Here is a 144,179-nt window from a genome sequence, read left to right as displayed (position 1 = left end):
TGCTTCATCCAGCCCAGCGTTTCTCATGATGTACTCTACATGTAAGTTAAATAAGCAGGGTGACAATATACAGCCTTGACGTACTCCTTTTCCTATTTGGAATCACATTTAGACTATCCTATAAATACCTCTTGACCTACTCTGAGTTCTCACACTGAATCCATTTAATAATAACATAGAAAGAGCCGTTGAACCAGTGGAGAGACAATATTCCTCAAGAGCATCCAGCCCAAGACACATATGGCAAGTCTGTTGCCAAGGCTCTATTTCTGAGAAATTCCTTTAGCATGAGGGAGACTCCTGTAGGGTTCACTAAAACACAATTTAGATGCAGCAGCAGTAGAAACAGCAAAGGTATACCAAAGTAGGAAAATATGTTGTTAAAAGCAGTAATAGCATGTTTTTTCTTTTTTAATCAATATCTGTCCTCCTGTTTCTGTGCATAAGGTGCATCCATCAAAGTGAGTGGGTGATGCTTGTCCGAGTCCTGCTGAGTCAGCCAGTGCTGTGTGACTCACCTGTGATATCAGTAAACCTCCAAGCCTCTTGCCTGGGAGTTGACAAAGGAAACTCTATTCTGAATATGTCACTATTTGAATATTTAAATGTAATCCAATTACCAGTCAACTTATAAGCGTTCTCCATATTCTTTAGGTTGTTTCTAATCTTTCTCCTAATCACTTTTGCAGCCTGGCTGGATTTTATTGGGTTTATGTGTGTTAGCTTTGAGGAGGAATGGAAATGCCTGCTTCTCTGAGATGATCATTATGTACCACCCCCTCCCTCGTCCCCCACCACAGCTCGGGTAGAGCAGAAAGGTGATCTCATAGGGTTTTTCCACACAATTATTCTGATTTTTAAAACACAAGTATGTGAAAGCCCCAATCATTGCCTCTTAAAATCCCCTTTGTGTTCAAAGAGGAAGCTTGGTGAATAGTTTCAGCAAAGTATCAGGAATATCAGATAGCACTGATTCACCCAGTTCTGGAAACAAACCTCAGTTTCTTCATTGGTTCAAGATGAGAAAACTCTAAAAATGTGAAAACTTCCCTTTGTTGTGTACTAATTTGGCAACAAACCAGAGATCAGCCTGTCCTCTGACAAATGTGACACATGAATTTGACAAGTGTTCCATCTTCTTCCACCCCGGTTCATGCTGCGCCCTTCTGGCTGCATTGCTCCCTGGGTTCTCTGTTCAAGTCTTACTCATCTTTGGAGGTCCCACTCTCTCCTGGTAACCTTCCCCAACTTACTGGCTTAGAGGGAGCTTTTCCTCCCCTGAACTCCTCTGGCACATATTTCAGAATCTCTCAGTTGACATTTAGTCCATTTCCAGGGTAGAGATTGCGCTGACTTCTTACTCCCACACCTGTGGGGGTGCTGACGTGTGGTGTTGGCTGGGCCCCAGGATTACCTGTGCAGCTCTTAGGAATTACACATGTCCTAGTCTCACACCACACCTTCTGGATCAGGCTCACTACTTGGGTGATTCTGATTTACCCCTGGAGTGAGAGCTACCACTTTGCCATTATTGTAGGGATTACATGAGCTAATAATTGCCATTATTGTAGGGATTACATGAGCTAATATGAAGTGTTAGTCACTCAGAGGTGTCCAACTCTTTGCGACCCCATGGACTGGGGCTCTCCAGGCTCTTCTGTCCATGGGATTCTGGAGTGGGTTGCCATTTCCTCCTCCAAGAGATCTTCCCAACCCAGGGATCAAACCCAGGTCTCCTGCATTGCAGGCAGACTCTTTACTGTGTGAGCCACCAGCAAAGCTCTCAATAGAGATATGTTGACAGGCACTTTTTTTTTTTTAATTAAACTCTATAGACTTTCATTTTAAATTACAACCTGAATGCTGTGACTGCTTCCTAGCTCCACTTTCAGCCCTTAGCTCCTACTCCCTTCCTTTCCAACAGAACCTATTTCTCTATATGTTTAGAGGGCTGCTCCTCCTCAACAGAGTCTGCTTGCTTCAGGGGAAGTCCTCCCCATCCTCAATGTGAGGTGAGGGGCTGAACAGTCTGTGAGGTTAAATCCATGGTTCAGGAACAGGTGTGTGACCTAGTTATGGCCACTGAGAAGCAAGAAGAGTGCTAAAGGCTTCTGGGAAGGGTCTTCCTCTTTACTCTTTCTCCTGCTATTATCTTTGTTACTGACAACCACCCTGTGGTCTTTCTCTCCCTCCCTCCCTTTTCCCCCTTTTCCAGAAGGGAGAAAGAAGGTTTAGGATGAATATGTGAAAAATCCTGGATCGTTAATGTTGAGCAAAACAAACCTGAGTTGATCTCAATTTGGACTTCTGCATATGCGCACCAATAAATGCCTAATTGTTTAAAACAGTTCTGTTATTGTAGCTGAAATATCCTCCTAGACATACTTGTGTTTATTCTTTTGATCCCAAGTATCACCTGGCATAATGTCCTGTTTAGTAAATTGTCAATAAGCATTTGTTGAATGAATGAATGGATGCATATGAGTGCCTATATATACAAGTACTGGAGACATAGTAGCCTAACAAAATCCCAGTCTTCATGGATTTTATACTCTAGTGGGAATAAAACTGCATTTGTGGACCAGGTTAGCAGCTTCGCTACAGAAGCAAGTTTTATGTTTCCACTTCTTTAAGTAGATGGGTTCAACACTCTGAGTTAGAAGGGGAACACTTGTCCCGAAGATTCACTGCTCAGGAATTCACCTGACCACGAGAGTGACTTTTTCATGCTAAAGAAAAAGGAAATGACAAGTGACATCAAGAAGAATACTTTGTTCCCAAGTTTGTGACTCAGAGGAAAAACAACGGTGCTCTTACCACTATACCTCAGTTCCAGAGCATGAGATAGGAAATTGCAGAGGATCAAAAGGGGAGGAAGCAACAGTTAGAAGTGGATATGGAACAACAGACTGGTTCCAACTAAGGAAAGGAGTACATCAAGGTTGTATATTGTCACCCTGCTTATTTAACTTATATGCAAAGTACATCATGAGAAACGCTGGGCTGGATGAAGCACAAGCTGGAATCAAGATTGCCGGGAGAAATATAAATAAACTCAGATATGCAGATGACACCACTCTTATGGCAGAAAGTGATGAGGAACTAAAAGGCCTCTTGATGAAAGTGAAAGAGGAGAGTGAAAAAGTTGGCTTAAAGCTCAACATTCAGAAAACTAAGATCATGGCATCTCGGTCCCATCACTTCATGGGAAATAGATGGGGAAACAGTGGAAACAGTGTCAGACTTTAGTTTTGGGGGCTCCAAAATCACTGCAGATGGTGATTGCAGCCATGAAATTAAAAGACACTTACTCCTTGGAAGGAAAGCTATGACCAACCTAGATAGCATATTAAAAAGCAGAGACGTTACTTTGCCAACAAATGTCCATCTAGTCAAGGCTATGGTTTTTCCAGTGGTCAGGTATGGATGTGAGAGTTGGACTGTGAAGAAAGTTGAGTGCAGAAGAATTGATGCTTTTGAACTGTGGTGTTGGAGAAGACTCTTGAGAGTCCCTTGGACTGCAAGGAGATCCAACCAGTCCATCCCAAAGGAGATCAGTCCTGGGTGTTCATTGGAAGGCCTGATGCTGAAGCTGAAACTCCAATACGTTGGCCACCTCATGTGAAGAGTTGACTCATTGGAAAAGATGCTGATGCTGGGAGGGATTGGGGGCAGGAGGAGAAGGGGACGACAGAGGATGAGATGGCTGGATGGCATCACCGACTCGATGGAAATGAGTTTGGGTAAACTCCCGGAGTTGGTGATGGATAAGGAGGCCTGGTGTGCTGTGATTCATGGGTTCGCAAAGAGCTGGACACAACTGAGTGACTGAACTGAAATGAATGTGGTAATTAGCTTTGGCAATGGAAAAAACAGAATATGTGTACACTTTTCAAGTAGGGGTCATACTATAAACTTTATAAGAGAATGGTTATTGTCTGGGAGCTCCTAGGAAGAGAACACCAGGCCACAGAGTGCAGGATTGGCGTAAGCCAGTGAGGGCAGTGGTAAGAGCTGGCTCACCTGACTCCAGCTCTGTACCCACCCAGCTTTGGAAGATAGAAGGTAGAGTGGCAACAAGAGCAGGGATGTGCAAGAGAGCAGCTCAGGTTGGGGTGACGCAGAGGCATCCCTTCAAAGTTAATCACGACTCACACCTGTTCAGCACAGTGAGCCTAATCTTCCCACAGGTTCCATCTTTCCTGGTTTGAGTTGGTCTTTAAGTTCAGAGAATCACTTTCCTAGTATCAGTTTTATAGTTTTCTCTTCATGGTGAATCTGAAATCAATAATGCTGATGAACTGGAAATGACTGCAAGCAAAATACAATGTTTTGAAGACATTTGGACCTTGTTTTGGCAGATGATTTGCTTAAACCCAACCCACTCTAGATAGATCCATACAGGGGTCTCCTAAATCTAGGTTTGAAGCAAAGACCCAGGGAATATGAATGATGAGCATGAATATTCTTCTTCCTCCTCTTACTCAGTGTTTTCGTTTTTCTGTTGGGTTATTTATCTGTTTTCTTAATGATTCACAGGATTTTTTTTTTTTAAAGTCACATCCAACTCTTTGCAACCCATGGACTATATAATCCATGGAATTCTCTAGGCCAGAATACTTGAGTGGGTAGCCCTTCCCTTCTCCAGGGGATATTCACAACCCAGGGATCGAAGCCAGGTCTCCCACATAGAAGGCGGATTCTTTACCAGCTGAGCCACAAAGGAAGAGATACACAGGATTTTTTAAAAAATATTCTGCAAATATTTTCTTGTGGCCTATGGCTTGTCTTTAACTTTGCAATGATACTTTTGGTTGTACACATGATTTAAATTTTAATACAGTCATACTTTTTCAATCTTTTCAAGGATGAAGCAACACAGATTACTTTCAGGTGTATGTGCTGGAGGAGGAAGTTATCAAAAGAAATTTTTGCCAAATGACCTTTCTTTTCTCTGTAAAATAAATAGAATAAACTCTTAATAGACAGCTGCAGAGTCCTTAAGCTTCCTCCTTCAGCCAACACATATGAATTGAGTCTACAACAGACGCCTAGACCTGGGAGTTGGCCAGGGTAGGGGCATGGAGGCAGGGGATGAAATGGGATTTCATACATGGAACCCTGCCTTACTAGAGCTCATCGTCAGAGGACTAATGTGTGTTAGATTGTGTAGCTTTGATATACTTCAGTAGAACCTCAGAGGAAGGAGAAACGTCGATAAGATTGAGTATCCAGTATATGGACTGGATTTATCACGGAAGATCATATGTCAGCTTTCTTGACTTCCTGATGGTGGTGGTGGCTTAGTTGCTCAGTCATGTCTGACTCTGTGTGACCCCATGGGCTGTAGCCCACCAGGCTCCTCTGTCCATGGAATTCTCCATGCATGAATACTGGAGTGGGTTGTCATTTCCTTCTCCATAAACTAAGAATCACAGAATCTCAGCACTGAAAGGAAAACTAGATAAGGAAATGGAGCTGGACAGAGTTAAGGTCTTCCTGCTGAAGGCCTCACAGCTAGCGAAAGGCAGAATCCACACTAGAACTATAGATCCCAGGTCCAGTGTGCTGTTTTACCTGTCAGTGAAGCAAGCTGTTGTGTTTTCCTTTGATCATAAAACAGAGATCCGAGAGCAATGCAAAAGAAAAATGAAGTAAAACAAGACAAAGCATCAGTTACAACCAAAAAAATCCCATGACCAATTACTCTGGGTTCGCAAACTGCTAGAACAAGCTGTTATAGTCACATCAACTTGATTGTCTTATGAGGATACAGGAAATACATTATCTTTTTTTTTTAGATGGGACAGAAAAAAGTAAAGTGGTTTAACCTGGGCCCCTTTACAAGTCACAGCAAAAATGAGAATAAATAAACATGTGCTCTGTGTTCAATATTTTTCTCTTCATAAACCATAAAACAAATGGCCACATATATCTATAAACTGTAGTCACTTTCTTGTATCAGTTGCATGAGTTTTGCTCTTCTGCTGTCAGATTAATTGGTTCTATTCACTCCGCCTGTGGAGAAAGCATCAAATTAGGCACCAACTCAGTAACACTGAAAACAACAAAAAAAGAGATACATTGATTGCTTATAATCAAGCAATTACAGTCAGGTTTTTCCTACCTAGATACTTAGCAGCAAACTCAAAAGGAAAAATCACTTTCAACTCCCTGCAAAGGGACACATTATTAATTAGGATCAATCAGAAGTTTCTCTCCATCAAGAAAATGCCTCAAAATATTAATTCCTTATATCTTACTGTAGTAATAACCATATGTGGCAACTGATATTATGGGTCAAAGTGTCAGAGAAATACCACAATGCTAATTATAAGAAATCTTTAGGATGTTCTCTAAAGTCAAATATAATGTTCACTGCTATCAAAAGTTTTCTTTTGATATCAGACTCCATGTTTCTCAAGGAGACCGAATTCTACTAGTGCCAGGCACACCTTGCCAAATGTAGACAATGCAAAGAACAAGATTAACCACTGACCCTTAGACATGATGTCCTGTGTGTGTGCATAGTGAGTTGCTTCTTTCATGTTCGACTCTTTGTGACCTTATAGAGTAGCCTGGCAGGCTCCTCTGACCATAGGATTCTCCAGGCAAGAATACTGGAGTGGGTTGCCATGCACTCCTCCAGGGGATCTTCCTGATCCAGGGATTGGACCCATGTCTCTTACATCTCCAACACTGGCAGGAGGTTTCTTTACCACTAGCGCCACCTGGGAAGCCTGAGGCCCAAGAGTCGCTCCATTCTAAACACCAAGAGCCCAGGGTGTTTGCTATTGGACGTAAAACACTAAGGGAGCAGACATGGGGAACAAGGAGTTCTGTGAAAGCTGGTGAGCAGCCACCAAAGTCCCATCAGAACTGGGTTATTAAAGACATTTTTCCAGGCAGGAAAGTGGGAAAGGCATGTGACGCAAAACAGACGCTAGGGGCAAAGCAGCAACACATGAAAGGAAAGGGTAGGTTCATAAATGGTCCATGCTCATGAGTATGGTCCATGCTCAGGCTGAGCAGCAGGCTGTGACCATACTGCCCATGGCCTTACATGCTAGGCTAACAAATGGGATGTGGACAAGTAGGTGTGAGTATGTTTGGAAGATGCAGAAGGGTGGGCATGCGGAAGATCAATCTGGGAGCCAAGTGCGGAAGATGCATCTTGGGGAAGGATTCCCAATCTTAGGTGACTGCATCAGCCTAGGTGAGAAATGATGATAGCTTGGTCTGCAGCACTGGCACAGAGAAGAAGAAATACACCCAAAAAGACACTAAGAGGGTAGAATTAACCAAATTACTATAAGGGTAGGGGGAGTGATTCCTTCTGCTGAAACTGGAAAAAAAATAAGAAGGACATCAGTATCACAGAATACAAAAGAAGGCAAAGTCAGGCAAAAAAGAAAATTTTAAAAACTTCTTCATATCCCTCCCTGAGGCCAGCCTTGCTCACAGAACATTTTCCAAGGGTGATGATGGCTGCCAGAGTTGGACCTGCTTTGTCTCCACCCCTGGAGGTAGCCAGACCCTGCTGCCCCTCCTCCACGTCAGTGGGCCAGGAACGTGGGGGATGGTCTTTTGATTAAAAAAAAAAAATTTATGTATTTAAACTTTTATTACAAGGTCTCAGTTAAACAGGCATTGTAGCACTGGCAAAAAAAAATTCTTCATAAATAGTTGATCATGTATTTTCTGCCTGCAAAAAGGTTATTTTCAGGACATATCATTTATTCCTCCTTTAAAAAAAAAACAAAACAAAACTTACCCTAAAGGTTTTTCTTTTTATAAAATTTGCCCTATTGGCTTTTGGTGTGCCAGAGTAAATGATCACCAGTCGTGCCAAAAACTTTTGCAGCATCCTTCAACAACAGAAATCCTTAATCTTTGTACCTGAGATGCTTAAGCATGAGCAAGTTCTCCTATAGCACGCGCCGCGTACGTGCGTGCGCGCACACACACACACACACACACACACACACACACACACACACGAAATCAATTCAAAACAAACATCATCTGCAGGAAGAGCCAAGGCATTCTTCCATGAGCTTTTAACACAAAGAAAACAAGATGAGAAGGGGGTTTCATGGCTTCTAAAATGAGTAGCTTCTGCAAGAGAGGCAGACTCAGAGGTGCCAAAAATAAGGGTGCCATGGGGTGAGCACGCCTTCTTCTCTAATGTGGATGCTGCGGTGTGCTGCCCAGATTCCCTCTTCCGGACTGAGGGGCTCATCCTCCCAGAGGCAGGGAGTGTTAGTAGTTGACAGCTTTCAGCTGAATGGTCTTAGCCCTCTTCACAGGGCAGCCCATATCTATGGCTGACTATTCGGGATTGGGTGGGTATAAAGTTCTGGCTCCCTTGACTTAAGGTGGGGAGCATCTCTGCAGCGTCACCCTAGCTCCAGAGCTCCTAAAGGATTGTTTGATGCCTTTGTTGCAACTGTTTTGCAGCTCCTCCTTTCTCCCTCTGCCCCATACTGCTCCTGTCACCTCTCACAGGTGATGTTCCCAAGGGTAGACCCCAGTAAACCTCCTGCACAGAAATCTGAGTTCTTTTCCCAGGACCCTAACACATGACACCTATGAGGACCACAAAGAGCCCTTTGTGATCACTAATCACAGAGAATGAAGGTGTCCCTATAAAAGCATATATTAAATGTCTTGAGTCTCGAACAACATGAGCCACACTTCCTACTTATATTTCAGCTTATATTCTAAAGCTGACAACAGACAGATGTTGTAAACAGCACACAAGTGATCTAAAGGACTTTGGATATAAAGCTATTTTATAAAAAAAATTATAGCAAGTACACATAAAAATGTGTATATTAAAACCAAGAACGGAGTTGAGTACAGATGACCAGCAGGCTTTCATCACTTGGATACTATAAACCATAGTTGCTGGTTTTTTTGGCTGTTTATTTTTCCCTTTCTCTTCCCCGACAAAGCTGTTCGGCAACGTTCTTTCACTAAGGCTCCATCATTGGGGGAGGAGGGGAGAAAATCGGGTATCAAAAGATGTCTGTGTCTGAGAATTCCCTGGTAATCCAGTGGTTAAGACTATGGTTCCAAGGCAGGGGGCGTGGATTTGATCCCTGGTCTGGGGACTAAGATCCTACATGCCCCGCAGCCAAAACCAACCAACAAACAAAAAGATAAGTGTGTCCCTACTGCCACCTAATGGTTCTCTGAGCATTACCACCTCCATTGTGTAGGGTTTTTTTTTTTTTTTTTCCAACTGCTGACACTATACCAATAAAATGGCTAAATGTGACCATATCAAACTACAGACCACTAGTCTTACTGTGGCTAAATTCTGGGGCTCATTCCGGCTTCTGGAAAAAGTCATGCACGCTGTCTCCGTTTTCCTCTTTACATCTGGGAATGTATTCCCACCCATTGTTGTTTGGTCTAAGTATCCTTTTTTTTAAAAAAAAAAAAAGATTGTTTTATTATCCACAGTGCGATTAAAGTGATGTGGACTATACCAGGTTTTTCCTGACTTTTTTGCGATAAGCTTTTTCTAAAATAGATAAATAAACAGGCAACATGAATCTGGGAGTGGGAAACACCCAGATAATAAGGGTACCTTCAGAGGCTGTGATGCAGATGAATCCCATTAACTCTGGGTTTAAAAGACCACCTTAAGACCACTGATGGAGGCCATATATAAGAGAGCCAAACAGAACCAAAAAAATTTTTAAAGCTCCTGTCACCACATCAGAGGGCAAGGCCCACTGGACTCTCTCCTGCCTGTGGGGAAGTCAAAGCAATTCTTTCTCAAGTTTTCCTTCCTGACCTTCAAAGGGCTCCAGTGACTGCTTGGGCCTCCACTGCCCACACCTTTCTGCTAAGCTTTGACCCATCCAGCTTTCTGTGGCCTTCTGTTTCTGATAATCACATAAGCTTTTGAATTCTCATATATTACTTCCAAGGTTGCTAAACTACTGCTAGCTCCTAGATTTCCCCTCACCTATCCTATCTGCTGCTTTTCCCTACCATCCCCCTTCAACACACGCAACACACGCCAAAACTATTCTGACTAGTCTATGAACACTGTTTTCCATCTTTTGAAAATTTTGAAACACAATTTTTCAACAAAATCTGAAAGACTAGTACCATGAGCAGACACATACATCTTCCACAATGACTATTAAATATTTTGCCATGTTTTAATTCTTTATCTGTCCATGTGTGTGTATATACACAAAATGAATTTCCCATTTTATGTAACTTTTTGATGGAACTATTTGAAGGTAAGTCATAGATGTAATGGTACTTGGTCCCTAATTACCTGAATAGGACATTCTCCTAACTAACTTAATTCCACAGTAATAAAATGAACCATAATTCAGTATCATCTGATATCCAGTCTATAAAGAAATTTCCTAAAGTGTCCTCAAATATTCTTTTTTTTTTTTTTTTTTAATATATTTATTTACTTGGCTATACCGGCTCCTGGTTGCAGCATGTGGGATCTAGTTGCCTGACCAGGGATCAAACCCAGGCCGCCTGCATTGGTAGCTCAGAGTCTTAGCCACTGGACCACCAGGCAAGTTCCCCTCAAATATTCTTTTATAGCTTCATTTTTCCACACCAAAACCCAATCAAGACTTACTCACTGCATTTATTACATCTTTTGTCTTATAATCTAGAGCAGTACTCCACTCTTCTTAGTGACAGTACTTTCTGATGGATTTAGGCCAGTTTTTGTACGTTAATACATTCTGAATCTGATTCTTCCATCATGGTCATTGTTTTTCTCTCCCTGTATTTCCTATAAACTAGAAGTTGGGTCAAAAGGCTTCATTATATTTAAGTTAAGCATCTTGGGCAAGGTTCCTTCATAGGTAACGCTGTTTACTTCAGTTCAGTTCAGTTGCTCAGTCATGTCTGACTCTTTGCAACTCCATGGACTGCAGCACGCCAGGCCTCCCTGTCCATCACCAACTTCTGGAGCCTGCTCAAACTCATGTTCATTGAGTCGGTGATGCCATCCAACCATCTCATCCTCTGTCGTCCCCTTCCCCTCCTGCCTTCAATCTTACCCGGCATCGGGGTCTTTTCAAATCAGTCAGTTCTTTGCATCAGGTGGCCAAAGGATTGGAGTGTCAGCTTCAGCATCAGTCCTTCCAATGAGTATTCAGGACTGATGGCCTTTACGATTGACTGGTTTGATCTCCTTCCAGTCCAAGGGACTCTCAGGAGCCTTCTCCAACACCACAGTTCAAAAGCATCAATTGTTTGGCGCTCAGCTTTCTTTATGGTCCAACTCTCACATCCATACATGACTACTGGAAAAACCATAGCTTTGACTAGATGAACCTTTGTCAGCAAAGTAATGTCTCTGCTTTTTAATATGCTGTCTAGGTTGGTCATAACTTTTCTTCCAAGGAGCAAGAGTCTTAATTTTATGGCTGCAGTCACCATCTGCAGTGATTCTGGAGCGCCCCCCCCCCCAAAATAAAAGTCTGTCACTGTTTCCATTGTTTCCCCATCTATTTGCTGTGAAGTGATGAGACCGGATGCCATGATCGTGGTTTTTTTAATATTGAGGTTTTTTTTATTTAATGTATTAATTTATTTATTTCTGGTGGAGCTGGGTCTTCATTGCTGCGCAGGGGCTTTCTCTAGCAAGCAGGGTCTACTCTCAAGTTGTGGTGGGAGGGCTTCTCTTGCTGCAGATCACGGGCTCTAGGGCGCAGGCTCAGTAGATGTGGTTCACGGGCTTAGCTGCCCTGCAGCATGTGGGATCTTCCCAGACCAGGGATGGAACCCATGTCCCCAGCATTAGCTGGCAGATTCTTAACCACTGGACTACCAGGGAAGTTCTGAATGTTGAGTTTTAAGCCAGCTTTCTCACTCTCCTCTTTTACTTTCATCAAGAGGCTCTTCAGTTCCTCTTCGCTTTCTGCCATAAGGGTGGTGTCATCTGCATATCTGAGGTTATTGATATTTCTCCTGGCAATCTTGATTCCAGCTTGTGCTTCATCCAGCTCGGCATTTTCCATGATGTACTCTGCACATAAGTTAAATAAGCAGGGTGACAATATACAGCCTTGACGTACTCCCTTCCCAATTTGGAACCAGTCCATTGTTCCATGTCTGGTTTGAACTGTTGCTTCTTCACCTGCATACAGATTTCTCAGGAGGCAGCTAGGGTGGTCTGGTATTCCCATCTCTTGAAGAATTTCCCACAGTTTGTTGTGATCCACACAGTCAAAGGCTTTGGCATAGTCAATAAAGCAGAAGTAGATATTTTTCTGGAACTCTCTTGCTTTTTCCATGATTCAACAGATGTTGGCAATTTGACCTCTGGCTCCTCTGCCTTTTCTAAATCCAGCTTAAACATCTGGAAGTTCTCAGTTCATGTACTATTGAAGCCTGGCTTGGAGAATTTTGAGCATTACTTTGCTAGTGTGTGAGATGAACGCAATTGTGTAGTAGTTTGAACATTCTTTGGTATTGCCTTTCCTTGGGATTGGAATGAAAACTGACCATTTCCAGTCTGGTGGCCATTGCTGAGTTGTCAAAATTTGCTGGCATATTGAGTACAGCACTTCCCAGAATCATCTTTTAGGACTTGATAAAGCTCAACTGGAATTTCATCACCTCCACTAGCTTTGTTCATAGTGATGCTTCCTAAGGCCCATTGACTTTGCACTCCAGGATGTCTGGCTCTAGGTGAGTGATCACACCATCGTGGTTATCTGGGTTGAGAAGATCTCTTTTGTATAGTTCTTCTGTGTATTCTTGCCACCTTTTCTTAATACCTTCTGCTTCTGTTAGGTTCATACCATTTCTGTCCTTTATTGTGCCCATCTTTGCATGCAATGTTCCCTTGGTATCTCTAATTTTCTTGAAGAGATCTCTAGTCTTTCCCATTCTATTGTTTCCTCAATTTCTTTGCATTGATCACTGAGGAAGGCTTTCATATCACTCCTTGCTATTCTTTGGAAAGAAGATATATTCAGATGGATATATCTTTCCTTTTCTTCTTTGCCTTCAGCTTCTCTTCTTTTCTCAGCTATTTGTAAGGCCTCTGCAGACAACCATTTTGCCTTTTTGCATTTATTTTTCTTGGGGATGGTCTTGATCACTGCCTCCTGTACAATGTCAGGAACCTCCATTCCATAGTTCTTCAGGCACTCTATCAGATCTAATCCCTTGAATCTGTTTGTCACTTCCACTGTATCATCATAAGGGATTTGATTTAGGTCATATCTGAATGGTCTAGTGGTTTTCCCTAGTTTCTTCAATTTAAGTCTGAATTTGGCAGTAAGGAGTTCATGATCTGGGCCACAGTCAGCTCCCAGTCTTGTTTTTACTGACTGTATAGAACTTCTCCATCTTTGGCTGCAGAGAATATAATCACTCTGATTTCAGTATTGGCTATCTGATGTCCATGTGTAGAGTCGTCTCTTGTGTTGTTGGAAGAGTGTGTTTGCTATAACCAGTGCATTCTCTTGGCAAAACTCTTGTTAGCCATTGCCCTGCTTCATTTTGTACTCCAATGCCAAACTTGCCTGTTACTTCAGGTATCTCTTGACTTCCTCCTTTTGCATTCCAGTCACCTATGATGAAAAGGACATCATTTTTTGATGTTAGTGCTCTGCCCGTAGTCCGGATCCCCGATCGGGAAAGAAGACTCCTCGAGACAATGCAACTTGCAATAGGGGAATTTATTACTGACTCGAGCCAGGGCCTCCCGCCCTCACCAAGGGTGTGAGGACGAAAAGGCCCCAAGCCCCAGTTCTCTCGGGTATTTATTGGGTACAATCGGGTAGTTGGCGCAAGCGGATTGGTTACACAGTTGCAAGGCAATTTTTGTTGGCCCAATCCTTGTGGGCTTTCAGCTTTCCCGATAGGTTCCCTTTTTCTTGCTAGGCACATGTTGATTGGCTGGCTCCAGGTGGCCTGATAATTATGTTACTCCGGGAAACCAGGCCTACTCCTAGTCTAGGCTGCCTGTCATGGCGTTAGCCGTGACAGCCTCACATTTCCCCCCTGTCTTTGTAGTTTTGTAGAGAAATCTTTCTCTCCACCCTGTGAAATTGGCTGATATTGTTGTCTCAATACCATAATATTATGAGTGGACCCAGGAGGGTGGAAATCAAAGTGGTTAACCAGGGGGAGCGCTGAAACCAAGATTTAAACGAGCCTTGTTGGGCTTTTTGTTCTCTCTTCCACTGCGCTAGTCTCTCTCTTACTTTTTGGAGAGATTTTTGTACCACCCCTGAATGGTCGATATAGAAACTGCATTTTTCTCCCAGTGTTGCACATAATCTTCTTTGTTGCAGAAACAACAAATCTAAACCTCTCCTATTCTGTAACACTACTTCAGCCAAGGAGCTCAATATCTTCATCTATTGCAGCCCTTAGTTGATTATACTGTTTATCTTGCAACGTTAAGGCTGCAATCCCACTTCCCGTTTTTATAGCACCCAATAGGACTGCCAAAGTCAGGGCAGTGATTGGTTTTCGTTTTACCCTATATTGACCCGATGGGTCTAACCTAGGTTGTAGCTCTTCTTTTGAGTAATAGTTTAGCCAGGGGATCAGGTGGACTAGGACACAGAAATCTTGGGAGGCATTAAGTGCTGCCTTATGGACACACGGGGTTAGTCCGGCGGAGCAAGTCTACCACCCGTTTTCTGGCGGAAGTACCCACTGGTGAGTAGAATTGGGGAGGCTAGTCCTAGGGACTGAATTATTATTACATAGGTGTTGATAAGTCTTAGGGATAGTTCCTATACAGGTGCCTATGCCCGCAATGGAGCCTACTGTCAACCGGCCTGACCCAGGTTGTTGCTGCCGTCTGCAGGCCGAGACGTATTATAGCAAAAGCCAGCAACCATTTGTTAAGTCCGGACGAGAGGCAGGGAGGCTTTGGGGTTGTTCTATCACCTGGTTTGGTCCTAAGGCTACTTTGGGTGCCAAATAGAGAGGTCCCTGTTTTAATTTAAGCTCAAACCGGAATCCTGTGTCATAGCCAGTCTTGTAAAGACGGAGGCCCCAAGCTCAGACAACATTTCACCTGGTAAATTTTTTTTTGTCTGTGAATTTGATCTGTAATGGGAAACATTGCCCGGGTTTGGATGATACTCTCTTAGTTGGACATTTCTGGGAATTTGGGGGTGATTTTACCTGAATGAGGTCCTTGTCGGAGTTAGTGAGCCAATGGACTGTTCCCGTGGTTTCGCAACCCCAAGCGGCGCAATAAAAAGAGTCAACTCCCCCACACTTTTTAATTTGGTTCCGATCCCTTCTTCCCCCCGGGCAGACATAGACAGGCACCTGTTCGTAGTACTGTGGGCCTTTTCGCTCACAGTTATGGGTGAACAGACCGAAAGAGCCGTGGGCAAAGAACTTGGTCAGTTGGTGGGGACCAAACCCATTACCGTCAGCCGCCAGCACGCACAAATCGAACGTCAGTACTGGCCACTATGTCCCTTTGGGGGCCACGTTGGAGCTCGAATTAAGCACTTCTCCAGTCTCAGGATTGTAGATCACCCAAGTCAGGTTAGCTGGCTGATGGGGGTTATGGCTGGTTGCTCCTGGGCCGATGAAAACTGTTATCAGCAGGAGAGTTAAGAGGGCTCCCGTCATACGAGTTTCAGTTTCAAAGGATTTGACGGGTGAGGTCTTGTCTCCCATTCTGCTTGTGTCTTCTCCTGTTCTTCCGGGGTGGCTTGCCGCACATGACTGCAGTGAACCCAGGGCCCGATCCTGTCGGCCTTAACAGCAGTAGGAGTTTAGATTGGTGTCGTTTTACCCAAACCCAATCACCTGGGCCAATATTATGTGAAGGGATGGTCCCCTTGCTTGGACCCTCGTGTATCTCTCGAATCAATTTCTAAACATGGCTATGCACCTTACTTAATGCCATCAGTGTTTGCTGAAATTGTCCCAAGGTAGGGGGTGGTAGGTATTTTCCCTCGAATATAGGACACAGAGGAGGGGGTCTTCCATACAGAATCTCAAAAGGGGTAAGATTCAGCTTATAAGGGGTGTTACACGCTTGAAAGAGTGTGAAGGGAAGGAGGGTCACCCAGTCCCCGCCAGTCTCTATTGCCAACTTTGTCAGAGTTTCTTTTAGGGTCCGATTCATTCTCTCAACCTGTCCTGAGCTCTGGGGATTATATTCACAATGTAACTTCCATTTTGTCCCCAGAGCTTGGGCCAGCCCTTGTACAATCTGGCTCACAAAGGCAGGTCCGTTATCAGAGCCCATAGTCACTGGCAGCCCGTACCTAGGCACTATCTCCTCTAAGATCTTTTTAGCAACCACTGTTGCTGTCTCTCCCTTAGTGGGGAAGGCTTCTACCCACCCCGAGAAGGTATCTACCAGAACCAACAGATAGCGGTACCCGTACTTGTCTGGTCTTACCTCAGTGAAATCTATCTCCCAGTGTTGCCCTGGCTCTTTTCCTGGGTACCTCGTTCCAGTGTGCTGCCTTTTCCCTGTCCTCATCAGCTGGCATGCTTTGTAAGCCTGGATTATCTCTCGTACAGTTGCATTTTGTCAAGGGAACCTCAGGCAGGCCGTCTGGAGAAGTGTCAAGGTCTTTTTCTCCCCCAAGTGTGTAGTTGTGTGCAGGTGTTTACATAGGTGATGACCCAGGATGGCAGGCAATATCAGGTTGTTGTTTTGATGTCGGTACCATCTGTCTTTGTCATCCTTCTGGAGGGTGGTATCCTCGTTGATCCAAACAAGGTCAGGGAGGGAATAGTCGGGCACTGGCGTCAGAGTCCCCATACTAGGAGGTGGAAGTCCCATGGCTAATATGGGGGCGGCATAGTCCCGGCTGGCCGCTTCTCGAGCGGCTGCATCAGCAGCCTGATTGCCCCGTGCCCTAGGGTCTTCTCCTTTCTGGTGACCGGGGACATGTACAATTGTTACTGCCTAGGGCAGTTGAACAGCTTTCAGGAGCCTGTGGATCTCGGGCAAATTCTTGACTTTTTTTCCCTCCGCTGTTCTAAATCTCCTTTCTTGGTATATCAGACCTTGAATATGGACAGTGCTAAAAGCATATCGGCTGTCCATAAAAATGGTGACTCTCTTCCCTTTTGTTTGTTCCAGAGCCTGTATTAGGGCAATCAACTCTGCTTTTTGTGCAGACGTGTTTGGGGGAAGTGTCTCAGCCCATATTGTCTGTCCTGAATCATCAACTATAGCGGCTCCCGCCTTCCTTTGTCCATCTTTTACATAGCTGCTCCCATCAGTGAACCATACTAGCTCACTGTTGTTTAGCAGCACATCAGTTAAGTCTTTTCGAGCCGCCAGGGTCTCAGCCAGTATCTCACTGCAATCATGGAGAGGGTGGTCTTTCTCTGGATTAGGTAGAAGCGTGGCTGGATTCAGGAAGCAAGGGGTCTGAAAACGCACCCGTGGGGCATCAAGCAGCAGGGCCTGGTAATGTGTCAAATGGGCATTGGAGATCCACTTACCCGGCGGCTGCTTTAAAACCCCTTCGATGGTGTGGGGGGTGTAAACCCAGAGTTGCTATCTATATGTCAACTTGTCAGCGTCACGGACGAGGAGAGCAGTGGCTGTAATGATGCGGAGGCAAGGGGGCCACCCAGAGGCCACCGGGTCTAATCGCTTTGAAAGGTATGCCACCGGCCACTTTTATGGTCTCCATTGTTGCGTCAAGACCCCCTTTTTTATTTTTTGCTTTTTATCTACAAACAGCTGGAATGGCTTATTTGGGTTAGGCAGGGCAAGGGCTGGGGCTTCTAGTAGGGCCCGTCTGAGTGTCTGGAAAGCCTGTTTCATTGGCTCAGTCCAAGTCCAGTTTGGGGTCTCTCTATTATTAAATACCTTTTCAGCTGTTTTTAGTAAGTCTTGTATTGTCTGTTCTCCTAACCCCTCTATCTTTTGTAATTTCCTCCTAATATCTGGGGCTGCCTGATTCACAAATGCTAGTAGAACTGCAGGGCGTGATTCCTCAGCCTGGGGGTCCATAGGTGTATATTGCCTAAAGGCTTCCATTAGCCTCTCTAGGAAGGCTGACAGGCTCTCAGTGGGCTCTTGCCTTACTAAATTTACCTTCGCCAAATTTGTCGGCTTCCTAGCTGCGGCCCGCAGGCCAGCCATTAGAGTCTGGCGGTACACTCGGAGACGCTCCTTACCTTCTACTTGCTCAAAATCCCAGTTAGGCCGCAACAGAGGAAACCCCTCGTCCACGAGATGAGGCTGGGCGGTTGGTCTCCCGTCGACCCCCGGGACCCATTTCCGCGCCTCTGCCAGGATTCGCTCCCGTTCTTCCATGGTGAAGAGCACCTGCAACAGCTGCTGGCAATCATCCCAGTTGGGGTTATGAGTGAACAAAATGGAATCTAAGAGGTCAATGAGGCCTTGGGGTTTTTCCGGAAAAGGAGGATTTTGGGTTTTTTAATTATACAGATCACTCGTGGAAACCGGCCAGTACTGATAGGTTCGCTCTCCGTCCGGGTTACCTGGTCCCACTCGGACGGGGAGTGCCTGTACAGTAGATGAAGGTAACTCTGGGTCCCCATGATCTTGCTCACCCCTATTTCCTCTATTTCTTCTCCAGGGTCGGGGTTCCCTTATCCCTTTTGATTCATCGGGGGGGGGGGCTCTTCCCCCCAGGGGAACCTACAACGGAGGAGGGGCATATGGCAGGGGCCTAATTTCTGTTTCCAAGTCAATCAGGTTCAGGTACGAGGATTCCTGTAAGACCGGTTTTGGGCCCTTGTTCTTCTCGGCTTTCTCTGGGGGAGTGGGGGTTTCCATAACCAGGGCTTGTACATTAGGAGAATCAGGGAGTTTGTGAACAAAAGGTTTTAACCATTCGGGTGGATCTTTTACTAGATCTTGCCAGACCATAACATATGGGACTTGGCCCGGGTGGCCCCAGGGATCAGGAGCCATAATTTTCTCTTTCACCGCCCGAATAATAGAAGGTTGAAAAGTTCCCTCTGGAGGCCATCTAACTTGGAAGGCGGGCCACTCTGCAGAGTAAAAGGTTATTAATTTACTCTTTTTAACCAGTAGCGACAGATCATACGCTCTAGCCCTGACATCCGAGAAATGATCAGTCATGAGAGAGAGTGGGGTAGATTCTCTTTGCCCCATAGTGAGAGTCAGAAGAAGGTCACTGAGAATTACCACCAAAAAATCCTATCGGGAGTGGTGGTGGCCAGGAGGCTGGGCTTGTGGTATGCTTCATGGAACTATTTGAGTGCCTTTGTCGTTGCACGGAAGTTTTCTTGTTGGGGGCGGGCACCCTAAGGGTTTCTAGCCCGTTCCGTGACCCCCTTATCTTTTCAAGGGAGTCTTCCAGTGGCAGGCGCCCTATCAGCTCTTAAGTGCCTGTCCCGTGCCCACACAGACGGGTTTTTATTTGGCCAGATTCTCGGTTTAGAATACGAGAAAAAAGAAAAGAGTTTTACCCTCTTGGGCTCCCGTTACTGGGGCTGACTTGTTGGGAGGCCTTCAGAATCCACCAGAGAGTAGCCCTGGCCGGGACTCGTCAGTTGCCCTGACAACTGTCTGCCTGTTCACTGAAACTCTCAGAAACAGAAATGAGGCTCCAAGGCTTTATAGGAGGAAGTAGACAATGACACACCAGAGAACAACGAGACAGGAGACAATGCCGGCAGTTATACAGACATGAAAGGGCGTAGAAAAACACATAAACAGACACACATCGGCCGACAACACAGAACTGGGGGGCGGGACCCCCTGAGTCTCCCTATCCTCTGGAACAAGGGTCACCTTACTGAATGGAGTCCACTGTTCCCCAGATTCGGGCTTAGGAGAGGAAGTCTCTTTCCCGCAAAGCCGGCTTCCTTCCAGCGTGTTCGCTGGCCTCGGCCTCACGCCGGCCAGAACAGCCAATCCGTTCCCTCATGGAAAGCTTTCCCTCACGCCAGACACCTTCCTGCCTTTTAGCAGGGCCTCGGATTTACACTGGACTTTTCCAGGCCTGCCTGAGCACCGGTGCTATTACCTGTCCTTTTTCTCTTTTGTTCCAAAGAGCGTTCTTCCCCGGTCAAGGGATCCCGGACGAGCCCCCAAATGTCCTGCCTGTAGTCCAGATCCCCGATCGGGAAAGAAGACTCCTCGAGACAATGCAACTTGCAATAGGGGAATTTATTACTGACTCGAGCCAGGGCCTCCCGCCCTCACCAAGGGTGTGAGGACGAAAAGGCCCCAAGCCCCAGTTCTCTCAGGTATTTATTGGGTACAATCGGGTAGTTGGCGCAAGCGGTTGGTTACACAGTTGCAAGGCAATTTTTGTTGGCCCAATCCTTGTGGGCTTTCAGCTTTCCCGATAGGTTCCCTTTTTCTTGCTAGGCACATGTTGATTGGCTGGCTCCAGGTGGCCTGATAATTATGCTACTCCGGGAAATCAGGCCTACTCCTAATCTAGGCTGCCTGTCATGGCGTTAGCCATGACAGCCTCACAGTTAGCTCTAGAAGGTCTTGTAGGTCATCACAGAACCATTCAACTTCAGCTTCTTCGGCATTAGTGGTTGGGGCATAGACTTGGATTACTGTGATATTGAATGGTTGCCTTGGAAATGAACAGAGATCATTCTGTCATTTTTGAGACTGCACTCATGTACTACATTTCAGACTCTTTTATTGACTATGAGGGCAACTCCATTTCTTCTAAGGGATTCTTGCCCACAGTAGTAGATATAATGGTTATTTGAATTAAATTCACCCAATCCAGTCCATTTTAGTTCACTGATTCCTAAAATGTCGATGTTCACTCTTGCCATTTCCTATTTGACCACTTACAATTTGCCTTGATTCATGGACCAACATTCCAGGTTCCTATGCAATATTGTTCTTTACAGCATCAGACTTTACTTACATCACCAGTCACATCCACAACTGGGTGTTGTTTTTTGCTTTGGCTCTATCTCTACCTTCTTCATTTTTCTGGAGTTATTTCTCCACTGATCTCCAGTAGCATACTGGGCACCTATCTGTTGCAGGAAGGGGGACCCTTCCAGGGCCCGAAGCTGGGCTCTTGTCTAACACTCGGAAATGAATTGTCTGAGGAGACACATGCTGACAAAGCAAGAGATTTTATTGGGAAAGGGCACCCAGGTGGAGAGCACTAGGTAAGGGAACCCAGGAGAACTGCTCTGCCGCATGGCTCACAGTCTTGGGTTTTATGGTGATGGGATTAGTTTCCGGGTGGTCTTTGGCCAATCATTCTAATTCAGAGTCTTTCCTGGTGGCGCATCCGCTCAGCCAAGATGGATGCTAGCAAGAGGAATTCTGGGAAGTGGACAGACAGGCAGTGTCTCCTCTCGACCTTTCCCGAACTCTTCTGGCTGGTGGTGGCTTACTAGTTCCATATTCCTTATCAGGATCTCCTGTCATAAAACAACTCATGCAAATGGTTACTATGGTGCCTGGCCAGGGTGGGCGGTTTCAATCAGTGTGCTTCCCCTAACAACTCCCCCGAGAGACTTCATACTCAAGATGCTTCTTGGGAATTGGGGCGGAGGTCTCGTTCTTCTGTAACTTCTTCCTGCTGTGCCTGGGCGTAGGCCTGCCTAGCAGAGCAAAAGTCTCTCTCTACCTGATCTAAGTTGGGGTGTTCCATATCTGAAACCAACTTTCACTCTTGTAATAACAGCAATTTAGTTTGAAAGTGTTGGCACCTCTCAGAGAAGAAATAGACAGGGGCCAAACAGGAGACCTAACAGGATGGTCATCACTGGTCCCCAGAAACAGGAGGCAACATTTGGGGTGAGGGCTGTGGGGTCTGTGACCTTTTTTTTTTTTTTTTTTGATTGGCTGGTGATAAAGCAACAGAGCTGTGCTCCAGGAATCTTGTGTTTAGTCTGAAGTTACCATCCTCCACCTGGGTGGGGGCTCCAGTTCTGTAGAAGAACTCAAAAGACATTGTTATGCATATTTCTTTGAGTAGGAACCAGGACCCTGTCTCAAGGCTGTACCACCATTTGATTGTTTTTCCTCTGTTTCTGTATTCCCTCCCTTCCCTGATTAGCAATCGTTTGAATCCACCCTTTGGAACTCAGGGAAGGTCAAGGAGGCTGAATGAAGCCTATATCTTACAGATAAGAAATGGAGAACACACAGCAGATTTGTACTCCAGAGACACCACCCCACAGAGTCCTGCTCAGTTTTAATTTAGGGAACAAGGCACCTAAGAGTGTGATAACTTCCTGTCAAAATGGGGCATAGGACTGCCTCAGCTTGAAGAAGAGACACTGAATTGGAAGTATTTCTGAGTTCCAAGTCCCAGATCTGAGCCTTGTATGATTAAAATCTCAATCCCTTGGTCTGCCATTTTGTTGTAACATACCCAATTAGTAGTAGCTGGAGGAGGGATAACTGGAATTTTAATAGACAAAATAAATCTCTTTCTTTTCAGAATAGGCCTGAAACCCAGTTTGGACCTGGCACTTCAGGGAGACTTTTAGCCAGGAGGCCAGTTGCCTAGTTTTATAAAAAGTAAGGTAGAAGTTACTAGCGTCCAGCAGACATTGTTTTGAGAACGGTGGCATCTAAGCCTGACACGACTCAGAAAACTCAAGTGTTTAGCAATACAATGTCTAATCTGAAATTACACCCATAGTAACACCTGGTTATTTCCCAGGATGTCTGAACCATAGCTGAGTACTCTATTTTGACTTTTAGTTGTAAAATTTTCCTTAATAGCCAAAGCAGATGTCACCATTAATGACGTCAGTGTTTCTCTAGGTATGAGAAGATGCAAGAATTGGGACTCATAAAATCTCCTGAAAAGATCTAACTATCTGAAGGCCTGTTCTGCCAGTTTTTCTCAGAGCACCGAGTGCCTCATTCCTGATTTTCACCCTGAACTCCTTTCAGGGCCGTTGAAAGTCAGCAGTTGCACTGGCCATGATTTAATCTCTGTAGATGTAGATGTCAAGTGTCACTCTTCAGTTGGCAGAGCCCCTTTTTGCTCATAAACTTCACCATGATTTTGAGGGGGGCATTTCATGACCATTTTATCCCATGGTGCTGAGAATGTCCATTCTCAGGTTTGGCAAAGATTTTGTTGACAGGCCACTCAATGTGCTGTTGTTATAGCCACGCTTTCCGGGAAACAAACTCACTCAGAAGGACAATGCAGATAGTGGAGTGCAGTTTATTACACCGGCGGGCCCAAGGCAGAGTCTCCTCTTAGCCAAGGACCCCGACCAGCATTTGTGAAAATCTTTTATACCCCATGTGTCCAAACCCACTACCCCAATTCCCTTGAGACTTACATAAACAAAGGAAGGGTAAATACAACTACAATAACCCCATCATTCACGTGTTATGTGTTCAAACAGTCAATAATCAATAAGCCCGCAGTTACATTCCAAATAGTTAATAACTGATAAGCCTGTGCTTACATTCTGATAGATAGTGTCCGGAGGCAGGGGTGATTAGTGTCTGTTTTCTCTTCTTCAAGATTCCCCTGCCCAGAGTGGGGTCTTATCCTTCCATTGTCATTCCCACAGGCGCTAAGCACAGAGTTCAGAGTCCACTGGAGAGGTGGCCGCGCACGATCAGCACAGATAGGCCTGAGATGGAGTCCAGGCGCTATGAATTCCTTCTTCACTGTTACTGGACTAGGTCATTAAACAGTATCCAAAATTCTTTGGACCACCTGTCTTACTAGCCTCTTGGTCCAGGAAAACATTCCCTCTTGTTGCTTCTTCTCATAATTAGAGTTACACTGTTATCATCATCAATCTCATAGGGAACTATGTATTATTCTATCAGAGGCCTCAGTCACACATTTGGCAATGTAAGAAACAGCAATTTTGTAAAACAGGTGAAATACAAAGAACATAGCCAGCAGTATTAGTAAAGTCACAAGTAAGACTTAAGAGCTTTCATTAGATGTAGCCCAGTACATCTCAGGTCATCTGACTTAGTCTACTCTGTACAACTCTTTATCTTTCAGGGAAATTATACATTGGCACCACCGTCTATAAGGCATATAGCCCAGTTTTCTAGTGTTACTAGACTGATTATCTTTAGTATGATTTAATTGTTTTCAACACAGAGGAGGCTTTAAACCTAAATTACCATAGTCTGGTGTTATCTATATAAATCCATCTCATAATTGTGGGAGATTTCTTTCTCCTTTGCTGAAACTTTTCTTGTTGCTCTGATTGAGCTTGAGTAATAGAAAAAGGATCAAATTTATGGCCAGAGTCAGAGTAGGCATTATCAATTGGCCCAGTGAGGGGATCCCATCTAGTAGCATCACAGTGACCTGAATATGACTATGATTTTTTTTTTTAAGTAAATTTCCTCAGGGCCAACCAGTTAGAGTCTTGTAGTAGAGAAATTTACCAAGGTAACCCAGAACTAGATACAGGTAATTGGCCACAAACCCAACAATTGAATTGATTTCTAAAACTAGCATAGGATCAGGCCTATGATAGAAAAGCATTTGATTTATATGCAAAGGTCTAAGAAGTCAAGAAAACATTATAAATGATCATACAAATCAGGTCCAGCATCTTGGACAAGCTGTCTACCTCTGATGTCGTTGTCTTCTCATCCTGGTGTACTGTAGTTTCTCCTGTTTGAGCATCATTTTAAGGTGAGATCAGGTCAGCTGTCTTCTCTATAGACCAATCCAGTGTAGGGGCCTTTGGAAGTGGGAATTAATCTAAGAGTTAATTTCCCTTCAGTTTCATTGTGCATGAGCTAGTTAAGAGTACCTGATAAAAAAGTCTTTCCATCCAGGTTGGAGACAGTCTCTTAAATTATGTCTTTTTCCAGTCCTGGTTGCAGGTCATGAGGCATCTGATCTTCATCCAAAGATAGATTACTGAGATAAGCTTCAGAAACAAACTTAGGGTGTTCTTTAAGAATTCAATTAAATTTCACATAAATATCACATAACAGCAAAGAACTATCCGAGAAATGAGTCTTACTACATGCAGACCTCCATTAACAAACTGGGATTTAGCATTTTTTGAAATATCTTTTACTCCCTAAAGTTACCCTCATTTTTATCAAATACAACCAAATTAAGGCTAGTTTGTTTGTAAAATAGGTCTGTTCTCACTAATTTTGGTCTGATGATTTATATAACCATAATTTATTATAGACTTTTTATTTTGCTAAAACATTTATAGAGTCTCAGACTGAAGTTTTAATATAAAACAGGGCTGGGAAACTCACACCAAAGGCTTATCACAGATTTTGCCTAACAAATCTAGGTGAACTCTTCCCTTTTTAAGGTCTCAAAAATTCCTTGAGATTTTTGTACCTGTTAGTGAGATAACCTTTCTAGCTCATTTGATAAACTTACTGGAAACCTAAGAGTTTCAAATTTCTGGAGAAGTCAGATAGAGAGAAAATATAATTGTTTATAACATGTAATTTTACCAAATTATTTTCATAATTAGTTTGAGAGGAAGGTTTTCCCTACTCAAGATTCAAACCTGTAATTTTTCAGATAGAAACCATAAAAGTTATAAGCATATTCGCTGGTTCATTCAGTCCTTTGTTAACCTTTGTGAAGTCATCAGGTTTCTCATTAGAATACCAACACATATCAAAATATTAAGAACTCCATATAATTTCTAGGATATCTGTATTAGTAATTTTCCATACATTATAACATGAGCAGATTTATTACTCATTTGATAATCTTTTTCATGTAATTTAACCAACCAAATAAACACAGTTTAATGTCTCTCTTTGGGATGTTTCAGGGGCCCTCTGAAACACCCCAAAGTTAGCTAGATGTCAAAGGAACTTCAAAAGAATTTGATTTAGGAAGTTTTATCCAAAAGATCAATTAAAAGTGTTTAGAACATTTGGTCAGATTTAGTCAATGTTGATGGGTGTATCATTTAGCTTGTTGATATGTCACAATGGGTGTAAATACCAAGGCTCAAGGTCTAGTGAAAGTCAGCTCCGCCATCTTGGACCTAATTGGCTCTAACCAGTTTTCTTATGACCTGTCATTCTTAACCAAATCCATTTATATAACTAATTGTAATCCAATTTTAAAAATCCTGATCATGCATAACTCTTTTTAGTATATTTTCATACCTTTTTTTTACTGAAAGCACACTTCCTGCTTTCCTTTAGCAACCAAGAGCTAACTTTTATATTAGCATTTTATAGATTGGTGAGCATAAATACCACTGATAACTTCTAAAACCCTTGCTTTCTTAAAACATTTTAGGATGGCATCAAACATTATTCATTCATAGTCCCAAATCTCTTTAGTTTTTCTGTAAAAGGAAATCAGTGTTTAGTAGTAAATGTCTCAAAATCTTATTTAATTTGGAAATGACCTAATTATTTAATAGACTTCTAATAATCTAGCTTAGCACAACCCTTAGAAATTCAAGTTACGCCAATCTGGGGAGACTATTGTAGACAGATATTCTCAAAGAATAATTATTCTTACTAGAGTTTCTATACAATCTCATACCTCATTTACATTTTTTAGAAGTTTTTTCACTCGAGGTAATTTCCTTGTTGACAAACTTGTAACAGGTATAATATTTAATTTATATTAAACCTAGATACAATGAAAATATTCTACTTGATGTTAATTACTCTAAGACATGTCTATATTAGATAGGTCAACAAACAAACATTAATATCAGGTATTTAATACTGAATATTTCCCAGTTCACCTGAACCTGGAATTTATTATTTTAGAATTATTTGATTTGTAAGCCCTTACTTTTTTTAAAGCCAATTAAATAGAGCTTATTTACAAATTAACCTAAAAAATATTACCCAGAGACAAAGACATACCAAAACATATTTAGACAGACACAGTGCAAGATCTAGCTTCATTTTCTAAGTTTGGTCATGAATTAGATATTACAATATACAATTTAAATAAATAACATTTTTAAAGGTTTTTTTCCTTTTTCTCTCAGTCTCAGGAGTTAGAAATGGTCTAGATAAGTGTTCCTGAGACCCCTGGTCTCAAGGCACAAGGAAAGAAAATCAAGTTCTAACAAAATGGCGGCAGGTCTAAATGGTGGCCAGACAAAGCAAAATGGCCATCACAAATCACAACACAGAACAGAGTTAAAACACACACATATAAACTTGGCAGTCCTCATCAGACACTCCCTTAAATACAAGAATAGTCTCTCAGAAAACCTCTTATAGAGACACAAAACTTCAGTTTTGTCTTCAAAGATTTCAAAAGGAGGAAAGGAAGCCAGGTTGAAAGAAGGAGGGGGAGGCGGGAAAGGGGGGCAAAAGGGGTGGCCTTACAGACATCTCCTGCCACCTGCAGACACCCAGGCATTACGGGACTTTTCCCTGGGCTTCCAGAAAAGGGAGGACTGGAACTCGGCCCTACCAGAAACCAGACCAGAAAATTCCAGAAAATTCGAGTTCTCTGCCAAGAGGAGGTGATCAGTCTCCAATCCTCAGCTCAAGCTGAGGCCCTTCGACCAGATTCCTGCGTCCAGGACTGGGGGACTAGAAAAACGGGAAGGATAGGAAGGGCTAAGGAGAGGAAAGAGAGAGGGAAGGGGAGAGAGGTCAATAAAGTCTCTTGTTCCTTACTGGTCGAGGCACTCTGGCCAGTTGTCCACGTCAGGAGGAGACCAGGGACAAAAGGGTCCCAGTTGCGGTCGCTGGGTCTGGTCCATTGGCAGGCAAGCTGGCCCCTGAGTACCCCGAGTGGTCAGGATGTCAGTGTCAGCAAAGAAGAGTCCCACCAGAGTCGCCATTTGTTGCAGGAAGGGGGACCCTTCCAGGGCCCGAAGCTGGGCTCTTGTCTAACACTCGGAAATGAATTGTCTGAGGAGACACATGCTGACAAAGCAAGAGATTTTATTGGGAAAGGGCACCCAGGTGGAGAGCACTAGGTAAGGGAACCCAGGAGAACTGCTCTGCCGCATGGCTCACAGTCTTGGGTTTTATGGTGATGGGATTAGTTTCCGGGTGGTCTTTGGCCAATCATTCTAATTCAGAGTCTTTCCTGGTGGCGCATCCGCTCAGCCAAGATGGATGCTAGCAAGAGGGATTCTGGGAAGTGGTCGGACAGGCAGTGTCTCCTCTCGACCTTTCCCGAACTCTTCTGGCTGGTGGTGGCTTACTAGTTCCATATTCCTTATCAGGATCTCCTGTCATAAAACAACTCATGCAAATGGTTACTATGGTGCCTGGCCAGGATGGACGGTTTCAATCAGTATGCTTCCCCTAACATATCGACCTGGGGTGTTCATCTTTCTGTGTCATATATTTTTGCCTTTTCATACTGTTCACAGAACAGTAACTGAATCACAGACAACTAAACACAGAAAACTAACCAAACTGATCACATGGCCCAGAGCCTTGTCTAACTCAATGAAACTATGAACCATGCTGTTTAGGGCCACCCAAGATGGACAGGTCATGGTGGAGCGTTCTGACAAAATGTGGTCCACTGGAGAAGGGAATGGCAAACCACTTCAGTATTCTTGCCTTGAGAACCCCATGAACAATATGAAAAGGCTATTTCCTTCACATTGCATCAAATCAAGAGGCCTGTAAAATCAGGTTGTTCCACCATTAGTGGTGCTCAGTGGGATCACTAGGCTAAGTTGCTGACTGCTGAATTTCTTCATTGGAAGGTATATTTTCCTCTTTATTAAGTAATATGTGGAATGATATTCTGACACTATGCAAGCATCCTCCTTTTCCCTAACTTCTGTCACAAGATGGGTTTTAGCTTCTCTTTATGATCTTTGCCTGAATCACTGGGGACTGCACAGGGCTGTTTTTCCAATTCCATAATTTCATCTATGTTTATTGGCTGCATAAGGGTTCCCTGACGGCTCAGTGGTAAAGAATCTGCCTGCCAGTGCAGGAGACACAGGTTTGATCCCTGATCCAGGAAGATCCCACACGCCATGGAGCCACTACGTCCATGCACCACAACTCTTGAGCCTGTGCTCTAGGGCCTGTGGAGCCAAAACTACTGAGCCTACATCCCACAACTGCTTAAGCCCTCACACCCTGGAGCCCGTGTTCCACAAGACACTGCAATGAGAAGCCCATGCACCACAACTGGAGAGCAGACCCTGCCTGCTGCAACTAGAGGAAAGCTTGAGTAGAACTGAAGACCCAAAACAGCCAAAATAAATAAAATAAAAAGATGTGATATACACACACACACACACACACAGAGGCAGCCCTGGTGGCTCAGATGGTATAGCATCTGCCTGCAATGTGGGAGACCTGGGTTGGGAAGTTCCCCTGGAGAAGGGAATGACTATCCACTCCAGTATTCTTGCCTGGAGAATTCCATGGACAGAGGAGCCTGGTGAGCTGTAGTCCATGGGGTCGCAGAGTCGGACACAACTGAGTGACTCGCACAAACAACATAATTTTTAAAAAAAGAAATAAAAATGCCCTCCCCAACCCTTAATTTTGAGTATCACTCCGACTTAGCATTTTTTTTTTAATGTATTTAATGATTTGATTATCTTCATTACCTCCACCATAGTTTGGCCTCAGGTCAAATAACAGGGAGGGAACACAGTCCCGCCCTTCAACAGAAAATTGGATTAAAGATTTACTGTGCATGGCCCCACCCATCAGAACAAGACCCCTAGTTCCCCCCTCAGTCAGTCTCTCCCATCAGGAAGCGCCCATAAGCCTCTTATCCTTATCCATCAGAGGGCAAAGGAGAAAAGGAAAGATATACCCATTTGAATGCAGAGTTCCAAAGAATAGCAAGGAGAGAGAGATACGAAAGCCTTCCTCAGTGATCAGTGCAAAGAAATAGAGGAAAAAACAGAATGGGAAAGACTAGAGGTCTCTTCAAGAAAATTAGAGATACCAAGGGAACATTTCATGCAAAGATGGGCACAATAAAGGACAGAAATGGTATGAACCTAACAGAAGCAGAAGATATTAAGAAGAGGTGGCAAGAATAACTACAGAAGAACTACACAAAAGAGATCTTCACGACCCAGATAACCACGATTGTGTGATCACTCACCTAGAGCCAGACATCCTGGAATGCAAAGTCAATGGGCCTTAGGAAGCATCACTATGAACACAGCTAGTGGAGGTGATGAAATTCCAGTTGAGCTATTTCAAATCCTAAAAGATGGTGCTGTGAAAGTGCTGTACTCAATACGTCAGCAAATTTTGACAACTCAGCAGTGGCCACAGGACTGGAAAAGGTCAGTCTTCATTCCAATCCCAAAGAAAGGCAATGCCAGAGAATGCTCAAACTATCACATAATTGCATTCATCTCACACACTAGCAAAGTAATGCTCAAAATTCTCCAAGCCAGGCTTCAATAGTACATGAATCGAGAACTTGCAGATATTCAAGCTGGATTTAGAAAAGGCAGAGGAACCAGAGATCAAATTGCCAACACCTGCTGGATCACTGAAAAAGCACGAGAGTTCTAGAAAAACATCTACTTCTGCTTTATTGACTATGCCAAAGCCTTTGACTGTGTGGATCACAACAAACTGGAAAATTCTTCAAGAGATCAGAATACCAGACCACCTAACCTGCCTCCTGAGAAATCTCCTGAGAAGCAACAGTTAGAACTGGACATGGAACAACAGATTGGTTCCAAATCAGGAAAGGAGAATGTCAAGGCTGTATATTTCTGCTTATTTAACTTATATGCAGAGTACATCATGGGAAATGCTGGACTGGATGAAGCACAAACAGGAATCAAGATTGCCGGGAGAAATATCAATAACATCAGATATGCAGATGACACCACCCTTATGGCAGAAAGTGAAGAAGAACCAAAGAGCCTCTTGATAAAAGTGAATGAGGACAGTGAAAAAGTTGGCATAAAGCTCAACATTCAGAAAACTAAGATCATGGCAAATAGATGGGGAAACAGTGGAAACAGTGACAGACTTTATTTTGGGAGGCTCCAGAATCAATGCAGATGGTGACAGCAGCCATAAAATTAAAAGACGCTTGCTCCTTAGAAGAAAAGTTATGACCAACCTAGACAGCAGATTAAAAAGCAGAAACATTATTTTGCCAACAAAGGTCCATCTAGTCAAAGCTATGGTTTTTCCAGTAGTCACGTACAGATGTTAGAGTTGAAGTATAAAGAAACCTGAGCACCGAAGAGTTGCTTTTGAACTGTGGTGCTGGAAAAGACTCTTGAGAGTCCCTTGGACAGCAAGGAGATCCAACTATTCCATCCTAAAGGAAATCAGTCCTGAATATTCATTGGAAGGACTGATGCTGAAGCTGAAACTCCAATCCTTTGGCCACTTGGTGCAAAGAACTGACTCATTTGAAAAGCCCCTGATGCTGGGGAAGATTGAAGGTGGGAGAAGGGAATAACAGAGGATGAGATTGTTAAATGGCATCACCGAGTCAATGGAAATGAATTTGAGTAAACTCAGGGAGTTGGTGATGGACATGGAGGCCTGGCATGCTGCAGTCCATGGGGTTGCAAAGAGTCCACCACAATTTAGCAACCAAACTGAACTGACTGAATGATTTGATAATTGATCATAGTCATTATTCTTTTAATGTCAAGACTGACTCATCTTTGGCCAATGCAGTCCCCTCAAGCTGGGTTCTGTGAGTTTTTGACTTGATCATTATTAGGATTATTGTTTCAGGGCACTTCCTTGTTTTCTGGCAAGATGTTCCAGGCTCAGGTTTGTACTGTTGTACTTTTTGGCCTGAGACCCTAAATCCATCATTTTTCCAATAAATACTGTTCCTCTCATGGGGAATGGTATTTAGATATCAAGATATTGGCACCCTCCACTAGGGTAACATTACTTCTAAGATATATAAATATATATTCAAAATTCATATTTAACACCAGAGGACTTTACACACAAAAATTCTTTTATTAAATATTTTCCCCTCTTATTTTTGCTCCCTCTTATTAGAGTTTTAACTAACAAAACTTACTAATTATTAACTTTATCTAGAGTAGACATAAAAGTTTTAAAATTATCTTACCTTACCAATACTACTATTAGCAATAAATCTGTGATGTTTGAGACTTTTTTGTTTCTGTTCTTTTTACCCTCAGAATATATTCCTGAGAAAATAGGAGTACAGTTAAACTGAGAAAATAGGGGTACAGTTAAACATCACTTTCAAACAGATCTGAAGAACTTCGATGACTCTGTTATTTCTGATCCTTTTAAAGTCTTAGATTATCATCTTTTCAAACTGAACAAATCCTTGTTTTCTGTTTTCAGTGGCGTGCTTTCTGTTCTCTGATGGTACATGTGAAATACAGAATGGCTGAAAATGTACATCTTAAGACTAGCAAGACAATGCATATTTCACTGAACAAATCAGGATTGCTCTGATGGGTGAGCAACTGTAATCATCAGCAAGGCTGTTTATCCATCAAACTTAAATGGATGATACCACCTAAGAGTCATCCCAGGATATGTTCTGAATGCACTGTACCCCCCCCCCAAATACTCAATAGGCAGAAAAAGCCAATAGCTTGCCCTGCAACAAATCCCCATGTCAACATTCAAAACACTTACGATTAAAAAGGGCAAAGGGTATTGTTATTATTACTATGTGCACATCTCTCATCACATTAGGCATCTGTACAGACAGCAAAAATGTAGGAAAATCTGGGGCTACTTTAGTGAAGAGATATGATAAAAGCTAAGCTAAAGAATGCAACGTCCCATTTAACCAATATGTATTAATGTATGAATTTACTGCATAGTTTTACGCTCTGGAAAGAGTTGGTGCATTTTCAAATGCTTTAATTTTCTTTAGGAGTGAAAGGAAATAGCTGTGGCATCTTTAAATTTTATTTACTTACTGAGTTCATTAAAATAAATACCAGGTTTAAAGAACTAGAGGTTTTAGATACTGTTCTTGTTGAAGAATAAACATGATTCAATTTTGAGTCAGAATGTTTTAAGAAAAATCTGACACTGAAAGAGGATTTTGACACTTCAAAGGAGGCGGTAAGTCAGAACACCTATTTGAAGTAGCAGACTTAGTCAAAGCTTATCCTTGCTTCAGTTTTGTCTTTAAAAACACACCAAATCACAGTGAAAAATAAATGAATATATGTAGAGTTTATAATGCTGCCTGGCACACGCAACTGTTATCTCTTTGTGAGAACTAATAACATTCAATATAACTCTCCTTTTCAAATATACTCTACCTTGCACAGAAGGAGAGATTAAAAGCAATGCTAAAAACAAAAAGTTATCAAAAAACTTCACTGGAGCTTATACATATTTTCCTATTCTCTGATCTAGGGGGTTCATGAAGAGTTCTTATGTGACAAACTTACACAGCTGTAAAGTTTATTTTCAAGGAAGATCCTCCTGGCGTTAGTTCTTAAAATATACGATTTAAATAAGAGCAACTGTCAAAAACTACATCCTGTTTTTAACATATTTCTAACAAAGTACATCCCCTCTGGTTTGTCTTCCTTAATTCTAGCTACACGTGGCTGCCCTCTGCAGCATTTTCAAGTCTTACAAGTTGACTGCCACAAACCTAACCTGGTTTCATCTCTACAGGTTCTCTGACTCAATGAGGGATGTGTGTGTTTGTACAAAACAAAACAGGGAACTTTCTTTCCTGACATTCATAGAGCCTCTTCGTGTCTCAGGTCTTTTTAGTTTTTCTTTTTTTAATTGGAAAAAATTACACGCGTATCGGGGAAAGATTAAAAGTAGGAAGGATAATCAGTGAAAACATTTGGGTTCCACTCCAAATCTCTATATAGATTTGTGTACCCGTCCATAAATAGTATATATTATTACACTTAATACACATCTCTTTTTAAACATTAAGTGCTTACACAGTCTGCTTATATTTAAGATTGTAACTTGAAGACTGTTCCCTTGCAGGTGGCATTAATCTATATAACTTAATTAAAACCAGTAAGTGCTTACAAAATAAGTTTTGTTGTTGTTTTTTTTTTAATGGTACGAAAGGCCTTTGTTTACAACGGTAAACGGAAAAGGGGAGGATACACAGCTCCTGCTCCTGGGGCGGCCCACAGCCTGGGTAACCACCCTCGAAAAGTCAAAATAGGTTTTAAATAACCTAACCTACTGTCCAATAGGTTCTGCCACAATCTAATCAGCTTTCTGTTGCCATTAAGACTTTTACTATTCTATTAATATGAAGCAGTGGTTCTCACACTTGAGCGGACATTGGTATCCCCTAGAAGGCTTACTGAAACAGGCTGCTCAGCCCATCTTCAACGTTTCTGATTCAAAGGTCTGCGGTGGGTACTGAAAGTATGTATTTATAGTGCATTATTTTTGCAATAAATTATAAATTACTGTAAAAAATAAATACCAGGCAATGCTGATGGTGCTGGGACCAAACTCTGAGAACCAACCTCTAGGATGAATACTGCATTAGACCCAGTTCTTTCCGCCACCCAGCACCCTGGGAACCTCAGGATCCGCCGGAATGCGCCCACACATAAAATAACCAAACGGATTCCCCATTCCGAGCCGGAACTAAGATAAAACGAACCTATATCCGGCGCCTGGCGCATCCCATTACGTCATTTCCTACCTATGAGACCTGCCCCGCCTCCCCCCACCGCCGCCTCCCTCTCCGTCTCCCCTCCGCCCCCACCCCGCCTCACCCCTCCGCCCCCACCCCGCCTCACCCCTCCGCCGCCTCCCCCCGCTCCCCGCGCGGTCCACTTCACGTCCCTGACGTGATTAAGGACCGGCGGCCTAGAGGGCGCTAGGAATCACGTGACTCGAGAGAGATCTCGCGAGGATTTTTAACCTCTCGCGAGACTTCACCCGCCTCTTCTATACCTCCTTCAGTCCCCGGCTTTAGTCCTCTCCAGTTCACTCCCGGTTGAGATCCGAGTTTCTAGCCCGGGTTAACTAGTTGTCGACGCGGACTTTTTTGTTGCTGTTGCTGTTGGTGCCACCGCTGGGCTCATTTGCCCCTTACCCCTTCCCGTCGCCACTCTCCCAACCCCACACAAGGTAACGCGATGAGGGAGACAGTGAGGCCTCGCTGGGCCTCGACCTCTCACGAGTTGAACCGGAGGCCAGAGGCTGAGGCCGCGATGGAGACGCCCGGGCGCCGGCCTCCTCTTCCACGCAGAGTTGAGCCCTGAGCGTCCCTGAACGGAGTTGGGCTAGCCGCGGAAACCCGACGGGTGGGGTTGGGTCGCGGGAGGCATCTTAAGGACGCCTTCGGCCCTTCTGTACGGAGCCTGTTTGCGGGTGGGGCTCCGGCTCCTGGGTCCTCGGCTCAGTTCTTGTTTTTGGTTTCCTTGGAAGCTGTTGGAATTTCGAGGTCTGAAATGGTCGAGCTAGTTGTGGCGAGCTTTGAGGTGTAGGGTGACTGAAGGGGAGCAGCCTGGCTTGCACAAACCCTTTTGAAGTCCTTCCAGGCTCCGGGCTGTGGTTGGCCGGGATTTGTAACACAGACGGGTCTCGGAAACCCTGTACGTTTGCTAATAATGCGAGGAAGAATTCTCTCCGGTCTTATTTTCAAAAGTAGAGCTGGATTTGGTGAAAGGCACGTACTTTAGATTGCGTAAACTGGAGAGTATCTGTGATGTTTCTTTTACTGCGGAAAAATGCATTGGCAGTATTTAAGTGACTGGGTGAAAGGTTTTTGCACTGTGAAGAAGTTTCTAAACACTCGTATTATAGCTCTTGTGGAGAAAGTTATTTGTGTAGTTAATCCAAAGCCATTTATATTTGGCTTTCGAAGTACTTTTTAGCCCTTAAAAATCGGAAGCCTCAACTCAACAGTTTAGTGCCTTCTATTTTATTTTTTCAATTCTGTCAACTGTTTAGTTCCTTCTGTTTTATTTTTTGGTGATGATATAACAGTCCTTTTCCTTGAGCCTAACAGTGTCTCTTCCCTGTTAATAGTTTAAAGAAAATTAGAAATTATTCTCCTTTTTTACCTTATCTTGTTTTCTGTTTCTATATGGAATATATCTAACATGTTTATAATCTTCAGAATACTTGAAGTTTGTGGTTTGGCGCACAGCTTTTCTCTGAACTGCAAATAAAGGTATTAGTAATAAATTATGCTGCAGTGAATTATAATAAGGAGTTGGGAACAAAATTGGTAAGGGTTAATTCAGGCCGACCAAAAAAAAAAAAATTTGTTTATGTTTTGGTTTTTTGGTTCTGTTTTAATGACTTTACTCTATTTTCACCAGATGTCAGAGGATCTAGCAAAGCAGCTGGCAAGCTACAAAGCTCAACTCCAGCAAGTTGAGGCTGCACTGTCTGGAAATGGAGAAAATGAAGATTTACTAAAATTAAAGAAAGATTTACAAGTAAGTATGGGGCGATACTTAATAATTTCATTGCTTGAAAGGAGTATTTCTGTGCTTATATGTGGCTTATTGCCTAGAATCTATGGGTACCCAAAATACCTTTGGAGGGAGTGTTTCTCCCCTTCACACCCCTTGTGTGTACACGCACAGAGGCATACATGGCTTCTAGGAGAAGGATTGCTTCCTTAGTTTGTGTACCTCAAAACAGTTGAAACATAGTTCTTTGTTGTGTCACCGTTATATGCTCTTACAATTTTTAAAAGTAAGAGTTAATTTTATAAGTCACTATCACTCTAGAGAAAGAGATAACATATAGCTTGATAGTGGATAACATTTCTGTTTTTCAAGACTTGGAAAACGAATTTTACTTCAAAGGATAACTAAAATTAAAGGAGGAAAATATAACCTAATCAGGTTGTATCAAATTTTTTTCAATGCCGCAAGATTTCTTTGAAAATGAAATAGAGCACCCATGCCAGAGATCCTGTGTGTGTGTAAGTGTAACAAAGCTAGCTCTAGTCCCTGTGTTGAAAACACATTATAAAAATCCCTAAAGAGATGTTTGTTTTCTGCATAAATGTTACATAATGTTTGAACTTAAGGCTAGGTCTTATATGTAATTGTTGACACTTGTTAGCAACTTGAAATTAAACCGAATCTATGTAAAAAGGCGATCTTAATTTAATGTGTTCTTTTTGTCCTGGAAGAGCAGTAAGTATGAAACCAGCTTTTTAAAACTTGCTCTGGGGTTTCAAGAAAAACATAAAGCCATAGAAGTAAATATCTGTTGTTTCTTACAACACTGGGTTGATTAATAAAAACACCATATATAATATTTGTAAATATCTATGGCTTTTCATCTAATTCTGAATCTGATTTTTTGGAGAGTTTTAAAAGATGTTTTGATTAGATGACTTATCTTCACTGATTCAAAACAACTCAGATCATCTTCATGCTACATATCATTTCTCTCCATTTAATATCATCCTCTTACCAATTAAAGCTATCAATATTTTAGGGATTATAGAACTGCAAACAAACAAAACTTATTTGAAATGGGGAAGAGACTCACAATTCTAAAAGAGCTTACCTGGGCATAATTTAAATGAGTTGAATATTTTCAGGTTCAATTTCTGGATTTAGGATAGACGTGCATGAGACATGCATGAAGTTGCAATAGTATGTTATTTTAAAAAAAAAAAAACAGACACACAGAAACCAAGGCCTCTCATCAGTATGTAGAAGTCAGGCCAGTGAATTTCAGGGAGCCAGTCAGTAAGAAAAAGGTGTTTTGGGAGCAGTTTCTCTCATCTCAGGCCAACTTTCTGCTTGCCTTAGAGAGCCTGACCTACCCCCATCTCTCTCTCTCTCTTATTAAAAAGCAACTTAAAAGCAGTGCTTTTTTCCTTTGAAGAAAATAAAACATTGTGCCAATGTTGTATACATTGCTTCTTGTATTTAATTGGCAGTAAGAGGGAAGGGTATATGTGGAACTGGTGAAGGGGGGAGTTGGGAGTGAAGACAGCATTATTATGAGTCTTGGTATTTTAGTATTTCTGAAATACATTTCAGAGTCTGGGCAGAATTGTGTTAGGCCATGATCTATAGTGGAAATACTGTAGGAAGGGAGACCATTGTTGTAGGCATTGTAGTAACCAGGTAAATGGCTTACTTAGGGTTCAGTTAATAATGACCTGGAGGTCGTTCTGTAAAATATTCTTTTTTAAATAACCATTTTGAAAAACATTGTCCAATAGAACTCTCTGTGGTAATGGAAATGTTCTATATCTGCTGTACAATATTATAGCTGCTAGGTACATGGGCTATCAAATACTTGGAATAAGACTAGGATAGCTGAAAAACTGAATTTTTAATTTTATTTAAGTAACCATATGCGGCTACCATATCAGATGGCACAGATTTAGAAGCGTATGTTCTAACACTTCAGTTAGCAATAACAGAGTGTTTTTCCCAACCAACCTTGACCTCAAATTTTTTCCTCTCGTGGAAAAAAAGCAGTGATTTTGGTTACTAGATATAGGTTTGTTTTTGAACTGAAAACTACTCAAAGATGGAACACATCATTTAATATTAGGTAAAATTCTGAAAAATATTTTGCTATCTGCTTCTGTCTAGTAATTGTTATCTCCATTGACTATAGCTACAGCTTCTATTTTGTCATAGGTTTTTGTTTTTTAAAAAATCCTTTTCCTTCCTTGCTTTCTGAGATATGCCTTGTGCCATTGGTATTTAACTCTACCTTTTATATTTGCTGAAAAGTCTTCTCAGACTGATGACTGAGTTTGTAGTCTCCTTTATTTTTTTGTGTTCCTTTTATGGAATATCCTTACTCTGGTTAAGAATTTGCACTTTCATTTATGCAGAATCCTTTTTCTGCATTTTTTCTAGTGACTTTCATTTTGCCAGTAAGGCTTCTATGTTTATCTCTTAACACACTGTCTTTCATATAAAGTTACTCAATAGGCAGCAAATCAATCTTCTGAAATCCTAATTTGTTTTCTTTTTTCACTTTAAAGAAGTGAGTTTAGTAAAATCCAGGCTAGCTAGTTGACTAGCTCCCCAGGCAGTCTGTGATAATCACAAAAATAGTCAATTTATTAGGCTGTTTTGCTGAATAAACTGGTTCTAAAGGAGGCAGGGGTCAAGTCACTTGTCTCATATATTACAGTGGCTCTCTGCATCCCCGAAACGCCTTCCTTCAGTAAGCAGAGTGCTTGAGTGCACCCCCTTTGACCTGCTGATATGTAGATCACAACATCTGATGCTTCCTGGAATTGCCGATTACTGTAACTGCTGCCCATCTGTCAATGAAGGAGCAGTTTCAGAACTCAGACTTGGGGGAGGAAAAGTAATTAATGGTATGTACCTTTAAGAACTCCCTCATACATGAAATCATATTTATAATACTTTGGTCCATATGCACATGTGAATAAAAAAAGACATTTAGAAGGGTCTTCATAATTGTTGGGAGGGGTATGTATAACATGGCAAAGTGAAATAAATAGGTAGAAATAAATGCTTTGGATTTTTTTAAAGTGTCTTTTCGGTGCAGGGCCCTGGAAATTATAACTGCACAGCTTTTCAGGACCCTTCTCTTTGGTTAAAATGTATTTTTTTTATGAAAACATAGTGGAAAGATGTTTTATTTTAAGAGAAGTAGAGTTCTAAATCTTGAGATCTAAAAACACAGACTTCATGTTTGTGCATTAGTAGTCCAGTGATCCCTAGTTAAATGGAATTACTTAATAATAGGAATTGTATAGGCTTTTGAGTCAGACTTACTGGATTAAATTCCTAGTGCTAAAAGTGGTTAATTAAAAACAAGACTGGATAATTTACTCTCCTTCTTTGTGTAGTACATCATCTATTTATTTGGACATCCCTTGCTTATTTGCAAAGGATTGTCTAATTAAAAGGTATTTGAATGGCTATTTGGCACCTAATAGAACTTCATTAAAGATACTAATCTACTGAATTTTTAACTTAAATCTGGATTTTCTAGTATTTTCATTTGTAAAATTTTTTTATTCATAAAACTGATCTTTCTCCAAGGGCTTTAATAATCATCCCCCCCCCCCCCCCCCCCCCCGCCTTAAGGCTTAAATATAAGTTTTTAAGAACTAGCTGGGAACATTTAAAATCTTTAGGAGAAAAGTAATGTTTCATTTGCTTGGCTATTATTAAACCTCAGTGGGAGCCAGGAGAAACTGAATACAGGGTGTAACTTTGCTAATTTTTCTCCCAAAACATACAGTGTGATGTTTAAGGTATTTTATATGCAACAGCAAAGGATGAGTCTTCATCAGAGTGAAAATATAGCAGATTGGTAGCAGAATCTATCAATTTGTTTTTATTAAGTTTTTTAACCAACTCTACCAAACACCTTTGAATGAATTCAGTAAGTGTAAGCAGAGAAGGCAGTGGCACCCCACTCCAGTATTGTTGCCTAGAAGATCCCATGGAGGAGGAGCCTGGTAGGCTGCAGTCCATGGCGTCGCTAAGAGTCGGACACGACTGAGCGACTTCACTTTGTCTTTTCACTTTCATTCATTGGAGAAGGAGATGGCAACCCACTCCAGTGTCCTTGCCTGGAGAATCCCAGGGACCGGGGAGCCTGGTGGGCTGCCGTCTATGGGGTCGCACAGTCAGACACGACTGAAGCGACTTAGCAGCAGCAGTAAGTGTAAGCCTAAGTTAGAAAATGTATTTGTCACACAGAAAGGCTTTGCCTACCTGTGTGTTTTATTTATTTTACTTTTTCCTTTTAGTTGAAGCTGTGCTAATGTGTTTAACATTATAGTATTGGGATATTTTAAATCTGACTTGGTAATTTGCTTACCCAGATGGGTTAAGTATTAGAATAAATGAATAGAAAAACTACTGTTTTTTTATATATGCCTATAGTATTTTAGTAGAAATACATATGAGCAGGAACATTTTTATTATTAATAATGCTCCTTCAAGTTTTTTGGGTTTTTTGTTTTTTTTTTTGCAAGGAGAGCATCCCTGTTGGCTAGGCAGTTAATACTACTGCCAAGCAATGCCCTGTAAAAAGTTCATGTGACAGTGATAATGAGATAAAAGGATCTTGAATCTAGTTCAGTGCCTGACTATTTCTCACCTTTAGAGAGATCTGTTTAGCTAAAATAGGTGGTTAAAAATAATGTACAGTGTAAATTCAAGTCCACTGTATTTCTGTTAGTATTAGAGGTTAATTAAATTGAAAGGCAACTGCCTAGGTTTAAGTCCCACCACCACTGTATAAAATGTTTTATCTTAGTTTCTACATGGGAATAATCACAGTATCTACATCATAGTATCGTTATGAACTGCAAATATGTGTAGAGTAGTTAATGAGTGCTACATGGTATGAGAGCTGTTATCAAAAACTGAAAGAACTTTCTTGTTGAAAGTAGGTGACAATGTGAATTATAAAGATAACGGTTTTTGTTTTTCCTTTTTAGGAGGTTATTGAACTAACCAAAGACCTTCTATCAACTCAGCCTTCTGAAACTCTGGCAAGTTCAGACAACTTTGCTTCTACTCAGCCCACTCATTCATGGAAAGTGGGAGACAAGTGTATGGCAATCTGGAGTGAAGATGGACAGTAAGTGTAGAAAAAAAACTGTAACTGTAACATGAACTAGTAAAGTACAATGGTAAGGTGATTTTTATTCAGCTTGAACTACTCTATTTTAGTCTTTATATGGCTGATAGACTTACACAACCAGTTTGATTCTTGGGTGGTTACCATTACTATAGTTTAGTTTTTAGCTTTAGAGTAAGTTTTAGGGCAGAAGAATGGCTTGGATGCTAGAGGAAATAGACATGAAATAGAGGAAAGTGAATGGATTTTATTTATTTTAATACAGTCAATAAGTTCTTTTTTCCTTGGATTGAAAATTGAGTAATGGTTCGCTCTCTTAGACCTCTATGAAGCACATATACTGAAATGATTCATATAAGAAGTATGTTTTCTCACAGAAATTGACTAAAACACATTTTAGTAGATGTGTCAGAGACTCCCGGGCAATATTTTGATTGGGACTTCCTTCCTTAAAAGGCAATGGCTAATTCTAGCTGCTCTTTTGTATTATCTTTGCCAAAGGTACATTTGATTGTATAAGTTTCATTTTAGACACATTGAATAGTTGAATCACTGCAGTATAAGTCTAATAGGCTGAGTACTGAACCTTTACTCACCTGCTTACAGCCATGATATCTTTGCAGGTGTTACGAAGCGGAGATTGAGGAGATAGACGAAGAAAACGGCACCGCTGCGATCACTTTCGCTGGCTATGGCAATGCTGAGGTGACTCCACTGTTGAACCTCAAGCCTGTAGAAGAAGGAAGGAAGGCAAAGGAGGACAGTGGCAACAAACCCATGTCAAAGTAAGTGACTTTGACTTTAGCATTTTAAATGTAATTTTCCCCATTTGGGTATTTGAGGTTGTCTGCAGAATCTGTGCAGGCTAGATTAGGGTATGAAAGTTATAATACTGTTTACAATTGTTTTGAAGGTTAGCAGTGTATGGTTAACGATGTTTTAGAGAACAAAGAAAAGGTAATAAGCTGCATTTTTGTCATGAGGGCAAATTTCTTAGAGGAAATGACATGTAAAAGGACGGATGTTGGCCAGTTAATGAACTCTAGAAGGTGTGATCTTGAGCAAGCTGCTTGCTTCCTGATTCCTCATCTGTAAAACAGGAATAGTAGTATCTCTGTTATGGGGTTGTAAGGATTCATTGATAAAGCTTGAGTAAAACATGTGGCACAGTTATTGACACATCGGCTTCCCTGGTGGCTCAGTGATAAAGACCTGTCTGCCAATGCAGGAGATGTGGGTTAGATCCCTGGGTCAGGAAGATCCCCTGGAGAAGGAAATGGCCACCCACTCCAGTATTCTTGCCTGGGAAATTCCATGGACAAAGGAGCCTGGCGGGCTGTAGTTCATGGGGTTGCAAAGAGTCAGACATGACTTAACAAGTAAGTTAAGTTAAACAAGAAGTAACATTTACATTTAAAACCAAAAAATGGGTGGCGGGGGACATAGAAGTAATAGAAAGAAATCCTTTGGTTAAAAACTTGGGGCTTGAGGCTGGGTGGCTTAACAAGAGAAAGGGTTAGAAACGTAGAGGCCAGATCATAAAGAGCTAGAAAGCCACTGATGCATTTCAAGTGGAGAGGATTTGATATGTTCATACTTCAACTTTTGCGTGATTAGTGAGTGGCAGCAGAGAGAAGGCAGCTACTGCTATCATTCAGGTATAAGATGATGGTGACCTGAACCCAGGGAGTAGCAGTAAGGATGTATGGTTTGAGAGTTATTTAGGAGATGGAATTAACAGTTTTCAGTTAACTTCTGTGTATTTGTCACAGTTTGCTGTCTTTTGGATTTGTCTAGGTGTTTTGAGAACTTAAATTGCTACATAAATATATTTGAATTTGGGAAAATAAGTCATCTATTAACAGTAACCTTTGATTTAAGCATCCCAATAAGAAAAATAGATTGTAGAACAACATATTTCTATTTTTAGTCTTTGACATTGTGTCAAAAACCATACTTCATGGAAGTGATTCTATGATACAGAAGTCTGAATCATACTACCTCATTTTGAAGACCTCTATAGTCATTCCTTTGGTGATAAGTCAGTGTTAACTTAGCAGGAATTACTGAGAGAACTTTAGGCTCTGATTGGAAAACGCTAGTTGTTGTTATAAGAATTGCTTGCTATGATTTCCCTTTGTGCTGCTGAGCTCTTCCAATCTAGATGAAATAGTTTTATCTGCATTGAATCTTTGCGTTTTCCAAATGCAGCATATCATACTTGCTAACTCCCCATTTAAAAATTGATAAAGGTTTAGTTAGCTTTTCATGTTGAAACTCATCTTTTTCTTGAAACAAAACTTGTAAAAGCTATATAAATGACAAATTAAAATTCAGTTGAAATATTGGATTTAAAAGGGTAATAGATCACTACAGTTGTGTTTAAAAGCTTCCACGGATACTGTATATTCCAAATAACATTTATTTATTACTAGTCCTGAGTGATTGACATTGATGTTAGTGCTTTTATTTGTGGAGGGAAAAGTGTGTAAGCTTATTAGATTTTGGGGTTTCTTTGGCGGGAGAGTGGTTGCACTGAAGTCATCTTTTAGTTGAAGTCATTTTGAGTTGACATTTACCTGTTCTGTCCACACAGAAAAGAAATGATTGCCCAGCAGCGTGAATATAAAAAGAAGAAAGCTTTGAAAAAAGCACAGAGAATAAAAGAACTTGAACAAGAAAGAGAGGACCAGAAGGTGAAATGGCAACAGTTCAACAACAGAGCCTATTCTAAAAACAAAAAAGGCCAGGTTAGTAAATCCTTTCATCACACATACTTTGTAAATTTGCAGAGCGTGGCTGTCATTAAAATAACTTTAAAATGAAAAAGGAGGTTCAATGAGATTTAAAAAAATAAACTGGATCTTGACTTCAGAATCCTCTTTAATCTTCTTTTTGACTTAATATAAAATATCCCCATTAGCCACTGTCTCTGCAGTGGAAGCACTGTGAATGAGGTTATGTTAGGAATTACAAAAGATCTAGGTTATTTTCTTTTATAAGCTAAAATTTGAAAAGCTATTTGTTTATAGAGTGAATTGAACCTTCCTTATGTTGGGTAACACTGGAGGATTTTTTGAGCAGTCAAGTGTTCTTGATGTACTTTTCCTATTTTATTTTTTTCCAAAACCAATCACGAACTCTTCTTGTTTTGTTTCTTCTAGGTAAAGAGGAGTATTTTTGCTTCACCTGAGAGCGTCACTGGCAAAGTTGGAGTGGGAACTTGTGGAATCGCTGATAAACCTATGACACAGTATCAGGATACCTCCAAATACAATGTTCGGCATTTGATGCCACAATAGTCAGAAAAACTGTTGGATTTCATCTCTGCAGGGCTTTACATTTACCTTTTTATCCTTATATTTTTCTAAAGGTAAATTATTTGTTAGATGAGTAAGGAAGATACCATTGTCGTCATTGTTTGACTTCAATAGAATGAAACTTGAAATTGCATTTAATAACTGCTACTCATTTAAACTTTTTTTTCATTACTACTACCAGTTTCCTCAAAGTTTATTGGATAAAGCAACTTTTCTAGATAAATGCTGCATAAATACAGCACTTAAATGAATTATTCATCTTCCTAGTATCAGGTACCCACTTAATGGATCGTAAATACTTTTTGTAAAGTTCTAACTGGGAATTTTCAGATGCTTTGAATGTGCCACATATTCTAGCAATTCCCTGGAACATCAAGGCAAAATACCAATGTGCTAAAAAGAATTTCTCTTCATTGTTTTTCTTATCTTCAGCTTAAATTTAGCTCTTGCCCAATTAACCTAAAACTAGGTTAATTGGTAAATGGCAAAGTTTTCTTTTTTGAGGTTTTTCTCAATAACTTGCTTCCTAAGCCTATTAGGCCATCTCTAAAATTGATCCAGCTCTTTATTCTTTTCAGTGAATTTTAGTTTTATGTAAGAAACCATGTTTAGGACCAGCTACCTTTTCTAATGTTCTTTTTGTTTTTGTTTTTTTTGTACGTTTGCTTTCCTCCCGTGTTGATTTTCACTTAACGGTAGTGGTGACATTTTTTGGATGTGTAATGTTTATATGAGAAAACAAAAAGCTGATGTATAGCCCTGTATACAATGTAGATACTATTTTTGTAAAAAAACAAGGCTAAATTAATGAACAAGAGTACTGAATGTTTCATCATTAAAAATTTACTGTATTTCTTGTGCATTAATCTGACCATAATTTCCCTGTATATTATGTTCATGTAGCTGAGTTTATAATTTTTGTTAACTAGATCAAGTTGTCAGCATTTGTTGGTAAGTGAACTTCACAATTACCCTGAGTTGAGTTTAAGCCAAATATATGCATAGAAAAGGGTCTTCCTATTAGTGGAAGAAGATGATTTTTAAGATGTGTGTTAATTTCAGTTTTTGTATGTTTAACTTTTATTAAATAAAGTGTTTTTAAAATCTCCAGGGTGTGTTAACCGATAGGTAAAGTCTTAGCTGCCAGCATTGATACAGTGATAAAGCATACATCATTTCCACAGAAAAGAATATTGAGTAAGTAATAAAGGTTTCGGTAAATCTTTATGTACTCCTTATATTGGACATAAGAAATTGGATCCTAAAGGACAAACTAGTTTTCTTTTTATTTTAAGGGCTGTGTTTAATAGAGATATTTGTAAGTTTTTGGTAGAAGGGGAAAATAAAATTTATTTCATGAATTTTAATTTTTTTGGTAAACCTGTGCCTCCTTTGGCCCTATGGGCCTTCCTTTTACAAACAGGCATATGGCATGAAATCAAGAGCTCTTGTGTCAAAGATGTAAATGTGACCCTTTGAGAAATCCTGTTTTCAGGATGATGATCGAATCTCTGGACTAAACTTAAAAATTAGGAATCCTGGGGAGACCTGTCTCATAGTGTGAAGCAGAAGTTGAGAAATGCTTAGTGAGAAGCATGATACCAGTAGTATTTTACAAATGCAGGTGGTTAACTTCTCAGCGTTCTAAAATCAAATATGATGCTTGGTCTTGTGAAGGTTGTACAAAATTTAATGTAGTTTCCCTGCTTGTCAAGAAAGGGGACTTACTTGAAGCTCTGAAACTGATGGACTGAACCATACTTAATGGCCCCCATGTGGCTATGGTTGCATTTGTCTTCTCAGAACTTTGCATTTGACTTTGTTATTGACTGTTTCAAGGAAAGGACAGTCCTAACACCTGCCAAAAAAACAATTTTAAATTTTAGTTGCGGCAATTTTCTGAGCCCACAGAAGATGGGCTATTATGAAGACTTAGGCATCAAACCAAAATGAAATATATCCGTTTAATGCAACAACTCATTTTTTTAAATGCTTGTTTTTTTCATAGTGATAGGTGTGCATATGTGTGTGGCTTCCCATTGCAGTGCAGTTTTAATGCTGTGTCTGCCTTTAAAATAGCAAGGGAAAACCATTAAGTGACAAAGGAAATTCAGTTTTTAAGTTGTGTGATGTCTGTAGGTTGTGATTATATAAGGTGAAAAATACCACTTACAAATTAAGTCAAGTATTTTTAAAGCTTTGATTTGAATTTTTGCTTCAACTTGGTATTAACTGAAATATAAAAGAAGGAAGAAAATCTATTAAAACCAATAAGGTTTTGTATTTGTTAAAATATTTAGAGTTCAATAAACATGCACTGGATTGTATTAAGTATTTGTATTATACTATGAAACCACCAAGTAGTATAAATTATAATTTACAAGTTCAGTAGTAAATGTAAACATTCTTTATATTTAGGATTTTTGAGTTGCAAGTTAGACTGAATTTTTACTGCAGTGGAGAGGAAGAGCATAGCAGGTAAAATAACAGGTAATACCATAGTTTAAACAAAACCAAAGTTACTGAATCACCTTATACTGTGATCTTTTTTTTTAAAGCATATCTGTATAAATGTACTCTTAAGAAACATCTCAAGAGGTTCAGAAACCAATATTGACTTTCTATGAATTTGTTTTGGCCTTGCCAGAGTAAGTACTTTAAAAAAAAAACACAGAGATGAAGGTGTTGGATTTCTGTGAGGGTCTTCACTTACCTTTCAGCTTACGTATATATTAAGTTGGTGCAAATGTAATTGCAGTTTCAGACCGTGAATTTTAAGTCATAACTAGGCTCAAACACATCTTTATTAATCAAAATAGGAACCATTACAATGAACACATTTTTGCCAATGAGAAATAAGTTAGCATAAAAATCTATGCCTTGGGATTCAGTGAATTCTTGGAAAGCATTTTCTGCCTCCTGCTGGTCGTGAAAGCATTTTCCCTGCAAAAAAAAAATTGTCAGGATTCTCAAAGTGGTATCTGGTTGGCGAGAGATCAGGTGATTAAGGAGGATGAGGCAAACCTTCATAGCCCAATTCATTCAACTTTTAAAGCAGTTGTGCGACTTGCAGTTAGGCCCTGTAGTGGAGAAGAGGTAGGCCCTTGCTGTTGACCAGTGCTAGCTGTGGGAGTTGCAGTTTTCGGTGCATCTCATCAATCTGCTGAGCACACTTCTCCATGTAAGTTTCGCCAGGATTCAGAAAGCTGTAGTGGCTCAGACCAGCAGCAGGCCACCAAACAGTGACCATGACCTTTTTTGGGTGCAAGTTTGGCTCTGGGAACTGCTTTGGAGGTTCTCAGTCCAACCACTGAGCTGGTTATCACATAAAGTCCACTTTTCATCATGTCACAGTCTTGAGAAATGGTTCATTGTTGCGTAGAGTAAGAGAAGACAATACTTCAAAACAATATTTTTGATTTTGTGGGCAGTGCACAAGGCACCCATTTACTGAGCTTTCTCACCTTTCCAATTTGCTTCAAATGCTGAATGACCATAGGATGGTCGACGTGGGGTTCCTTGGCAATTTCTCATGTACTTGTAAGAGGATCAGTTTCAACGATGGCTCTCTGTTGGTCGTTGTCAACTTCTGATGGCTGGCCACTGTGCTCCTCGTCTTCAAGGCTCCCTCCTTTGCTAAACTTCTTAAACCACCATGCACTGTACATTCATTAGGAGTTCCTGGGCCAAATGTGCTGTTGTGAGTTGTCTCTGCTGCTTTACAACCCATTTTAAACTCAAATAAGAAAATCACTCAAATTGCTTTTTGTCTTAATGTTATTTCCATAGTCTAAAATATAAACAGCAAGTAACAAGCCACTAGCAAAAAAACAAAAGCATGAAATGCACATTAAAATGATTAAGAATGTATTCCAATGTCAAACAAAAAAGGTCAACAAAGCAGAATCGCAATTATTTCTGCACCAACCTAAGTTTGTTTGTGTGTGCCTTGAGCAGGGAAAAGCAGATCTGAGAATAAGCTGAACTTATACTAAAAATACCAAATTTTGGATACTTAAGTCATCTTTCAGTTGCTAGGGGGAAAAAAAAAACTGGTAGTTTACTTCCATCAAGCACTTGACCAGTTCATTTTTACAGGACAAGTAGACTTGTTACTTGTTACAGTTATTAAAATTGTAATTTGTTTCCCCAGTTAAACAGCACAGCTAAAGAAGCCATGGTTATGCTCATTAGAAGAAAAGGGTTTTTTTGTTTTTTAATGTTTGAAGAGCTAATCTGTCAGCTTGAGGCCCCAAAATCATGATTATTATTTTGCTGGCTCATGACTTTCATTTTTTTGGTGGAACTGATGTGCATTTGTTTTTTCCCCCTTTTAAGCCCTGTAACTCACTTTAGCAAGATGCAGTGAATTTCTGACCACAGAAACAATTCAGGCTTGGAGGAAACACTTGACTCAGGAGCAAACACTTGACTTTGGAAAACTAGTGTTGAAGTCTGAGATCTGCAGCTAGGCTAGTCTTTAATAGATGGTAATTGTCCAGTTGTTCATTGCCCAGAAGTATGCGGGAAGGAGGGTTAAGTATCCATTTGGTTCTTTTGCCCAGAGTTTTTCCCTCCAAAAGCACCGTCAAGTTTAGTTGACCTTTCAGAGTGAGTGTGATGAAGCTGCTAACTTAGAAACAGTTGACTTCTTAAATTTGTATTATATACATTTTAGAGGTATTTTATGGCTTTTATGTTTTTACAATGCTATTCTGTGCCCTGGTATGAAAATCTAGAATATCCCAATTACTGTCCTACTGGTAAAGATTTTAAAAAGCATTCCTCCATAGCTAAGAGCTTGGGAAAATAGAAAAGTCCAAACTTATAGAAAAGTTGGCAGAACTTTAAAAGAGCTTCATTTTCATTTTAAGTCATTTCCCCTAATCATTGATTACTGTATGAAAAGGTAAAGGGCTTCCCAGGTGGCACTAGTGGTAAAGAATCCGCCTGCCAGTGCAGGAGACGAAAGACACTCTGGTTCAACCCCCTGGGTCAGATGGTCTGGAGAAGGACATGGCATCCTGCTCCAGCATTCTTGCCTGGAAAATTGCATGGGCAGAAGAGCCTGGAGGGCTACAGTCCATGAGGCTGCAAACAGTCGGACACAACTGGGTTACTGAGCACAAAGGTAAAACAAGGAAGAACTGAAGCTGCCAACCAGTACTCTGTTTTGAACTACACTTGTTATTTAAAAGAATCAGATGTATTCCATAGAAAACTAGTTTCCTGTTAGATCTAGTACATAGGCAAATAAGATGCTTTTTCATGGTGAGGCCAGCACTAAAATATTAACTGGGGCACTCAATTTATTATGCAGCAGTTACTATCAGTGTATAACATACTCAAACTCAGGTCCTTTTCTTTTTTTAGGAAGACCAGGTAGTCACTAAAACCAATGATACATGACTCTTATAAAGCCTTTATTTAAAAATTTCTATTGGATGTCAAAATTTACGTCTTACAATGTATAACCTGCCACAGAATTTTGTGAAAATGAACCATTTTATTAATAGTCTTTTTTGGGAAGACCCAAAGTCAGAATAACTAAAGTTAAAGATGAAGAGATTAGACGGTTGCATTCATCAGAGAAAGTACAGGAGTTTATACCTCTTAATCTAGGTGCTACAAGCCCCTAGATTGTGGGGGTGGGGTTGAATTACCTATGTCAGTTTTAATCCTCAACAGTCTTTCACAATAGAGGTAGTATTTTTAACAACTTTTTCAGGAGACAGTCTCCATGAAGAAATTCAGTAACTTGCCCAGCATCCTTAGCAAATGTTAAAACTGCTATTTAAATGTAGCCAAAACCCTTGTTCTATTATGCAGTTTTTGGAAGGGGCTATGGAATATTTTGCGATGGAAGGATAATAGAAGAAAAAGGACTAAGTGGAAGAAAACAAACCCTTGAAAAAACCTTTACCAAGAGGGTAAACAGTTGGTAAACCTTTACCTAGAGGGTAAACAGTTCTCAAGAGAAATGACCCAGGAAACCCTCGGTGTGGCCTTAGGTTTAGAAGCTTTGCCTCAGTAATTCTCATTGTCTTTTAAAATCCCTTCATAGTACTAAAAGCTGTTGTTGCTTCCCAGGGGGCACTACCTGGTAAAGAATCCACCTGAATATGTGGGAGACGCAAGAGAAACGGGTTCAATCCCTGGGTCAGGAAGATCCCCTGGAGGAGGAAATGGCAACTCACTCCAGTATTCTTGCCTGGGAAATCCCATGGACAGAGGAGCCTAGCAGGCAGCAGTCCTTTGGGTCTCAAAGAGTCAGCCATGACTGAGTAACTGAGGACACATCATATAGCACACAGATCTTTTATATAGGGGGCAGTGTTAACTCAGGTTAGCATTAAATGGGACCCTCCAGACTGGTTTTCAATTTGAATAATAGTACATAGCCAAAGGGATTCCCTAAAAAGTTATTTGGAGAACAGATAATGATAAATGGCTCTGTGTCCTGCCTGAAGAAATTAAGATTATTTGGTACATTAAACCATCTGCAGTTAGTTTACATGGAATTATCAGTCAAGAAGGCACCTGTTGTAAAACTATAGAATAGGAAATGGCAATGATTTCAAACTGCCATTAATTCCGACCATTGAAGTAGTATCAACATGGACACTGAGAGAGAGTTGCCTCTCAAGGCGTGGATGTTCACTTGTATTTTTTCCTTCGTAGAGAAGGGTGGTACAAAAAGCACTCGGGTGTTCTTCATTCACAATTTTTATTTCTTGCAGTTAACTTTTTGTATCTTCAAAGTCAGTTTGTCTTTTAAAAAATTAATACTTACTCATCATACAATCCATTCCCTTCCCCCAAGGGAAACAAATTCAGGGAAGGAGTAATTTAGGGGGCAGTTGAAATAGGTTCTATAGGTTTGTGACAAAGGCTTCCCAGCCCACCATCCTGTACATATACAGCAAAATGGCAGCGCCTCAAGTTCACCTAAATGAAGTCCTAAATTCCAGCCCTAGGCAAGTGATTCAAGTGACTGCCATGGGAATAACAAAACAGAAACACTGTCACTGGCTTCCATTTACTTTCCATGGTAGTTAGCAGAGTCTTCAAACTGTCTCCCTTGGGAAAGTCAAAAGTAAGCATATAGAGGAATATTTTGACTTGGCCAGGAGTAATTATAAATGAAACCAGAAATAATTTATCTGGGCCACAGAAACAAATTTCTTTTACCATATTTTGCATTAAGTCCCCAGCACCTGAAGTAGCAAGTTCTAATAATGGGCTTCTAAAGGCATGCAGTTTTTCACACATCTACTTCAAAGAATTTCTTTCACTCAAACATACCACAATCAAGGATAAAATATTTCTGGAGGCACAGGAAGAGCACAAGAACAAATAAGTTTATGATGAGGCCTTTTGTATGACCAAGATGGTTCACTTTATAGAAGCAGTGAGAGCTGTTAAAAGTGCTACTAACAAAGGATAGTTTAACATTATACACACAACTCAACTGCACTGCTAAATATGGTTGTCTTTATTTTCTTTTTCCTTGCCCAGCCCTATCTAAACAAAATAGAACTACAGGACTGAAATTAACCCATTAAAATCAGCAATAAGTTATGAAAATCATAAAGCTTTTTTTTTCCTTTTTTAAGTAATTAAGGGTAGTTAAATTATTTAAAGTATACGAAGTCCAAAGAGTCAGGGTAAGGTCTCCAAGGCTTCCCAGGGTAAGGGGGAGGGCCGGGGAGAACCTTGGAGCTTGAAAGACAAAGGGAACACATGACATCAAAGTGCAGGCTAGAAATTTCACGTAAAATAACGTTTCTGAAAATATTGACAAGAGCAACAATAGCACCTGCACAATGGGGCTGTGAGGAAGGAGAGAGACTGCCTGTAGGAAAACGGAAGCAAATCTTTACATTAAAATGAGACAAGTGCCAAACTTAACTATGTTAACTATGATAGTGTGTCTACTATAGATATCAGATGGTTAAGAGATGATAAAAGGTAATGATTCTAAAAGAAAACAAAACAGCACTGACCTTTTTTCTACTTAGCCCAGACCTCATTCATTTTGTGCACTATAAAGAGTGAGGTGTGAGGTGTTTTATCATTATCAAATGCTGCATCAAAATAGATGATTTTTTCCCATGTGTTTTACACTATAAAAGACGTCTATGTTTTTTATGGACAAGCTTTAAAAAGATGTCATTTTGGTTTTCAACACATACAAACAGTTATCAAAATCTGAAATAAAAATGCTGCCGTGGCTCAGACCTTGGCCTGCTAATCTGCGTGTACAACTCTTCTGGCCCACGCAGACACAGAGGCACGTGAAGCTTTTTCCTTCTGGCCCCTCAATCCGAAATCAGGCCCTGCGTGGTAGAGGCTGTCACGCACAGGGACTGCCCCATGTGCCCAACGGCCTAAGGGCGGCTGACTGTAGAGCTGGCGATTGGGTGCCCTAGTGCTAACAATGCAGGATAAGGTTAGCTTGCTTAGCATGGAATCCAACAGAAAGCTGAGCTGCATGATGATCCCTTTCAAAAGGCTTCATGGGAGTCTCTCCTTTTGCAGAGCATGAAATGAGTTTTTTTTTTTTCCTTTTTATAAAGATCATCCACAGGCTTCATGATAAGCTGTCCTAGGCTGTTTTAATAGCTTTTTAGCTATCCAAGATTAATGCCTGATTATCTTGTCATTACTATAGGTTTGATTCTTGTTTGTTTTTAGGAACAAAGAGCGGGAAGGGTTCATAATCCCATCCTTAAATGTGTCTACTCAATCAATGTGATAGGAGCAAACTAGAAACTAGAAAAAGAGGATGTAATCTCCAGTGTCCTCTTTCAAATCAACTAAATCAAATTGAGAAAATTTCACACACATTTTCTGCTGCCATTAGAAACTGTGATTTTCAAATATGAATATTTGTTCTGCTGGGGAGGCTCTGCCCCACTTTTTGCTAAGTATTTGCTTAAATAGAGGTCTCTCAACCCTTTTGTTCAAGTATAGTTTTGCTTAGCTTTAAAGAGGAGACTGCATCATGAACCCAATTTAAGAGATTGTTTGGATTGAACTGGCCCAGTGAGTATTTTGCCCTGCACTGTCATGTCATGCTGGGTTCTAGGAAGTGAACGGAAGTTTGACACTGGCACTGGAGTAACCCTCGTCACTCCCAACACTCTGCAGGCTGCTGTGGTCATCAATGTCACTGATGCTGGTGGTACTGATATTGTCCACTTCTCCATGGGAGAACTCTGTGCTTTCAACATCCACTTCAATCTCCTCTGCCAAAGGGAAAAAAGGAGGAACGTTAGTAATCCAGTATATGTGCACTGGCAAGAACGAACAGGGTATGAGGAAAAGTAATTACTTTTGTAGTACAGAGGAATTACTATACAAACTGTTATCAGCGATCTCTTTAAGATCAGAAGGAACCAAAGATGAGAAATGGATATATTTGCAAAGAAATGTCTGGTATACAGTGGTGGTCTCAATTTATGTAGCAAGTTTACTAAAGCTTTTGACACCAGTCTGTCTAGACCTTCCACCAAAAGCACTTGACCTATTTGGGAATTAGTGTTTAATATTAAAAGATCCCAATGCTGAGTGGCTTAACAACATCTGTTTTGCCTTAAACTAGAAACTAATTCTCAGTGATGTTTAAACAGAACTCCCTTCATGGGGGTTGGTGGGGAGGGGGAACATAACATAATATAGATGAACTAGATAGAATATGTATCCATCCAGGCCTTTGGTGGTATAGTTCTATAGACTTCCAGGATCCATCATAAAGATCTCTGACTTTTCAGTAACCAAAATAAACAATCATTATAAAGTGCAAAGAGAACACAGACTTGTCTTCAAATTAATTTTCTTTTATCAAATATAGCTTGAAATGAGGGCATGAGGCTTAAGAGTCTCTGGATTATAGTCAGATCTATAGTAAAGATTATAGTAAAGGCATTTTAAATACTGGTGGTATTTAACTTTACTTCAAAAACAAAACATGATAAAATCTAAATACATGTGACCCAGCTATCTATACATACTGTATTTTAACTGTTAAATACTACATATGCAATCAGCAATAATACATAAAAAGCAATACTTTTTTTTTTTAAACTGAGCCAAAAGACTATTTTCTCCCTTCAATTCTCTTAAATTCAAAAGCTTGATGTTTCATATTGGCATTGATTTTAACGGTTCACACTGATCACAGTTGCTTTAGAAAAGTGGATTCTAGCTGAGCACAAGAAGACAGAGCAAGTCATTTTGAAGAATATAATTTTCAAGACGGCATACTGCTTCAAAAAGTTTTAGCAATCTTTTTAAAATGCACTCAGTTATCCAGCAAACTGTACAAATAATCCTATGAATGCATAACTATTTGCTTCATATCCATTAATCCTTCACAGGCTATTTAGTGTTTCCTAGATCACAGAACACTCATCCGACCTGCACTTGGGAAACAAAATCAAAACACCCTATCCAATAGAGCATGCTAAATTTAAAAGTCCCTAACACTGGGAAAGAGGGCTGCCAGGTAAGAACAGGAATGGTATCATGAAGACATACTACCTCTCTGAAATTTGGAGGAGATAATAGCAGCAAGGGCAGCTAAAGCCTGAAGACTCAACAAGGTCACACAGCTTTGTAGCCAGCAAAAGAAAGACGAGGACGAAGGTCTACCTCCTTACGCAGGGTTATTTCTGCTATGCCTCTCACTCATAAATGCATTATGACCTTGAGGCTCTTGCTGCTGCTTCTGGTGAACTACTGTTCTTCAAAACCAAGTGCCACACAAAAAAAGTAAGCTTTTACATAATGACAACAAATCCAAGAACTCCTAGGGTTCTGTTAAAAACCTATTTGAAAGGTTCCCACAGAATATGTGGAGAAAGCAATGGCACCCCACTCCACTACTCTTGGCCTGGAAAATCCCATGGACGGAGGCGCCTGGTGGGCTGCACACCATGGGGTCACTAAGAGTTGGACACGACTGGGAGACTTCACTTTCACTTTCCACTTCCATGCATTGGAGAAGGAAATGGCAACCCACTCCAGTGTTCTTGCCTGGAGAATCCCAGGGACGGGGGAGCCTGGTGGGCTGCTGTCTATGGGGTCGCACAGAGTCGGACACGACTGAAGCGACTTAGCAGCAGCAGCACAGAATATGTGGAATTCAGGTATTAAAAAGAACTGACAAGAATGACTACAGTGGATTGGGACATATTCAGTACATGAAAAAATAATGAGTTTACAAGATAAAAACAAAGAGTTAAACAAAAAAGTTATCTCTGGAGATTGCTAAGGTGCCAATTCATTACTCAGAAAATTGATAAAGCAAAAGCAAGCATTTATCCCATCTTTCTAGTAAAGACTTTATTTGAAGGTAACCAGAAAGTTGATGAAAAACTGTTCTTTAAAGAAGAAAAAGTTAATAAACAACAATGATAGAAAATCACTATTTTGGGAACACCTAATGAAATAATGATCAGGGCAACAATCATCAATAACTGTTGAACTATTAAGTAAAAGGCTGATATATTTGCATTAATGTATCAAGATGACATCATCTGAACCCACTGACCAATGTTATCACTAGCATGGGGCAATTAAAAATAATACTGATATAACAGGAAATACACAGCACTACCTATGAAGTATCTGTGCCTCCAAAAAAAAAAAAAACCTGAATATAATCAAACCCCTATACCTGTCAACCAGTTTACAAGAAATATGAGGGCAGAACATGTTAAATGACACCATGAAGATTCATTCAGTCACATCTAGAATGTGGGAAACTGTAAGAAAAATTATCCAGTTTCCCAGGTTCTACAACAAATAAATGGCATTGAAAAAAAAGTGGGAAAGGGAAAACTAGAGAAGTACAGTTGACCCTTGAACAGCATGGGGGGTTAAGGATGCCAACCCTCCACAAAGAGACAAAAATCTGAGTCTACTGTTACAGTCAGTCCTCCCTATCTGCAGATTCAACCAACCATGGATCATGTAGTACTGTACCACATATTTAATGAAAAATACCTACAAATAAATGTACCTGTGCAGTTCACACTTGTGCTGTTCAAAGGCCAACTGTACTTAAAAGGTACAAACAAATGTAATGTAGACTTCGGATTCTGATTCAAACACACCAATGCCTTTTTTGAGAAAAATCTATCAGAGACTAGGTGTTGCTCCTGCTGCTGCTGCTACTAAGTCGCTTCAGTGGTGTCTGACTCTGTACGACCCCCATAGATGGCAGCCCACCAGGCTCCCCCGTCCCTGGGATTCTCCAGGCAAGAATACTGCAGTGGGTTGCCATTTCCCTCTCCAATCAGAGACTGGGTGTTAGATGACATTAAATAGGATTATCCAATTTTATTGGGTTGGCCATAAAGTTTCTTTGGTTTTTAAGTAAAAATACAAGACAGATTTTTCCCTTTCACCAAGCAGTTTACTGAACAACAAATTCAGTTTTGTTCCACTCCCTTCTGCCACTTTTCAGGCAACTTCATAATTCCATCTTCCTAAAACTTTGTAAAAGGCACCTGGAACAGTTCTTTACTGAAAAAGATAGTCTTTCAGAGAACTAAGATTTTTTCCATTAAGATTTTGTAAAGGCTGAAATAAATGGAAATCAGAAGGTGGAATGTCTTGTGGATATAGCGGATGAATCAGAACTTCCCAGTCAAGCTGGAACAGTTTTTGCCTGGTCATCAAATAAACAAGCAGTCTTGTGGTACCCTGATGGACGATAATGCGTTTTCTGTTGACTAATTACAGATGCTTTTCGTTGAGTGCTGCTCTCACTCGGTCTAACTGGGAGCAGTACTTGTTGCAGTTAATCATTTGGTTTTCCGGAAGGAGCTCATAATAGAGGACTCCTTCCAGTTCCACCATATACACAAGATAACCTTTGGATGATGTGCTTGGTGCTTCAATTTGCTTGCTCCGCGATGTCTTCCATTCCACATTATTGTACAGTATCCACTTTTCATTGTCCATCACAATTTGATTTAAAAACAGAATGCTTTTGTTATGTTTCAGCAGAGAATCGCATGCAGAAATACAGTCAAGTACCTTCTTATGTGGAACCCAAACAAAGCGATTAACATAATCAAGTTGATGCAAATGATCTTCAATGCTTGATTTGGATATTCTGAGTATGTCAACTGTCTCCTTCGTGGTATAACATTTATTGTTCTCAATTAATGTCTCAATCTGATTGTTATCAACTTCAACCTGACTGTGAAGCATTGTCCAGCAAGAAATCTCCAGCACAAAACTTCACAAACTACTTTTGACATATTTGATTAGTCATGGCAACTTCGCCATAAACTGCACAAATCTTTGTGTTTCAGTTGCATTTTTACCTTTCTTGAAATAATATAATATTCTGAAAATGTTTTTTTTCTTCCATCTTCAATATTAAAATGGCTACATGAAAATTCACTAAAGTTTTTAAAAGTATGCACACTGATATGAGAGCTATCACAGTACAATCTAATAAAATTGTTGTGAGTGAAATTAAAGACAACTAAGCAATACTAGACCCATCTTATGGAAAAAAATCAAATGAACTTTTGGCCAACTCAATATTAATTTTATGGGATGTTATAACAGTATTATGTATTTTTTAAAGTCCTTTTTATTAAAGATACATACTGAAGTATTTAGGAACAAAATGAAATGTTACCTGAGGTTTGATTTTAAAAACTTCAGAAGAAATGGTCAGGGCATACAGGTGGTAGAGAACAGGTGAAAAAAGAATGACAATATGTTGACAGCTGTCCAAGCTGGATGATGGATACCTGAGAGTTCATTATTCTATTTACTTTAGTATATGTTTTAAATTTTCCATACTAGGACTTCCCTGGTAGTCCAGTGGTTAAGAATCTACCTGCCAATGCAGGAGACATGGGTTCAATCCCTGGTTCAGGAAGATTCCACATACCTCAGGGCAACCAAGCCCATATGCCACCACTACTGAGCCTGGTCTCTAGAGCCCAACAAGAGAAGCTACTGTGATGAGAAGCTTGTACACTGCATTGAAGAGCAGCCTCGAGGAACCTCTAGACTACAACTAGAGGAAAGTGCTTGCACAGCAACCAAAAATAATAAATTTTTTTTTCAAATTTCCATAATAAAAAGAAATTTTACAAAATTTTCTCTTTTGTTTCAGAATCCTCAAAACCTTGTGAGCTCTAGTTTCCCAAATATGAAGTGACCAGAGTTCACCTCTGGGATCTTTTATTGTGGTGTGAGGCCTGATGTGGTGGGAGCTATAGATGAACAGATCAGTAAAATTCAAACAATTACAATTTCTTTTCTGGTTGTTTTTCTTTAATTCTGCCAAAGACAAATGTTCTGGGACAGATGTAACGAGAAATGGAGGGTGTCGTACTTTAAAATACAGATATAAAAATTAACATCACCAGTAATAAAACATATCAACATCATGTATCTTCCTGATACAATGAACTAAGAAGGGCACAACATCACTTCTGTGGTATTTCTTCCCTCAAATATGTAACACCTCGGTCTAACAGAAAACATCAGATAAACCCAAATTGAGGAACACTGTATAAAATAAAATAATGACCAATATTCTTCAAATGTGTCATGGTCACGAAAGAAAGACTGAAGAAATATTTCTAAGGCAATGGAGATCTTACACCGGATCCTGGATCAGACACAGAACATTATTAGGAAAAGTAGTGACATCTGAATAAGGTTAATAGATGAATAGTATTGTATGAATGTTAATTTCTTGGTTTCAGTAGCTGTATTATGGTTACATAAGATTAAAATTAGAGGAACCTGGGTGAAGGGTATATGAGAACAATTTTCTACAGAAAGCTTACAACTTTAAGTCTAAAATTTTTTCAAAGTGGAATATTTGATATATATATATATATATATATGTGTGTGTATATATATATATAATCAAGAAAAAATGTTCTATAGTTCATACAGGCTTTGCTAGACAATGTTGTGACTGCTGCATACAGTGTTGGTGTAGAAGAAGGAAGCAAACACAATGCCACCTATCCTACCCTCTCTAAATTCAGAGACAGGGATGGTTTGTGTTTCATTAGGGAAGAAGCTCACTGCCTACCTCGCTCTGAATCAGAACGATCTGAAGAAATAGTTGATCCAATGCTATCCATTCGTATTCGTTCCATCTCTTGAGGACCCTGCAGCTGTTCCAGTCGCCGCTTTAAAAATCTCTGTTCTCGTTCCAAATTCTCTAGCTGGTGCTGGCTCTTCCTTTCAGCTTCTTCAAGTTTCTGAAATGATACAGTGATATTTAAGTTTGTGTGTTGTACAGTACAAACAGTAAAATTGATTCCTAACATCTCAGAAGATTTATTCTTTGACAGAGAAAACATGAATGACTATACAAGTATATGTGTGTGTATAAAAACATACATAAGTATGTATTTTTAAACATCAAAACTAATTTTTTCTTCACTTTGTGTGTGTGTGTGTATAATGAATGCTACATTACTATAACAATATGGGGTTTTCAAAGTCTGTCAAATTATTGCCATAAAAGAGAAAACTGCTCTGCAGCACAGCCTGATGGAAAAACACTGAGGGACACAGCCAGAGTCATCTCCACCAGGGGGCACAACTGCCTTCCTTCGGGTATCAGCAGAGTAACTGTTATTTTCCTGGTATTCCCAGCTCTTAAAATGGCCATGCTGTCAAAACAATTTAGTGTGATCAGATTATGTTGTTCCTATCAGATTAGCGTTAAATTTTCAGAAAATTTCTCTTGAGGTCAGTTATTAAAGGAGAGCATTGTGAGCTAGCTAATATATGTGAACAGAAATCACTACTAAAAAGAGAGCAGGACTGACAGAGTCATGTGAAAATAAGATAAAAAAAAAAAAAATTCCTACCTTGATGTGTGCTTTGGCTTTGTTGAGCAAACCAAGTGTCGTGTGCCTGGTGCAATCTGGTCCTAGTGGAATCAGAACTTTTAAGCGTTCTAAACACAGGCGAAGATGAGCTCGTCTAAGAAAGACAAAGGTAAGTCAAATCAGCAGTCTGAATATTCCACTAAAAACATCTTAGAGCCTATTTTAAGACAAATAAGAACTTGCACATTATTCAGTTTCAAAAAAGTATCTGAATTCAAGTGCAGGCGTGCCTACTCCTGGCTTCCGTCTCCTGCCACTTTTGTTGTACACGGCAGACATTGGTCACTTCAGATTATTATCCCCAATGGTAACCTCTGTCACAGGTGATTTAACCAGTCCCATAAACTTTCTCAACTGTATTAATGTCGAAGTAGGAAAACATTGGGCAACTGTATTTGATTTTGAATGTATAAGACCAAAGGCTAGGTTAGAGGTTTTCAGCTTCACTACCCGAAAAGGCTCATAAATTTCCATTTCCTCCCTTCCACCTTTCATTCACACACACACCGTAGCCATCCTATAGTGTTTATATTATTATGCATTAGTTTAAACCATATAAAATTTCTGATACTCAGCCATTTCTCGCTTATAAAAATGACAACTTCATATGATCCAACACAAAAAAAACAGCAAAATTTTGTGGCCAGTGAGGATAGGGTGAAACAAAATACATGGCTCTAAGGTCAATTCCAGGCACTGAATCAACAACCTATAAAATAGTCCCCTGCTTCCTAATATCTAAGTGTATCAGCTATCATTAGCTTTTCCTTTTTATTTCTCTGTCTCCCTCTCCCCTCTCTTACTACCCACCTCCCATATTCTACACCTGGAAAAAAGCCAGGTGACAGAATTCTTCACCAAAAGTCACTGTACTCTTTAACGCACTCATCCGGTGGGCTGGATAGGGAAATGTTTCCTGTATATGCTAGCAGAGAGCCTCGTGAATGTACATTCCATGTGCCCTGTGTGCTCTGCTGTGCTGTGCTGAAGTTGCTCAGTCATGTCTGACTCTTTTTGAGTCCCTGGACCATAGCCCGCCAGGCTCCTCTGTCCATGGGGATTCTCCAGGCAAGAATACTGGAATGGGTTGCCATGCCCTCCTCCAGGGGATCTTCCCAACTCAGGGATCGAACGCAGGTCTCCTCCATTGCAGGGGGATTCTTTACTAGCTGAGCTACCAGAGAAGCCCATGTGCCTACCCTACAGGAACTATGATTACCATGATGAGAATTCTGGATACATAATTTCACCCTGAAACAATATTAGTTTACATATCTGGTTCTGCAGTTCATAATGTACAACTTAATCCACAAGTTGGTAGTCTATCTGAAAAGAAAACCCACGTATGTGTTCACAGATTAGCCCTATTCCTTAAAGAACTATAATTGAACATTTAGCAACTGTGTCAACTGCCGCAGGACCAAAACACATCCTCCATTTTCTCCTCAAAGACGGTCAAACGGTTTACTAGCTCACCCATCAAACTATGCTTTCTCTGCCTTACTACATAAGAAATAATGTCAAGAGAAATTCTCAAATGCTAGCAAGTTCAAGGAGAGATAGCAGAAGGCAGCCAATTATGTCACTGACAGGCAAGGATGTTAACGGTAGTGAAGTGAGGTTTGGCTGATGAATTGTCAAGATTCTTCTAGTACCTACTAGCCCAGCATAGTTAGAGGTCTGTTAGTATTTCCATTCCAAACCTCTTTATTGAGGTCAATAACTCAAATCTAGTAATTGGCTGCAGGCTGAAACCTGACATACCTGATGTGGATAAAGAAAAAAAATTTTTTTTAATTTTCCTTAAAAGTTTATCAATGGATTCCTGGTTAATGAGATTTAACAATTTTAAAGTCACTCTCCTCCCCTGATGTACAAACCAAAATCACAGAATTGTAATTTTTAATTGGAAAATTTCTTAGGTGAGGACTCTCACATGATCACAGGCTAAAACTAAACAAAATAAGGTCCACAGTAAAAAGGGCCTTTAAACTCTTCATTAGTATTATTATAGCATATGCCTAATAACTGAACTCATATGATATGACTGGAGGGTGGAGAGAGACTGGTGGTTCTCTTGCAATAATTAGAGGCTCCCAAGAGGGCTTTGAATTCAATCATCTAAAAAAAATTGCAAAGTTAACAAGTATTTTGCCAAAGGAATAACTTGTCATATTTAATCCCAGAAATTCAGTACATATGTAGAACTTTTAGTTTAAGAAGTTTCAGATGACTCCTTACTACAGTTGTACATCAAGAAAAAAATGGGGGGGGGGTGCAGAAAAAAATGTGTGGGTCAATTTTCTGTTTTGTAAAATCTAAAAGTCATATTAAAATCTAAGCAGAATGTACTGCAACATGGATAAAAGTAGAGATTATCATGCAACATGGATAAAAGTAGAGATGATCATACTAAAAGTAAATCAGAAAGACAAATACCATATGATATCATTACATGTGGAATCTAAAATACGTCACAAATTAATATACCTACATATAAAACAGACTCACAGACACAGAGATCAGACTTGTGGTTCCCAAGGTGGGAGTAGGGGGGCGGGAGAGGTATGGGCGGGAGAGTCTGGGGTTGGCAGATGCAAATATTACATTTAGAATGGATAAACAACAAGGTCCCAGGGATAGTACAGGGAACGATTTCCAATCTCCTGGGATAAACCAGGAAAAGAATACTTTAAAAAAAGAATATATATATATATATGTATGTGTAACATATGTGTGTATGTATATGTATATGTGTAACATGTATGTATAACAGTCACTGTTGTACAGCAGAGATTGGCACATCAGTGTAAATCAACTAGATAAATAAAAAATGATAAAGATGAAAAAGATGAATAAAATGAACTATCCTTTAATGTGAAAAAATAAAATCTGGGCAGAAATCAACTAACAATATTAAAATGTTGGTTTTCTCCTTTTAAAAAATCATTCAGTTGTATATTTATTACATGACTTTTGTGTACTCAGCAATGTTCTGGATGCTTGAGTGGGAGAAGTAAAAAAAGAAAGGTAAATTTTAACAGTTTACAATCTAGACTACAGAATGAAATATATTTTGTTTCAGTTGGTTCACAATGAAATGAGTCATACAGATATCAAGGGTGACAGAATCTAAATGAAAGAAGAGATTATAACTGAAGAAGACAGCCTAATAAAAGAGGTTGAAACTTAAAGGATACTGAATTTGTTTATGAAAAAAGCAAGGTAATTAAAACAGTAAAAAATTTAAAATTCAAATATTGGGACCAAGTTTAAACCTAAAATTAAAAATACTTTAGATTTTTTCATTCACAACAAAACAACTGAGTTGGAATTCAATAAGGAAATATCAACCAAGTTCAGCAGTCTGGTGATGTACAACAGCACTGTCAGATCAGGAACTGCCAAGGCCAAAGGAGTCAAGGTGTAAGTAATGTCTAAATGAGCCAGGAAGGCAGACTGCCCCTCCAAAATACTGTTAGTCACTACTGAACATTTCTTCAGTCAAGTCAATTTTTTAGATCATTCTTTAAAATTGAAGTGTAGTTAATTTACAATGTTGCATTAGTTTCAGGTGGACAGCAAAGTGATTTGGTTTTATATCTATGTGTGTGTGTGTACACACACACACTTTTTTTTTTTTTCAGATTCTTTTCCATTATAGGCTACTACAAGATACTGAATATAATTCCCTGTGCTATACAGTAGGTCCTTGTTTGTTTTATATATAGAAGTGTGTATATTTCAAACTCTAATTTATCTCCCCACCATAATTTTATTTTCTATGTCTGTGAGTCTATTTCTGTTTCATAAATTCATTTATATCATTTTTTCAGGTTCCACAAATAAGTGATATCATATGATGTCTTTCTCTATATCTGACTTACTTCACTTAATCTGATAATCTCTAGGTTCATCCATGTTGCTGCAAATAGCATTTCCTTCTTTTTTATGGCTGAGTAAGATTCCATTATATATATGTGTGTGTGTGTCTATACACACCACATCTCCTTTATCATTCATCCCTTGGTGAACATTTAGGCTGCTTCCATGTCTTGGCTATTATAAATAGTGCTGCAATAAACATTGGGGTGTATATATCTTTTTGAATTAGTCTTCTCTGGATATATACTCCAGGAGTACAATTGCAGGATTATATGGTAACTCTGTTTTCACTTTTTTAAGGACCCGCTATACTGTTCTCCAGGCCTCCCAGGTGGTGCTAATGGTAAAGAACCTGCCTGCCAATGCAGGAGATCTAAGAGACATGGGTTCGATCACTAGGTCAGGAAGATCCCCTGGAGGAGGGCATGACAACCCACTCCAGTATTGTCTGGAGAATCCCATGGACAGAGGAGACTGGCAGGCTACAATCCACAGAGTCACAAAGAGCCAGATATGACTAAAGCGACTTAGCGTGCACGCATGCTGTTCTCCATAGTCCCTGGACCAATTTACATTCCCACCAACAGGGTAGAAGGGTTCCACTACTGAACATTTCTTCAGTCAAGTAGTTTTAAATGTGTTCCAAGATACAGTTTATACCAAGAAAACATACCCTGAGATATGTCTTACAAAGGCCAGTGATGCCATTGTCCATATTTTGTAAGTAGGGTCCTCATGAAGAATGAGTGTGAATGATGTCCTCTGCTCTTCTAAGGGGACAGGTATATGTGGGGGAGCTAAATGTTATTTCCTCCAGTTTTTGTATTAATACTTGTAAGTGAATCAGGCATTAGGAGAACAGAGTAACAAAGGGTTAATGGAAGTTGAAAGGATAGCAGCTGACCAAGGCGGAGCCACACTTTTCAAAGTGGCCATTCAAATATACACAGTTTTTCCATGTGCTTATATGCCCCTTTAAGTAAATGCAATGGATTCCCTGTGACTGTAAACTGGAAAGTTAAATTAGAAAAATCCATTATCTTCCATATGTAAGTTTTTTCTCTTCAGCAAATTACAAAACGAATTGTATGACAGAATTCTTCTTCCCTTACAATGGTGCTGTGCTGCTCTCCACCCTGTCCCCCAGTCTCCCTGCTGGTAACCAGATTGCAAGCTTAACCACCAATGACCTAGAAAGGCATATCTTTTGATGCCATCTGGTCCTTTCTTTTCTTGCCTTCATTCTCATGTGACTGGTGGCTCTGGAGTCTCCTGGACGGAGTTGCCAAATCATGAACTGTAAGACGCTGGCAGAAGAAAAAAGGACAAGAGACAGAGAAGAAAAAAAGCTTGGTTTGATTTGAAAACCCTTATGTACTGAGAAGAAACTTGCAAGTATCATAAGATGATGTTTTTCAAGTCGTCACGGAGTGGAGGAACCATGAAAGGCACGGTCCTGCACCGATAGTCAAAGTATAAGAAGGTTGGGGAAACTTAAGGCTGTTGTTCTGAATATTCTGATGAACACTAGACTAACAACCAATAGGAAAAAACCTAGCATTGTAAATTTACATAGTTAAACTTGATGGAAAAGAATTTAGCACCCTGGTTAGCATTTACTTTTCACAACACATTGATAGCTCAATAAAAACTATACAACTAAAATCTTTCCTAATTTAGCATGTGTGACTGTAAAGCAAAATTAGAATTAGACACTGTAGCAGGAAACGCCCTGTGAGAAAACTGGAGTCTCCTTGCAGAGAGTGAGGCAGCAAGACAATGAAAAGATAGCAAAGTAATTTTATTTTCAAAGACACTTTGAGGTCTGTTTTAAAATGAGATATAAAAGTGGGTTTTTCCCAGGGGAAGAGGCAATTCCCAGTGACTAACCCTGTTAGAGAGAAGGTCCTATCAAAATTACCCACACCTTCCAAAAGGGCAAGCCCCTTGTGGGAAAAGGAACAATTAGAGTCTGTTTGGCTTTTATTTTGGTAGATTGGGATCATTTTTCCCTAAAGGAACCAGTGCTGCTTTTGATTTCAAACCTTGTAAACTTTACTGCCAAACTGAAATATCACAGAACATGAGGGGAAATGATTTTGCTATAAAATGGCCCCTGCCAGTAGCTATGATATTTTAAAGCATAGGTATATCAACCAGAAGAGGCACACACAGTGTTGAGGGGAGAGAGAGGAAAGAATTCCCTTTCAGAAAAAAATTGCAAGTATCATATGATGATGTTTTTCAAGTTGTCTCTTGAAACTCTTATTCCTCTGCCCAACAACAATAAGAAATTTAACACCTGCCCAGCCTCACAAACCATCCGTTGGCTGATGCCCTTGGAGGCATGGTCCTTCACTGAAACTTGCTTGTCTTTCATTCCTCCACTATGGGATACCAAGACTTTGCCAAGTAACTAAATAAAAATGGAAAACAAGTCAAGTGATAGGGACAGTACTTGTATTCCTCTCTGTTGAACGTTATGCAACGGGCTGAGTCCTCCCTTGAGCCACATTCTTCAAAGCTGTAGTGGCTCGTGGCCAGGTTTCCCAACTACACAACACTTCTGTACATGACAGCAGCTAGCTGCTTATCCCACACATTTTATATTCCAGCATTTCTCTAAAATGTAACATGTTGAGAATTTTCTGAAAGTCTGCAAAGTTACCAAAAACAAAAAACAAAAACCTGCCTGCTTCCTTTTCTTATTAAAAAATGACATTAAAGATATTGCAGATCCAGAATCCAAGCACAATCATGCTACTCATGAATTTTATTTACAAAAACTGATATTATATACTGCTGTTCAGCTTATCCTATTTGTGAAATAAGCTTTAGGCATGCTATTCCCATAAAATGGCACATGATAATTATATGTTTCATTTACAGTCTATGTACTATCTACTTCATAAAAAAATAAACAGACTATTAACTCCCAGTGAGCAACATGGTAAGCGGCATTTCCCTAGCATCAGAATTGACTGTGGTGTCACGGGGTTTAATGAAAACAAAATTAAAACTTAGGAGAATAGCTAGGACCCTCTTCTCACTCTTCCAAAAAAAAAAAAAAAGCTGCTTTCATTAATATTCCCCTTAATTCATTTGGTATCTTATAAAATAACGAGATAGGAATATCAACAATTGCTATAATGAAGTTGTAAATTATATAAACTACATAATATTATAATAATATAAATTGTTCTATAGTCACATTATCCACCTCACCACTAAAGGGCTCATCTATATACAAGATAAGGAATAAAATCAGTAAGGTTGAGATACACATTACTCATTCCTCAAAGATTTTTTTAAAACCACTTTCTCCCAATAAAATCAAAGTAGTTCTACTCTGGGTTAGGGAGCCGACAGTATTTAAAGCCAGAAAGTTAAACACAGTAGGCCTTCCAGAAGTCATAGTTTTCCTCAAAGATTTAGGAAAAAAACACTATTTTATACAGAAACAGAGATAATGTAAAGTGTATTTTTAAAATAAAAACTTCAAACAAATCTCTCATTATTTCACACTACAACCAAGGGCCTCCAGGAATCTATGTTAAACTATTAAAGCAAATTACCACAGATTACTATAAGAACTTGGGACTTCAGAACATCAATTCTGGATTACTGTTGGGATTATGTTTTTCAAAGGTTTAGAGAGAGAGAAAAAGCGGGGGGGGGGGGGCGCAAGTGAATGGGCGAGAAATGTGAGTACTCAATAAATTAATGATGACAAATAGTGGCATATTCTTTCTTAAGCTACACAGATTCTATATAGGCCGAAATTTCATTTACTCTTCACAACTCAGAGATATGAAGACAATTAACTGCCAGTCAATAACAATGACCATCCGCAAACAACAAGCTACACCCTATTATGCCCTGAATTACATGCTGTAAAAAATTTTTAAAGATGACAGTAGTAATCTTTATCTGTCTGAAGACAGACAATCTGTCTTAATCTTACCTGCCTACCATCCTTCTAGCCTCACTGGTCACTATCCATTCCCTTTTGCAAAACTCTTCCACAAACCAAAGGTTTCTATTTTCTGATTTCTCTACCTGGAATACCCTTTCCTCCACTGTCCACTGGGCATCTAACTCATTCATCAATCCACAAACTACTGTTTCTTCCATGAGGGCTTCTTTGCCATATCACCTTTCTCAGATAATAAACACTTGATTTTTACACTAATCACATTATATTCTAATTACCTTCCAGCTTAGAATGAATCCATACTTTTTAGTCATTTCAGTTCTTCCAATAACCAAACAGAAAAATGGCCCATGGTGGATAGAAAAGATGTAACAATTTCCAATGGATATTTCTGGGCCTCTCTAACTCACCCACCACTTCATGGGAAATAGATGGGGCAACAGTGGAAACAGTGGCTGACTTTATTTCTTTGGGCTCCAAAATCACTGCAGATGGTGATTGCAGCCATGAAATTAAAAGACGCTTACTGCTTGGAAGGAAAGTTATGACCAACCTAGATAGCATATTAAAAAGCAGAGACATTACTTTGCCAACAAAGGTCCATCTAGTCAAGGCTATGGTTTTTCCAGTGGTCATGTATGGATGTGACAGTTGGACTGTGAAGAAAGCTGAGCACTGAAGAATTGACGCTTTTGAACTGTGGTGTTGGAGAAGACTCTTGAGAGTCCCTTGGACTGCAAGGAGATCCAACCAGTCCATCCTAAAGGAGATCAGTCCTGGGTGTTCATTGGAAGGACTGATGCTGAAGCTGAAGCTCCAATACTTTGGCCACCTCATGCGAAGAGCTGACTCATTGGAAAAGACCCTGATGATGGGAGGGATTGGGAGCAGGAGGAGAAGGGGACAACAGAGGATGAGATGGTTGGATGGCATCACCGACTCGATGTACATAAGTTTGAGTAAACTCTGGGAGTTGGTGATGGACAGGGAGGCCTGGCGTGCTGTGATTCATGGGGTTGCAAAGAGTCGGACACGACTGAGCGACTGAACTGAACTGAACTCACCAAAGTTGATGTAGTAATACAGGGGCCTCAAAACAGTATAATCAGATGGCAGGCCAACATTCACGAGTGACGTGCTTACAGATGTCGGAACTCTTATACTTTGGTGTGCAGCTGAGGTCACCACCAAAGACAACTACATGTAGAGTAACTGACAATTCTCCAACCAACTCTTGTTTAGGGTTGACATCTCTCTTAATAGTGAAGCAGAGGACTGGGAATTGCAGCCATTACAACAGAGTAACTTATTAAAGTACTGACAGTGATGGGGGACTAGGATAAAATAACAATGTCAAATACACAGATAATTTTTTAAAATCCAATATTTTTGGTCACCACCAATATCAACTTTCTGACCTTACTAACAGGCCTCCTAGCATGCAGATCATCTGACTGATTTAAGTTTGGCCTCTGTTCCAGCTGTTGCTCAAGAAATGATGGTAATGACAACTATGATGACAGGAAGGCAATTATTAAGGAGAAAAGAGAAAAAAAAAAAAGGTAAGAAAACCCAAGTATGAGAGGGGAAAGTCTAAAAAGAAATACTCCATACTGCAAAGGGGGAAAAAATTAAATGAATGTTTTTTAATCTCATTTGATAACATGAGAAACTCATGTTTGCATAGTGTTACAAGATCCCAGGATTACTGATCACTTGAAGCCTATAGCATAGAACACATACATTTTTTTATTGACCTGCATTCCTCTCTAAGGGAGACGACTATTGATAGCATTTGAAAAAAATTAATTAAAATCTGGTTCCAGAGGCATATGTTCTCTACTAAAACTTCCACAAGGAACCCAATCTCCAAAGTGATTTAACAGATATTACTCACTTGATGTCCATTCTATGCTCAACTTAGCTTCCATGCATACATCTCATTCCCTCTCTTATCTGTTTACGAGGATTTGGTTTTTTTCTTTAAAAAGAAAAAAACAAAAAACGATCACTCATTCACCATATTTCTTTGGTCACACAAGAACTTTCTGTATTCCAAGTTTCAAAGTCTGGGAAATAGGGCTACATCACTGGTGAAAACAGTGGCAATTTGTTCTAAATACAAAATAGCTTATTTTCCTTTGGCAACTCTCCAGGGTTTTGGGTGGAGGGAAAGGATACTTCTCTCTGGAGAGATCAGGCTCTGAACCTGGCCTAATGTCAAAACTTGGCTGTGGGTGGGAAAGAAATTTTTTTAAATTATTTATCTTTCACATCAGTTTGGAAACTGATTAAAGATTTTTGCATTATTAACGGTTTTTCTACTCTCCAGTCTTTTGTTGGTGTTCATCCCTATTCTGGCAGCCCCCATTGGCTGATTTAATGGTACCAAGGGGCTGAGAAGTGTTGCTGTCCAAAAGAAAAAGCATTCTCTCACAGGGACTGGGAAGGCAATCTGCAATCACAACAGTAGCTACTTGTTAATTTTCTATTTGAAACACAGTGATGTCAATAGCATTGTACCCTGCCAGCCACCATGGGGTAAAGTACATTTTGAAACCAAAACAAACTTCCTACGTGCTGGTAAGTCAGATTTGAGACACGGAGATAACGTTCTTTAAGACACTGCCCTAGTTTTATATACAAACACACACACAACAAGCATTAGTCTACTATTCTGCAAAAGCTGAAGTCTAACTCTCACAGCTGCATTCATACCCATTGCCCAGTACAATTTATCAAATCATAGTCCAGGATGGAAGAGGGAAATGAAGAAATATTGTTACTGATCTCTAATAAAATGGCGATCCTATTTAGCACAAACAGCACACTCCCAGAATGCTTTGTTATGTAAATTTTCACTTGGAAGCAGAAAATGAAAACAGCATAACACCTTTAAAAATAGCCCCACTATTAAGATGTGATTAGTGTAATAGTTCACTTTAAGGAGGTGTATTCACTTAGGAGGAAAGACACCTTTTCAGAAACGCTCTGGTCTAAGAATTAATGCATCCCCGGAAGATGAATATTCACAATTTGGACTGAATATAAGTAACCTGAAATAGAGAGCTGAATGATTAGAACTAGTGACCATACTTGCCACTGGCAGACTGCACAATGGTTTGATATTGCTGGACATCTGCCAATTTAGTCATTCTAGCTAGGGATTATTTTTAAAGACGCATTTTAGCAAAATTTCCCCAAAATCAAAATGCAGGGGCTTCTGATTTTGTTTTTGTTTGGGGAGGTAAAATTTGGGGCAGGAGAAGGGTAACAAAGAGCAATTGTTGGTCAGTGTATAATTTTTAAACTATTAATCCTAAAGTATTTGTAGGACATTCGGAATCTCTAGAAGAATAAAGATACACAGAATTTTAAACATGCCACAGTCTTGAAAATGACAGAGAATTAATGTTTTCATTTCAAAGTTACTTAAAACTCCTGATCTTTCTCTTTCATTATACTATATCACTCTTTTTTTTTTTTTCTGACCACAAAGGGCCCAACTGAAGAGTAGTTTTTGAGAGTTGCTTCTGGAGGCAGCTTCACATTACACCTGGCACCAATCTTGGGCATGCTCTCTTCTGATAAAACAGAAAATTTTTTTTATTGCTGTATTAGGGCACTGACAGATAAGCATTTTTAAGCAGGTAGAAAATGAACATGCTTTAAAAACTACTGTTAAAAACCCTTCTGAAAAGGAAAGGTATTCAAAGAATTAACAATTACAATAGTCTCTTAAAAGACAAACTTTACCAGTAAAAGACTGGGCTCAAATTAAGACTGGGTTGCAACACTACACTTTGTGACTTGTTTCTATTTTGTCTAAATCTTACTTTGACTCTCCTCTGGATAAGCCCAGAAAAAAATTAAATGAGAGAAGAATCAGAGAGCTAATATTTATTTTTCATGATTCCAGCCACAACTCAATACCATTATAGTTTTTTGTTCAAGAAGATCTACTACAAGAAGTGCCATTACACTTTGATTCTGGAGAACAGAGCTGAAAAATCTATATTGTTCAGTGGATTTGAGAAGGAAAAGTCAGGCAGAGCGAACATGTTCCATTTTGTTAATACTGCCAGTCAAAATCCTGACTGTTCATCAGGGGAGGCTGTGTGGCTCTCTCGCCTAGGTATACCCCAACAACAACATAAAAACTGTTGATTCAACCAAAGAAGGTGGTAGAGTTTGGAGGTTAAGTTTGCCCAACAAGGTTATAATTCCTTTCAGGTATTAGAAATATTACAAGGTGAAAGTCTTGAAACATCTTTCAGGATCACCAACATCTCTAGTCTCAGGAAACAAAAGATACATGAAGGATCCTTTGAAATAAAGGAAAATAAGACTCCAAATTTTATTCATCATTCTTCTAAACACACCAATATTTCCTGAATATTGCAAGCCAAAAAATACATGTTTCTTCCTTCATCTGACCCAATACATGCAGCAGTAAATGCCAACTGCTTTCAAGGGAGTTCTAAGAGCCCAGTATCACCAAATTGTTCTTTAGGAAAACCCTCCTCCATTTCAAAAATAGCAGTCTTGCAAAGTCGTTCAGCTCTATCTAAATTGTGTTATGTTTACAAATGTTTTAACTGCAAAGATGGAATTTCCAATTGAAAAAGAACCTTACTTAGAAAAGCCTGAATTTTTTTTACAGCTATGCCAAATACAAGCTGTTCTGTAAAGAAATAATTGTGAATCAGCCTGGAATAAAGTGAATCAAGACAGAAAAACCATACAGACATTACAGCCCTAGAGAAAAATTCAATAATTGGTCACACCACTAATTCAAATGCCAAAAAGTAAGTGTGTGTCAGTGACGCCAACAGGCTGGACAAAACTTAAATATGATGGTTGTCCTCCATGACAATACCTATATATTACAGAGATATATCCCTAACATCTTCCTACTAAAGCCCAATAGCAATGTTCTTTCAAAGAATTGATCTAAATTGGTTTGCTTTTATTTTCATTTTTTATTAGGGTAATAAATAGTTAGCATTCACTGGGTAAAGCGGGACTGTCCTTGTTTTTCTTACTCTGAAAATTCCTCCTTTAAGATTTCAAAACTTCAAAGGAGTATACTTTCTAATTCTAGTCCATTGTGATTTTGGTGAAAAAAATCTTAGCTGTACTCCTTAATTTCCAGATTTCTCCCTTGTTCTAATTTAGGTATTGCATTTCCAGATTTAAAGGATAATTTCTCTCATTTAATTTTAGATTATTTGAAGGCTCAGCATTGTTCTTACTTTGGGATAAAAGTACTAGAAGATAAAGGAGTCTATAAAAACAGATTTTTTGGTAGTGGCATAAAATCCTATATCAACCTCCCAATCAGTTTTCAGGCATACTTAAAAGCAACAGGTTGTATGCTGAAATTTTTTTTTTCCATTTATTTTTATTAGTTGGAGGCTAATTACTTTACAATATTGTAGTGGTTTTTGTCATACATTGACATGAATCAGCCATGGAGTTACATGTATTCCCCATCCCGATCCCCCCTCCCACCTCCCTCTCCACCCGATCCCTCTGGGTCTTCCCAGTGCACTAGGCCCGAGCACTTGTCTCATGCATCCAGCCTGGGCTGGTGATCTGTTTCACCCTAGATAATATACATGTTTCGATGCTGTTCTCTCGAAACATCCCACCCTCGCCTTCTCCCACAGAGTCCAAAAGTCTGTTCTGTACATCTGTGTCTCTTTTTCTGTTTTGCATATAGGGTTATCATTACCATCTTTCTAAATTCCATATATATGTGTTAGTATACTGTATTGGCCTTTATCTTTCTGGCTTACTTCACTCTGTATGATGGGCTCCAGTTTCATCCATCTCATTAGAACTGATTCAAATGAATTCTTTTTAATGTCTGAGTAATATTCCATGGTGTATATGTACCACAGCTTCCTTATCCATTCGTCTGCTGATGGGCATCTAGGTTGCTTCCATGTCCTGGCTATTATAAATAGTGCCGCGATGAACATTGGGGTGCATGTGTCTCTTTCAGATCTGGTTTCCTCGATGTGTATGCCCAGAAGTGGGATTGCTGGGTCATATGGCAGTTCTAATTCCAGTGTTTTAAGAAATCTCCACACTGTTCTCCATAGCGGCTGTACTAATTTGCATTCCCACCAACAGTGTAAGAGGGTTCCTTTTTCTCCACACCCTCTCCAGCATTTACTGCTTGTAGACTTTTGGAGAGCAGCCATCCTGACTGGCGTGTAATGGTACCTCATTGTGGTTTTAAATTGCATTTCTCTGATAATGAGTGATGTTGAGCGTCTTTTCATGTGTTTGTTAGCCATCTGTATGTCTTCTTCGGAGAAATGTCTGTTTAGTTCTTTGGCCCATTTTTTGATTGGGTCATTTATTTTTCTGGAATTGAGCTGCAGGAGTTGCTTGTATATTTTTGAGATTAATCCTTTGTCTGTTGCTTCATTTGCTATTATTTTCTCCCAATCTGAGGGCTGTCTTTTCACCTTGCTTATAGTTTCCTTTGTTGTGCAAAAGCTTTTAAGTTTCATTAGGTCCCATTTGTTTAGTTTTGCTTTTATTTCCAATATTCTGGGAGGTGGGGTCATAGAGGATACTGCTGTGATTTATGTCGGAGAGTGTTTTGCCTGTGTTCTCCACTAGGAGTTTTATAGTCTCTGGTCTGACATTTAGATCTTTAATCCATTTTGAGTTTATTTTTGTGTATGGTGTTAAAAGTGTTCTAGTTTCATTCTTTTACAAGTGGTTGACCAGTTTTCCCAGCACCACTTGTTAAAGAGGTTGTCTTTTTTCCATTGTATATTCTTGCCTCCTTTGTCGAAGATAAGGTGTCCATAGGTTCGTGGATTTATCTCTGGGCTTTCTATTCTGTTCCATTGATCTATATTTCTGTCTTTGTGCCAGTACCATACTGTCTTTTTTTTTTTTTCTTTAAAACATGGACTTTATTGAATTCTTCTTTGAACTGATTGTAATATCTTATTCATTTCCTTTTTTTTTCATTTATTTTTATTAGTTGGAGGCTAATTAGTTTACAATATTGTAGTGGTTTTTGTCATACATTGACATGAATCAGCCATGGATTTACATGTATTCCCCATCCCGATCCTCCCTCCCACCTCCCTCTTGATGACTGTGGCTTTGTAGTATAGTCTGAAGTCAGGCAGGTTGATTCCTCCAGTTCCATTCTTCTTTCTCAAAATTACTTTGGCTATTTGAGGTTTTTTGTATTTCCATACAAATTGTGAAATTATTTGTTCTAGATCTGTGAAAAATACCATTGGTAGCTTGACAGGGATTGCATTGAATCTATAGATTGCTTTGGGTAGTATATATGCTGAAATTTTTAAAAGTCAACAATCTATGGTTGATGTACTAAAGTAGGCATAAAGTTTACAAAGGCACAGGATTTCTCACAGATATATCTTGTTCAGGGTTCTCTGTTAAAGGACAAATTGAGGAGCATTCAGATGAAATATAAGTTACAAGGGTAAATACAGGATTGCAAAAGTTACTTGGCTCTTCATCATAAACGGCTTACTAGAATAAAATGAGTACTTCAACAGTACTCCAAAACAAAATGACATCTAAGTGATTTCTAGAGAGCTAAGAAAACAGGCCTTTGGTGTTATCCTTATTTCCCTGAAGCTACAGCAGATATATCTTCTCCAGTTGAAGGTCGTGACTGTTTTCACAGACACTTGGGCCTTCACCTACACTGCACTACACAGGAGGGAGAGCCCAAGTAGACACCCCTTCATGGGGAAAACACAGCATTAACAATGACACTGTATTTTAGCTGTCATTAGAGACACACCAGGAAAGCAACTATAGAGTAAGAGAATAAGAAGGCCTTATCATATTCTCTAAATGTGGTCGCAGGCTTATAGCTGTGGAGAAGGAAATAGCAACCCACTCCAGTATTCTTGCCTGGAGAATCCCAGGGACAGAGGAGCCTGGTGGACTGCCGTCTATGGGGTTGCACAGAGTTGGACATGACTGAAGCGACTTAGCATGCATGAATGCATACATTGGAGAAGGAAATGGCAACCCACTCCAATATTCTTGCCTGGAGAATCCCAAGGAGAGCGGAGCCTGGCAGGCTGCCATCTATGGGGTCGCACAGAGTCAGACACGACTGAAGCAACTTAGCAGCAGCAGCAGCAGGGTCATATCTATCTTATCCATGCTAAATAGCTAAAAAGGTCTACTTTCACCCCAGAATAAGTGACAAATTATACTTAAGTGACTAAAAAACAAGAAAGTTTCAGGTGCAGCATTTCTCTTGCAAACCCTTTCAAACATAATGACAATGTCTTAAAACCAGTTCTGGCAAACTCCTACAGAGAATCATGCAAGTCACAGAAATAATCACTCCTAAGATGTTCATATCAACTTCAGCCCATGATAACCCCTTGCTTTGAGTTTACCTCAACTCCCATCTGGGCAACACATAACTTAGCAATTAATTACATATTATTTGTAGGGGCTTTATAAAATCTTTTGTCTTCTACCTAATTGGACTAAAAATCCTCAAAAGCAGGGCCTGGAATTTCTCCTTCTTTTATCCTATCCCCAGTACCAAGCACACAGTCAAAGACTAATAAATGCTTGTCAGTTGATTTGTAATTATCTTTATTATCTCTAAGAGTCCACTGTCAGTGCCAGGAATTAAGCCACTTCAAATGAACTCCCGGGCTTCTGTGGTGGCTTACTTGGTAAAAGAGTCCACCTGCCATGCAGGAGACCCAGGTTCATTCCCGGGGTTGGGAAGATCCCCTGGAGAAGGGAATGTCAACCCACTCCAGTATTCTAGCCTAGAGAATCCCACTGACAGAGAAGCCTGGCAGGCTACAGTCCATGGGGTTGCAGAGTTGGACACAACTGAGCAACTAACACTTCCACACTTTCACAAATGATCTCCCATTTCCGCACAAATATTTTTAATTAGAAAACATGACCTTGGGGTTAATAGTATGTAAGACTGTTAAAGAGACATTATCATAGACATCTGACTATTACCAACAACTTCTGTCATCCTAGATTGATATTCAGAGGAATATCAAAACAAATTCTAAATTTTCAAGATCATGGAAGTCTGAAACAAATCCTAAACCTAAATTTTCAACATACTTCTGAGTTAAAAGTGCAAAGGGTAGAGCAGGGGGAAGAGAGAGGTCAAATTGTATCTTGTTGGAAACAGTAAAACTGCTGCTAAAAGACAAAAATTGTTTACTCCTAACCACTGTTTGTTGGACCTGTACTAGCATCCACCCAACTCTTCAAAGTACTCAAAGCTCTACCAAAAATGTTGAGAAACCTCCAATTAACTTTCACCTTCTCAGCAGAGGTAGACCATTTTGCAAATCGAAGCTGCGAAGTTTAAACATATATCTGAGCTTGCTAACTCTAAATCAAGAAATCCTAGATAGAAGTAAAATATGTTTCTTTATATTATTTCTAAAAAAATTCCTCCATAGAGGACTACTATCTGAAAAAAAAAATTTTTTAAATTTTAAAGTACTAACCAGAAAATAACCTGAAGTTAATGTTTAAAAATCCATTTTTCCTATTCCATTCAAATATTACTAAACTAAGTATGTGCACTATAATTTTAAAATAAAATGAATTTTATTATAGCAAACTGTAAGACCAATTAAAAATTTAGAAAATAGCAGATATCTACTAACTTTATCACAAGTAAATTAACCTACATATCTTTGTATGAAAATGAAAAATCTAGGATCTCAAGAATAGGGGATAACTAACACCTAATATCTTCCCTTCCAAGCAGAACAGATCCAAGTGTGATAAATCTGATTTAAAAAATGCTCAACAGAGCAAGAACAAGTTTTAAGACACCATATTTGAAATTCACTAGTTACAGATCACTTTCTATTTAATAAACTTGTTATCTCTACTTTAATTACTTCACAACTTTCAAATGAGCCAAACTCATAGCTAGTTTTTAAACAAATCTACACATACAGACACACATATACATATACATTTTTAAATTCTCACATAGCAGAAATGGCTCTAGATGAATACACTCCAGTATTCTTGCCTGGAAGAACAGAATAGACATGGGTTTGATCCCTGGGTCGGGAAGATCCCCTGGCAACCCACTCCAGTATTCTTGCCTGGAGAATCCCATGGAGAGAAGCCTGGGGGGCTACAGTCCATAGGGTCACAAAAAGTCAGACACAACCGAAGAGACTTAGCAAATACAGTACCAACTGGCCATATTTGGCTAGAAGCATTTATGGAAATTCTCAGCATTCTGTGATGTTTTTCTAAAGCTAATAATTCTAAACTAAGAGAGACATTAGCCTTCCAAAAAAGAATGTCTTTGGAAGCAGCCTAAATGTCCCTCGGCAGAGGAATGGATAAAGATGTAGTACATATGTACAATGAAATATTACTTGACCATAAAAAAGAATGAAATAATGCCATTTACAGGAACATGGATGGACCTAGAGATTATGCTTCACATACTAAGTGAAGTAAAGTCAGACAGAGAATGACAAATATCATATGATATCACTCATACGTGGAATCTAATTTTTAAAAAGTGATACAAATGGACTTATTTACAAACAGAAACAGACTTACAGATATGGAAAACAAACTTATGGTTACCAAAGGGAAATGTGGGCAGAGGGGAGGAGGGGTAAATCGGGCACTTGGAATGAACATAAACATAACACTAAATATAAGACAGATAACCAACAAGGACCTACTATATGTCACAGGGAACTCTACTCAATATTCTGGGATAAACTTTAAAAGAAAAGAATCTAAAAAAAGAATGAATATATGTATAACTGAATCACTCTGCTGTACATCTGAAACTAATACAACATTGTAAATCAACTATACTCCAATAAAATTTTTAAAAAAAGAACATCTTCCCAAGGTGCCACCTAAGAACAATGTTCTAAATGATCATGGAAATTTCCATGTAATCTCTATAGATAATTCTACAGGCTTTTAATGATGTCAAATTAAACAGCTATCAGAATAAATCAAGTTACCAAAAACTCAGAAGCAACTGTAGATAAACATTATAGGGAAGAGTGTATATCACAAAAAGCAAGCTAATATGTAAAAGATGTTAATATCTTAGAGCTATGTAGACAGAAAATAAGGTAACAACACATCAATGGCAAGACACTTGTATAAAATTTTACACAAGACACTTGTATAAACATCTTGAGGAAATGTCTTCATAATAACAACAACAAAAGAACAGTCTGTCACGGCTTCTAGCTACTTATAGGAAAATTTTAAGTCATAAAATTGAGTTTTTTGGTCTGCTATACCCAATTCAGGTATATAGACATGTACGTGCATCTGTAAAAACATCACACTCAAGAAGCATTTTCCCATGGTACAACTTTAGTAGAGGGCCCATTATGAAGCACAATCATCACATATTTCCTAAGTGGGTCATATTACCTAGAATATCCTATGAGGACAAACTGTTCTCTCTGAAGCAGGAGTGAAGAACAAAAGTATTTTCCTTGGAAAGGGAAGATATTTTCAGGGCAGCAAATATCTCACTATGTGCCTTCCTAAAATATTTTCTATCTTGAAGGGGCAGGTTTAAAAAAAAACCCAGCTATTTATTTTACTTGGCATTTAACTTTTTTTTCCTCTTAATCTAACACAATGTGCATAGCCAGCTATAAAAATCAAACAAAAATGGAAATTACTAATTCACTAAGCACCTGTTACATGCAAGACCCTGGTCAGATATAAAGACATTGAGTTACAGTCTGTCTTCACATAGGCTATATGTGATCCAGAAAGGAAGGACATTACAGTATTTATGGGTTAAAGTTCACATAAGTGACACAAACAATGAACAGATGGGAACTTAGAAGAGATACCATTTCAGGCAAACAGAAAAGACACTGTGAAAAATGTAACTTAGCTGTACCTTGAAAGCATGTGAAAAAGTTCTGCTCTGGGAATCGGAAAATCTAGACTCTCATCCTGACTTTGTTTATTAGCTTGGTGGAGCATAAAACTTAGAGGAACTTAGTTTTCCTTATCCATTAAAAGAGAACACTAGACTAGATGATTTTTAAGGATCCTTCTAGCTTTATTGTCTATGGAAATGTATAGACAGAATTACATTTATCACCTTTCATAAAAATTTTTCAGTTCACAAGTAATAACTCTTACTATAAAAATTCTAACAAAATCAACAAGATAGCTTCTCCTTGATTGTCATTGCCTTCCCCAGAGGCAACAAGTGTTTCAGTTTGACATGTATCTTTCCTATGTATCTATACATTTGTTATTAACATCAGTCCAACCTAAAGGAAATCAGTCCTGAATATTCACTGGAAGGACTAATTCAGAAGCTGAAACTCCAATACTTAGCCACCTGATGCGAAGAACTGACTTATTTGAAAAGACCCTGATGCCGGGAAAGATTCAAGGCGGGAGGAGAAGGGGATGACAGAGGATGAGATGGTTGGATGGCATCACAGACTCAATGGACATGAGTTTGAGTAAACTCTGGGAGTTGGTGATGGACAGGGAGGCCTGGCATGCTGCAGTCCATGGGGTCACAAAGAGCTGGACGTGACTGAGCAACTGAACTGAACATAAATGAGATACTGGAAATACCATTTTTCAATTTGCTTTTTTTCATTTTATGTCTTTGAAATTTCCCCACATATACACACAGAAATCTATATCATTCTTTTCACCCAATACAAAGTATACATGTGTTATCATTTATTTAGCCATTTCCCCTTTGATTGGAATTCATGTTACTTCTAACTTGGGGTTATTATAAACATTTTTGTTATTCTTATTCATACCTTACTGTGCATTAGAGGTTCAAAAGGGGCATGTGGGGTGGAGTAAGAAATTTGAGCTAAAAACACAAAGGTAGAAAATAAAGAGGAAGATAAAGAAGTTCAAAACAGGCATTCTTATTTTCAGCAAAGGAGGAAATGGGAGTCACAAAATATACTACAAGTATCTTTAGACTAGGATTGAGAGACATGGGTCCTAGCCCTTGGTTCACAAACTAGATCTGACAGTAAAAAGTGGAACTGGGTATTTTCGGACTAGAAGGGATCTTTAAGATCATTCACATACATTACCACATTTTGGAGAAAGTAAAGTCGTATCTGAAAATTAGCATGTGATTTTGATGACCCCTAGCTTTGAGTTTTTACCCCACACTGCTGAAAGAATTTTTTAAAAAGGGTTTGAATAGTCACTGGTAAATGCTATGGAGACACAATAAGAAGTGAGAATGATACATTTAAAGACAGCATATATTTCTATTGGACTCAGTCAGCACAGCTCTGATTTCCAGCAAATCTTATCAACTCTGAAGAGGAAAAAAATAAACTGTGGAGATGTCTCAAAATTAGGGATGGGTTTGGCAGACTATCGAAGCAGTGAGGACATTATTAAAAAGCTACTATTGACTTAAAGAGGTGGGGATACACCACCACCTGACCTGCCAATGCTTTCACTCTCCTCTTTCACTTTCATTAAGAGCTCTTTAGTTCTTTTTCGCTTTCTGCCATAAGGGTGGTGTCATCTGCATATCTGAGGTTATTGATATTTCTCCTGGCAATCTTGATTCCAGCTTGTGCTTCATCTACCGTGGCATTTCGCACGATGCACTCTGCATTGAAGTTAGATAAGCAGGGTGACAATATACAGCCTTGACATATTCCTTTCCCAAATTAGAACCAGTCTGTTGTTCCATGTCCGGTTCTAATTGTTGATTCTTGACCTGCATACAGATTTCTCAGGAGGCAGGTCAGGTGGTGTTGTATTCCCACCTCTTTAAGAATCTTCCACAGTTTGTTGTGATCTACATGGTCAAAGGCTTTGGCATAGTCAATAAAGCAGAAATAGATGTTTTTCTGGAACTCTCCTGCTTTTTTGATGACCCAAAGGATGGATGTTGGCAATTTGATCTCTGGTTCCTCTGCCTTTTCTCAATACAGCTTGAATATCTGGAAGTTCACAGTTTACACACTGTTGAAGCCTGGCTTGGAGAATTTTGAGCATTACTTTGCTAGTGTGTGAGATGAAGAGTAACTGTGCGGTAATTTGAATATTCTGTGGCATTGCCTTTCTTTGCGATTGGAATGAAAACTGACCTTTTCCAGTACAGTGGCCACTGCTGTTTTCCAAATTTGCTGACATACTGAGTGTAGCACTTTTACAGCATCATCTTTTAGAGTTTGAAACAGCTCAACTGGAATTTCATCACCTCCACTAGCTTTGTTTGTAGTGATGCTTCCTAAGGCGTACTTGACTTCACATTCCAGGATGTCTGGCTCTAGGTGAATGATCACACCACTGTGGTTATCTGGGTCATGAAGATCTTTTTTGTATAGTTCTTCTGTGTATTCTTGCCACCTCTTCTTAATATCTTCTGCTTCTGTTAGGTCCATACCATCTCTGTCCTTTATTGTGCTCATCTTTGCATGAAATGTATCTCTAACCTTCTTGAAGAGATCTCTAGTCTTCCCCATTCTATCGTTTTCCTCTATTTCTTTGCATTGATCACTGAGGAAGGCTTTCATATCACTCCTTGCTATTCTTTGGAACTCTGCATTCAAATGGGTATATCTTTCCTTTTCTCCTTTCCGTTTAGCTTCTCTTCTTTTCTCATCTATCTGTAAGGCCTCCTAGACAAGCATTTTGCCTTTTTACATTTCTTTTTCTTGGGGATGGTCTTGATTCCTGTCTCCTGTACAATGTCACAAACCTCTGTCCATAGTTCTTCAGGAACTCTATCAGATCTAATCCCTTGAATCTACTTGTCACTTCCACTGTATCATCATAAGGGATTTGATTTAGGTCATACCTGAATGGTCTAGTGGTTTTCCCTACTTTCTTCAATTTGAGCCTGAATTTGGCAATAAGGAGTTCATGATCTGAGCCACAGTCAGCTCTCAGTCTTATTTTTGCTGACTGTGTAGAGCTTCTCCATCTTTGGCTGCAAAGAATATAATCGACCTGATTTTGGTATCGACCATCTGGTGATGTCCACGTGTAGAGTCTTCTCTTGTGTTTTTGGAAGAGGGTGTTTGCTATGACCAGTGTGTTCTCTTGGCAAAACTCTGTTATCCTTTGCCCTGCTTCATTTTGTACTCCAAGGCCAAATTTGCCTGTTACTCCAGGTATCTCTTGACTTCCTACTTTTGCATTCCAGTCCTCTATGATGAAAAGGCCATCTTTTTTGGTTGTTAGTTCTAGAAGGTCTTGTATGTCTTAGAACCATTCAATTGCTACATGTAAATTCTACTTTTAAATGTAGAATTACTACAGGGAAAATTCTACTTTTATACAATTATCTACCATTTTTCAATATAAAATAAGTATGTGTGTGAAAGTCACTCAGTCGTATCCAACTCTTTGCCACCCCATGGACTATACAGTCCATGGAATTCTCCAGGCCAGAATACTGAAGTGGATAGCCTTTCCCTTCTCTGGAGGATCTTCCCAACCCAGGGGTTGAACCCAGGTCTCCCACATTGCAGGCAGATTCTTTACCAGCTGAGCCAAAACCGAAGTTTGAATGAGACACGGTTCTAAGCTCATTTTTCCAGCTGCTCTTTAATTCTGTTTGTTGGGGGGGGGGGCATTACATACATTCATATATATGAGCATATATATATTTTATATATATATATATATATATCAAGGAAAGTGCTTTGGAGACAGCAGAATAGTATTTACGTTTTTAACAGGTCTATAATTATTGAACTTAAAAATTCACAGAACTATAAAACTTTTCATGTAGGAAGGGAATCAGAGAGCATCCAGGTCTCCTTTTTACAGCTAAGGAAAACAAGAATTTAGATAACTTGTATAATGTCTACAACCTACCAGTAGTAGAGATGAGAAGAAACATTATCTTCTAACTTCTAGTATAATTTTCACACCAATGCATTACATATTCCCAAAGAAGTCATCTGTGTTAGACTACAGGTATTCTTTTTGACAATTTAGCTCCTAAATCACGTTTAGTATTAAAATCTACCTTCCTCTATTGGCTTTCCCCTAAATAAAACAAAATAAGGAAATTATTTATACTTATTAGTTCATAAAGTTTCAACTTTTCTTGATTTAGAAGCTATGAATATAAGCAATAATGTCCCAGGGCTGAATTAATTATTTTCCAAGCAAATTTGCCTTCACCAACTGGTTAGCAAGTAACCATATTAGAAAATTCTATTCTTATTACTGAATTCTTCTTTAGACCTATAGCTTTGCATGCCTAAGACCCATGGAACTTGCAAATGGCATTATTCACTAAAATTAAGCACAGAAAAAGATAAGCATATACAATAACTATCCTCTTCTCTCCAACAGCTGAAACATATCAAATGGTCTGAATCTCTTCATTTTTAGAAGTAAATAAATGGAAGATACTAAAAGAAGTATCTCATGTAATAAAAAGATTTCATACTGATGTACCTCTTGGCATGCTTTAAGTGCCAAAATTTGTACCAAAATTGAAATTTATTTACATAAAGAATATGACAGTTCAAGAAAACTACTTGAATTGCGACTATTAAATCAATACTTATCCGAGCATTTATACAGCATTAATTACTGTACACAACAAAAGAATTTAGCACACTAACACACTGCCTTAAATCTAGTGAAATTCTGCTGCTGTTTAATTACTATGAACATCACTGTAAAAGGTATAGTCAATTTTATGGATCAAAAACATTCTTTAAAGTTGATATAAAATAGATTTTTGTGTACTGTATCACCTAAAATATATCAGGAAAATCTATTAAACTATTCTTTTTAACTGATAAATTCATAGTTTTAGAGGAAATGTTTTCCTAAACAAGTTATAGTTGCACTGAGATACACCATCTGCAATCACTTGGATAAAAAGCTACTACACCTTCATTATAATACCATGTCAATTATCTAAAGTCTGATATTTATATGCATAATTTTAGAATCTGAGTTTCAAGTTATAATATTTCCTGGTTATTTCTGAAGCCAGGAGATGATCTCATCTCTTCCCAGGTTATCCACTGTAGAATTCATTTAAACTTTAGGAACTGGATAACTGAAGTTCTGAGAACACACTTAGTTTCTAGAATGCAATCCTTGTCTGAGTCAGCCTCTGTCACCTTGCAGCCTGGGTCAGCTTAGCCTTAATGAGCTATTTCTGACAAAGGTCAATATAGAAACTGTGAATCTATCTAGACACTGCTGCAATGACTTCACTGCACAGGCTGCATTTTAGATGTGTAATTTTATCTCGGATACGCTTCCTCTATTAACCATAAATTTTATCTCGAAAACCCACCCATTACTTCATCTCTATCTCATATAACATTCAATTCTAACTCTAACAGGTGCCTATCTCTGCACTTTGACAGCTATTTTTAGTTTTTCTAGTTTTCAGCATTCCTACCCTATAAAACTAAAGTTAAAAAAAAATTATTGCACACAACAATAAAGGAATCAATTACATGTCTTTCTGAAAAATGATGATGTTACTCTGTACACTGTTTGATGTTAATTTCTATATTTATCTGGTTCTATAGTTTCAGAAACAGTCGAATTCTATTGAATATGTGTCCCCTACTTTTTTTTAAACTTAGTACTATAACTGGACTCCTACCGTCTAAAAAGTACAAAGAATAAAATTAACTTCTTTAGGACTTAGACATGAATTTAAAAAACAAGGGTATCAGTTTTCCATCTGTAGACTAAAAAGAGGAAATAGTCATCATTTTTATTTGCCTATCAGAAAACTAGATCAGTAGCTATTTCCTGGTCTCTGGACAAGCTGTTTCACCTTCCCTCCACAGCTACACTTTTAAAATTTTGTAGTTCAAAGTCTAACAAAAACAATCAAGTTATATTTTAGTATCCTTAGTGAGTGAAGTCGCTCAGTCGTATCCAACTCTTTGTGACCCCATGGACTGTAGCCTATCAGGCTCCTCTGTCCATGGCATTTTCCAGGTAAGAATAGTGGAGTGGATTGCTATTTCCTTCTCCAATCCTTAAGTGAAACTGAAACAATCGCTATATTCTTTCAACATATGATTTTAATTTTGTTAGATTTCATTGTTAATTAGGGGCTCTTAAAAATATTCCCTTTTTACATGCAGAACTCAATCTTTCCTCACTACCAAGTACTCAAAGCACATTTGGTAGTAGCAGCATACAATATATTAGAAATTTATCTGTGATAAATAAGATGTCTTAAGTAACTGTAAAGTGTTGAGTCATTTGTACAACGCCATCAGACAGTGATGAAATCAGCACTTTTTAGGTGCCAAATCATGAGGTCAGTGGACTTCTTCAGACCTTTTCCCCAGCCAATGGTTACTGGTATGACGAATGGATGACCACAAAGTTGGTGAGCAATTAGCCACTTCAGTTGAGTGTGAAGTGGTATCTTACAGCTTTGATTTGTATTTCCCTAGTGATTTTGATGTCGAGCATCTTTTCATATACTTACTGACCATTTGTATATCAGTTCAAATCCTTTGCCAATTTTTATATTGGGTTGTCTTTTTATTGTTTAGTTTTAAGAGTTCTTGATATATTTTGGATATAAGTCTCTTATCAGATATATGTTTTTCAAGTATTTTCTCCCATTCTGTAATTTGTCTTTATTTTGCTGATGGTGCCTTTTGAAGAACAAATGTTTTAAATTTTGATAAAGCCCAATGTATCTGTTTTTCTTGTGTTTCTTGTACTGCTGGTGTCTTATGTAAGAAACTACTGCCTAGGTCAAAGTCACAAAGGTTATTCTCAAGTTTTCTTCTAAGAATTTTATAGTTTTAGACCTAGACTCAGGTCTATGATCCATTCAGAGTTCACCTGTGTATACAGTGTGAGACAGGGATCTAACTTCATTATTCCACATGTAGCTATCCAGTTGTGTCAGTACTATTTGTTGAAAAGACACTGAATTGTCTTGGCACCCTTGTTCAAAATTAATTGACCATAAGTGTGAGCGATTATTTCTGGAATCTATTCCATTGATCTATAAGTCTTATCTGTAAGTATATGCTTATCTACAAGTATAAGCATACTTAGGCCAATACCACACTGCCTGGTTTCATAGTTTTATTGTTAAGTTTTGAAGTTGGGAAGTATGAGTCTTCCACTTTGTTCTTTTCAAGATAGCTTTGGCCATTCTGGGTACCATGCATTTCCGTATGAACTTTAGGATTAGTTGTAAATCCCTGCTAAAAAAGAAGCAGGGATTTTCACAAGGCTTGCATTGAATCTGCAGATCAATAGAAGGCATACTACAATATTAAGTTTTCCAATCCATAAACACAGGGTCTCTCTCCATCCATTTAGGTTTTAATTTCTTTGAACAGTGTTTTGTAGTTTTCCATGTACAAATCGTTCACCTCCCTTGTTAAGTTTATTCCTAGGTATTTTATTCTTTTAGATGCTATTGTTAATAGAACTGTTTTCTTAAGTACATTTTCAGATTGCTCACTGTTTATCTATAGAAATTCAATTAGTTTGTGTGTGTCAATCTTGCCCTGCAACTTTGCTAAATTTTTTAATGAGCTCTAGTTTTTATGTGTATTCCTTAGTATTTTCTATACATAAGACTATGATATCTGCAAATAGAAATGGTTTTACTTCTTCCTCTCCTATCTGCATGCTCTCACCTACATGTCTTGGGTGGAACCTCCAGTATAATGCTGAGCAGAAGCCAAAAAAGCAGACATACTTGTTTTACTCCTGATCTTAAGGGAAAAAATTTAGTCTTTCACCATTATGTACAATGTTAGCTGTGGGTTTATCATAAATGCCTTTTATCAGGCTAAGGAAGTTATTATAAGGTATTTTCATAATAAAATTTCTATCTCAGTAATAAACCAAGGCTAAAAAACATTTAAACTGAGGGTTCCAGAATTATTGGACCTAATCTAAAACTGTACATGTTTGATCCAGCTGCAGTTACATATTTCAAACTGACAGTAAAGGTTTAGTTTCCTTAACTCCATAACTTGTTTTTAGCACAAGCAAATATTCTTTAGGTACTATTAGTTGAGGTAAGAGTTTTAATGAAAGTTATGGCAAACCAATCTTGCAACTTGTTTTTTTCCTAACAAATATACATTTTTTTTCTAGAATGTGTACACTGTACAAAGAAGTATATGTTCTTTTTAAACAAATAACATTCAAGCACTCCAAATATGCAGCTAAAACCAGTTCAGATATGCTCTTCCTGCCATAGAATCCTAAACAGTCAGGTGATGTACTAAGAAACAATTGCCTATCCAATGGTCAAAGGTTTACTCTTATATCCTGTTCCAAGATAAAGTAGACCAAAACAATCACTCTGTCAAAATGTCCATGCCAAATGAGGACATGTACATAGTCTAAAAAATATATTGTATTCATTATCATGTCCAAACCACTGGGATAAACATAACTAATATATCAAAACTTCTAACAAAAAAGTTGAAATTATTTATGATATTCTAGTCTCCAAGTATATATAAATCTTTTCTTCAAAAAATGCTTAACAATTTTCAACTCTTGGAGTGAAAAAAGCATAAAGACCTCACAAGTTGAGTTTGAACTCTGTTAAGTGTTTACTCTTTACAAAATTACTTGTCTTTTTCTTAGTGTGCAATATGACATCTTAATGAACTGAAAGAGTCAATTAGCCTTTTTAAAAAAAGAGCAGATTCTCTTCTTATGAGCAAAATAAAGTTCTGCACAGTAAAAATTCTTTAGTATGTCACCAGTTATCAAGTTTTTTCATATAATTTACTTACACTTTAAGAATTAAGCTTTCTATTTACCTCCTATGACACTCTTTTATTATAATAATATGCCTTTTGAGCTAAACAAAAGAGTATTTTATGTATTGTCATTTTTCACTTCAGTTCAGTTCAGTTGCTCAGTCGTGTCTGACTCTTTGCAACCCCATGGACTGCAGCACGCCAAGGCCTCCCTGCCCATCACCAACTCCCGGAGTTTACTCAAACTCATGTCCATTGAGTTGGTAATGCCATCCAACCATCTTATCCTCTGTCGTCCCCTTCTTTCCCGCCTTCAATTCTTCCCAGCGTCAGGGTCTTATCAAATGAGTCAGTTCTTCACATCAGGTGGCCAAAGTATTGGAGTTTCAGCTACAGCATCAGTCCTTCCAATTAATATTCAGGACTGAGTCATCATAATTCAGTATGCAATATTATTGATTATAGATATGCTCAATATATAGCACATATAGTCATGGTTTCATTCAATGAATATTTACTAAATGACTGCTATGTGCTAAGGGTAAAAAAGACCAAGTCCCTGTCTTCCTGAAACTTATATTCTAGCAAAAGAAGTCAAATAACTCAAACAAATAAATAATTTATACAGAGATAAATGTAAGGTGACAGAAAAGGCAAAATGGGATAGAGTGACTGGTGGGCACATACTATTCTCTAACAAGATGACCTGAAAACTGGGAACTAAATAATGATAAAGGAGTAGAGCAAGGGTTTTACAAGTAAAAGAAACAGCAGGTACAAAAGCTCTAACAAAATGGAAAGAAACAACATAGTGTATTTGAGGAAAAGAAAGAAAACTGTCATCCCAGACCATACGAGATGAGGGATGGAGTGGTAGGATTTTGTCGCCATAGATTTTATCTAGTTGCAACAGGAAGCCAGTGGAAGACTGTAAACAGAAATGGTATGACCTGACATATACTTTAAGAAGATCACTCTTGCTGGCATGTAAAGAATGAAATGTAAGGAGGAATGAACAGTAGCAGTTAACAGAAAATAATAATCTTTTTCCTTTGTATTGTTTCTTAGTCTCCTCTTTCCCTTTCTATTCCCAATTCCATCAACTGAATACTGATTCTTATATCCTTCTCCTACCTGGGCTATTTCAAAAATATCCAAACTAGTCTCCCTGCTTCCATAACTAGTGTACGTGTGTGTAAGTGTGCACACATGTACATGCATGCATGTGTGTGTGTGTGTATGCTTTGATCAAAAGCCTCTAAAACTCACTACTACCAACAAAATAAAATCCAAATTCCTTGCTTGACATTCCGTAACATTGCAGCCTAATATCAAACCACCTATCTGGCCTCACTTCCCACTACTAATGTGATAGACTGTGTTGTTGTTGTTGTTCAGTTGCTCAGTTGTGTCTGACTCTTTGCGACCCCATGACTACAGCAGGCCAGGCTTCCCTGTCCTTCACGATCTCCCGAAGCTTGCTCAAATTCATGTCCATTGAGTCCGTGATGCCATCCATCCACCTCATCCTTTGTCACCTTCTTTTCCTCCTGCCCTCAATCTTTCCCAGCACCAGGATCTTTTCCAATGAGTCGGCTCTTCACATCAGGTGGCCAAAGTATTGGAACTTCAGCTTTAGCATCAGTCCTTCCAATGAATATTCAGGGTTGATTTCCTTTAGGATTGACTGGTTTGATCTCCATGTAGTCCAAGGGACTCTCAAGAGTCTTCTCCAACACCACAATTCAAAAGCATCAGTTCTTCAGTGCTCAGCCTTCTCTATGGTCCAGTTTTCACATCCATACATGACTACTGGAAAACCAATAACTTTGACTATACAGACTTTTGTTGGCAAAGTGATGTCTCTGCTTTTCAATATGCTGTCTAGGATTGTAATAGCTTTTCTTCCAAGGAGCAAGACTCTTTTAATTCATGACTGCAGTCACCATCTGCAGTGATTCTGGAGCCCAAGAAAATAAAATATATCACTGTTTCCACTTTTTCTCCATCTATCTGCCATGAAGCGATGGGGCTGGATGCCATGATCTTCGTTTTTTGAACGTTGAGTTTTAAGTCAGCTTTTTCATGAATCTTCTCTTCACCCTCATCAAAAGGTTTTTAGTTCCTCTTCACTTTCTGCCATTAGAGTGGCATCATCTGCATATGTGAGATTGTTGATATTTAACTTAGTACTATGACTATGTTAATCTTGTTAGCATGTGAAATGAACACAATTGTAAGGTAGTTTGAACATTCTTTGGCATTGCCTTTCTTTTGAACAGGAATGAAAACTGATTTTTTGCAGTCCTATGGCCACCATTGCATTTTCCAAATTTGCTCTTACTCTACTCTTTCACTCTATAAGGTCTACTCAGTTTTTCCTGGACAGAGCTTATGACTTGCTGCTTCCATGGCTCTGATCCCTTCCCTTAATCTTTCCTTAAATTCGAAGTCTCTTTTTTCTTCATGGCTCAAGATACATTCTCCTTGACTATCCAGGCAGTGGCTGTTCTGTTTAACTATAACCATAGCATTTTACATCATGACCCACAATATACAAGTTTCACAAATCTACATTTACCTTTACTTCAAGCAATGTTCTTTGGTATTTCCTATTCTATTCTATTTCTTTTTCAAATGACTCACTAAAATGACTGCACAGACTACTTAACGGGTTTCAATTTTCAGTTTCAAAAACATTTTTAATGCATCTTTCTAGACATGCAGTGGTAACTTAACCAAATCCTAGTATGAGGAAACTTATAACTATCAAACTATAGTGGCCTTAATTTTAATAGTACATGCATGCATGCTAAGTCACTTCAGTCATGTCCAACTCTGTGTGACCCCATGGACTGTAGCCCACCAGGTTTCCCCTGACCATGGCATTCTTCTCCAGGCAAGAATGCTGATGTGAGTTGCCACGTCCTCGTCCAGGAGATTTTTCCCAACCCAGGGATCAAACCTGCATCTCTCATGTCTCCTTCATTGGCAAGCAGGTTTAAAAAATTTTTTTTTTTACCACTAGTGCCACCTGGGAAGCCCAATCTCAATGGTAGGACAGGGTATTTTATATACCACTTTATCTACCATGATGCCAAACACAGTATTTATTAATCCTTACTGAAGAGAAAGACTATTTGCAATCAGACAGGATCATGATTAAGACTGTTTTGTGTTCCCATCATTTTGTTTCAAACTGTAGTTATGATGGTTAAAATGGTTAGTTTTCAACAACACTTTGATCTATTCTTTCTGCTCTCCTACCTTACAGGATTAAATAATGGTTTTGCAAGGTGAGAGAACACAGTAAGTATTCAACAAACACTCATTTTCACCTTTTCTGCAGAGATATGAGAAAATCTCTATATGGAGGACACCTACTACCATTCATTGGGCATGCTTCTCTTTTATCACAGATACTTGGGTACTTCTGCTCTGCGTAGGAAGGCATTGTAAGTCCAGTGTCCTCATGTGGCCCTTTTAGATCTGCCAAAGTTGGGATAAGAGTAAGCCTTTTGTTTCAATGGAATGACAGTTATTAAGGTTGAATGGCCTCTCCTGCTGTCAGCACTAAGGTACTTGACCATTAAAGTTCTATTAAAGTTGTTGACTCTTTCAAAAACATCTTCAGTAATTTGAATTAAGAAAATGAAAAAGCAATGAAGGGATCTAAAATCTGTACTGAATGGTTTTTTCTCTGGTAAAGGACCCAACTTTTAAGATAAGCCAATGGGGCAATGTAAATTCCTAATTCTCAAATCTCAAAGACTCAAAGGTAAAATTAATTTTATCATGAGATGATTCCCATAGGCTCCTGAGGAATGCAAAACATCTACAGGCATTTTACTTCCACCTTCTGAGTCTGTTATGACCCACTGCAGGTCTAGGGAGACAAGGCAAATACACAACAAACAAATGCTCTCTATACCACCTAGACCAGGCTCAGGCTTTTAGGCAGAAATAAGCCTCCAGGACCTATCCAAGAAAGAATCTGAATTTCTTTATCAGGTCTGAAACTTCCTAAAGGCTGCAGGCATCCTGGGGTAACTGTGGGCCAGAACAAACTACTCTGTGCTCCAGACCCTCTGAAATCTGGAAGTATGAACCTCAGCATTTGTTGGCAATTGTCTCCTCAAGGGCAGACCCAGGGCTTCAGCAATGTTAGGGCTTTGTTTAAGACAGCCATCTGGAATTACTCTATCATTCACTAACAATTTAAAATCATCTACTCTAATTCTCCCTGCATTGCTCCAGCAAAAGACACTAACTCAGAGAAGCTTTATATGCAAGATTTTAGAACTAAGCCCCCCCCCGCAAAAAAACCCAAAATTTTTGACATAAAAGTATTATATCTAGAATGGCAAAATTTCAAAAATATGGACTGCTTCAGGAATATTTTTTTCAGAATGAAAACAAAATCAAATCACTCTTTTAACAGTGAATTACTCTCATTACACTGAAAAGCAAATGAAAGGTAAAGCTAAAATTCTATTTTAAAAGATGTCAAATCCAGGTTAAATTTTTTTTTAACATGTCAAATAAAAACAGCACCTTGGAAAAAAGAGCTATTAAACAGAACTTGGTGGGGCCTTAAAAAGTATAATAACAAACAGGCTTAAATATTAACAATATTCTTGTGCTTTCTTGCTATTTGGCTAAAACATCTCCCTCCACCTTTAAATCATCCTGAGTCTACCAATATTCTTGCTTTTTTTTGGTTAGATCCACTTTTCAGAAGTGGAGTACAGGTTATTAAAACTGGATTCTGCCTTTAGTACTCATCCTCTGACACATTCCACTAAATTAGAGATTTATTTATATTGATAAATACCCCTTTTAAAAACAAATATATCTTGGGGAAAAAAAGGTTAATTCTATATTACCTTTCAACCTCAAGGAAGAGAAGGAGGGAGGGAAAAAGAACAGGAGAGAAGGGAGAAAGAAGAAGACCTAATCTGAGGAAAAAAGACATTAGGACTACCAGAAGAGGACAGAAAAGGACAAGTGAACCATGCCTTAAAGAGGTAGACTAGGAAACCAGCCAGAAAGCCTTAGACCTAAGTAAGTAAAATGGAAACAAAAAGCCTTCACTGGACACAGCAGAGATTATGTACAGTTAAGGCGATAAAAGCTATGTATGTTACACCAGCACTATAGACAAACAAGTACTAGATTAAACAATTTATAAGGTATATCAAAGTAATACTATGGGTGATAAGGTTATCAGTAAGTCAGAATTGATATACAGAATGCATTAAACAAACTTTACACAAAGATTTTAAAAGCTCCATTCCAAACAGTTTACTTAAAGAAAGAGTCTCTTTAGTTTTAAATGTTTTTGCTAGATTTCCAATGAGGGTCTCCCAAGAACAACATTCAAGTAGGTGAAATAATTATAAAAGCCATATGTTTATTATTATTTAAAACATATGGCTCAAAATACACTCTGTGCTCTAAAGGTCAAAATAAGGTTTTATTTTTAGAATCTTCAAAGCTGTCATATCTTGGTCTTTTTGCCATGTTTAAGCTAGCCAGATACTTCTTTTAATATGAGAAATATAAGGCAGAAAAGAGATTCTTTAAAATAAAGCATTTCTTGCCAAACTGCTTTGCCTCAAACTAGCAAAACGTCTTTGACTAGACTACTGAACTATGCTTCAGTTTTATCCTTCACTTAATATTAAAGCTAACATCTTCTGAATACATGTCAAATGCTAGACACCAAGGTTACAAACTGAACAAAACAGAATCCCTACCTTTGAGGTAGTCAGAATCATTTGACAGAAAGAGACATATAAACAAGTAATTATAAGACTACCTGATTAAGTTTTATAATAGGATATATGAACAGAGCATTGTGCAAATAAAGTAGTAAAAGCCACTAAATCAGCCTGGAGGACTATGCTAAGCCTCTTCAAGAGAATTTGACATTTAAATTCATCTGCAATGAGGCAGTTGGGTTAGTCAATCTGTAAGGACCCTTCTATTTAAAAAAGGGCAGGACAAAAAGTTGAAGGTCATAGAGATCTTGTTTGTCAAAAGGGCTGGTGTACCCAGCTATTCTACTTCTGGGTATTTATCCGAAGGACTTCCCTGTAGCTCAAACGGTAAAGAACCCACCTGCGATGCAGGAGACAAGGGTTCGATCCCTGGGTTGGGAAGTTCCTCTGGAGAAGGGAATGGCAATCCACTCCAGTATTCTTGGCTGGAGAATTCCATAGACAAAGAGAACCTGGCGGGCCACAGTCCATGCATGGGGTCACAAAGAGTCAAACACAACTGAGAGACTAATACATACGCATCCGAAGGACAGGAAAACACTAATTTGAGAAGATATATGCACCCCTATGTTCACTGGAGCATTATCTACAACAGCAAAGATATGGACACAACCTAAGTGCCCACGGAGGGATGAATGGATGATACGGTATGTGTGTGTCGGGGCTCAGACAGGAAAGAATCTGCCTGCAATGTGGGAGACCTGGGTTTGATCCCTGGATTGGGAAGATCCCCTGGAGGAGAGCATGGCAATCCACTCCAGTATTATTGCCTGGAGAATTCCCATGGACAAAGGAGCCTGGCAGGCTACAGTTCACGGGGTCACAAAGAGTTGGACACAACTAAGTGACTAGGCACAGTGTGTGTGTGTGTATACATGGGTGTGTGCACGCACACTGGTGCACATGACGGAAAACTATGCAATCATAAAAAAGAATGAAATCTGCCATCTGTGGCAATAGTAATGAACCTTGAAGGTATGCTAAGTGAAATAAGCCAGAGAAAGACAAATACCTATGATTTCATTCATGTGGAATCTAAAAAAACAAAACAAACAAAATAAAACAAAAACAAACTTACAGATACAGAGAACAGATTAGTGGTTACCAGAGGGGAAGGAGGCTGTGGCACAGTGTGAAGTGGATGAAGGGGGTCAACTGTATGGTGATCACTTTTTAGTGCACACCGGTTCAAAATACAGTGCTGTACAGCTGAAACTAACATAACTTAAGAAACAGCTGATGTAAATAATTCCAGTGTCTTGCTTATTAATTTATAACCTCTGTATCCAAAAGAGAAGATTTTACTTGTACGATCCTCATCATCTCTCTCAAACTTGTCCTCTTACTATATTCCTTTTCTTGGTAAATAGTTAATACCATCTAAAACTTAAGCTTCTAGAGCCAACTAATCACCAATTTCTATTGATTATATTCCATACAAATTCTATATTCTGTCTATTTCCAATCGCTACCACTATCTCTTACAGTGGAGGCTTCCTATGGCCTCCAAAAGAGTTTTCCTGTCTCTGAGATCTCGTCTGCCAATCAACCAATTCTTTACATGGTAGCCAAAGTGATTCTTCCAAAACACAAATCTGATCATAAGACAATTCACCTTAAAATCATACAACTACTTCTATTGTCCCCAGAAAAAGTCCAAACTCTTCAGTATAACTGTCAACATCTGGCCTGGCTTGCCTCATGCTAGTCTTTTATACTCAAATTGAACTTCTTGCATGTGTGCGTGCTTCTAAGCCGCTTCAGTTGTGTCTAACTTTTTGCAGCCCTATGGACTGTAGCACACGAGGCTGCTCTGTCCAAGGACTTCTCCAGGCAAGAATACTGGAGTGTGTTGTCATGCCCTCCTCCAGGGGATCTCCCTGACCCAGGGATCAAACCCACGTCTCTTACATCTCCTGCACTGATTGGCAGACAGGCTCTTTACCACTAGCATCACCTGGGAAGCAGTTTCCTCAATAAACAAAGCTCACTATCCTCTGAAAAGCATTCCAAGATTCCTTCAAGAGAGAATCAGGTGACCTTCAAAAATGTTCTTTCAGGATCATCTGCTTCTCTACCACCATATTTACCACACTATACAGTATTTTAACTACTAATCTGTCTCCCGAAGGAAGCTATAAATTCCTTAAGGTCAGAAATTGCCTGACACATTCTTGCCTTTCTTATGTAAAGCATTACACCTGCCTGGCACTGACATATAAATGGTACTAGATAAAGATTTGTTGAATACATGAATGAATGAAAGAACAAACTGCAAAGAAAGAGAAGTGTCCTTTCACTTCTCTTTTTCACAAAAAGTCAGTGTCCTACAACTTGCCTTAACAGTTATTAGCAACATTACAGAAACCTAATCCTTTAGTAAGACCATATTTAAGCCATGAGCCTATCACAATTAACCTGTTTCCAAAGACAGAAATAAAGAAGGCTCAACATAAACCCAAAATTCAAATGAACTTGAAGTGTGTTTATGTCTTCTAGTTTAGACAGCATAAACTTACTACTTTTGGGAGAGAATACACATGTATCAGAATTATGGTATGTTACACATGTAAAAAAGTTGTAACTACATATGCAATATTATATTTTCACAGATCAAGTGTTGAGTTTGCTTTTTAACATATATGAAAACTACACCTCATCACTGACTCACCGATTCTTTTCCAGCTCATTGTGTGTAGACCTAAAAGGGAGGGAAGAAAGGGGGAAAAAGAGCGTTAGCCATGTTGTGTTGCTAAGGCTATAAAAAGGGGGGTTAGTTTAGGTATTGCTATATAAATTCACTGAGTGAATTTAACAATGCAATATATGGACAGAGTTCTAGCTATCTCACTTGTCAAGAAGTAGTAATCTATGTTAATTAAGATAGAGCATTTTCAGTTAACAACTAAATATTTTGAAATTAGAATCTCACTGTTATTTTTAATAAAATTAATATGAGCACATGTTCTCTTGCCCACTTCTAGGGTCCTACATTTTACTGGTTTGTAGACATTCTATTAGAAAATTTACTTCAAACATAATCCCATTCTTTTGTTTTTTAAAAAGCAGTGTGTGTACTTCCGTGTCTTCTATCTCCATTTACCCACTCTTAAATAGGGATAGAAAAAGTTTTGGCCAGCACAGAAGCTGAAACAGGCTTGCCTTATTGCTAAGTGATATAGACAAATTCAAGCCTCTTTGTGTGTGAAACATAAACCAAAAATGTCATACAAGGAAAAAACAACATCAACAGAAAAGATATATTACTAAAATTAAAAAAACACAGTTTTAAAAGACTGGGAGGATATATCTCAAAATGCTAACAATAGTTGTCTTTGTGAATTTTTTCATTTCACTTACAACTATTTGTTATAATAATATTACTTACCATCTACTGAACAACAAGTTGAGTGTCTGCTGAACAGTTAACATACATTATCTCATTTTATCCTCCAAACAACCCTTGTTTTATAAACAAGAATACTGAGACTCTGAGAGGTAAAGAGACATGATCTTGTTGTCCTAAGAGTTTTAAGTTGCAGCCATGATTTAAGCCCATGTCTTTCTTACTCCAAACCACAACTTATTTTTCTGTTATTAATTAATTTATTTATTTCAAACCCCAATGTCTTAACCACTGAGTGACAAGCAATACTGAAAAGTGATTAAGAGCACAGACTCTAAGGCCAGACTGCCTTGGATCAAATATTGTGTGGCCTTTTAAAAATCTCTTCATTTCTCTGTGTTCAGCTCTATCATCTATGAAATAGGAAAATAACAGTATTTGCCTCATAAGATTGTTATGAGAAATATACATGTTTACACTGAACAAAATGTAACTTGATCTAAAGTTAACCACTATTAGAATTTATACTAAGTTCTCCTGAACAAACATTATTTTTATAACTTAGCATTAACAATAACAAAATTTTATAAAGAAAAATTTAAGTTCCTGTCATCAAAACTGAAACGTCAATCATTTAGTGTATTCTGATTAATGTCAAAAGCCTTCAGAATATTTCATTACTGATTACTATAATCTGATTTATTATTCTAATGGATATTTAATAATCAAATTTCTAAACTTCAACAATATTTTTATCAGTATCACAATTTGTGGAAATTTTATTCACTGTCTTAGTTCAAGAGCCAAAAGGCTTCTTTGAGTTACTGTCTACTGTCCACCTTTGCTCTTAGCATTATCGTAAGGTCCAAGTGACACATGATGAAAAAGACTGATCTTCATTCTCAACAGATTATCTTAATAAGAAAACACCTCTCTCAAAAGACAGAAATTTTAAAAAATCTCAGGATGCTTTAAGAGTTCAGCCAAATTAATGGCAAGGATATGTACAATTCAGAAGAAGATATAAAAACACAGACTTCTTAGTATAACACAAACTCAGACTTCAAAACTCAATTAATAAATTACATCCAAATCTCTACCACATAGAAGTATTTATATAAAGATTTAAGTTCTTTCTTGTTTGAATGAAATGTCAAACTAAATAAGTTAGAAGAGGTAATAGGTATATTTTAAAGAGATTTAAAACAAAAAACATTGTTCAAAATCTGAAAGGGTCATCAATAATAAAATTTCCCCAAAATAAGACATCCCCCCTTGGTGAGTAAATTTTGGTTTAATTGCCTTTTACTGGGAAGAAAACTCAGAACAAGTAAAACAAAAACAATGAAATGCTAAAGTAAATAAATGAAACAATCTATTTAGAGAGAAGCATTTACCATATACTTATTCCAAACAGTACGGCATCCCACATATGGCGTTAAATGCAAAAGATACATAACGCAAAGATAACCAATTACTGAATTCCAGTATTATACTGAACCTATTATCAAAGCTAGCACCAAAAGAACGTTATCTGAACCACTGCTGTGAACAAAATTAAAGCAGCAGGTTTTTCCCACCTCTCTCGGATTTTTATTATTTATCTTCTTCCTAAAAAATATTAAATGATAGCTAAGAATATGAACTTTTTCACAAAACCAGAAAACACATGCCATATCTAGTTATACCACTAGTAAAATTTAACAAGATTTCCAAATACCAAGAGGCAAAATAATCACATGTATACTAATCTTTATCATATTGCCATGTTCCTTCAATTTTTAAAAAATCCATCAATATTGTTTACTCCTATTTTGATGACATTTTTGCTTCTAATATCAGGTCAACAAATACTGCACATTTTCAATGTTCAAAACTATCTCAGGTTGCAAGGAATCAAAGTCTCTAGCTGGTAGATTAAGACATATACAGGAATAATTATGTAAAATAAATTAGGCAAAATAAATATACGAAGAAAGGTACAAAGTATTCTGGGAGTTTAAAGGCGACAATGTTTACTTATAAATGGGGCTCTCAGAAAATGGGGCTTTAGAAAAGGGAGCATTTGGTCTGGGGCTTACATGATGATTACATCTGCTACTACCAGAAACTAGACCTGGTAGGGAGAAGACATTTCAAGTGTGGAAAGGATATAGCACAAGCAAAACAAGCTGAGCTGTCAAGTCCAAAGCAAAACCACAGAATAAAAATGGAAAAGAAGTTCTGAGTTTAAATATTAGCCCTATCACTCACATTAGCTGTAGAACTTTGAACAAATTATTTAACTTTTCTAATTAACAGTTTTCTCATTTGTAAAACTGGAGTAACACCACATGTCTTGACTGGGTTACTCTGAAAATTAGAGAGTAATGTAAAAGCATCAGCATATAGTAACCATTCAGTAAATGCCAGTCACTGCAAATATTATTTTTAACAAGACTGAAAATATACTACCTAAAACAATGTTAAACATATTACTTGGGGCAACAAATTGAGAGTTCTCAGTAACACTTGGAATTAGCCTGGAAACAAACAAACAACAATAATGATTAAAAAAGAAACTAAAGGAAAATATGTGTTTTGATCATTTAGTTGACTATGAGGACACTGGAAGACTGAAAGTAAGACAGAGAAGCCGAAGATGTATAACTACACATACATGGAGAAAATAATGACCCAAATAGTGCTGGCAAACAGAGTGGCTGAACAAATCACATCCCAGCACATGCAGAAGCAACCTTCCTGAGGTTGCTTCCCTAAGCCCACGTGTTCAACCAAGTCTCTCCAATAATATGCCATTAAAATACTCCATTATGATAAATTCCCTACAAAGCTGGAATGTTCTGAATAATCCATCTGGTTAGCACACCTTTCTTCTCCTAACAAAAATGCACCTCTGACAGTAAACACTATGAACTGTCTTCCTTTCAGACACCCTTCCTCTGAATGCTTAACAACTTCCAAGGACAGGGATAAAGACATTTCTATCATTTATCATCAAATCACAGATAATCTTTTTCACAAATAACATGCCTTTAAGAGACATGATAACACATTTCCTATTTGAATGGGAGTCATTATCTCAACCAGATCTGTGATTTTTCATTGACTACAACACTGCTCTAATACATAAACTTTTAATTCTTCAGGGTGCAGTTTGGTGGCAGTCAATGAAATGAAGCATAGAATTGAAATTGCACAAAATGGTACTGTTTGGCTCAAGACTAGTACCACCACAGAAGGAAAATAAAAGATTCATTCCCAGAATTAATATTCTCTTCCAACAAAAGAAAAGACCTCCATCTTTGTTGGATTAATGAGCCAACCCCTAATTTGTTAACATTCTCATTTCACTTACTTTCCAATCCTGAAGTGCCTAAGGCATGGTGTCCTCCTCACAATGAAAAAAACACATTCTATGAAGCTAAATGAGTATTTTCTAACTGTATCCTAAAGCTTATACTTCAGGTCTGTTAGAGGGTTCCGAAGTATATACCTGAAGGGGGTTGAAAAAGAATTAGCTGAATATTAAAACTTCTATTTCTGTTTATTATTCTTCTTAACTTATATACATAACCTTAATACTCTGGTATTTATAAATATTAGTACAGCAATACATGTATAAAATTATGAATACATACAAATATATTAGGTATACTGAATTTTTTGCTGCTAGTGGTATATAAGCGGTCAATAAGTTTGGAGAACACTATAATAGAAGAATGAAGAAGGCACTGGCAGTACTCTTGCCTGGGAAATCCCACGGAGGGAGGAGCCTGGTGGGCTGCGGTCCATGGGGTCGCAAAGAGTCGGACATGACTGAACGACTTCACTTTCACTTTTCACTTTCATGCATTGGAGAAGGAAATGGCAACCCACTCCAGTGTTCTTGCCTGGAGAACCCAGGGACGGTGGAGCCTGGTGGGCTGCCGTCTATGGGGTCGCACAGAGTCAGACATGACTGAAGCAACTTAGCAGCAGCAGCAGAATAGAAGAAAATCATGCTTACTGCCAATAAAGTAATTCTTTCAAAGAAGTAGTTTTATACATTTGTTTCTATCATATTTAAAAAAAAAGTTTTAAATATTCTTAAAAAACCATTAATGACAGTAAAACTTGAATACTGTAGATTTTTAGGGAAAATGCCTCTTAAGAAATGTACTCCTCCTCTCATAACAATAACAAAAACAACCACAATAACTAAGACCATAAAAAAGCAAGTGCCTAAAAAGGATGCATAGCAATAACAATAATAACTTTTTCTTAAAACTTACATATCAAAGTTGAATATAAGCATATCTTATGACTCAGCATTTCCCCTTGCAAGCATATACCAATCTAATACACACACACACACACACACACACACACACAGACGTTCATTAAAGGACACAAGAGAATACTCCTTCTTTTCATACTAACCAAAAACCGGAAACCCAAATGTCCATCAACAGTATTAGGTTGGTACAAATGTAATTACGGTTTCTGACCATAAATTTTAAATCATTATAACTAGACTCAAACACATCTTTATTAATCAATATAGGAACCAATACCATCAACACATTTCTGCCAATGAAAAATAAGTTTGTTTATTCCTGTAGCATCAAAATCACGTCTCAGGATTTGACAAACTCTTGGAAAGCATTTTCTGCATCCTTCTGGTTATGAAAGCAGTTTTCCTGCAAAAAATTGTCACGATGCTTGAAGAAGTGGTAGTTGATTGGCGAGAGGTCAGGTGAGTGAGGTGGATGAGGCAAAACCTGGTAGCTCAACTCGTTCAACGTTTGAAGTGTTGGTTGTGCAACCTGCTGTCAGGCCATGTAGTGGAGAAGAATCAGGCCCTTTCAGTTGACCAATGCCAGCTGGAGGCGTTTTAGTTTCCAGTGCATCTCATCGATTTGCTGAGCATACTTCTCAGATGTAATGGTTTCGCAGGAATTTAGAAAGCTGCAGTGGATCAGACTGGCAGCAGATCACAAAACAGTGACCATGACCATTTTTTGGTGTAAGTTTGGCTCTGGGAAGTGCTTTAGAGCGTCTTCTCAGTCCAACCACTAAGTTGGTCTTTTGATAGTTGTCATATAAAATCCACTTTTCTTTGCACATCACAATCCGGTTGAGAAATGTTTCATTGTTGTTGTGTAGAGTAAGAGACGACAACACTTCAAAATGACAATTTTCTTGGTTTGCAGTCAGTTCATGAGACACCCACTTATGGAGCTTTTTCATCTTTCCAATTTGCTTCAAATGCTAAATGACGGTAGAATGATTGATGCTGAGTTCTTTGGCATCTTCTCATGTAGCTCTAAGAGGATCAACTTCAATGATGGCTCTCAATTGGTCATTTCTACTTTTGATGGCCAGCCACTGCACTCCTCATCTTCAAGGCTCTCTTTTCCTTTGCAAAATTTCTTGAACCACCACTGAACTTGATGTTCATTAGCAGTTCCTGTGCCAAACGTGTTGTTGATATTGCGAGTTGTCTCCTCTGCTTTACAACCCATTTTGAACTCAAATAAGAAAATCACTCAAATTTGCTTTTTGCCTAACATAATTTCCATAGTCTAAAATAAAATAAACAGCAATGTCATTAGCAAAAGACATGAAGTGAAAAATGCACATTAAAATGATGCATAACATAATGACATTTATTTAAGAATGTATTCCAATATCAAATGGCAAATTTCAACAATGCAAAACTGCAATTACTGTTGCACCAACTAACAGAATGGATGAATAAATTGTGGAACATTCATATAATGTAATACTATAGAGCACTGATAATGAACAACTATCATGCAATAACATGGATAAATTTTCATAATTTCAACACAATGCTGAATGAAAAAAGGCAGACACAAAAATACATACTGCATAACTCCATTCAAATAAAGTAAAAAGCTGGCAAAACTAATGGTATCAAAAGAAGACTGGTGGTTACCTCAGGTGGGGCTGACAGTAAGTCTATAATATCTTATTTCTTCACCTTTGTGAAAATTCATCAAGCTATACACTTAGGATTTATATACTTTTCTCTATGTACATTTTCAAAAAAGATGAAAAAATTTAAAAGATAACACATCAATTAAATTGAGTAAAAATCAGTTATAAGTACTAAAATCATACAGAGTAAGTTCTCTAAGTAGAAATCAGTAACAATAAGATAACTAGGAAAGTAGCAATACTCAGAAAATAAGTGCCAAATCAAAGAACAAATGACAGAGAAATTCGAAGATATTCTGAACTGAATAATGAAAACACAACATACCAAAATTTGTTGGATGTATCTAAAGCAGTACTTTTAAATATTTAGCATTAAATTCTTCTATTAGTTAAAAAAAAAAAAAAGAAAGGCTAAAAATCAATGGTCTAACTTCAACCTTAAGAAGCTACAAAAAGAGCAAATTAAAACCAATGAAATACAGGAAGAAAATAAGAAGCTGCAGGTTAAAAAAAAAATCACAAAGAAAACAAAGTATCTTCAGTTGGATGATAAAGAAATACAATATTTCAAAATTTGCAGAGTGCAGCTAAATCTGTGTTCAGAAAAAAATGTTTCTAGCTTTAAATCCTTTGGGGTAGGAGGCAGAGGTGAAGTACAAAATCAATTCTTCCACCTTTAGAAGGTAGAAAAGAACCAAACTAAGCCTACAGAAGGTGAGTAATGGATCTCAACTGGGGGCTGTTTTTCTCACCAGAAGATATCTGGTCATGCCTGGAGATATTTTGGGGCTTCCCTGGTGGCTCAGCGGTAAAGAATCAGTGTGCAATGCAGGAGTTGCAGGAGACACAGGCTCAATCCCTGGGTTGGGAAGATTCCCTGGAGGAAGACACGGAAACTCACTCCAGTATTCTTGCCTGGAGAATCCCATGGACAGAGGAGCCTTGTGGGCTACATCCCACAGGGTCGTAAACAGACACAACTGAAGCGACCTAGCACGCATGCATGTACAGAGATATTTTTGGTTATCATATGGGAGAGATACTACTGTATTCTGTGAGGAGGGGCCAGGGATGCTGCTAAACATACAATGATGCTCAAAACAGAATTATTTGGTCCATAATGTCAATAGTACTGGGGTTGAAAAACTCTCAAGTAGAGGAAGAAATAAGAAAGCCAATAACAGGAATTAACAAAATAGAAGACAGGAAGCTAGAGAGAGTATCAAAAAAGCCAGGAGTTGATTTAAAAAAAAAAAAAAAGTAAAACTGATGAACCTCTTCAGAGATTAATGAAGAAAAAAGGCAAAAATTACCAATACAAAAATTTCCCAAACAAACCAATTATCAAGGATGAAGGAGAGCACATCACTACAGATCCAACACACAATAAAGGATAATAAGATACTATTATGAACAGCTTTATGCCAAAAAATTCCACATTGAGATGAAATGGACAAATTTCTTAAAAGATAAAAATTATCAAAATTAACTCAAGAAGAAACAGAAACCATGAATAGTCTTGCATCTATTAAAGAAATTGAATTTATAATAAAAAACCTGCCCACACACAAAAAAAACCTCCAAGCCCAGAAGTATTCATTGGCAAATTTTACCAAGCATTTATGGAATAAATCATACTAATTCTACAGAAAGTATTTCAAAAGATAAAGGAAATGGGAACATCTCCCAAATCATCTTGAGGATTGTATTACCCTGATATCAAAACCTCACAAATTACACTGAAAAATAAAACCACAGATTACCATTCCCTTATGAACACAGACACAAAAATTCTTAACAAAATACTAGCAAATTTACAGAAACTATCAGTTTTATAATTAAAAAGAAAAAAAAACTTGCCTGGTCTTTGTCTCAAATTCCAAGGACAGAGCTTCTGAACCCTTGAAATTTCCTCAGTTATAGGAATTTCCTCAGTTAGAGCCCTTGGACCACAACTGAGTTTGTGCTAAGGAAATGACTTTAAATCAGGCGCTAGTTATGCCAGAAAGATCAATCATGTAATTAGAGGATTTGGGCTTTAAGCAACTGATAGGAGCCAACCTTTGGGGAGAAGAAGGTCAGCAGAGATGGAGTTCAATCACATGGTCAAGGATTCAATCAATTGTGACTACATAATAACATGGGGAAAAAACAAAAACAAACCTCTAGAATCCAAGGTTCAGATGAGCTTACTGGTTGAGGAATACATCAATCTGCCAGGAGGGTAGGGCATTCTGATTCTCTAGGAAGAGGACACAAGTTCCATGCCCAGGACTCGCTCAGACCTCACCCTGTGCATTTCTTCATTTGGCTGGTCCTGATTCATATTATTTATAATAAAACTTGAAATCATAAATATAGTACTTTCATGAGTAGTTCTAGTAAACTACTGAACCTGAGGGGACTGTGGGAACCCCTGAATTTGTAGCCAATTGGTCAGAAGTTTCGGTGGCTGGGAACTCTTGAGCTCATGTCTGGTATCTGTAGTGAGGTCACTCATGTTGGGGACTGCACCCTTAAACTCGTGGAGTCTGCTAACTAGAGATGGTTAGCAGCAGTATTGCAAAATACACCATGATCAAATAGGGTTTATTCTAGGACTGCAAGATTAGTTTAAGATTCAAAAAACTCAATCAATGTAATTAACCATATTAATAGAATAAAAAAGAAAATCCATAGTATAATCATAATAGATGAAGAAAAAGCATTTGACAAAATTCATACATCCATTCATGATAAAAGCTTTCAGCAAATTAGGAAAGAAAGAAATTTCCTCAACTTGTTAAAAGGCACCTACAAAAAAACTACAGTTATACTCAGAGGTGGAAGAATACATGTATTCCCATTATCAGAAGCAAGGCAAAGATGTTTCCTCTCATCAGCTTCTGTTCAGTACTAGAAGTCCTAGCCAACGAAATAAGGCAAGAAAAATAAATATCATACAGAATGGCAAGGAAGAAGTAAAAAGAGCTTTATTGTGCTGTGCTGTCATTTCAGTCATTCCAACTCTTTGTGACCCTATGGACTATAGACCTCCAGGCTCTTCTATCCATGGGATTCTCCATGGAAGAATACTGGAATAAATAACATTATTTAGTGTACATTTAGAAAATTCTAAGGAATATGCAAATTACTATAAATAATAAGTGAGTTCTTCAAAGTCAGTTTATAAAGTCAATATACCAAATTCAATTGCCATTTACAACAGCATCAAAAAATATTAACTACTGTAACAAATATTAACTCAACAAAATATGTGCATTACCCATACTATTAAAAAACTACAAAATATTGTTGAACTAGAAAAAAAACCCTAAATAACTGAATAAATGGGGAGATATACCATGTCCACACAACAAAAGATTCAATTTTGTTCAGATGTGTCAAGTCCCCCAAAATTAATCTGGCGATTCAATGCAATCTCAATCAAAACTCCAGTAGGCTTTGTTGTAGAAACTGAAAAGCAGATCTGATAATATATGTGAAAATGCAAAAGACCTACAACAGTAAAAGGAACTCTTGAAAAAGAAGAACCAATTTGGAAGACTTACACTACCTTATTTCATGACTTATTAGAAAGACTACAGCAATTAAGATAGTGTGGTATTGTAGTAAATATAAATATTTAGATCAATGGGACAGAATAGAGAGTCCAGAAATATTCACATATATGTGGTCAATTCATTTTTTATGAAGATGCCAAGGCAATTAAATGTAGAAATGCCTTTCCAATAAATGATACTGAAACAATGGCCATTTGCCAAAAAATGAACTTCAACTTTTACCTTATACCGTCTATAAAAATTTAACTCTAAATTAATCTTAGATCTAAATGTAATACTAATATTATAAAACTGCTAGAATAAAAACATTAAGAGAAAAATTTTATGATCTTGAATTATGCAAAGATTTCTCAGGACATAACAAGCATGAACTTTAGAAGATAAACATGTAAACTGAACTTCATCAAAAAATACAACTTTCGTTTTTCAAAAGACACTATTAAGAAAATGACAAAGGCAAACCACTGAGGAGAAAACATATGCAAACCACATATGTAATAGAGAACTTGTATCCAGAATTTACAAAGAAATCTTACAACTTAATAAGAAAACAACTCAATAATATAAAAAGCAAAAGATATGAACAGAGACCTCACCAAAGAAGATATATCAGGGGCAAACACACAACAAATGTTCAAAATTACTGGGAAAGTGCAAAGTAAAATAGTGAGATACTATGACACACCCACTAGAATGGCTAAAATTTAAAAGACTGACAATACCAAGTGCTATCCAGGATTTGGAGTTACTGGAAGTACCCTACACTGCTAGTCAGAATAGAACATGGTCCAGCCACTCTGGAGAATAGTTTGGTAGTTTCTTTATAAAGTTACATACACAGTTACTATGAGACCCAGAATTCTAGGTAGCTAAGAAAAATGAAAACACATTTCTACAGAAAGATCTGTTCGTAAATGTATACAGCATCTTTTCTTATGATAGCTAAAAACTATACACAACCTAATGTCTATCAACTTGTAAATGATTAAACTTGGTAGATTCATACAATGGACTCAGCAATATAAAGGACTTAACTATTGAGTCACAGGACAACATGAATGAATTTCAGACAATATTACACCAAGTGAAAGAAGTCAGACACAAAATAGTATATATATGATTCCACTTATATGAAATTCTAGAAATGGAAAAACTATAGTGACAGAAAGCAGATCAGAAAGTGGAGATAGGAAACTGACTTTAGGAGCATGAGATAATAATGCTTGAGGTGATAAAAAAAAGTTCTGTACATAATTGTCTTGGAGGTTGTATGACTTTATACACATCAAGTCACTGAATCATAACCTAAAAATTGAGGAATTTTACTGTATAGAAATTACACTGCAACAAAACAATTTTTTAAAGTTATTAATCTCATCCTGCAATTGGGGCAATACTCTAATCTACCGCAAAGTACTCAAGAATGAGACTAAGACATCATTTCCTTATTCCAGAAATCTAATAATAAACATTACTAGAAAGTGCATATTTTTAAAACGTAAGTTATCTGGAGACTATCTGGACTTTTCATCTACTTAATTTTTTTTCATTTCTGGCAAATGATTAATCTGCTGTCAGTGAAGAGTACAGACAGTCAAATCTTCATCCTCACAACAGGAAGTCAACAGATAACAAGCAGGGTAAGTTTATAACTTAGAAATATGAAAGCAAACAGCAGAAGAAACTGTTAAATTATTGGAAGCGGCAGCCTCTAGGAAGCAAAAATTGGATGAGGAGAGATGAGGCAGGGGAGTGTTATTTTTCTTTATAAGCCAATTAGTATTAACTTTTAAAACTATATACATATACTCTTTTTTAAATATTAAAAATAAATGTAAAATAAAAGATAACAGCTCTCTATTCTTAGTGCCAGAAATTAAGATGCATCTAATACATACTAAAGTTATACAATATTTGTGAAATAATCACTTCTTAGGTTAAAAAAAGCAATAATGGAAACCACAGAGAATTGTGAAGATTAAAAATAACGCTCTTAAACGTATTTTCAAAAGTTCAAACAAGACACTTAAGAAGACAAACCACTAATCATCTAGACTGCTTCAACATTCTACAAATCCTTTAAATGGAAAAAATATCAGTGATTTCCTAAATCATTTGACTTCCAAATTGTAATTTAGTATTTTAGGAAGGACTCAGGCATGAAATAAACATTCGGTAGATACTCGTTGAAGGGAAAAAAACCAAGTGGTACCATAATTAATAGCACTACTCATAACAGAAAACCTATAGATCCTAATTTCCATTGTTAATACACTCCATTCTTTGCTACAGTGCTAGAAGCAAACATAGATGTTATACGTGTATCTATTTCAAAGAACCTAACTGTCTAAAGGAAATATATCATATAAAAAAGTGATTAACCACTACAATACTGTAAAGTAATTAACCTCCAACTGATAAAAATAAAGGGGAAAAAAAAAGTGATTCTCAAAGGGAATAAGGGAGGAGAGGTTGGCAGGAGAGCTGAATTCTTGCTCTGGCTGCAGCAGGAGAATGGAGGTGACACTCCCCACTCCTTACTGGTTTATTTCAAGTTTTAAAGGAATCACTGCTGTGGAGATCATTTTGTAATATATGCGTGCCTGTACGCTCAGTCGCATCCAACTCTTTGTGACCCCACGGACTGTAGCCTGCTAGGTTTCTCTGTCCATGGAATTTTCTAGGCAAGAATACTGCAGTGGGCGGCCATTTCCTACCCCAGAGGATCTTCCTGACCCAAGGATTGAACTCTTGCATCTCCTTCATTAACAGGTGGATTCTTTACCACTGTGCCAACTAGGGAGCTCTTTGTAATGCATGGAAATAATAAATCACTATTCTGTACACTAGGAACTAATACAGTATTGTTAGTCAATTAGACTTCAAAAAACAATCAAGCTCATAGAAAAGGAGATCAGATTTGTGGTTACCAGAGGCCAGGGCTGAGGGGAGGGATAATTGGATGAAGGCATTCAAAGGTATAAATTTCCAGTTAGAAGGTAAATATCAGGGATTTAACATACAACATACATGAAAGTTGTTAAGACAGTAAATTCTAAGAGTTCTCATCACAAGAAAACAAAAATTTTTTTGTTTCATTTTGTATTTATATGAGATGAATGTTCCCTAAACTTGCTGTGATAATTACTTCATGATATATATAAGTCAAATTATTAAGTTGTAAACCTTAAATCTATATAGTGCTATATGTCAATCATATCTCAATAAAACTGGAAGAAATAAAAAAGGAATCATTGCTTAATATTCATTCATCCATTCCATCTTTAGTTCTTCTTAGCATTTGTCATATGTTCAAGATCCTTCACTATTTTACTGCAATAAATAAGACAGGTAATCTTTTTTCCAAAGTTTTACTGATACATATTATAAAATTCACCCATCTTAAGTGTTTCTGTAAAAAATCCAATGAGTTTTTGTAAACTTACATATTTGTGTAACCATTACCACATTCCACTTTTAGAACACTTTTATCACTCCCAAAATTGTCCATTTGCAGACAATCTCCATTCCCAGCCCTCATCTACCACTAATCTGTTTTCTGTCTCTATAGTTCTGCCTTATAAATACAAATTTCATATAATGGAGTAATGCAAATATGTACTCATATATCTGACTTTGTTTACATACTTTTTTGTGTTTCATCTATTTTGTCATATGTATGAGCACTTTTTTTTTTTTTAATTACTGGGTAGTATTCCATTGTATAATGTACTATATTTTGTTTATCCACTCACTAGCTGACGGACATTTCAACTGTTTCCAACTTTTGGTGACTATGAATTAATGCCATGACCATGCATGTTCAAGTCTTCCTGTGGGCTCCTGTAGGAGATCTTCATCTTATCGGACAGTTGCCTTATACTTGTTACACTTTATCATTAACATCCAAGTTATTTTTCACATTTGTAAAATGGCCAACAATATGAAGCACACAATGATACTTAATAAATATTAAATTCCTACTGATATTTAAAATGTTTGTTAAAAGAATAAAAGAAACATGTTACTCAGCTATTTCTGATAATATGGGTCTTAAAATGTTAAAAAAAAACCACATAATTTTGTCTCCATTGAGTATACCTGTTACAGAATAAAACTATTAAACATCCCTAGACCCATTTCATACAAAGCAATCAATTAAGCCTAAGCTTTTCTAAAAGTCTTCTCAAAATTATGTCAACATTTGGTTTAAACGTTACCTTCAGGTCTACATAATCATGCTCAAAGTATTCGGTCATTCATTTACTTAGTATTTATTGAGTACCTACACTGGAAATATAAGTACTCTAAAATTTCAGTCTCTTCTCTTATGTAGCTCACATTCCATCATCCATTCTTTTTGTTAAAAGTAAATAAATAAGGCAGAATTTATTAAGAAAATTGCACCTATACACCATACCTGGGGCACTATATTCTTACAATGTTAGATAACCACCATGTAACTCTTTTAAAGTACTTGCGTATGTATGGCTGTCCTTTTGCTGTCCACCTGAAATTTTCACAACATTGTTAACTGGGCATACTTCAATATAAAATAAAAGTTTTTAAAAAGTGTTTAAGTTTTATACAAATAAGTCATTCTGTTTCTTTAAACAGTCAGTGGACTAAATACAGTGTTTGGTAAATTCCATTAAAATATAGACTGAGCTTTAAGTAAACACCCTCCCCCTTGCCCAATAAACAATGATTCTATAGAAAAATGAAATTCAAAAACTTCTTTTTGACATATAACGCTGTTTACAGAAATGTAACCTGCCTTCCAAAAGACAACTGAGTGGGTAACATGTTAAAATGATAAAATGAAGTACACCAAACCTTTAGAGACAGAACTAGAAATCTACATTTTAAATTGTAACTTACATGCATTTACTGTTACCAAAAAGACTATAAAAATCAATCCAAAAGACTAAGTATTAATGACAGTATATTATCTAGAGTTTTTGTGAAGACTGAAGATCACTTGTTCTGTTATTCACATAGAAGACATAGGATTATGGTGACCAAAATTAAAAACCTAAAAATTTACTTCTTGTAATACCAAGGTAAACTTACCACATTTTACTCTCCAGTCTCTTTACTACATAAAAGGAAAAGTTCCTTAAAGTTCCTCAAAGAGAATCCTAAATTGCCCCTGTCTAATTAATCAAAATGAGAGTAAAAGAAAATCAGTTGCTTTATCAAAATATATGACTGACTAAAGACTAAAATTATGTTCTTCTATAATTTAAAAATGCTCATTTCAAATGGCTTCAAAGCTCTCATTATGTGGCCTCCACAAATGGTGTTTACATAGTGTTCTCAAAAGACTATCAAAAGTATTTCCCATGATAAACAAAGACAAGGAAATAAATACCACATGGAAATCCTTTTATACAATGTCATAAAATTAAATAAAAAGAAAATCCATAATACTTTTCCCTGAAATGTATGCAGTAATGTTAATGACAAAATTGTCTACTAAACCAAATAATTCCTCTTATAATAAATTCATTACTTAGACAAAACATAAGAAATTTCACCCTAACACTATGTTATGGAATCCCTGTATCTCTTTGAATGCACATTAAGTTTAATCAGTGAACAAGTATATACTGTGAATGTATAGCATTTTCACAGTAACCTATTATAATCTTTTTATTGTAACCTTTTGTAAAAAACTAAACAACCAGTGCGCTCTCAGAATGGAACTCGTTCATATGCAGGAGACTTCCTATAGGAGAGAAGTCTGCAACTCAGAAAAGGGCCCTCATCTGGCCAAACTGCTACCTTGAACTTGTACTTCTCACTAGCCTCCAAAACTGTGAGAAGTAAATTTCTGTTGTTTACAAGCAAAAAAAAAAATTGTAAACAAATTTAAGCTATCTACTTATTCTCTGTACCAGCATCTAACATAAATAAAAACTGCCCTGTCTATAACATCTTACTGACTTGTATTATTTATCATTTTTACTATATACAGTGTCTTTCCAAATATACCACAAGCATGCATAACAACAACTCTATGTATAAGTTCAATAAATTTGGTTACAAATTACTTTAAGAGAACAGTTTCAATAGATAGCAAATAAGGAAGCAAATTGGAAACGGTAAAAAAGAGCTCTGGTGGGAAAGCATTAAAGCAGGAGGTACAGACCACTCACTTCAGGCATTTCCCAGAGCAGACAAGGAGAACACTAAAACACATAAAATTCAGGTTGTAGTCACTGAGTCTTGGTTTTTAGGCAGATTATCACTAAGGACTGTTTGCTGATTCCAAAGAAACAAATCCCAGGGATTTCACTCATCCTCTAGTTGTACCTGTAAAAGTTACTTTGTATATCAGTCCAGTTTCCTTATTAATAAAGAAAGAAATAAATTCCACTTTATCTCACAGAATGTTCTGAAATTCAAAAGAAATAATAATGTACACTAAAGGGCTCTGTACACGACTAGTACATTAAATGCAAAGTGTTACTGTTACTATTATTGAAAATGGATTCCACCCTTTGATTCAGCAATTCTACTTCTTCAGGTCTAGCCTAAGGATCTAGGAGGACAAATGCACGAATAATCCATATAAAGATGTTCACAGTAGCCCTGTATGGAATGAAAAATTAACATTTTTCATGTCATTAGCAGATAATTGGCTTAACAAATTATGGTACACACATGAAGTACAGTATTATGCTGTAATCAAAAATGATTTAATAGACATGTATGAATGTGAAAAAATGTTCAGAATAAGTGAAAGCAGGACTGCAAAGGTTCACAATCCCAACATGCCTTCTTTCAAACTTGATCCAGTCCTCTATTATGACCTTCATAGGATCCTCCAGCTTTCTTCTATTAAGCTCATCATAGTTTGAAATAATAAATTGATATGTTTACTTGATAACATGTATTAGATAATGAAGAAGACATATTAATACATATGTGTATACAGATACATACACACACACCCCCCACATACACACACACACACACACACACACACACACACACACACACACACACACACACACACACACACACACACACACACACACACACACAGAGGGGGAAAAAAGTCTGCCAGTATTTTAAAATGCCAGAAGTCAAAATGAAAATAAAAATATACAAGCTTAAATTACATTAGCACTATTGAACAGAAATGGGATCTGGATACGTATTTTGTCAAAACCATACCACAAAACCTCTTTGATTAGATTAGTATTGGGGGAACTGTCTTCACTTAAGAAAAAACAAAGAATCATACTACAATATATACAAAAGGAGGCAATGCTGTTTCATTTGTAAGGAGAAATCCAGAAGAGAAACCTTTCTTCAGGCCAAAAGTCCTGCCTGGTTAGAATTACGCATATACTGCTTAAAATCAGGCTTGATATTAAACTCAGTCACTTAGAGCTATAAGGCTTGGACAAATTACTTAACCATCCCTAGTATGAGTTTTAATCATAAAATATATGATAATATCTTACCTTCATAAGGCAGAGAGCTATACCAGAAGAAATCCAGAACTCCCTTTCTGTGATTTGTGATCTTTTACACTTTAGCATCAAATGACTATTCTACCAAAAAGCCTTTTATCAAATAGGAACAACAGTTTTTCTACCAACTTACAAGCCATGATCATCAAAGTCTCCTTCAATTATACTTCCACAGGGAGATATATTTTTTAGAAATCCAGCAACCACAAACTTATGCTTCAATAAGTCTGAGTTTGTTAAAGTACATAAATAATTCTTCAGAAGTTTTCATTTAAACTTGATTTTAGTGGAAGACAAAATATCACAGAACACATCAGATCACATCATTCAACATATGGAAAGTACCTGAAGAACAATACTAATATCATTAAGAGTTTAACTACTACTAATTTCTACTTTTGGCCTTGAAACTTTGAGAGGTCTCTGTTGGACAAAGATCCAGCAACTAGTTCTTTAAGACAGAAAAACTGAAAAATAAAGACTAGTAATAAATTTCTCAAAAATAAAAAATAAGGCTTCATTCATTTATCCTGTGAACAAATAGATACATGTTTAAGAATAAAAATAGAAGATATATGTCAAACTACTTCCACTAGAAAAAAAAATCCTCTACAACTATCCTAGAAAAAGAATTCACCCTACTCCTGCAAACAAAAACCAAAACCCTAAAAATCCATGAAGATGATAGACAAAAAGGATATAAAGCTGAAAATGTAACAATACATCATTTCCTCTAAAATAAGGCTAAAACATTTCATTATTTTGTAGTTTAAAAAAGTTACATTAAAATCTTAAAAGCAAAGGGAAAGTTGTTTTGTTTTTTATGTCCTCAATCTTAGCAGATAGTACTGAAATACTGCTGCTGTTATAAGATTCTTTAGTATCCAAAGAATACTAAAGAAATAACTTGAAATTCAACAATAAACTGGTAAAGGTATACCTCAGAGATACTGTGGGTTTGGCTCCTGACCACTGCAATAAAGCGACTCACAATTTTTTTGGTTTCTCAGTGCACATAAAACTTAGGTTTACACTACATTATAGTCTATTAAATGTGCGACAGTATTATATCTAAAAAAACAATGTGCATACCTTAACTCAAGAATATTTTATTATTTAAAAATGCTTACCATCACCTGACAATGCAGGGTTGCCACAAACCTTCAATTTGTTAAAAAAAAAAAAAAAAAAAAAACACACAGTATTTGTGATGAACAATAGAGGGAAGTACAATAAAACAAGGTCTGCCTGTATTTTCTACTTTATAGACCACCTTAAAATAAAGAAAATTCTGTATGTGTGTCACAATCTCATACCAGTATTTACTGCCAATATTTGACAGATTTCTGGTTCTTTGCATAGACAAGTTTTGGTATCATTTTACTCTCATGACACAGGATAATAACAGTATTCTTTAATATTAATTGGAGTATTTTATATGTGTACTTTATACATGTAGTATATTAATTTTAGTATTTTATACGTCTAATATATGTGTTTAAAAAAACTGGCAGATTGAAGATTTTTATTCTTCAAATACTGTACACTGTTTTCCCTTCCAAATGTATTGTCAGTAATATCCTTCCAAGTACAAAGCAATCAGAGTTTGCCAAAGCAGAAGTTGCACATTCTTACATTATTTCTATTCAGAGTCTAATATAATATTTGGCACAAAAGAAAAACTCAGTTCCAATTTCAGATAGTCTGCTTGGAGTTTGAAAAACCTTCCATTCTTCAAAAACTTACTGTTTAAAGAGCACTGTGATAGTTACTGGGGATAAATCTTTAAGCAGAAGAGATTCAATCCTTGCTTCCATGGGGTTTTTAGTCCAATAAATGAGACATGAATTTATCAATCATATAACTATATTTCCTACAAACTGTGATAAACACTGAAGGAAAAGTATGGATGCCATGAGGTATGGGACTACCTGATCCACTTTGGCAGGTGAGAAAATGCTTTCCTGAAGAAGTTATTACTAAGCTGAAGCAAGCGTGTAATTAGCGGTAACTTGGCAAAAGGGGAAGAAAAACGATTCTCAGAAGAGAACAGAGTATGTGCAAAGACCCTGAGGTAGGAGGAAATGTGGTGTATTAAAGGAACTGAAGGGAGGCTAGCCAATATAGCTCATCAGAATTGCATTTGGGACGAGGGTGGTTGCAGGGATACCAGTTAGGACGTCACAAGAGCTGTTCAGGTAGAAGTAATTGTATCTTGGATTAGGAGGGTAGTAACGAAGCCAAGAGAAAAGGCAGGTTCAAGAGATATTTAGGAGAAAACTGGTGTTACACCAAAGCCATGTAGAGCGGTGTTAGTAGAGTTTTAAAGGTGAGAGATCTTGGTATTTTTCAGTTGTGAAACCAAACAGTAAAGAAGCTGTGAATTTATCTGATACTACTCAATAAGCCAGAGAGCAACTGCTACCAGTCCTCTAATAGCAGTAACACCTTAGCAAGGGTGATTTTAGGAAGTGTGCCAGAAGGCCATGAACCAAGACTACAGTAAAGTCAAACATGAATTTAAAGAATAATTATGTACTATATATCCCACCCTCTAATTGTCAAACAGATCCCAAATGATAAAATTAAATTTTCATGGTACCTTCTTTTAATAACACATTGTATCATTCATTTTCTCTCCTTTGTACTTCTATGAAAGCAAGGTTTCAAGACTTGGGAGAAAGAATAGGAATTCATATATTATGAGTCAACTCTCAGCACAAGTTTATATCAGGAATATCATATTATACCTGAGAATATTAGGGAGGGAGTCAATCAACATTGTATCTTAAGTATGCTACAATATCAGGGAAACAAATATTACTTTATGACATATGTTCAAGATGCTTAATAGGAACAGCAATGTCCATATAGGTACATTTTTGATAGGAAAATAAGACACATACACTCATCAACTCTATCCCTTTCCTTGTTTCAGATGACTAACATACAAAAAATTTTACCAGTTTTATTTCTGTTTTATGTAACCAGTATAATAAAATCTTTATTAAATGTAGTAATAACATGGAGTCTATAGTGTTCCTTACAAATGAAATAACAACACTATCTTCCCAGTACCCCAGTACTAGAATTTGATCCTTTGCTCCCTACTCTATGAAGCAGAAATCTTAAAAGGTAAAGAGAAATAATTCCTAGTGTTCCCCTTTAACATACTAGTTCTCATCTAAAGGCTCCTCCCTAAATCCCACACATGTGTAGACCTTCAGATAATATATCCTAAAATCTTTTTTTCTCTCTTTTTGTCTTTCTTACTATTTATATTTCCATGAAAAATTACTCTACTTAGTCTTAGGTGGTCCAATATACATGTGATTATTTTCTCTTGAGTACTACTACTAAGAATAAAGTGGCATACTTGTAGTCTTATAAATTTTCTGACATGCTGTGCTAAAATACAGAGTAATTAGCAATGTGGTCCGACACACAATAGTAGACTCCTAAAAAGAACACTAGCATGAAAGAGAAATTCCAAGCTAAGCAAAGTACAAGTCAACAGATGACAAACACATTAATGACCTGTAAGTAACTGGTAAAATCTAGAAACACACATCCAATTTATGCCTTTGTAATTCTTGAGTTGTCAGTAAAAATATCACATCTGTGATGGGATGGTGTACTGAATAACCAATATAGTAACTGATCTCTAAAACTGTCAATAAATCAGTGTCACAGAACTTCAGGGGAAAGAGAGACCTTGGTGAGCATGTAGTTAATCCCCTCAAACTATGACAACAGTTAAGGATAGAGAAAAAATGTAATGAGATCATATACTTGATTTCTAGAAAGCAGGAAACAATCAATATATACTTATACCACGGCAGAACCCAGGCTTAATTTCCTATCTAGTATTCTTCCCATGCCTCAAAGTAAAAAAAAAAAAAAAATTTTAGTCTATGCATGGATTGGAAAACTCATAAATTCCTGAATAGGTTTTAATTGCTGATACCTTAACCAGAGAACCTGAAGGGCAGGAAAATTTTTAAGTAATTCTTGTTTAATGCTGCCTATTTTGTTTAATATGCCTACATATTTTCATCCCATATCTGCCATACCAAAACAAATACTGTAGGCCCACAAATAAACATAAATACAGCATAATACACTTATGGCTAAATAATTTTATAATTTTAAAAATTACTTAAAATGTATAGAATAGTCTTAGTGAAGAAAAAAAACCAAAAAAGGAGACAGATTTAAAGATATTAGTGACTTGCCACAGTAATGTTAGAAAGGCAGAGAGGAAAGGTCCAACGTTTTGATTACTGTTATCTACAGGAACCTCAGGTTTTCTGCATCAATGAGTAAGAGCCCCTACTCCTGCTCCCTCCCAACCCACATCTTCAAGTGCTATCCAACTTCCTGTCTCGAGTTCTCCAAAGTCATCCAGCAAACTTAGTTACTCAGAGAATGCTCTGTGCCCCTCCAAAATGAATGCTTACATTCTCTAGAAAAAAACTTTGGAAAAAACATCTCATTTAAATCCTTTCATCGTGGAAAAGGCAAGCAACAGCTGGTTTTAAGACAGGCTTTTGAAAATTTCATATGAGATGAATCTTTAGAATACACAGGCTCTCTAGAAAAAAACACTGAAAAGACAGCCAGACACTACCAAAAATTTTCAAAAAAAGAGAAGTCAACTATGTCTGAGTATATATCCAAGTAAGCATTTTCTAGTATCTGTTTTGATTGAAGGATAAACATCTTCTTTCCTTTTTTTTTCTTTTGCTTTAAGAGCTCCCTTACCAATTAACTCTTCTCATCCTTAAAAAAAATTAGATCGTGACCAACTTCCTGCTGCATCTAAATATTTTTATTCCTTTAACAAAACCCTTGATTCTGCTTTATATCCTCCTTATTTCTGATTTTTAAAAATGCTTGCATCTCTCAAGTTTAAAGCCGGCCCAAGATTACTTTTAGCATATGGCTGCATGCATGGACACATGCTGCCGAATCTCTAAACTCACTATCCCTCTCAGTCACAGACATCTCCACTTGATAATCCCCAGCAAGAACTTCTTTGGTTGTTTTGCCAGATTCTATTTTTTCCCTTCTACACAAAGTCAGGTTAGGATTCCTAGACTTAATTATTTTAAAAAGGGCCAAATTCTGAGGGATGGTGATAAAGGCACCTGCTTGGCTGATAGTGTTGCTGTAGACTTGATATTAGAGGTCAGCTGGGTCAGCACTTCCGCCTGAGTATGTGCTCCCTCCCTTCAGCTGCCCTTTCTAAACCTCTGCAGCTCAATACCTGTTGGCAGTGCTGGTGTTGCTGCTCCCACTGCTGTGTTTCTGTGCCCGGCTCAACCTCCGTGGGGGCTTTGAATGCTGCAACCGGGGGCTCGGCATGGAGGGGAACGTTGAGGCGTAGCCATGTTCACACTCTAAACAAATGGCAAGAAAAAAAGAGGAAGAGGTAAGAGGGTAAGAAGATATACCCAAATTCCTGGATCTACAGATCTCCAGTCCTTTCAGTAACAGGTTGTTGAAAACAGAGAAGAAAAAGAGGTAAATTATTTCCATTCTTTCTGATTGGAAAATAAGATTCCCAGTCCTTGCCTGGTCATCAATCCTGTGACATTACATACAGACCCAACTCACGCTTGGAAGGTGTACTAACACCTCCTCTAAACCAAGGAACTTCTCCCTCCTCTTCAAAATCCTTTTCTCCAAGAAATCTTGACGCAAACACCCTCATTTTGAATGCTGCAACCCGGGGCTCGGCATGGAGGGGAACGTTGAGGCGTAGCCATGTTCACACTCGGCTACTAGGCGTAGCCAAGTTCCTTGGTTTAGAGGAGGTGTTAGGACCCTCATTTCTGAGACCAGTTACCATTCACCTAAATTATTTCATTTGTTTCAAAATCCCTTTTCGTATAACTATCCCCCTTCAAGGTGTCTCTCTCTTTTTGTGTACTTCAAACAATTCAATCACCTCGTTCTAGGAAGACATTTTCTCACGACACCACAATTTTCAGGGGTTGCACTCAGCACCCCAATCTCTTTACACTGCCCTTAAGTCTCTATTCCTAAGGGAATCCCAGTGCACCGTATTTGGATGTGCAGAGGTCACTTCTTCACAAGTATCTGTCCACCTCCCTGCTCTTCAGCAGGCATTCCCCGTCTGGGCTCCGGGTCCTGGCTCCTCCACCCCGACAAGCACTACTCCCGCCCCCTCCTCCGGTTCTTGGCGTCCTCTTTCCTCCCAGGTCCTCAAATCACCTCCACTCTCAACACCCCTCCCCTTCCCTCTCCTCCCGTCCACTCAGGGCAGCCCCGGGTTCCAGCCTGACGCCTCCCTCAGTCTCCCCAGGAGACAGTGTCCTCCCCTGCTGCCCTTCCTGAACATACACACACCCACAGGTGCCCCTCACACACATGCACACGTATTGCCTCATGTACCCCTTCATTCACATGCTCACTCCCTCTCACATGCTCCCCCCTCACATAGGCACAATTCTCCTCACACACGCACCTCCCTTACCCCACCCTCCTGACACAGACACCCCTCCTTACACACGCACTTACCTCACGTGTAACTCCTCCTCACACGCACTTCCCTCACACACGCACCCCTCCTCACACACACACACCTCTTCCTCACACGCACCGCTTTCTCACACACGCACACCCCTCTTCACACGCGTCCCTTTCTCAAACACGCGCCGCCCTCACACACACTCCCTCCTCACACACGCACCCCCCCTCCTCGCAGCGCACTCCCTTTCTCACAAGCACCCCCTCCTCACAGACACCTCCCCTTACACACACACCCCTCACATCAGCCGCACCGCACTCCCCGCACGGAAGAGGAGTGCGCGGGTTCAGGCAGTGGAAGAGGCGGCGGCGTCCAGCCGTTACCTCGGTCCCGGCGCTCCAAAAACTCGGCAGCCTCCAGCAGGCGCTGCACGTTGATCATCCGCACCTGCTCCATGGGCACCGCGGGCGGCAACCCGGGCCTCTCCGCACTCCCTTCCCCGGCCAACAGGAGGCGCCGCAAGCGGCTACAGTCCGGCGCCGCCCCGGGACATGTGCGGCGGGCTGGCGGGCCAACCCCGCCGCGGCTCGGCGAGCTCTCCGCCGCCCCCGCCGCCCCCGCCACCCCGGCCACCCCGGCCACCCCGCCGCCCTGCCGCCCCCGCGGCTCCGCTGGCAACCCGCGCGGGGTTTGTTTACCTCTCCGCGCGAGCACGGGGGAGGGGCGGGAGCAGTACCGCGACCCGCCCCCTCCCGCCCCTTCCTCTGCCTCCTGGGAAATGTAGTCCCGCCCTGCCCACTGCACGCCGGGACTCGTAGTACGCACGACGCTTTAGTGCGCCTGCGCCTTGCCAAATTCCGCGATGGCCGCCGGGAAACGTAGTCCGTTTGATTTCTGTCTCCCCGGTGGAAAGACTAAGAGGTTTTCTGGGCTTTGCTTCTTGGAGGGGAGGATTTGAACGACTGTGGGTCTACACCCGGGGAGCCCTTCTCTCAATGACTCCTGGAAGGTGCCCAGGAGCTGGAGCATGTAGTTCCACAGTGCCCCGCTCCAGTTCTCCATCTACTACTACTTTCTCCTGGAACTTCCGCGCCTTGGTTTCCCTACCTGCACAATAGATACTTGAAAAGCCAAAAATCCCAGCTGAGGAACAAGAGATGATACCATCAGAGCCAGAGAGGCTCTGGCTTCACTTCATAGTTCACAAAGGCCCTTCTTCACTTCATAGTTCACAAAGAGGTGGTGTTTTGTTTTTTAATCTTATTTTTAAAACTTCCTTTCCCCTCCCTCAGACCCTCATTCGTGATTTTAGAGACTAGCAAATCTCCCTGGTGCTGCAACTTAGTTCGGTCGCTAAGTGATTTGGTGCTGGAGTCACACAGGGCTCAGTTAAAATCCTGACCCTTCTACTTAACACTAACTCTGTGGACTTTTCAGACCTCATGTGCCTCACATCTATATCGGATGTAATGACTCCATTTATCCAAACACTGAGGGCCTGCCATGTACCAGGCACTGTACTAGGCATAACGTGTACAGTAACAGATGAAACAGACATGGGCCTTGCTCTTAAGGAGTGTATAGTCAGTAGGGCTTATTGTGACGATTAAAGGAAATAATACCATAAGTTAGTACGTGGCGCTCAATAAATGGAAGCTATGATGATCGTTTCTCTCATGTTCTCCTCCAAAGAGAGGGAACTGAAAGCAGAGGCTAAAGGCTGCAGGACCACATTAAAAGACTGCCAATGACTGCCCGCCCCCTACCCCCACCCCCACACATTGTCTTTCCGAGTCCTCAAAGTCTAGACCAGAGTTTATCAACCTCAGCATTTAGCAGTATTTTGGGTGAATAATTCCTAGTTGGGGGAGGGGTGGGGTGGGAGGTTTGGTGGAGACCTGCGCATTGAAGGATATTCAGGGGCCTCCCTGGCCTCTACCCATTAGATGCCAGTAGCACACCACCAACTCAGGTATGACAACCAAAAACATCTCCAGACATTGCCAAGAGCCTCTTGGGGCACAGATCACCTCTAATTGATCATCTCTGATCTAGGGCAAGGAAAGGCCAGAAGATCATAACTGTTGAAAACTCTAGGAGCAAGCTAGGAATTGTGTAAACATCCATAACTTTCCCCACCCTGATTATTTTATCCTGCTGGTGGACATCCAGAGTAACAGGAAGCTCTTGGTGAGGGGAGAATGTCCCCTTCCCTGTGGTCATTCCAGTGGCTACTGCAGAAAATACCATCTCAGAATGAAAATGTTATTCTCAAAAATGTCATGGGCTTCATGCTGCTTTCTAATATACTCTCCCCCCTTTCTCCCCCCAAAGTGAACAAGATTTCCAGTGAGGTCAAAAGCTGCAAAATTCTGCCAACCTTTTAAAATATTACACTTGGCACCACATTTAAGAACTGAATAGATGTTCCATCAAATACAGGGAGACCCAAAATGAGAGATGTTCACAAGCCACGAGAGAATTTTTTTAAAGACGTTGAAACAGGAACTGTGCTTTTTCAGCTGTTAGCTAGGTTGCTTCAGATCTGGGCTTTCCCACTGGGTGTTGGTAACTACCACCCTCCACATTCAACAAGGGACATGTTGGGTAGGGGGAGAAAGGAATTATTTAAAAGAAAATACCTATTCACTCAGAACATCTGTAAGTTGAGGATAGAAATTATTAGGTGGAAAGTTTCTACCACTTGCAAAACCACTTTAAGCTTTAGATCCTAAATTGCTAAGGGCTACCCCAGGAACTTAAAAGAGGTAGTTTTATAACAAATAAAATTCTACCCCATGGGAGGTAAACTTTGTGACATTCAATCAAGGAAAAAAGTACAGACTGAAAATACACATGGGTTCAAGATGGGTTTAAATCCACACATCATAAGCCCTAGCAGGTTATTATGAGAAAGCAGGATGCTTGGTGCACATGCCTGACCTTTCACAGTTGACCTCCAGATGAATTAACCAACCCTTCTTTTAAAGCTATGGCCAGAAGGGAGTGGAGGAGATGAAAAGTAGTGTGAGAATCCCCAAAAAGCCACCTGCATATGTTGAAGAAGAGATGAGATGATGGTGATGGTGGGCAGTGTTAAGCACTGGTTTCTGTACAGAAATATCCAGCCTTTTCTAACAGCAGTTGAAGGTGTCACTTCCTTTTCCTGCTCCAGCTGACTCCCAGATACTGGCCACAAGGGCCTCCTACGGCACAAAGCTTGGGGCTGTAGCCTAGAAAAGGATGTCACTCACAAACCATCCTAAGCACCAGCCCAGCCTGTGGGAACCCAGAGGCAGCCATGTCTTCTCTTTTGCAGATAAATCCGAATTGCACTACAAATGCAAATGGAGAAACTGAGGAAAAACAGGGCTTCTAAAGTCTACTGACAAAAGAACCTGGAATCTTAGTCATAGGCTCTGGTTCTTCTGTCCTCTCCCTCAAGGGAGTATCTCACTCAGGGGAGTCTCATTTGATGGTGGAAAAAGTCCTCCAGAGTCCCCCAGCCCTATAACAAACACAGCCTGGATGGGAACAGTCTGTCTTCTGGAGGAAGCAGGCAAAGCTCTCCATTCTTAGGGGTCCTTACCCTGAACGGTTTATTCAAGGTAGATTTTCAAAAGCCTTATTGCAGATTCATGAACAGAGGAGGAGCCTGGTCTGTGTTACATCACTTCTGCAGACAGAAAAGAGGGGAAGGGGCCCTGAGGTTAAAGGTGCAAGTCCAAAGTCACTACTAGTGACACCTGGTGCTTAAGAGAACTTCCTTGAAACTGCAAAGTGTTTAACTGTGCAGGGCACTGTTTTCCGAAATTATCTTTAAGGTGGGGGGGGCGGTGTCTTCAAATAATCAAGGTTGGGAACAGGGTGAGTCCTGAGCTCCTAAATAAGAACCGTAACAGTTATACATCTTTCCATCCCCCACCCTAGAGTGACAACCACAGCGTCCTCCTTGCCTCTCCCCTCGGAGCCCAGAAACGTGAAAAGCAGCAGAAAACCTTTTCTTCTGCCGAGTGAGTCAGCCTTGCCTAACTTCATGCGTAAGCTCTCCTCGAGTCAGCGGCAGCTCAGAGCTGCGGGTCTGTGTGCAGCCGAGATAAATTTGGGTCTAGAAGGGATGACGTAATGCTAAACCAGAGAGGTGGCTGCCGCCTCCCAGGGCTCCAGTCGCCAGGGCTGCCGGCTGACATCCCAACCACACGGAAAAGCACCACGACCCAGGTGCCTGAACTGGGGAGAAAGGGAAAGAAAGGACATGGGGGTGGGAGGAAATGGCAGGGGGAGGCAGCGGTACTCTGAGATCGCTGAATCTGGAAGTTTGTTGTTTTTTAACTTTGGTTTTCTGGTGAGATCAGGCCACTGGCAGAGGCTCAAACAGCTGCACTTGACTTCCATCCTGGCCTGTGTCTTCTCTCTTAGAAAAGGGCTTCTTACATTTTATTAAATGGCCCTTATTTAGGGCCTATTTAGGTGATTATAATGAATGTGTTAATCTCTCAAATGTCCTTTTCCTTCTTTTTTTGCATTAACGTGGGTCCAAGAAGAGATCTGCATTGCAGGACTTAATTAATATGCACACATAAGATTCTTGCTTACCCTGGGGCACTTCACTTGAGGGTGCAACTGATGGAAGCTCTTGCTTCGGCCATCCCAAATGAATATTCCTCCAAATAACATTTCATGGTTTGTTTTCATAGACGCTGTATCATTAAGCTTATTCTGCAGTCCAGTCTCCATTTTTCAGATGATAAAACTGAGGCTCAGAGAGGTATGGTAACATACCAAGGCCACACTGCTATCTATCAAACTGATAGAGCAAGGATTAGGACTTAGTCCTACAGAATCTCATCCAGTGCTGTCTACCCATCTCCCTAATTCTTCTTCTAGTTGATCTGTGGTTTTAAAAATAAACAGATAAATAAAGTGGAATACATTTTATGGTCTTTTAAATTTTATGGAGCCCCAAGGATTAATCCTCTCAATATCAAGTTATATTCCAAAGGGATCCAAAGCCTGTTCTGTTTTGTTTTCTGTTCAAGGGTCTTAGGAAAAGGAAAAAATCAACTCCTCTGCTGGTGATGATCACAAGCCATGGGCTCAGCCACACTACCTCATTTTAATTAGAAGACCAGCACAGGTAAATGATCTCTGTTGTATGGAAGTAGCTTCCTTCATTAGGAATGTCTCCTGAATACTTTTTTCAAATGACATTTCATCTTGTGTTGCTGTGGTCATGTTTATTCTCCTTAATTTGTGATTACAATCCTTTATACTGATAGATCTTGTGACTTTCAGCCATCTCTGGCATATATATCCTGGTCAGCCATTGTATGTTGTTCTTTAAAACACTGCTCATTCCATGAGTGAATATTTTATTTAGAATGTTTGCATCCACATTCAAAAGCCAGAATGCATTGTAATTTTTTGTTGCACTTATCAGGTTTTGGAGGTAATGACCTAGTCTTTCAAAGTTAGATGCAACTTGATTTTAAAGCCTTAAAAAAAGAAAAAAAAGATTACCAGAAGCCTTCCCCTGCTGTTGGGAGGATGGCCCACATTCTTACACAGCCCCGGTAACCCTCCCTCCGCCGGCAGAAGCCTGCCTACAGTGGCCCTGCCTCCACCCCTTGACATCACCACCCACTTCCAAGCAGCAGAAACTTGTGGCAGTCACTCTTAGGGCTCAGCCAGACCCTGGACACTGAGTCACACACCCAGCCTTGCTACCTTGTGGCTGAGTTTTCAGCCTCAGGTACACTAGTTAGAATAAAACACCAGGCCCTTGCTTGCCCAAGGACGTGTGTGATCTCACCATCTCTTCCAATTCCAGCATGCTGATTCCAGGATTCTCCAGAGATCCAAGAATAACATGCTTCCATTTGCCTATAGCTGTGGTGCCACTGGTACAGTCAATTCACTTAATCCTCAACATGTTCTGAGATTCTTGTTTCGCATTCAAGGCCCAGAAAGGTTAAGTGATTTGCCCAGAGTCATACAGGTAGCTAACGGATTCAAACCTGGGTTTCCTAACTCTTGGACCCCTTAGAGTACATCAGGGTATGTTTTGTCAGACAAGGTCAAACAAAGCTGGTTAAGGCAGTGGCCTCAATCAGGATAATACAATCCACCTGGAGGCTTTGGAAATGTGTAGGAGTGTCTTTCTTGAGTGTCACCATGACTTGGGAGTTCTACTGACATTTAGTGAGTAGGAACCAGGGATGTTAAATCCTGCAGTATTCCAGATTAATCTGCTCAAGAGGAACTGTCTCATCAATAGTCCCCTTGTTGATAGGTCAGAGGGTTGAAGGCAGAGAACTTATCGTTTGTTCAACAAATATTCCTTAAGCCTCTGTTACTTGCTGCACACTAACCTAGATGCCAAAGAGAACAAAGAACAAAGCTACTTGTGGTCTCTGTCCTCAAAGTGCTTGCATTCTAGCCTGACAGACTGATGATAAGCAAGTAAAAGCATTGTAAATTGTGATAAGTAGGAATAAGGGATAAATAATAAATGAGGGTGAGGATAGCTTTAGGTGGGTGGAGGGATCAGAGCAATCACAAGGGTATTTGGCCAGCTCCTCAGACTTTCATAAGCACATAGATCACCTGGGAATCATGCTAAAATGGAGTTTTGGATTCAGCAGTTCTGGGGTGGGACCTGGGAGACCCATTTCTGACAAGGTCCTAGGAGACACCAAGGCTTCTATCTTCAGACTACACTCATGCCAAACAGTAGGGGTGATGGCCATGCAGGGAATTGGGATTTTATTCTAAGTGAGATAGGAAGGAAACTATTGAAGGGCTTTAACCAAGTAAATGATATGAACCCAGTTCTATTTAAGATCATGCTGGTTTCCTAGATCTCGATGGAGGAGAGCAAGAGGTTGGACCAATGCCGTTCGACCAGAACCAGCTGGCCCACGTTAGCAAGGAGGCAGCCAGGGCCTAAAGCTCATCTGTGTGGCTCACACTTGCCAAGCTTGGGCCAGACCAGTTGCCCTACAAGCTCAGGCGCCTTCGGGAAACCTAGAAGAGCCTGACAGGGTGTGGATTCACAACCCGACACCCGCGCGTGCAGAGCCTCAGGAGCCCTGCTGGTTGGGTGAGTTCCCCAGGGGGTACTGCAAGGCCAAGCAGAACACCCTAGGCCAGTGCCTTGCAGAACAAGGGCCCTGTCTGCTTTGGTGTCAATGCCTGAAGAACCCCAGAAGGCTCTGGCTGTCCTCTCTCTGCCCTCGGATGAATGGGAAGTAGAGAGTCACTCCCGGGAGGCTTCCCCAAGGGGACCCTCAGCCTGGTCTTCAAACATTCCACATTCCATGTCTTGCCTCTTGCTCTCTGACACTTCTCTAAGAGCCCTGAAGTCTCCTAGCAAGAAAACCTGATTTTGAGTCTCAGCCCCACTCTTTGTTAGCAGGTGGGCTTGGGAAAGTTAGCTTGCCTTGCTAAGGCTAAGGCTTTCCTCGTTTGTAAAATGAGGATAATGATAGCACCCTCCTATTGGATGAAAGTCAGGATTTAATATAAAGCACGTAGCATTGTGCTGGTGCATAGTAACTGCTCATTAAAAAAGCACCATTATCACTGTTCCTTTGGAAAACAGAGACAACAATACACTTGTCAGCAGCTACCCGCCCCCACCCTAGGGACAGGCTATCAGACTCCCAGGAAACAGGTATTATTTATTGATCCCTATTTGTCTGTCACTTGCACTAGAATATAGAACTCGACCTGGAGATCATACACATTGCACTTTGGAAGCACCAGGCATGATGCTCGGCTCCTCACAGGTGTTAGAAATGACGTGTTGTATTGAGCTAAACTTTACAGCTGGTGGAAAAAAGGAAATAAAGTTGTATGCAAGGCACTCAGAATCTTGGGAGTGAAGAAATATAGTAGAGATGGTCAGGTATGGTTGAAGTAAGAAGATCACACAGGACTGTACAGTAGTTCTGGGCCCCTATAGAAATAAAAACAAAGGCTCGCGCTTGCCACTCTTGACCAGAAACAGAGCAGCCCTGGGCATGCCCTCCATTTTAATACAGTGGTATTAAAACAGTCCCAAGTCATCTTTAGTCAAGTATACTTGCTAATGGCAATAAAAATACAGAGTAAAATATCTCAAATAACAGGTAATCCAAATCCCCCTTTATTAGCTTTAAATGTCCCAATCTTTCTCTCCCTTGGGACACTGTGTTTATCTTTCTAATTTTGCTATGTTTAAATTTCCTCAGCAGACACTGTAATTGGATATTAGAGAGATGAGTCCAAAGGCATGTTCGATGGGACAGCGGGCATGGTAGAAACATTGGTATGGACAATCCTCCAAGTGCAGAGTGCCCCAATCTGTAAGCAACTAAGAATGGAATGTGTTTATTTACAAGGTTGCTTACACAGTACTTGATTTCCTAGGCTTGGGCAGCTTAAAAAGGGGGAGTGGGCGAGAGTCAGATCTATAAAAATTATAAGGATAAACACAAAACACAAAGGATTTTAAACATCAGGCTGGGGGATGGCAGGGTACATGGAGGGAGGAGAGGAACTATTCTCTCTTTTTTTTTTTGAAGCCCAGTATAAATTTTTGTTCTCTCTGTAATGATGGCTAAAAGCAAAGACACCAAGCCCACGTCAGATGCAATCCACATTGTTGAGGTTTACTTTAAGACACGTGAATTTCTAAAATCTGGCACTGGAATAGAGTTTAAGTCCACGATGGCAGGGACTGTATCTCTGGACCCTAGCACAAAGCCTGACATAAAGCAATGTGTACGCCTTAAATACCAGCTTGATGAATGGTTGGATGAACAGACTCACAGAACACATTTAGGGAGAATTCCTGGCATGCAACATAATTCCACATTTTATAAAATTATTTGCCATGGGGGCCTTTTAAAGAGAGGTTCACTAACCTAAATTTAAAAGAGAGAGAGAGAGATCCTATTTACATATATTTCCTGGAGATGTATTGCTCAAAATGAGGGTCACCTGAACTTTCAAAATATTTCACAAGCAGGGGGCCCAGTAGAACATTCTGCCAAGATGAGGAAGCAAAGGAGGAACCTCCAGCTCAAATGGGTGGTGGCAAATGCCCATTCGTTTTGGCCAGAGAGATCAAGTCAGCTGCTGACAGCTTTAACACCTCCAGCCAGGCCACTCAGGGACAACAGTATCAGAGAAAATGACTTCCCTTTAGTTTAGCAAAAGAGTCAGAGAGCAGGTGTCGCTCCCGTTGGAATCAAAGCTTCTTCTCACCAGTGGAGCAAGAGCTCCACCCTCCACCCCCAGAGGGAGGCCCCTCTGGGAAGACCTGAAAGCCGCCTCCTCAGTTAAGGCTGGAGAGCCGTCCTATCACTGTCATCACCTTTGGGTTCCACCCACGCTCCCTACTATAGACATATAAGAAAATATTTTTTCTAAATGGTGAATTCAAATTATCTTCATTTTGAAAGACTATTGAGAATGTTGCAATGACCTTTGCAATAACCAGACACACCCTGCGATCAGTAAACCAGGGTTGAGGGTTGCTGACTTTATGAGCACCTGACCTGTAAAACAAAAGCCTAGTTTGGGGCTCTGCCTGGGACCCATTCTCACATCAGGCAGGAGGGAACACAGCCCAGACAGACTTGGTTCTGCCTCTGCTGTGTCGTCTTGGGCAGGCCACTGTCCTTTTCTGGGCCTCAGCCTCCCCATCTGTATAGTGAGGATGATGGAAGCTCTATGACCTCTGGGGCTTTTCCTGGCACTGATGTTCTCTTACCACCTGCCTCCTTCAAAAACATAACCGAAAGGGGATGGAAGGAAGAATGGGAAAGGGAAGAGAACTACTGGTTCAGAAGGCCAGGCTACCGTAAACCTCCCCTCATTTCTGCCTGCTGAAAATGGCTTTCTTCATCCTGCAGGAAGATTTCCATTTTTTGCTGGGTTATTGCCTTTTACACTTCTTTTTCTTTCTGTCTCTCTTTTTTAACTCAAAAGCCACAAAACCACAATTCACCTCCCCAAAACGGGTCATCTGGAAGCCAGAGTTGTCAGGGTTTAGGTGTGTCATGCCTGGCATACTGGTGGTATCTAAGTGAGGACCAGGCCAGGGCAACCATGTGCTTCTCCTCCAGAAACCCAGTTTAAATCAATATTTATCCAACTGTATTTATAGAAAGTGGTGGTGGTAGGGAAGAGTGGGTGGGGTGGGGAGGCAGGGGGATCTAAAACAGAACAAGCCACAATGACTGATGCAAATCTTTGTGGCCAATTCGTTTCTGCAGGGCCAGTCTTTTTTCTTTTTTAAAAGGCAAAAGACTCGGCTTTTGATGAACCTGCTGTTGGCCCCAGTACCATAGCAACAGCCCCAAGTCCTCTAATATGTCCAGAGGACAGACTTGGGAACGGCAGCATGAAGGGGGTGGTGTTTCCTAGGAGCCTAAACTTGAGTTAGGGCCAGGAGAGTTGAACAACTCTGAAAAACAAAGACAAAAAAGAAAAAAAAAAAACCTCTCTGGTTGGCTTTTCTGTCTCCAGCTTCGTTTCTAAACCTTTTCTAAGCAGGGTGTGTTTAGGAAGACCTTGAACAAGCAACAAGGTGTTACAAGCACCCACTCTGCTTCAGGTTGTTGGGCGACCTTGAGCAAGTCATTTCACCTCTCTGGACTTCATTCCTTGACTGGAAAATGCATCCATGCATATATGGTTGTATAAAACTGCGGGCTCAGTCCAATCAGAGGTCTAGGTTCAAAACTCAGCTCCACCATTACTATGTGACCTTTGGGCAAGTTACTCAGTTACCCCCTCTGTAAAATGGGAGCAATGCGATTCATGGGGTCGCAAAAAGAGTCAGACACGACTGAGCGACTGAACTGAACTGAAAGTACACACGCCATGGGGTTGCTGTGAAGTGTGGGAGGAGATAACACGTCTTTAGCCCCATACTTTACCAAGTGTAGTCAGTGCTCAGTGAATGGTTGCCAGTGTTGGTGTTACACAGTGCAGTTAGTTGCTGCTGCTGCAATGCGGGCACCCTCTTCACTTCCTTCAGTTCTACCTCTAGATTTTGCTGGCCATTCTCAGATGAAAATCTCCATTTCTAAGTGTGCCAAATAGGAGAGTGTTTTGGTCAAAGAGAGCAGGTAGGTGAGCAGCTCTTGTTCTGTCTTGGATCTGATGGAGTTTCTTTTTCCCCACCAAACCATGAATGACTCAATTCAGCTTCTCTAAGTTCGTAAGGTCCAGATTCTTTTCCTGGGTCCCCTCCACAGCGTACCCAGTCCCTAGGTGCTCTGGGACTCTGAAAGCCACAACAGTATCCCCAAAAGTCCACTTCTGGCATTTAGCAATGGGCAGAGATCAAAAAGAGTTGAATCTGGGGAGCATAATTTAGGATGTAGAGGAAATAGAAGCCTGAGTTAAGAATGCTCTTTATACAACTTCACCAAAAACAAATACCTCACTCCATTCCCATCATAAATCAACTCACAGAGTTTTCAGGGGGAAAAAAAGCAATTGCACATCGTAAATGCTCGATACATAATTTGTGGAATGAATGAATGACTGAATCGTAAGATGCCTGCCATGCAGAAATATGATCTGCATAAACACTAGTTGCTGTCAAATTTTAGCATAAGTCGCTCTGTAAACCAATAACTGATCCATCTGCAGGGTCGCAGGTGATGCAGTTTCAGCTCTCCGGGCCTGACCCGCCATCTCTGTATAGGCCCTAATCTTTAAAGCCCAGGAGCAGTCTGCATTGATTATGGGAGACATCTTCCCTCCTTGAAAGAGATCAGTTATTTCCAACTCCAAGTCTTCAGAAAGTCTATCATGTGTCCTTTCTGCCTTCAAACCTGATCACTGTGCCATAGCCAGTAAATGACAAATCCAAGCAATCAAGGGATGTATATTAATTGTCTCGTGTATGTCCAATGTTATGCAATGGTGACATATACTGAAATACTGTTGAGTGATCTTTTCCCTTAAGATGCTAATCTTCTCCCTGTGAGGATAAATCTAATGTACAGCATGGAAGTAGAGCACTGCTGATTATCAAAGCTCAGAGAAGTGACTATTTATTGAGCACCTACTATATTCCAGGTACTTTAAATGAAGTGTCTCAGTTAGTTGTTCAGCAACAGCAGGAAGCTGATGCTATGGCTATCCTCATTTGACAAAAAAAGAAATGAAACCTCAGAGAGGTTAGGCAGCTTGTGCCCAAGGCCACACAGCCAGTAAGCAGTGAAGGGGTAACTTGGGCCCTGCTCTGGGTGACTGTAAAGCTTTCATTCTCTCATTCATTCCCTGACTTGAGAAATATCCAGGGGAGGCTTCCTGGAGGAGGTAGGATCTGACCTAGGCTTTGAAGCTAGGTTAGACACAGATAATCCCAGGGGAGTAAGAGAATGAGGGCATGCTAGACAGAGGGAAGAGTCTGAGTCAAGCACAGAGGGATGACTATAAAGGCTGCTTGCTGGTAGACCTGCTGGACGGGAGTAGAGGAGATTAAGTTGGGAAGGCAGGGTGGGGCCAAATGACACCAAACAACCACAGCTTACTCTGTCAGCAGGCAGAGGCTGCTCTTTGGCCTGTCAATGCCCCTAGGAAAGCACCTTACCTTCCAACCCAGGTAATGCACTCCGGAGAGCCACTCAAGGCTTCTACTCCCATTTCATCATTCTTTTCTATCTCAAGCATTGCCCCCAAGCCACCTTCCCTAGACACTGGGAAGCCCTCTTGTGTCCTGTAGATTCCACTTGCCTGCTCAACAACTTTTACGCACAGAACACCCCTTTGTGAATTAATTTCTTTTTCTCTTTCGTTTTAACCTTTTCCAAAACAGGAAGTAAATTTTTTTTCCCAACTGATCAGTGAGTCCTAAATTGCTACCCCTTCACTGGACCCTGAATGGATAGGTGATATGTCAGAAGTTATTTATATATAATTTCTGAATTTGTGATAACAGGGTCACAGTATCCATAATTAATATTTCTGGAGGCCTTTAATTTGAGATTCTTAGGGATTCACATCAGTTGGAACTTTGCAAGAATGTACTTGCATCTTCTAGGGAATCATTGCCTTGCACAGAGCAGTCAATGCTGAGTGACTCAATTTGAACACCCCAAGGAAACTCATCATAAATACTGAGAATAACTCAGCACTGTGGACACACTTGGTGAGCTCTCCTAGAACGGAAACCTCAACGAAGCATGAAAAGCAGTTCTGGTGACAATGGAAAATAAAGCAAGCTCCTGCCAAGTAAGGACTTTGCATACAGTAAAAGCGGAACGTGAGAACTCATGACCAGGGCCTATCGATGCATTTCGAGAATGTTTCACAGAACCGGAAATGGAGAATTGAGGCTCAATACCCTTCTCGGGGTGAAGAGCGTCCCTTTAAGAAGGGATTGTACCAGCTGGCCACACTACAGCTCCCAGAGATTTTCTGGCTTGCCTCCAGGCTCCACCCCCCAGTCTCTGGCCTCAGCAACGCGTGACGTCAGAGGAAGCGGAGGCTGCCGATTGGCTGAGCGACGCTGCTAGGTCAAGTCCAGTCAGAGGAAAGAAGTTTGTCTCCATGTGGAAACCATGTGTCTCTCGCTGGGAGGGGGAAGCGGTGGAGGCGGAGAAACTGAGATCAAGTGATTACAGGAGAACTGGCTGAAATGAAAGCGAGGAGGTTGTGCACCTGAGCCGGCCAGTATTGTCGTTTGCAGTAGTGACCTAAAACCAGAAACAAACCTTACCCAACAAACAAAACTTGAGTCCCCGCCCCCCCATCATAAAAATAAACAGCTAGGGTCCTTGCTTCCTTCCAAAAACCAGGGAGGGACCTGAGAAATGCTGGAATCCTGTCGGAACGCCTAGATTCCCCTCCCTCCCCTAACGACTGAATGATGTAAGCGTTTCGGAAAGCAGGGCTCTGAAGCAAAACAAGCCCCGCGCGCGCGGAGGGACCCTCAGTGCCCGAGCCCGGCGCACGCACGACCCGCCCCCACACTCGCGTTATTGCTGTGCACACGCGGACCGCCGTGACGCGCGGGCATTGTGTGCATCGAGCAGAAAACAACGGCGAGCGCCGCCAGCGCGATGAAGCACCCCCGATTAAATGAGGCAGATGTAGGGCCCGTTGTTTTCCGTACCGGGAGACCTAGACCCGGGCCGGAGCGGGGGCGAGAGTGGGGAAAATAAAGTGGCCCCCGTCGGCCGCTCCAATTTGCAGAGGAGATAATAGAAGGCCCTGTGGACGGTCGCCCCATAGTTTGCTGCAGGTCCCCCTCGCCTGCGTGAGCTCGTGGGGAGGGCGCGAGGGCCCAGAGCAGGGTCCCAGCTCTCGGGGAAATCTGGGGGCCGCTGGCATCACGTCATGCTGAGCCAAACAGCGGCTGGAAAAGAGGCAAGAGAGCTAAAAATACTCCAGCGGGGAGCCGGCCGGAGGAGGAGGGCAACCGGGCCGAGGGGCTGATTACGCACACGAAGTTGAGGGCGCCCAGGTTCCCGAGCCCCTCTCGGGGGGTAGCAGCGCGGACGCCTCGGGAAGGGGACCGGGAGGAAGCCCCTTGGCTTCCACGGTCCCCAGAGCCCGGCTCCACTACCTCTGGCCCGCCCCGTGCGGGGCAGTCCGGCCCGGCGCGCCCGGCCCTCTGCTTACGTGACTGGTGGCCACGCCGGAGCCCCGGCACCGGGTAAACAAGGAGGTGGCGGCGGCTGAGGCGGTCGGGGAGCGAGGGTGGGGGCAGCGAGGTGGGGAACAGAGGTCTCCGATTGTCTGCGAGTGCGAGGGGCGGGGGGCGCGGGACGCCGAGGAAGCTCCAGCAGCCTCTCTGGTACACCCCTCTGTGGAGGGGACGGGGCGGGGGCAAACCAGGTTTGCCACTCTCTGCCAAGGTGCCCTCTTTGGGTGCACCCCCCGCCAAAGGCGGAGCCACGGGACAGACTTGGGGGAATGGGGGACCTGGGCGGGGGGGGGGGGTGTAGAGTAAGAAATCACGCCCCTCCCCCCTCCAACAAAAGCAAACACACCAAACAAAACCACGTCTTCACCCACCTCCCCGCCAGCTCTGACCCTACAGGCGAAGGCATACTGCCCCCCATCCCACACCCCAAATAATCGCAAACTGATTCGGCTGCAACCGCCGGCGATGCGCCTTTCTCGTAACCCAGGCATCCCAAGAAAACAGGGAGAGAAGAAAAGAACGCACCACCGACCTCCCAACACAAATCCTTGTTTTTGCCTTAAGCTACTGCACGATTTCGTTGCCATCACGCGGTTACTTTAACCCCGAAGGCCTGAGGTGTCGGTCAGCTAGGGTGTTTTTGTGTTTGAGGGTGGTTGTTGTTGTGTTTGGGGGGGGGGGGTAGGTTGCAAGACCTGACACGTTGCAATCGGACCATTTTTCTCCCTTTCTCTCTCCGCACCCCCCCCCCCCCCCATCTCATTGATCTTCCTACTTGTTCGGACAGATTAATCAGCTAGCTTTTCTCTAGTCTGTCGGTCTGTCCGCCTCGGCCCTTTCCCCCTTCTCGCAGCTATTATTTGTGAGGACCGTGCTGGAGACGCCGCACTCGCGTGCCCCCGTTAGGGCGCTGAGGCGACGGCCTGGGGATGATTGGGGGACCCAGGCAAAAATGAAACAAACAAATACAAAAAAGGAGGCCAGGCCGGGGTGGGGCTCCCAGCACCGCCGCCCCCCCCCACCCCCCCCCCCCCGCCCCGCAGCCATCTCTCTCCACCTGAATCTGCGGTGGGGGTGGGGGGAGCAGTAGAAATCCACCAGGAAGGCATCTGCCCTCCTCGCCCAGCGCGCTCACTCGGGAGCCGTATCCCGGAAAATAAAGAAACAGCACATAACAGCCCACACCTTCTTCCACAACTATTGTTTCCTGCGAGATCCCAAAGTTTCCTTCTCGCTGCGTCCCCCTCGCCAAGTTTCCCCGGCGCAGCACCGCGGGTCCCGGGCGAGCTGCTGGCGAGCTGTTGGTTTTGCCGGCCTGTTTCTTTGGGGGGCGGGGGGGGGTGCGGGGGCAGGGGCACCTAGGGCAGCAGAGGCGCAGGGGGACTGTCTCCGTGGACGCGATGGCCTGAGGCCAGCCTTGCAGCGAGAGGAGAGGAAAAAGCAAAGTAGACAGGAGGAAGAAGCAGAGCCGAGCCAGCCGGAGCCCACGCCGTGGAGGGCTGTTTGCTTGTTGTTATCGTTGTCGTGTGTGTCTATGTGTTTTCTTTCTGGAACCGCCGAGCTCTGCCTACAGTTTCCAACTTTCGTCTTGTAATCCTCACCCCACCCAGGAACGAGCGACAGAAAAACAACACTTGTCTGCCCGAGAAGGCTCCGGGGAAAAAAAAAAAAAAGGAGAGGGGGAAAAAAAAAAAAAGTAAGAAAGGCGACCTCGAAGAGATGAGCTCTCGGCTCAGTTGTCAGCAAACAACAACACTCCCCCGCTCCTCGGCCCAGCGGTTCTCCCAGCCTCGCGGAGACGGACAGACGGACGCACCGACAGCCCCCCGCCCCCGCCGCCGCCGCCTACCCCCCGCTCGTCTTTGTTACATCTTTAGCAGCTTTGTGCGTTCGTGTCCTTTCTCCGGTGTCATCGGCTTTACTGCCGCGAGCGGGATGTGAGTGTGTTGGGGAGAGGGGGCTAAGCAGGCGACAGGGGTCGCCGAAGTGGGCAAGCAAGAAAGAGCCCGGCGCCGAAGAGGAGCCAGGGCCCCCAAACTTACTTTTGTTTTCTTTCTCGATCTGCTCCAGGTAGCTGGCGGCCTCGAGCAGAATCTGCACGTTCTGCAGGAAAGTGTTGATGTGCTTCTCCATCGAGTTCTCGCTGGTGTTGAAAATGTCCGAGAAGGGGCACCTGAGCTTGGCCCCCGCGGGCTCCTCCGGCTGGGCCGGGGGCTGGGGCGCGGTCACGGCCGGGGGCGCGGCGGGGGCCAGCCCCGCGCCCTCGCAGCGCGCCTCCTTGCGCGGCCGCCCGCGTTTGCCCATGGAGGGACCGCGGGGTCCACCGAGCTCGTCCTCTTTTGGGGCTGCGCGGCCCGGACCGAGCTCCGGGCCCCTGGGGAGAGCCGGCTGGCTGGAGCGAAGAAGGCGCCGAGGCGAGAAGGCGACCTGACTTCCCGAGCCTCGCTGCGTGCTGTTGTGTGTCTGCGTGTGTGTGAGTGTGTGTCGGTCTCGCTGTGGGTCTGTGTGTATGGGAGATTGAATGAACCTACAGGACAGACGGAGGCGCTCTGGCGCCTGGGTCCTAGTGCGAGCCTGTCGCCATCGGACTGGTCAAAATGAAAGGCGGAGACAAGCGAGGCAGGGACCGCCCCTGCCAGCCCCGGCACACTACCCCGCCTCTCCCCAATCTTATCCCATTGTAGAGCGTAGTATTTAAACCCAAATGGAAAAAATACTCGAAGGCTCTGAGCGTACCCACAGAAAAACAAACTATTAAACTGTTATTCTTTTACTTCACGTGAAAATAATACCAATGCCTGGCACCACATACTAGATTCCAACGGTAGCTGCTATGACTTAAAAAATAAAAGTCCAATCCAAAAAAATCATACACGTTACCTCAGGTTCTCTCCCCGCAATGAACACACTCCTCCACACACACACACACACACACACACACACGCACGCACACGCACACACAGAGGCACAGGCATCTGCCTTCACAGGGCCAAATGAAATCCCCAGGCCACCAAATCCCAGTTACAAATTTACTCACTCTTTCTTTCTCCCTTCAAATGCAGAGTTATTTTCCAGGAAGGGGGAGGAGATGGAAGCGTCTCTCCCCGCACTCCTCTTCCCAGCCTTACTCCAGCTGTGCAAAGCTCACAGTAGGGAGCCTCCACACCTGGCTCTCTTTTATTTTATTTGGCAGAAAGGCGCAGGTGGCAGCCCAGGAACTTCCCACCCCGACCCTGACTGAATTCCACCTTTTGGTTCTGAAGACCCCTACCCTGGGTGACACTGTTCCACGGCCAGTGCAGACCCACTCAGGATCTGCAGGAACCATGGATGCTTTCCAGGCCTGGGAAGTGTAGTGGCAGTCAGGGCCCTTGGGGAGTGCCATAGAGAGGCATTCAAGCCCAGCTCTGCTGCACACAGGCTGGACTGCGTGTGTCCCTGGGCAAGTCCTCTAACCTCTCTCAGCCTGTTTCCCCATCCATGAAACCTCTGATAAGATTCATGAGTTGATTAAAGTATATCTGCAGTCAGCATGCTGCCTGGCTCGTAGTGTGATCCTTTTCTTCCAATATAAACCCAGATAAGAACCTCAGTCCCCTACTTGGCAGCTAAAAGGAGAAAAGTTATAGGAAACAAGACTCTTCTGCACTTTGTTGAAAAACATCTGTGCAATAAGCTTATCTAAATATTGTGGCCTTGCAAGGTCTCCTGGAGGTTTCCTCTAGGGAAACCATTTATATAGAAGACACAGTGAATGCTGCCCCCTGGAGTTGTGCAACCCAGCCACCCTGCTTAGAGACAGCTTCACATACACTTGTCAGGAAGACTTTTCCTGGAAATGGAAACTTTTGGAAAAAAGGATAAGAAAGTGTGTTTCTTTGTAAAAAAAAAAAAAAAAACAAAAAACAAAACACTATGTATGTATGTAAAATAAATACATGCACCCTCACTGAAGTCTTGTATTTTTAGACTGCAATAACCTGTTACTGAATCAGTATTTGGCATTTTAAAGCTGATTTAGCTTTAAAAGCTTTTAAAGCTACATTTTGGACCATAATATAATCATACTACACATATTCCCTGCTCATTTTCCATCTTGATTGATCTCTGAATCCTTTAGCTAGGGTAGAGAAGAAACTCCTAAAAGCTGTGAGATAAAAGTTCACGTTTACTGGTGGCTCATTCCCTGGTATGGAATCTGCCTGCAGTGCAGGAGACCTGGGTTCAATCCCTGGGTTGGGAAGATTCCCTGGAGAAGGGAATGGAAACTCACTCCAGTATTCTTGGCTGGAGAATTCCATGGACAGAGGAGCCTGGCAGGCTACAGTCCATGGAGTCGCAAAGAGTTGGACATGACTGACACTTTCACTTCACTTTTTTTCCATCTTCACAACAGCTATTTACTTTTTGTTCTGTTGGAACCACAATCTGAGTTACTCATATTTTAAAGTCTATAAACATCTAAGGACTTTAGGAAGTATAAACAAGTTTTATCCAATGCCATTTTGCAAAAATTGATCTCCCTTGCCCCTGGTGAAAGTGAGACAAAGAACCTTCTAAGCCCAGAGAAAACCTTGATTTCTGATTCCCCGGTGAAGGTGTGGGCCAAATGTGTACATATACTGTACTTCAATCTGCATGTATACACACCCAGCAAGATAGGCACACCCCACACATGAATGCCAGGGCAGGGGTAGAGTGTTTTGTCATTATTTATTTATCCCTGTTTCATCTCTCATAGGTCTGTGAGCTTCAGAAAGCCCAGTGGGAATCTTCAAGCTGGGCCACGGATCTGACCAAAGCCAAAATAAACAATGGCTTGAAGAAAATCTACAAAAAAGTGCTGATTTGCACTATTCCCACAGTCAGCCACAGCCCCCACCATCATTCCCATGGAAAACACCACTGCTGGTGCCAAATCAAGTCTTCCCTCCCATCATAGGGGCATTGTTTTTTGTTATTATGTGAGTTCTTAGCGTCAGACAATGGCACCACAAGAGACACAGTGGAGGCAGGAGAAATGCCTTTTTGTTTCACAGCATCTAGGCTATTGTGCCCCAGAGTCTCACATACAGTAGAGCTGCATACATTCATTTTGGTAACGTGTCTTTGGAACGATGAATGTGCTAAAGCTCAAAGGCTCTTCCTTATTTTTTTTCAGAACCCATCAAGTGTTAAATCATGTGAGCATCCCTCCTCCCTAACCATTCCCCAATCAATAGATTTCTCTAATAAAGTTGGCTCCAAACGTAAAGAGGGCTGTTTCAGAAGTTATATCACAGGGCAGAATGAGCTGGGTCACAAGCTCAGCGCCATTCCTGATTACCTTTGCTTCCTAGGAGGAGCTGTTCATACCCTTTGTACCTCTTTCTCCTGGGCCTTTTTTTTTCATCTGCACTCAGTCTTCACTGCAAAGCACTGGCTTCTCTAATTGGGGCACACGGGGTCCAGAGCGTGCAGGCTCAGTAGTTGTGGCACGCAGGCTTCTCTCAAGTTGCAACACATGGGCTTAGTTGCCCCGTGGCATATGGGATCTTAGTTCCCCCACCAGGGATCAAACTGAAATCCTCTGCGTTGGAAGGCAGATTCTTAACCACTGGACCACCAGGGAAGTCCTTCTCTGGAGCCTTGATTCCATAAATAAACAGGCCTCTTTAGAAACTTGCTGAGAATATCTGCAGACAGCAGGGAGAGGATGAGAAGGCAATCAGCCTGTAGGAACATGTGAACTATGTTAAAGGAAAGCAGTGAATTTTTGCGGTGCCCGGTCAGGCCAGCCATGATGTTCCCAAGGACCCTAAATGTCTTGGGTGCCCACTCAGCCTGGGTCACATTTTCTCAACCTTCTGTTTCTTTGCTTGGCCTATTTGGCACTATTTTTCCAACAACCTTATTTGCATATTAAAGCAAAATCATTCTTTATTTGCCCATCTTTCCCCCCAGACTACACTACACTCTTACATCAAAGGAGTTGTTTTGCCTGTAATTATGTCTTCAGGTACACAGAGGCTGGTTAATTACTGAGGCTGTGATATGAGAGCTGCCCCCAGACCTCCCCATCCTGCATTTGGATGGGATGCCCTTCCCCAGCCTGGACCACTTTGGCTCTCCTGGGCTCCTTAAGCCTGCCCTTCCTCCTCACCTGTGCTCCCCTCACTAGCCCTTTCTGCCTGAAGCTACCCTCCAACATCTAGCTTTTCCTTGAACCTTGTTAGCACAACCAGTCAGGTTCTTCTCCACAGGTTCTTTGACCTGTGGTCTTTGCACTCGGGCTTGGTAAACACCATCAAGAGATCTGTCCCCTGCATTGTCTCTTGAGTCCTAATCCTTAGAGCTTTCCTAGCCAGGTTTTTCCTGGGCAACTTTCCCTTTGGAAAGGGATTGTCGGCAATGATCTGATGAGCTGGCTCAGGACTCCTTCTCTCCTTAGGAGCCTTTATCTTGTCTTTATCTATTAGAAGTGGCTTCAGGGGAAGCCCAGGAGTTGGGGGGGGGGGGGAAGCAGGGGGGGTGGGTTAGGAACTGTTAGGCACAAGCAGAATGGCAGGAACTAGAACTGTGGGACTCTGCCTCTCCCACTGGCTCCTGCACAGGCTTAGAAGTGCTGACTAGGCCTCCTTCAGCCACTCCCCATGCCCCCACCCCCACCCACACACTCACCAGTGGGTGTAGACATAGCAGAGGATAAAGAGCCTCCACCCTACATTGGAGCTCACCCGGATGTCACCTACTCCTGGGCATTATCTCTGCTCTTCTGGACTCTGCCCTCCCTTCTCCTGGACCTCTGAGGTTGGCAGGCCCTTCCTGTCTCAGGCAGCTCCTGGGCTTCTCCCATGCAATGCCCAGTTCTTAAAGGGTTTGATAGACTTTGAGCTCATCAAGGGCAGGGAGCATGACTTGCTCCCCCACCATCCCCAGGCCCTAGCACCTAGCATGGCACAAGTGTGGCCCATTCATCAAAGAGATGAATGACCTTTCCTCGCCTGGCTGAACCTTGGTGCTGGCCTTTCCTGGCTTCCTTGCTCCGGCATGGTAAGAAGAGGCACTGAACACTGTCTGCAAAACTATTCCTGAGTCACTCACATTAAAGTTTAAATATCAAAATGCTGCCTCTGTAGAGTAGCCAGAAACACATTGAGCCAGATGGTGGAAATTCCCTTCCCCAAAAGTGCAGTGGCCCAGCCACCCTTTCCCTGTTCTGACTGTTGTACATATCTGGGGACAAGATGAGCCTCCAAAACAATAAATTGCCTCTAAAGGAGGATCTTCCAGGATTACCAGGCAATGAAGTCAGTGCCCTGCGACCAAGTGAGAATCATACGGAGCTTACTTTCGTTACACCTTCTTATTCTCTCGTGTATCCTGGGGCTGGGGCAGTGCGGGGGGTGGGGAGGGGGCAGGGGGGGCATTCCTACAGCAATCTATTTTCTTTAACGTCTCCATATTTTTAAAACGATTTCAACAAAGATTGCAAATTCAGGTACTTTAAGGTACCAGTGACTGACACTAGCTCAAATATGATCGTTTCCAGAAACATTTGGAATTAAAAGATGGCCAATGCCTTAAGCTAAAGGAATACAGGTCTAATGGTGAAATGTTAGGCTTTAGGAGATGGAAGGGGAAAGCAGTATGCAGGTGGCAAAGGAGCTTCCCCCTAATGATGAGCTGGTTGATTGTATAAGTCACTCAAAGCCTCGGTCTTCTCATCTACAA

General features: G+C 40.1%; 2 protein-coding genes and 1 long non-coding RNA gene across 5 annotated transcripts; 2 read left to right on the top strand and 1 right to left on the bottom strand.

Moving 5' to 3' along the window:
* The first annotated feature begins 34,738 nt into the window (after positions 1 to 34,738).
* SMNDC1 (survival motor neuron domain containing 1) lies at positions 34,739 to 45,817 on the top strand. Of its 2 annotated transcripts, none has more exons than XM_043924746.1 (6): positions 34,739 to 34,942; positions 36,142 to 36,261; positions 41,247 to 41,389; positions 42,013 to 42,174; positions 43,986 to 44,139; positions 44,554 to 45,817. In XM_043924746.1, the coding sequence occupies exons 2-6, from the start codon at positions 36,142 to 36,144 to the stop codon at positions 44,689 to 44,691; spliced, it is 717 nt and encodes a 238-aa protein (XP_043780681.1). In that variant the 5' UTR covers positions 34,739 to 34,942; the 3' UTR covers positions 44,692 to 45,817. The 2 variants fall into 2 exon arrangements, with proteins under 2 accessions (XP_043780681.1, XP_043780682.1); XM_043924747.1 differs by lacking the exon at positions 34,739 to 34,942 and adding an exon at positions 38,951 to 39,140 and having other exon boundaries at positions 36,136 to 36,261.
* A 5,605-nt stretch (positions 45,818 to 51,422) lies between these two features.
* MXI1 (MAX interactor 1, dimerization protein) lies at positions 51,423 to 139,142 on the bottom strand. 2 transcript variants are annotated; one of them, XM_043924744.1, is made up of 6 exons: positions 138,509 to 139,142; positions 120,581 to 120,713; positions 97,641 to 97,670; positions 60,588 to 60,702; positions 59,798 to 59,969; positions 51,423 to 53,960 (listed from the first exon to the last, which is right to left on the bottom strand). In XM_043924744.1, exons 1-6 carry the CDS (start codon positions 138,768 to 138,770, stop codon positions 53,797 to 53,799), a joined length of 876 nt encoding a protein of 291 aa, XP_043780679.1. In that variant the 5' UTR covers positions 138,771 to 139,142; the 3' UTR covers positions 51,423 to 53,796. The 2 variants fall into 2 exon arrangements, with proteins under 2 accessions (XP_043780679.1, XP_043780680.1); XM_043924745.1 differs by lacking the exon at positions 138,509 to 139,142 and adding an exon at positions 122,191 to 122,507.
* LOC122708510 lies at positions 125,904 to 128,798 on the top strand. The gene is made up of 3 exons (XR_006345220.1): positions 125,904 to 126,028; positions 126,847 to 126,944; positions 128,668 to 128,798. It is a non-coding gene; the product is annotated as an uncharacterized LOC122708510 (long non-coding RNA).
* Positions 139,143 to 144,179: the final 5,037 nt, after the last annotated feature.

Source organism: Cervus elaphus, chromosome 15, assembly GCF_910594005.1.
Source record: "Cervus elaphus chromosome 15, mCerEla1.1, whole genome shotgun sequence".
Lineage (NCBI taxonomy): Eukaryota > Metazoa > Chordata > Mammalia > Artiodactyla > Cervidae > Cervus > Cervus elaphus.
The sequence above is the reverse complement of the archived record's forward strand: the minus strand, read 5'-3'. Positions and strand labels throughout refer to the sequence as shown.

Bases quoted from the DNA above. Each gene is read 5' to 3' on its own strand.
- MXI1 (XM_043924744.1), bottom strand. From the start codon at position 138,770: ATGGGCAAACGCGGGCGGCCGCGCAAGGAGGCGCGCTGCGAGGGCGCG. The intron at 97,671-120,580 runs GTATTGAGCTGC...CCTCCCTTTTAG, and splicing joins AACACCAGCACTGCCAACAG to GTCTACACACAATGAGCTGG. The intron at 60,703-97,640 runs GTGAGTCAGTGA...TGTCTTTCTTAG, and splicing joins AATGAGCTGGAAAAGAATCG to ACGAGCTCATCTTCGCCTGT.
- SMNDC1 (XM_043924746.1), top strand. From the start codon at position 36,142: ATGTCAGAGGATCTAGCAAAGCAGCTGGCAAGCTACAAAGCTCAACTC. The intron at 42,175-43,985 runs GTAAGTGACTTT...CTGTCCACACAG, and splicing joins GGCAACAAACCCATGTCAAA to AAAAGAAATGATTGCCCAGC. The intron at 44,140-44,553 runs GTTAGTAAATCC...TGTTTCTTCTAG, and splicing joins CTAAAAACAAAAAAGGCCAG to GTAAAGAGGAGTATTTTTGC.